General features: G+C 36.1%; 3 protein-coding genes and 1 long non-coding RNA gene across 6 annotated transcripts; 1 reads left to right on the top strand and 3 right to left on the bottom strand.

Annotated features, from left to right (window-relative positions):
- Nucleotides 1-15,682: 15,682 nt before the first annotated feature.
- LOC127951012 (uncharacterized) lies at nucleotides 15,683-20,773 on the bottom strand. The gene is made up of 2 exons (XR_008152571.1): nucleotides 18,440-20,773; nucleotides 15,683-18,222 (listed from the first exon to the last, which is right to left on the bottom strand). It is a non-coding gene; the product is annotated as an uncharacterized LOC127951012 (long non-coding RNA).
- Nucleotides 20,752-44,310, top strand: cables1 (Cdk5 and Abl enzyme substrate 1). Of its 2 annotated transcripts, XM_052548571.1 has the most exons (10): nucleotides 20,752-21,430; nucleotides 32,432-32,503; nucleotides 33,161-33,253; nucleotides 34,209-34,286; nucleotides 37,191-37,296; nucleotides 37,944-38,097; nucleotides 38,384-38,487; nucleotides 40,694-40,800; nucleotides 41,713-41,920; nucleotides 42,180-44,310. In XM_052548571.1, the coding sequence occupies exons 1-10, from the start codon at nucleotides 20,889-20,891 to the stop codon at nucleotides 42,318-42,320; spliced, it is 1,605 nt and encodes a 534-aa protein (XP_052404531.1). In that variant the 5' UTR covers nucleotides 20,752-20,888; the 3' UTR covers nucleotides 42,321-44,310. The 2 variants fall into 2 exon arrangements, with proteins under 2 accessions (XP_052404531.1, XP_052404532.1); XM_052548572.1 differs by lacking the exon at nucleotides 34,209-34,286.
- An 8,910-nt stretch (nucleotides 44,311-53,220) lies between these two features.
- Nucleotides 53,221-76,794, bottom strand: npc1 (Niemann-Pick disease, type C1). Its single transcript, XM_052548566.1, has 25 exons — nucleotides 76,558-76,794; nucleotides 72,954-73,085; nucleotides 70,528-70,634; nucleotides 70,126-70,286; nucleotides 68,176-68,343; nucleotides 67,427-67,676; nucleotides 66,674-66,759; nucleotides 64,134-64,501; nucleotides 63,762-63,988; nucleotides 63,195-63,295; nucleotides 62,141-62,243; nucleotides 61,794-61,983; nucleotides 60,760-60,942; nucleotides 59,792-59,906; nucleotides 59,359-59,486; nucleotides 58,962-59,096; nucleotides 58,711-58,800; nucleotides 58,440-58,630; nucleotides 57,933-58,048; nucleotides 57,371-57,500; nucleotides 56,843-57,043; nucleotides 56,483-56,714; nucleotides 56,240-56,353; nucleotides 55,999-56,161; nucleotides 53,221-54,415 (listed from the first exon to the last, which is right to left on the bottom strand). The coding sequence occupies exons 1-25, from the start codon at nucleotides 76,663-76,665 to the stop codon at nucleotides 54,336-54,338; spliced, it is 3,879 nt and encodes a 1,292-aa protein (XP_052404526.1). The 5' UTR covers nucleotides 76,666-76,794; the 3' UTR covers nucleotides 53,221-54,335.
- Nucleotides 76,795-79,694: 2,900 nt separating this feature from the next.
- Nucleotides 79,695-135,395, bottom strand: LOC127951006 (epidermal growth factor receptor-like). Of its 2 annotated transcripts, none has more exons than XM_052548568.1 (28): nucleotides 134,942-135,395; nucleotides 103,808-103,959; nucleotides 103,384-103,570; nucleotides 103,035-103,169; nucleotides 102,876-102,944; nucleotides 102,333-102,451; nucleotides 101,787-101,928; nucleotides 100,895-101,011; nucleotides 100,327-100,453; nucleotides 100,089-100,162; nucleotides 99,873-99,963; nucleotides 99,539-99,738; nucleotides 97,730-97,862; nucleotides 97,143-97,233; nucleotides 96,803-96,960; nucleotides 96,625-96,666; nucleotides 93,957-94,098; nucleotides 93,557-93,679; nucleotides 92,627-92,725; nucleotides 91,523-91,708; nucleotides 88,994-89,149; nucleotides 88,568-88,643; nucleotides 87,879-88,025; nucleotides 87,535-87,632; nucleotides 87,286-87,450; nucleotides 84,537-84,578; nucleotides 82,841-82,934; nucleotides 79,695-81,635 (listed from the first exon to the last, which is right to left on the bottom strand). In XM_052548568.1, the coding sequence occupies exons 1-28, from the start codon at nucleotides 135,018-135,020 to the stop codon at nucleotides 81,277-81,279; spliced, it is 3,603 nt and encodes a 1,200-aa protein (XP_052404528.1). In that variant the 5' UTR covers nucleotides 135,021-135,395; the 3' UTR covers nucleotides 79,695-81,276. The 2 variants fall into 2 exon arrangements, with proteins under 2 accessions (XP_052404528.1, XP_052404527.1); XM_052548567.1 differs by having other exon boundaries at nucleotides 82,832-82,934; nucleotides 134,942-135,207.
- Between the last annotated feature and the right edge of the window lie 8,784 nt (nucleotides 135,396-144,179).

Here is a 144,179-nt window from a genome sequence, read left to right as displayed (position 1 = left end):
AATAAATATTAAAATTATGTCTTTTTCACTTATTTCTATTAATTATGTGCAACTGGCAAAGTTATGGACATGGTGACTCACTGTCCTAACAAAAGGTAATGCGGGAGAGCAAGAAAGGTTCAAGTGTGAATGTACAAACCGCTTATCTGCTGGAAGAATCGCTCAAATGATTCAGAGAGTAAGTGAGTCATTTATGCTGGAACTGCGCTAATAAATCCAAACTCAAACTTTTGACCTTGATAATTCATATAAGTTTGATTAATTGAATATATATATATATATATATATATATGTTAACAGTATCCAGCGTTAATTCTCTACTCACTGTCTACTGATAAAAGTAGTTAACATAATAGCTTTACTACTTTTAGTCATTTACACTAGCAATACACAGAACATTTAAATGGCCCAATTATTTCACTACATTCTCCAAAAAGAACATGACACAATTTATCTGCATCTATTGGGTAGTTTTACAATGTCTGTATCAATATAAGTCAAAAGCTGATGCCAAATGATGATAAATGTCATACCTAATGGCACCAGTTTGAAGCCTGTGTCTACAAATCCAGGAAACAAATCATGCCCGGGCAACTCCTTAGTGTATCGCTTAGTTTGTGTTGCCATGTAATCGGCTTTTTTTGTTTATTTAGCAGTATTTTAAGAGTAAAGAAGTTCTCATTGATTTAAATGTGAAAAAGTTTTAGTATTTTCATTTCGGGAGCATACCATGCTGAAATAATAGCATCTGAATGAGGGTTTATTTTCATTTCCATTCCACTTCCTTCCTTCCCATGGCAGTTAAATGGACTTCTCACGTGTCACCTGTTGCTGAACTCTTACCTGTAGTTGCCCTCTCACTCTCTTTCATCTAACAAGAATCTGTGTGTACAGTAGAGGTCACATCCACAGACACACACACCCTCACACCTTTCCGTGTAACATAGTGTCGCATACAATGGTATATTTACCCGTGTTGTCTGATGCTTAATCAGGGATTAAACATGAAAGCGCAGCAAGTGTGAGGTAAATACGTTCAGGCTGTATTTGAACACTTCTAAGCTGTGGATATTAGTGTCAATACTGGCTTTTTCCAGCCTGCCACCAAATGTTTGTCTTTTCCCAAGAAATGAATGCAGTGGGAGGCTAGACAGAATCACTATCAGGAGCAAGGCACCATAGTAGGCGGAAAAGAAAAACGAGATAGTGGTAACTTTAAGTGAGTTGCTTTGTAATGGTCTCTGTTGGGTTTGAGCAGCCACACCATGTTCCAGAAATGAGGAACTGTCACCTTTGAGCACAGACCAAAACAGCTTCATGTCAAGGATAGGAATTTTATTAACAGACTTAGAGAGTACAACTTCTTATACAAATACCGGCGCATACAAGTGACATCTGGGGGGCACTGTAGCTCCCCTTTCTTTTATATATGCCACATATTTTAACTAAACAACTGTCATTTATAAGAGCCTATGACATACTTACCAAAAGGACACGTTTCTAAAAAATTTTACAATTTCGGTGGCTCAGTGGTAGAGCATTGCATTAGCAGTGCAAAAGGTTGTGGGTTCAATTTCCAGGTAACACACATACTGGCAAAAAAAAATTGTATAGCATGAATTAAATACATTGTAAGTTGCTTTGGATAAAAGCGTCTGATAAATGTAATAGGATTTTCTCTAGACACAGTCCGATGTGTAATCTGTTGTTATTTATCTTATGTTTTATATTGATGCTAATACTGATCCTAACGGAAACTGTTTATCTTTTTAAAATGATCATTATGTAATATTAAAACAGTTTATTATAATGTAAGCAATAACAATTTCCTGCCCTTAAATGCGATTTCACTTTATCTGATCTCATTATAATTGGGGTTTTAAACATTTGCTTCACTTTGTAAGTGCATTACAATTTTGGCATGTTGAATACAGTATATGCATAATGTGTATGGGAGACATAGCCAGGAATGTTTTATTTTTCTTACTTCTCTGAACAGGCTTGGGAAAAGAGGCACCTATCTTGATTTTAATTTTTCTCTTCATAGCCTCTAGTATTGTAAAGTCAAGTTTTATTCCAAAAGATTTTGTTTCAAAATGTTCATGTTGATAGATTCAAGAGAACGAAGTTGAAAAATTCCCATAACAGTTGGGAATCAAGTTACTTGTGTGCTGCTAATGTAGTGTAGACTTCAACAGAACACCCTCACAGGAGCTTTGTAATTCATTATCAAAACTGGAGATAAAACATGAGTTGGTTTTTAAAAGCACCCATTTGTCACAGTGATAATTATAAAAATAAAGCAGTTGTGTCACACCGAAATAGAAAGAACAAATTCAAAATATATGTATCCTCACAGAGCCTTCCACTGTCTGTTTTTTTTTTTTTTAAAGCATTGTCCACTAGACAAGAGGAGCTCTGTTATGGTTTATTCTGGTCCTCATTGCATCTCGATTTTTAAAAAAATGGCCTAGCGGTTAATAGCATTTATGAGAGACACAGGTTCGAGTATGGTCTCCATCCTTCTTCTTCTTCTTCTCTTTACATGAAATAAAAAGTGACAGAAGGACAAGAAAAGACAATTGAAGTAAAGTTTCCCTGTGACTGGGCTACTTTTGAATTTTGGACGAATTTGAATTATTCGTTATTATTGAATTTTTCATTATTCGCAACGTTTGTCAATCTTATACCTTACACACACACACACACACACACACACAAAAACACACACACACACACACACACACACACACACATATATATATATATATATATATATATATATATATATATATACATTTTTTTTTCTAATAATGCTTGTTTAACCTACCTTTTTCACATTTGATCTCTGCATTGGGGCCAAATTTCAAGATGCAGAGTTCTTGCTCATTCCAAATACTTCTGGCTGTTTCATTTAGGTGACACGTGTTGATGGTGCTAAACAATGGTAGGTTTACTCTTGGGGACTCTAAACACTTTCGGGTTGTGTGTCATTTGTCAGATGCTCAGGGAATTTGCTGTAGCAACATTACTTTACAGGGCCATGTGGAGGGGTTAGTTAAGGGGTGTTAACTATTATCCAGATCTATAATTTATATCTAAACATATCACATTCATTAGTTTTCGCAGTAATTAGCACAGAGGAGAGGAGAAAGTAAAAAATGTGGTGTAAAGCCTGTGATTGAGGAGAGAGTCCAGATCCAGCTTGGAAGAATTGTTAGTAGTGAGGTAAGCTGCTGTCGTGCATCTATTGTGTTGCTATTGGCTAGAGTTCTCTGATCATGCTTCTTCAGTGGCTTCATAATTCTTTGTATCACATAGGCTTTATAAAATCCTGTTTTCGGGTTCATCGTGTACCAGAAACTTTTATAAGTTGAGTTAAAGGATAACCAAGCCAAATTTGTATTGAATTATAACAAATGTTTTTACTAAATGATATCATTGTGAAAAATTGAAGGAATGGACAAGCAAATAAGGAGGTAGGGGTTTTATACAGTGCACGACTAATGTGCATATAAGGGTAAATCATCTATTAGTGTCTCTTTATTTTCTATCCAGTGCCAGAACTGAAGAGTGGGAGGTTTGCTCAAGTAACTGCATAAAGTAAACATGCTGAATTCATAATGATTCACAATGAAATTATTGAGAAGGCAATCTTGCAGAAACAAAAAAACATAATAGAACTTCTAAATCACTAATTCATATTTTTGGACAACTACAGTACTTATTTGAAGTACATTTGGTATACAAGTGGTTTGAAAAAAAAAATGGAACCAACAAGAACCTAATTTTTTTGACTTAGATTCATCAAACTAAAATCCTACTATACTGTAGATTACTCCCACTGTCTTGGCACACTTTATAGCCTGTAAAGATAATGATGTACAAATGCCTTGCAAAAGTATAATTTTTTCTTTTCACGTTTATTTTATTTTGTTGCCTTTTGTTAAACTGCTACACTCTGCTGAAGCCCAGTGGAGTGTTGCAGTGATGTTTGTTGTAAAATCTCCATAAATAATCATGGAGCTAAACAAGCATGACCATCAGTTTCTTGATCACCACTCTAACCAAGGATCTTGTCCATCGATTGCTCAGTTTGGCCAGGCGACCTCCTCTAGGAAGAGTCCTGGTTGTTCCAAACATGTTCCATTAAGGATAATAGAGGTTGTATGCATCTGTGACTCTTCACTGAAGCAGAATTTTTTTCTGAACTCTTCCCCAGAACTTTGTCTTGATACAATCCTGTCTCTGAGCCCTATGTGCACTTGTGCTGTTCTTTTGACCTAAGGGTTTGGTTTTCACTCGGATAAGCATTTTCAGGTGTTAGAACTTTTATTAGGAGATGTGTGCCTTTCCAAATCACGCATATTCAATTGAATTTGCAACAGATTAACTCCACTCCAAGTGTATTAACATCTACAGTATAAACAAGATGAATTCTCAAGGCCTAAATTTCAAGTGTCCCAGTCTGAATACTTATGCAATGCAATCATTTCAGGTTTTTATTTTTAATAAATCTGCAAAGTTGTTGCAAACTATCTGCAAACTATATTAGTTGTATCCACCTTGGATCCATGGGGGTATAGTTTCCAATGGGCAGCAGTGAGTAGTGAACAAACAAGCACACCCATAACAGTGGAGAGCCATTTTTACTGTGGCACCTGTGAAGTAGTTGGGGGTTTGTGCTTTGCTCAAGGGTCTCACATCAGTCATGGTACAGAAGGTGGAAGAGAGTGCTGTACATTCATTCTTCCCACATAGAGTCCCTGCCAAGTACTGAGACTCAAACTCTTGACCTTTTGGTTACAAGTCAGACTCTCTCACTATTAGGCCACAATGAAGTTTATAGTCACCAAAGTATCTGTATTATTCTTTGTCCCTGAAAAGATTAGATTTTTTATTTCAGAGTTGCTTTGTTTTCTCAGTGTTGCTGGACATGTGCACAGGTCTTGTGGGACCTCTTTAAAAAATAATACCTACACCCCGGTACTGTGTAAAGTAAAAAAAAAAAAATTAAAAGCTGTCACATTGCAAAATGGTGATTTGTTCTGTTTGGACCAATTTCCTTATTTACCTTATTTAATTTCAGCTTGTCAATTTCCCACATTTTTCAAAATACTCTGCAAAGGTTAGGGACAAATTAATAATCTCCCCCAGAACACAGTTCAGCTCACATAACATTAAGGAATAAACTAGGACTAGACTCCTCCTTTGTTGAATAGGATTTTATTCCAGGTGGTCAAAAGAGCACATGAAATACAACCACCTCTGATGAAGCTACTATTTTAGTTCCACTGTTTTCTTGGAATGCAGGTTTTTTTGGCTTCAAGGTGAACTCCATTTTGCCTTCAATCCCTTTTCGAAAGGCAAGGTAACATAAAGTGTCGTCAGTAGAGCTCCATTGCATTTTGACTAATCAGGCCACGGTGCTTTAAATAAACTCTGTGAAGCAGATGTACAGTAACTGCTGAAAGCCCAATTAGGTTCACTTCAAAGCAGTGTTTTCAGTACTTCCCGTTGGCATTTCAAGTTGTGCCAGTGCTTTCATCTTGTCCTGTGTCCCAACTGGTCTCAGCTCATAGACAGAGTCAGGAAGTCATCGGGAACGCCTGCCACATTAATGTCCCAGGGACGGCGTGACTGTATGACTAGTATCTTTGTAGGCTGGGAAGAGGATCCAAAGAATCTGAAATCTTAGATAAGACCCTAAAAGTCATGATACAGTGATTCTGTATGTTTGTACAATATGATTTATACAAAAATGTGTGATAAAAAAAAAAGTATACATGAACATCCACCGCTAAAGACACATTTGCAGTTACTGTGAATTTTGGAAGGCGGAATGCAGTATTTTCAAAGGGATTCCATGTGATTGGGAGTTTCTTGTTATGAAGAAAGATTTGTCCATGCAAAAGGTCTTATTCTTAAAGGCTAGATGTATCGTATCAGGTGGATTTAGAAATAAAGCCCAAATAGATTTTAATTTAATTTAATTTAATTTAATTTAATTTAATTTAATTTAATTTAATTTAATTTAATTTAATTTAATTTAATTTAATTTAATTTAACATGCCCCACCACAAAAGAAAAAAAAGAGTAAACCAAATAAATGCCTAGGTCTTTCATGATGGAACGGGCTGATGGCGCAGGCTGATGGCGCAGGTTGATGGGTTCTAACATTACTGATGATATTCATAGCATTAAACGACTTGGCACAAGCTGATTGGTTGTTGCATATGCAGCCAATGAGCTTACTGCTTTTAAATGGCCGGTTAGCATCAATTTAAGCATTTTGCAGTATTTTGCATTAGAGTTCCTCTAAAACCCTCCACCTTCCCTAGCTCCACCTGTATATCTGCTATTGGTTATTTTATATGGTATTTCTGCAGCAGCAGTATGTATCAAACACTCACTGCACCGTATAGCCATTTGTATCGGCAGTAGAATTCTCAGGTTATGGTTTTGGATGTAAAAAAAAAAAAAAAAAACTTTCTTTGTGGCTCAGGGCTCTATGGACCAGATTTTGCTTCTCTTTCCAGCCACATCTCCATTCTCAACTGCAAGCGAAAGCTTTCTTCAGTTACTCTAGGAGCTCCAGCATGAGAAACTGCTGATGGAGTGTTTTCGAAAGTACTCCGGCGTCGTTCTCACACGTCTCCATCCATTAGTCCGGTAGGGAGAGGGGAAATGATGCGGGCCATCATTGTGTGTCGGCAGAGCCTGAGAGAGATTGCGGGGTCGTAGGAGGTGTTAGCGAGCCTTACGCTGCTGCCGTAGAGGAAAGCGCCGGCTCCAGAGGGCTTCCCTCCTCCCCGCGGGGCCACGATAGGCTGGGTGGCAGGAGGGCCGGTTGGAGGACGAGGCCGCAGCTGTGGGGGAGGGTAGCGGCTGTGCCGGGCTCCCTTCTGCCCTCTCTCTGACAGGATCTGGTCAGTGTCCTGCCGCTGAGGGTCACGGCCCAGCTTACGAACACAAACTTATCTTCCGTGCATCTGCCGGGCCGCCTGCGCAGTCAGTCTGTCTCCACGGCAGGCTGTGCTCTCTTTCCTGGTTGGGGGATGCTTTGGTTGAGAAGAGCGACAGACAGAGAGAGAGGGCCAGTGGGAAGGGGGGACAGAGTGGGAAACCAAGGATCTAGACCCTGCCAAGACGCTGAGCTACATGGAAAACACGAGCTGCCTCCAGGGTAACAGGCCCACTTCTGAATTTCGGCAAACAAAAATAACTCCGGCGACTGGATACGTCCATTCCTCAAGAGCTGTGCACTTTTTTCTATCTGTCAGCCAGAATTCCCAGAAGCAGAGCAAACTCATTCTGGAAACTGGACTGTCTTTGAGGACTGCTAATTTGCTCTACTGTTACAAGCGAGGAAGAAACTCAATAATACTGTTTTGCCCCAGTTATTTATCATTCCTCTCTCCACAGATGGAGATGACCTTAGAATGACCAATGGTGAAGCTCAACCCTGGCCCTTTCGGTGACTTATTTCATCATTTGAGCGGCGTATGATTAAATTCTCATGACCTAATGCATTGTAGAATGCCTTGGAAGTGAAGTTAATGTTTTTTTCTTTCTATTTTTTTTTTCATTCTACTCCCACCCTTTCCTCAGCAGAGCAGGGGAATGCTGGCTGCGTCTGCCCAGGAGAAAATGACAACTTCATTAGAAGGGCTTGGATAGAGCAGAGAGTGGGAAAATATATGACTGTGAATGGTGTAGATGGAGTGCAGGAGTTCTACCTGCCAAAACCTTGTCTGCCTAACCTTAACCCAGACGAGAGAATTAGAAGATGATGTACGGCTGAGAGCGTGCTATCTGATGGGAGGAGCGCTACAAGAGGCATGATTTGGGCCTCTTTTTTTAAGGAAGCAGTTTTGGTTCAAATTGCTGGTTTTTCAGTGAGCCTTTGACACATGATATGATGTTCATTGTTTTTGTCCATGAAAAGCAAGTTTTAATTTCTAAAGGAATGCATTTTTATTTTTCCACTACTTTACTTTATTAAAATTTGAAAAACTTTTGTCCACCAAATCAAAGTGGTGCAATATGGAGATAAATGAAGAAACAAATGAATAAAAGGATAGTATAAAAAATGTAAAAGGTAAAGATATCACACAGAGTAGTCCTCTCATTACAGTGTGTCATGATATCTTAAAATAATGATTAATATTTGTAAAAAAAAAAAAAGAAATTTTTTTTTCTAACGTTGACAATTATTTTTAAACTTTCTCTGTTCCATATTGTATGAAGAATATATTTTATTCCATTTTTCCTTTTACACCTGATTTTGAAACACTTTTGTTAAAACTGATGTAAACGTGGAAAAAAGAGCAAATAGAAAAAACAAAAGCCAACACAAATAATAACTTTTCTAATATCTTCCATGTGTTATGAATTACATTTTTTTAAAGATTGTTCTTTTGTTATTGTAAACACTGCATATCATTGACCCACATTTTATACTACATTAAACAAGAATTCATGAAAAAAAAAACTGGAGACATTGTAAAAAACAAAAACAAAATTTCTATTTCTTCCTCTTCTTCTTTTTATTCATTTTATTATCACACTCTAGTAACAAGTAACTGAGAGAGAGAGAATAGAATGGAAATTGACTTGACCTTAAATTGTGATATATGAAAAAAAAAAAAAGTTATGAACAGTTATAAAGTATTCATTTGGAGATTTTATTGCTAATTATTAATTGCTAATAATACCTGAATTTTGTTTTTGTTTTTTTTAATTTAATTTAGATATTCAGATCCTTTCTGTGGTACGTTGCTTTGTTAAAATTAATAACTGTCCATTAATCCTTTGGAATTTTTGTTGCATTTTCATTATTTACTTCTCCTTGTTAAGTTTGTTCTTGTACCTTTAACATTATAATAACATGATTGTCTAATATTTCACACGTCTGTTTTCACACTTTATGACATCTCTGTTATGATCAATGACACTGAGCAAACATTTGGAGGTTGATTAACCTGGATTTCAGTCTATGGTGCTCAGGAATGCCACAAACAGGGTAGAAAAGGTTATTTGTTTCATGTTTCATTATGTGAAATACAAGTTGGATAAGGCAGAGGATCAAGCTGTGTCAAAAAAGACCACTAACCACAGACTGCCCTGCATTTCCTAAAGCCCCTCTGACAAGACACTGTAGACCGAGCCATAAAACCTGTAGCACATCACTCACTGCTCATCCACTGCACCCTATCAGCCCTTCTTAATACTGAACACCATACGAAACATCTGCCCTGCTTTGTTCCCACTTCAGTAGGTCTTCCTTAAATGCCTAAGCACGTCTAAACTTTAACCAGTTAGTCTGTGTGCTCTAGACTGCTAAAAATCTTTATGATGCACCATATGATCAGACATCAGGTGATAAGCCCGGTGCATTGCACGTGATACTGAAACCGTTTGAATACTTTTCCTCCATGCATTGGATCTGCTAAACTTTATGATGGTTCCAGAAACAGCCGTAAAGAAAAGTACTTTTACAGTACCAACAACAAAATGTCAGTTTAACAGATTTCACATTGTTTGTTCTCCACATCAGTGCGTTTCATGAATTATCGTGGCCGTTAAACACGGCTTGATCTAATATGGGGAAGCTATAATAAAAACGTCAAACCACCTCACAATTTATGAGTCATTTTAGTGAGCTATAACTAACACCTTGAACCTGTAAGCCGAGACTCCTTACAGACATGCTATTACAAAAAGACCTCAAAAACAAAGCACAGGGGTGTTCCCAGAATGCATTCCCTAAACATTGTTCACTTCTCTGCTTCTAAGCATTGAGAGCTGGGGGAGAGGCTCGGATGAAATAGGGGGTGCTCAGGCTCAGCGTACATTCTGTCCTGGCTGCCTCTCTCAAGGCTGGCTGGGGCGTGTGCTGCGTGGTTTCCACACCGTCCGTTCAAGCAGGTGCCAGGCACGGTGAGAGGCTTCAGTCCTGCGGCGCTGACCCAAGACGCCCTCAGCCAGCCGTGATGGATTCTCTCCTCCTCCATACAGCTACATGTGCCAGAAGCATGAGCTGTAATGGGAGCCCCACATTCCTATTTATCAGTATTTGCGGTAAATGCATGCATGTGCGCAAACACAGCAATATTAAAGGGAAAGTTCACCCAAAATTCTGTCATTAAGTACTCACCCGCATGTCGTTCCAAACCTGTAAGACCTTCATTCGTCTTTGGAACACAGATTAAGGTATTTTGGATAAAATCCGAACGTTCTCTGACCCTTGCATAGACAACAAGGTTACTACCACAATCAAGGTCCAGAAATGTAGCAAGGACACGGTTAAAATAGTCATCAGGGGTTTAACTGTAATTTTATGGAGCTGCGAGAATACTTTTTGTGCATTGTTTACACAAAGCAGAAGCAAGCATGCATGCGTCATGATACTCTCTCCAACTTGGTGTTATGCCACAGAATAAGGGATGAGATTGAAAATATTTTTTTTTAATAAAGTCATTATTTTAGTTTTCTTGAAGCACAAAAAGTGTTCTTTTAGATTTTTTAAAACTAAAGCTTAAAGCTGAACCACTGATGTCACTATTTTACTTATGTCCTTGCTACATTTCTGGACCTTGATCGTTGTAGTAACCTTGCTGTCTATGGAAGGGTCAGAGAGCTCTAGGATTTTTATCAAAAATATCTTAATTTGTGTTCTGAAGATGAACGGAGGTCTCGCTGATTTTGAATGTCATGAGGGGAGGGTGAGTATTTAATGACAGAATTTTCATTTTGGGGTGAACTAACCCTTTAACACAGTGACCTGTAAGTTTCGCCAGAGGCCCTCTGTAGAAAAAGAGATCTTAAAAGTATAGGGCTTTTTATTAGCAGTCCCCAAGGGTTAACTTTTTATGTAGATTTGACATCAGACAAGCTAATATTCCGTTTTAACCTACTGTAGAAAGAATAATAAAGTTTTTCATTTTAGCTGTAAAGGATATAGACATAATACTTTTTAGGGTATTGCCAGGGAGATGTGTTTTTAGCATCTTGCTACATAGCTAGTTGACACTAAGTTAGTAGCAAACAAATCTGGAAAAAAGCATGAAACGTAGTTCCAAGTGCACTTAAAAATGCTTTATTTTGATCAGTATTTGCATGTGCGCTATATTAAAGGCGTCATTAACTGCATTTTTTTATTATTTTGCACTGTTCTCTCAAGTCCTCTTATAATGTTATCAAGATTTTTACACCAAAATACATGATCATTTAGAAGTAATAGGCTATTTTCTGTCCTTTTGACCCCGTCATCAGAAGCTCTGTTTGAATAGGTGTGCCTAACAAGCAGTGATGTAGAAACGGCTGTTGATCATTTTAAGCCACACTATTACATCATAGAGTAGAGAATCCCACAAGCTGTCATTTTGGCAGACTGGCTTCAATATAAGCTGTTTTAGACTAACAAGAAAGTTTTGAGTTCTGAAACATACAGGATAGTACAAAGAAACTGTATATGTCAAAAGATCAAAGGCATTTTCATGACCCCTTTAAAATGCTTATTAGATATCGTTTTGTTAGCCTAGCATCATGTTAATGCCAATCTCTAATGAACTCATTTATAAGCCATGTCTGAGTCTCACTTACAGAACTCTTTTAGTGTGGCTCAAAGTTGCTGCCTATGTTAGAGCATTTCAGTTTCATGACTCATGGGTTACTGACAAGGTGCTAATTTTTCCCCTAAATGGTAACTGATTAAAAAAAATTATAAAAAAAAAAACAAAAAAAAACAAGACTTGAATGCACATCTCAAGCTCAGTACTTGCTTAAATAAGTAGAAAGTAGAAAGGGGGTTATTAATGCAATAAATAAATGCAATAAATGCAAATTAAAAATGTTCTATTGCAATGCCCTCTTGGCAGGTCGTCCAGCCAGTTCTATCAAACCTATACAATAAATCCAGAACGCGGCAGCAAGATTAATTTTTAATGAGCCAAAAAGAATACACGTCACACCTGTGTTTCTCAATTTGCACTGGCTTCCAATAGCTGCTCGCAAAAAATTCAAGGCATTGATGTTTGCCTACAAAACTACCACTGGCTCTGCACCCATTTACCTAAATTTGTTACTTCAGACTTATGTGCCCTCTAGAAGCTTGCGTTCTGCAAGTGAACGTCGCTTGATTGTGCCATCCCAAAGAAGCACAAAGTCACTTTTACGGACTTTTAAATTAAATGTTCCCCAACTCAATCCGAGCAGCTGAGTCCTTAGCCATCTTCAAGAATCGGCTTAAAACACATCTCTTCCATCTTTATTTGACCCTCTAACTTTATCACTCAATATTCTAATTCTATTCTTAAAAAAATCTAACTACCTTTCTAATCTTTTTGTATTCTATTTTCTTTTCATTTATTATGTAATTGTGTGTGTATGTGTGTGTGTGTGTGTGTGTGTGTGTGTGTGTAAAGACCTCTAACACTAGCTTGGTCTATTCTTTTTTTATTCTATCTGTTTTCTTTTCATCTATTATATTATTTAAAAGCCCATTCTACGTGTACTGTATTAGCCTAACTGAGACTTGTTATAGCACTTATATATCATTGCTCTTTTTGTTGTTTTTGATTACTTCCACTTTCCTCATTTGTAAGTCGCTTTGGATAAAAGCATCTGTAAAATTAATAAATGTAAATGTAAATGTAAAAATGCAACACTCTTTATAAGACATTTTGTAAGTTTGTAAGTTTGTTACATTTGACATTGCTGAATTTGTATTTTGTTTGTAGTCTGCTCATGTACACTACTCAGGTTAGGTTTAGGGGTTAAATTTATTGTAGTTATACCTACAAAAATTTTCAAGTTTTCAAGTACAATTCATAAGAAATTGTAAACTCATACAATTTTATGAATTCCCAAGAGGGAATTCATGGCAAGTACAACTGATAAATTATAAAAACTATAAACTATCAACTATAAATATTCAAAAAATGAAAACACTACTACAAAGTAATGTGGCATATTCTTTTAATATTTCTGTTAAAAAAATATATATTTTGTTCACTATGCAATGCAAACCACTTTATGTGCAATTAGCAACATGCTGAAACCAATATGCAGGAAATAATGCCATATAGTCATACCGTCATAACTGTATCAGTGTTAAAAAAATGAATTAATAAATAAATATGTAGATGTTATGTGTCAAGCTTATTTGTAAAATGTCATAAGGTGCTAATGTGATTATATTTATGAATTAATAATTACCTAGTTTTTACTGAATTATATATTTTTTTTACATTATTTTATTTCACTTATTTATTTTTTATTTTTAAATACTGACCAAGCCGTGTACCTGTACACTGTGTAGGTAAAATATGTTGTCACTTTTTACAATCTTGAAAATTATATAACAGAGGATTGTTGTTTAGAAAGAGGTTACACTTTGTTTTAAGGGGCAATAAATACATGGAGCAATATTAATTAACATGTTCTTACTTTAGGTTAGGGTTCGGTTTACAGTGGTTTCAGTGTCAAAGGACAGGTAACGAACATGTTGTTTAAGATCAAACAGCTTTCGACAGAGATTGGAATGAAGGAATCATTGATCATTGACTTGCTTGTATTTCAGGGGAAAAGGTCATCATGTATAAATGTCAATGAAATGTATTACATGAATTTCTATAGGAGAACATATTTTTAAGCACTAAACCAATCTGACAGTTCTTTGAACACACACACTACAGTCATCCCATGGCTGTGGAATGCACAGGTCTTCTTCCTCTCTACATGCTGACTCATAATATACTCCTTCCTCTTATACTGAAAGACTGCTGTTTTTGCCCACTCACTTGCGTGGGCTTTTCCTCAAAGTTATAGGCTGCTGTTACAGTAAACTTAGAGTCTATACACTGACCTTCCCAATGAACTGTTTTAACCTCAGACTTCCCCCATAAATCCTCCATCATGTTTCCTTTTAGCCACCCAAATGTGGCCCCATTCTTGGCCCTTTATTGTTTCATCCAGTGTCCCCATCCTGCCATGCTTAATTTTACCTGAAATCAAAATATTCGCCAAACAGTAAGACAGGGTTGTGCTCTTTTCCCTAAAAAAGGGGTTTCTATGAAACATGAGGTGTTTTTGTTCTACAAGTGTCACTATGTGTCCACATGTGTGCAGTCAGTGGCTCATGTGTGTTGTTTTCTTGAACACAAAGTGAAAGTGGATGCCAGAACATCTCTTTTAAAGGCAATAGCTTGGATAAACAAATTTAGAAAACTGAAGTGCAGCGAGTGACATTAAATTAATGGAGCATGGGAAACATTCTGGGCAGATAATTTCTTGGTGAGGTCTGTGCTGTGCATTTTCACACTGAGACTACAGCTCTGTCCAAATCTTAGTCAGCTGCAGACAGAAATATATATTTTTTGTATTAATTAACTACATGTACTTACCTTATGGCTCGGGTTAGGATTAGGGTTTGGCTTGGGGTTACTTGCATGGAATTATGCATAATTTATTGTTATTAAAACAGTGGCCGAGACAGCTCAACATGCTGCAACTTAAGAAAACACATGCAAATTGAAAAAAAAACATCAGCAAGTGAAGAAAACATCTTCATCAGTTTGACAACACAAGTGTTGCAAATCATCACAACACATGCATATAGCGAAACACGCTGCAAATCCTTCACAGCACATGCATACAACGAAACGCGCTGTAAACATTTCAAAACACATGCATACAACGAAGTTTGCATACAGCGCGTTTGTTAATTGCATGTGTTGTGATGATTTGAAGCTAATTTCGTTAATGCATGTGTTGTGAGGATTTGCAGCATTTCTTTATTTGCATGTGTTGTGAAGGATTTGCAGCGCGTTTGGTTATATGCATGTGTTGTGATGATTTGCAGAGCGTTTCGTTATATGCATGTGTTGTGATGATTTGCAGCGCGTTTCGTTATATGCATTTGTTGTGATGATTTGCAGCGCGTTTCGTTATATGCATGTGTTGTGATGATTTGCAGCTCATTTTGTTATATGCATGTGTTGTGATGATTTGCAGCGCGTTTCGTTACATGCATGTGTTGTGATGATTTGCAGCGCATTTGGTTATATGCATGTGTTGTGATGATTTGCAGCGCGTTTCGTTACATGCATGTGTTGTGGTGATTTGCAGCGCGTTTGGTTATATGCATGTGTTGTGATGATTTGCAGCGCGTTTCGTTGTATGCATATGTTGTGATGATTTGCAGCGCGTTTCGTTATATGCATGTGTTGTGATGATTTGCAACACTTGTGTTGACTGATGCTGCCTAAGAAGAAAGTTGGCTATGAAGGCAATAGACAACAAGGCACCTCACTAGAGGTTTTGGAACAGAGCTCATGTGTGCCAACTTTAGTGTCTCCACCAACTGCTTGCTTATCCTCTTCAAATGAATACAAATGAATGTTTTCATTTTGAGCCGAACAGTAAAGTATGTTATCACAGGCCTGCTTTCCTCCACGCAAGAGAATGGAAAACAAATACAGATTCAAACTGTTTTCAAAAATGCTATCCCATTATGACTAAATTGTTTTAATGTTGAAGTTGTGTGCAAGAATGATGTTGTGATTAATATGGTCAGCTCTCATCTGACAGCTTTATGGAGTGCCTCAGTTACCACATTCAAGAGGTCATGGACTCATATGTAACACATGATCATTAGACTAATAACTTACATCATGGAGAAATTTAGTATTGTTTCATTTTATTCTCATCAATGATGAATATTTTACATAATACATTTGTTATTATGCAGTTTAATTCCAGATGTTTTTCCCCCACAAACTGCCCAAGCTTCTTTTACACAAACTCTTTTCATAATTTTATTATAAGATAATGATTTTTACATTATTTTACAATTAAATAATAATGATTCTAAAACTGAATGATTAACTATGAACTATTAAACCTTTAAGTAGAAACTGGTCAGTTGGAGTTTTTAAAATGATCTGATAATCTAATTTTCAAGGAATTCAGACTCATTCCAGGAACATGTCAGATTTGTGTGTTTTGGGGGGGCTTATATTGGGGGGAAGGTGGGACGGTTTCCTAAATGTTGAATGATCACATTGCAATGGCAATGTTTATATCACTAATAATATGATGCTTTACTGCTGCTTGATCTGAGTGTAAGATGAATTTATGAATTTGTGAAATAGTGAATTTGGTTTCATAAAATGTGTCCATGATTAAAGGGTTAGTTCATCTTCATCTTCAGTTCTCTCTTCACAGCAGTTCAGTCGGTGTACTGTTTGAGTAAATGAATTACTCTGGGATATTGGTTTGTTTTAACTCTCTTGTTCTAAAACTCTCGTTTTAACTTTAGGGTGCTAAACAGCTTAAGTCATTTGTGTTAACAGCAAAAAGTTAACAAAAAAAGTTAACAGCTTAAGTCATTTGTGGATTAATGCTTATTGAAAACATGAACGGTTTAAAACGATTCAGTTCGATTTGTTGAACTAGTTCAAAAAGATCCGGTTACATTGAATGATTCGTTCGCGAACCAGATATCACAAACTGCTTTGTTTTGGACTCTCTCACAACAGACACGGAAGAGAAGACAATACTGAATAAAGTCATAGTTTTTGCTATTTTTGGACCAAAATGTATTTCCGATGCTTCAAAAAATCCTAACTGACCCTCTGATGTCACATGGACTACTTTGAAGATGTTTTTCTTACCTTTCTGGACATGGACAGTATACCGTACACACAGTTTCAATGGAGGGACTGAGAGCTCTCGGACTAAATCTAAAATATCTTAAACTGTGTTCCGAAGATAAAAGGAGGTCTTACTGGTTTGGAACGACATGAGGGTGAGTTATTAATGACATTATTTAGATTTTTGGGTGAACTATCCCTTTAAGAAAGGCCAATTATTATTATTATTTATTTATTTTACTTATTTTTTTTTATCTAGTTTTTCAAGCATTTTCCAAGTTCTTAGAACTTGTACTTTTTGTATTCAGGTTTTATATAGTTCAGAGTTTTATTTATATATATATATATATGTACCATATGTTCTTTGTTGGGTATCATATTTTTTACTATTATGTCTCATTTAGTAAGAGAATATGTTAATACTCACGGAGCAAATAAACATCTTAATTTTATTCAGAGGCCCAAACTGAGAAAAAAATTAAAATCTGGTACAGTTGCTGATATTTACATGGCCAAAGTAAAGTATATACATATCAGTGGTCAGTCATTGTGAATGAGATGATATCTAAATGCTTAGTTTTATGATGAAATAAATAAATAAAAAAATAAAAGGTATTTGAGTACAAATACGCATTCTCCAAAATCCTCAAATATCCTATTTGATACTGACTTTTTAAATATGAATTTTCTTAAAAATTATATATGGTTAATCAAGTAAATGGTAAGATAAAATAATAATAATAAAAAAAATCGAATGAAATTATTAACAATATAAAAAAGTATTCTTAAATTTACATTAGTAAATCAAATCAAAATTCTAAAAAAAGTTTTAGAATGATATTAAAAGGATTTTTACTTGCTAAAAAAATATGAACCACAAATCCGAAAGCATGCAATATATTTAGTACAAGATATTTCTCCAGTATTTTCGTTTCTTTAAGAGGACCAAGAAGTGATGTATGATACAGTAGGCTTTATAGAGTAACAGTCATTGTATAAATGAATTGAATTTTCATCTGTCACATCAATAACCAATGTATTACTGAACAGTCTGGGGAAAAAGTATTCCATACACAAATTTTAATATTATCAATACTTTCCCAATATTTAGTCTCCACTAAACCCATCTCTGCCCAGAATGTGTCTTCAGCTAAAGTGGACTAATATGAATCTCTCCAGTTTGAGGGCCAGGCCTGACCTGTACTGTTGGCCCCCATGATCCTTTGTTTGGCAGACGCCTCTGCTTCTCCTTTCATCCTCCCTTGAGATAAATCCCTTGATGGACCTTCTCGACTCTGGTTGAAAGTGCAGCGCAGCCGTCATACATCACAGTGGAGCTGGTGTGTTTGATGTAGGGCTGCTGTGGCCCTCGGGTGGGCAGGAGATAGACGTCCTCACAGTTCCCCCAAGAAACTCACTCATCAATCCTACGATCTGACCGCAGATCTCCCTCTGCCCAGCCACCTCTGCCCTCTTGACCACGGAGAAGCAACAACAAGAACGCTCAGCGTCAGACTGGGTGACGTTAGGGCAGAAGCAGCTATCCATCACTCCGATTAGGCTCCTGGAAGTATATAAATCACCACTTAAATTGGTATCTTATTAAAAACAACGTACATACATTTCTAACAAAACTGACTCATTTCATGTGACTCCTACATTTCTTAGACACTCCCAAAACTATTTTAAAAAAACAACAACTTTATAGTCACATCACATGAATCACGTTTTGCTCCCTGAACCCAGCTGATAAGAACAGACTGATAGTTCTGATAAATCACTTTCACTTTCGGTTCCACAAGATCCCAGTTCTCCCAGGTTCATATTCCCAACCACCAGCTGTTAGAAAACCATCAGCAATATTTTTGTTCTTTTCCTTAAATCATAGTGAAGCTGTTGCCATAACGTGTGCATCATGACTCACAATAAGGTGCCAAAATCACTTCAGGGGGAGGAAACCCCACACAAACACAGGAAGTGCTGCATTTCACACACAGGGACAGAGAGTCTGAGGTCTGTGCTCTGCTCCACTGATTCTGGGATAAGATTAACCTGGCCGAGAGTTACATTATTGTTGCTCGTGACAGCGCAGCCTCAAAAGACACTGTGAAAAGCTGTGTTATTTTGGTGCGTCATGAGACTGAGGAAGTAATAAAACAACACCGAATGCGCAACCAATTGAGGATCTGTCAAATTAGGAATGAAAAGTGAAAGTCTTGTTTTATTGATGTTTAATGCTGATATTTGACTTTGTCTGTCCAACACAATAGTCTTTCCAACTTTTTTTTTGTCTCTGAATACCATGGCTTATATGCAGATTCTGGGCAACAACAACAACAACAACAACAAAAAAGGAAAAACAGCTTCTGTGATGAAGGAATTGCTAACGTATTTCTTTGCTTGAGTATCTGTCATTAACATGGTTAACTCAGCATGTTAGAATAATGTCATTGACCTGAGTGCTTCTGACAGAGGAAGGTTATCAGTGGGGAAGAATTCTGAGAAGATGACAGAGCAAAGGGACCACCCACTGTATCTGGAGCATGGATGTTGTAGTCCACAGTTACAGGAATCTCCTTTATTTAGTTGGCCAAATTAGTAGACAATTGAGACTAGAAGTACAAATATTCCATGTAGTCGCCCAGTTTATACGAGCTCATAAAACTGTTTGAGATGGGAGTGACTATCGTCACATGTAGCTGTGTATATGATATACAAACCACAATATTCCCAAACTGCACCACAGTGTTTTCACTTAAAATAAACCTTGTAACCCAGGGAACTGATTGAGAAAGAATTCCTGAGTATCTGTTACAAAAGGGAAATTACCTTTAATCTCATATATTTCATCACAGGTTTATATCACCTCCCTCATTCATTTCATCACTGGAATCTAGCTCACTCACACCATTATCTGGGTAATATACATATTTATTTTTTATTTTTTTATTATCTGAACGTTTAGGCTAAACTCTGGAGCCATCTAGTGAACACTTTGAAGAAATCATTCTTTCGTCTTCACATAAATTCTAGGCATATTGCGTGTAACTTGATTAACCACTAGATGGCGTTGTGATGTTGAAAACAACTGCTATTAAACGGAGTAGTTTTTTAGGGCAGCTAGTAAGTCACAGTCAGTGACCGTCTGTTATTGTAAGAAATTGTGCCATCATGTGGAGTTTCTTCATTTCAGCTTAGCTGGTTAGAAGAGGAATCCATAACACTCACAGTGTTTTATATTCATATGTGTGACGTTCAGTTACTAAATCATCATAGGCCACCCAGCTGGACAATCCAGTTTTAAATATTCAATATGTTTTGGAAACATGGATGCCAAACCAAGGTGGTCTGTAAGCTTCCCATTTAAGTATACTATGCTTGTTGAGTACTTCATAATGATGTTTTCTAACACAGAGTGCACTTTTGTCATTACAAACACATTATAATGACATAGAAAGTTCAATAGAAATGACAGCAAAGTACGTATATTTTCGTTTAACATGTATACTTGTGAGTACATTCAAGCTACACTTTTACCCTGGCAAGGGTACGAAGTTATGTAAAACTACCCAAGGTAATTCCAATACCTAATAAATGTTTAAAAGTCTTAAGAAGAGAGCAAATCTGTTTAAAGTTGTTTGAGGTGAACTGAAATGTTATTTGAACACACAATAGCGATATCTAAAAGGAAACCAAGACCTCGGGCTACCTCGGACTGTTCGTACCTAAGATGTTTACTTTTATGTAATTTTTTTTAATGTCCTGTCCAAGTAGCCCAGAAGGGTGGAACAAAAATGAAGGCAAGGGGAAAAACACGCAGACTGTGTTTCCAAACGTACTGAGCCGCCTGAGTAGACCGCAGTTTTAGCACCAAGGGCGTGCTCAGAATCCGTTCAGCTAAATGAACTTAACCGCTCTCGAACGTGCTGTGTAGAATTTTGAACTAAATTCAAAAAGCACTACAAACTCTGTCTAGTTAGGCCAAGTCAGTTAGGCGACTCGCTATGTTTTGGAACACCGCCTTGTTCTCATGAATCCCCATTGGTTAGACTAAAGCTGCTGCTGCCACAATACTGCACACACGTGACCCAGGTTTTCTGTACACACACAGTAAAACACAGCAGGCACTTAAAAGCCAACGCCATGGCGCTTTGACCACCAATTTCACCCCATATCCAAACAATCACTATGAACCCTCTCCGTTGACAAACACGCACTATCCCACGGCTAATGGCGAGCGCGCTGCAGATGAAGCCCTCCAGTCTGGAGCACACACGGAAGCGCGTAATAGATCCACGACGGAGACAAGCTGCACTCTCATTCCTCAGCAACATCTCTCTGGACGGACGACCCGTGCAGGATGACGGGGAGAATCAGACCGAGGACGAGGACAGCTCCAGGACTAGACAGAGCCTGGTTTCTGCAGTGGGCCAGCAGGCATTGGCCGCAGCAGCGAACCAGGCTCTCAGCAGTGCCCGAGCTGCTGGTTTCATGGCTGGGATCACGGGTCCCAGCGCGGCCGCCGCCGCCGTCACTGCTACTCCTCCTCCGGCGTTCGAGGAGGATGCGGAGGGGGATGTGTGCGGTTCTCAGGTGCTCCAGTCCGTGTTCAGCTCCCCCTTTTCAGCAGTTCCGCCGGCTACGAGAGGGAGACTTCAGACGTACACTCAGGGAATCCTGCCTGTGTCCTACTCCAGGCAGTCCAGCCAGAACTACTGCTGTCTGGATGGAGGGCAGATAGCCAATTCTGCCCTGGAACTGCAGAGATCCAGGTAACCTTATGCACTGGGATGAGGACAGGTCATTAATATCAGTTATGCAGTATGGTGCTCCACGAATTATTAACATGCAAGTTCATTCGTGTTACTCAGTACTTACTTACATATGCAAGTATGCACCAAACAAATATAATCCTTTAAATTTAGCTCACTTGTAGTATTGCATTTATATTGATGCATATAAATAGTCTAACAAAAAAAGGGAAACCAAGTGGCACATGAAAACAAATGATTTTAGAAATAAAGGAACCTTTCTGAGTCATTTTATAAGCACTTTTAACAGACTAATTTTGAGTCGATTTTTTTGAAGATTTGTGAAATAAATTCTTAAGTTTTACTTGCATGTCACCTCTGGTGTAGTTCCACGTTCACTACCACAAAGTGTCCGTCCAAATACATTTTATACAGTATATCAATTGTATGAACAAACTTTATCTGCATTTCACTCGTGCAAGAAGTCACTAGTACCATCTCTAAAATAAAATGCAATTTGGGTTGGTATGTAGAATATTTCATAGAATTTCATTCATGCATTTTGTGGTGTGGGCCTGTCTGTGTTAAACATAGCTCTTTAATAATGTAAAATGATAATGCAAAATATGAATTGCAAAGTACAAACATTTGCAACTACGTTGTGATATGAACAGTCTGATATAAAGACACTTTTTTTAAACGAATGGCATGGCAATTTTCAGAACTATATTCAGACATAAATACTGTACATCACACTGTTTGTGTACAGTAATGGGTCCCACTAGGTGTCTTTAATTGTTTTAAACAGTGTACCTTTTTTTTATTTTATTGCAAAAGTGTTTCACAATGTTATTGTTGAGGTGGGTGGGATATAGGTATATATTTTTAGAGAAATTCACATAGAAGCTGTTGTGAAGTGAGGGATTACCTAGAATTTATTGAATTGGGAGATTAGCTGCCATTGAACTAATGGCCCCATTAGACACATTAAACACAATCCCTGACAAAAATCAATCAATAAACTCCATTCAGACTTTTCTACAGTACATCACTCACTCATTAATATCCTAAGTGACCTGCATTCTGACTGACACATGCCGATGACACAGTTTGCATGGCTGAATTTTTCAATTCACCTGTGCTTAACAAAACATTTTAACAAGAATTAAAAATATATTTTTACATTTAATATCAGACTTTTTTCCGCCATTGAATCACTGGGTGTTATTTAATCACTGATGTTTTATTAATCACCTTTTTACTTGACAGCATTTAAAAAATAATCAGAACTTGTCAGAACTGTTTAAATGTAAAAACCTATTAATATGGCCCTTGAAACTCTTCAAAGCGTATTACTCTTCGAAATGTGAAGAAAAACACACAGCAGCCAGTATCTCTAAAGTACCAGGATCATATATTTAGCATGTTCATAGTGACAACTGTGTCTAATCAGAGATGAGCAGGTGGCAACACTGAAGTGTCTGCCAGGCACTTTAGTTTCAGTTCCAACCAACTTAACCACAGCATTTCAATCTCAGCCAAACAGCCACAACACTGCTGTCTGTTGCTCTAACTGTTGCTTTATGAGGCATGCAAAGCATAACCAAATCTACAGTCATTAAGTTACAGTATATTTTACTTCCTCTTTCTAGCATATGTATGTATATATAACACACACACACATTAATATATATTAAGACACACACACACACACACACACACCTTCTGCACCTGCTTTGAGTGCTTTAATGTGAACACAAATGTGCTGTAATTTGAGACACTAGAGGCCATGCATGCAAGTTGGATGTCCTTTGTTCAGTTTTTTTTTTTTGTCTTGGAGTCAGAGAGGCAGCAGGGAATGTTTTTGTGAATATAGATAGACAGTATGCAATGTTTTCGTTGGTGTTTGTAAGGAAAGAGTGACCCAAAAGGGACTTAAAATAGAAAAATTATTTTATGCACAGTTGTTTTCTCATGAAAATAACTGTTTTAGTGCTTCACTGTAGTACTGGCAGGCACTGGAATGACCTGAAACCTAATTCTTGCTTCATTTCACAGCAATAATTTGGTCTCCTGTTGGTTTAGTTGTGCAAGGTACTCAGAGATGGGTCAAAAAATGTCCCAACATCTAAATGAACTGTTTGACTCCAGACAAATGTAAAATGTCTGAATTATTCTTAATATATTGGGTTACTTTAAAACAACAGTAATAATAAAAATAAATAAAGTTTAAGGGTCAGGTCACGATTATTTTGAACTATTACTTAAAGAGAATGCGAGAACAGTATATTTGTAATGCCTATTCTGAAATACATTTCTCATTTAACTTCAAGATAATTTGCCATGTCTCAGTAAACTTAATTTGTTGTGAGGACAGTTGTATTACCACTCTTATCTTCCAATTCTGATCCAATGCACACTTGTACTTTTTATTAAAGAGTTAGTTCACCAAAAAAAAAGAAAAGAAAATTCTGTCATTGATTACCACCCTCATGTAGTTCCAAACTTGTTAGACCTTCGTCATCTTCGAAACACAAATTAAGATATTTTTGAGAAAATCAGAGAGCTCTCTGACCCTCCATAGACACTGTAGGGCTGGGCAAAAACTTTTATTTTTCAATATATCGTTTTTTAAATGACGTTGATTCAATATTGATTCTCAAAAGCCACAAATTAAACTTTTCCAGTATTTACTGTATTTCAGTACATATTTAAAACAAGATCTGATTATCGAAACTTATCATTACTCTTCTCCACTAGATGTCACATTTATTTACCTTTGAGCGATGTTACAATGGAAAGCCTGTCTTTCATTCAGCGCTTATCATGGTGGAGATACTGTAATGTAATGTAATCGATTTGAGAGCTTGAGAATCGAAATCTAATTGAATCTGGACATATAGTCCAGCCCTAGTAGACAGCAATGCAACTGCAGTGTTCTCAGGTCCAGAAACATTGCAAGGACATCTGTAAAATAGTTCATGTGACATCAGTGGTTAAACCGTAATTTTACGAAGCTACGAGAATACTTTTGTGTTACGTTTCGAGTTACCATCTTCTGCCATTTTGGAGAGTACCCCAGAATGTGATCAACGTAATCAGCATTGTTTACCTTCAGCACGCACATGCTGAGCATAAACACTGATTATTTTGATTACATTCTGGGGTACTCTCCAAAAGGGCGGAAGAAGGTAATTCGGGGAGAAGAATTGTTTCTTAAATTATGTTGTTATTGTTTTCTTTGCACAAAAAAAAAAATTCTCATAGCTTCGTAAAATTACTCTTTAACCACTGATGTCACATGGACTATTTTACTATGCTATGTTTCTAGACCTGGGAACATTACATTTGCATTGCTGTCTATGGAGGATCAGAGGGCTCTCAGATTTTATCAAAAATATCTTAATTTGTGTTCCGAAGATGAACGATGGTCTTACAGGATTGGAACAACATGAGGGTGAGTGATTAATGACCGAATCTTTGGGTAAACTAACCCTTTAACAGTGGAGTGTATAATTTTTGAGCTAGCCAAAAAGAGTTTTATAAATAATGTTAGGTTTTAAACCGGTCTACCAAAATATCCATAGTTTACAATTGGTTGAACTAAATGGGTATTCCCACCCCAAAACTCACTTCAATCATTTCAGTATGTCTCCAGAAGTCAACAAATAGCTAGCATCAACTAAAAATATATATATATATATATATATATATATATATATATATATATATATATATATATATATATATATATATATATATATATATATATATATATATATATATATTATGTTAATAATATCAGTAAAAGTTACAGTAAATCACTGTTAATTTTATAGTTCCTTTTGACACTTCACTCTTGATGGATTTTATCTGAAATAGCAGTTTCTTCTTAGTTTTATTTTTTTCTCAGTTATGTACATTAGGGCTTTATGTTACAACCTAAGTTGATAAATCAATGTTTAATTTAATTTAATATGTGGTACCATGATGGTTTTGTATTTGTGTGCATGACACAATGCATCTTCTATGAATTTTTTTTACCTGAGCTTGTGGAAAAGCTATACAGCACTTGGGGTTACTTTTGAGTGTACGCTGCCTTTTCCTTATCACTTGTGTTTATTGTGTTTTTATAAAGATACAAGGCTATTTTAGTTCTTCAGCAGCTTGTAGATCACATCAGTTAATTCTCACCCAGAACACACAGCTCTGTTTTTCATTCAGTCCTCCAAGATCAAAGAATCAGACAACTTTTGAAATTGAGATGAGCTTTATGATAACATTATGGCAGTTAATTAAATATAGTATATATTTAAATTTTGTTTAAACTGTATTTTCATTCTGTAAAATGTATTTTTTAAGGTGAATTTCTAGCAGCTATAACTGCCGTTTTTTTAAAGTAAATTTTTACAGATTTTTTTATTTTTTATAGTCATCTCTACATATTAAGCACAGATAGGAGAAAGTATTTTAACATTACATACTTGTGCTTTAAACAGTGTAGGACTTGTTCTAAATGGGCAGCTGCTAGAAACAATCACAGGTTCCAGGCAGGATGCCCAGTCTCTGCCCTGACTCCCCCCGCCCCCTTCCTCCACTCCCTGCCTCTGACCTCCACTTCCTCTCCCAGACCCTCCTGCATGGGCTACCACTTTCCAGCAGGAAGACCAAAACCTTTAGAAGCACTGCCAAGAGCAGCCTGTGAAGAAAGAGTGTGCAATGTAGTTCTGTCTAATGTGCTGGCACATGCCTTCAAGAACACAATGTACACACACACACCCTATATGATCCTGCTCTTCAGGGCCTTCTGTTAAGCTACAGTCTGCCTTGATTGGTCGGGCCAGACAAAAGCATTATTGAAACTCTGTCAGGTCTAACTTTGTGAAGAGTGTGGTGTTATGTAATTCCTGAGCTCTAATTGGTGGCTATACATCTGTGCAAATAGCCTGTATCTTTCTGGTGCCGACTTTAATCTTGCCTCACAATGGCAATGTCCTCCAAGACAACTAAGTAGAGGGCTCTGAAATATTCAAGGGTATAGATTAGAGATTGACCGATATGGGTTTTTCTATAGCCGATGCCGATATTTAGCGGTCGGGGTCAGCCGATGGCCGATATGTGCTGCCAATTTTTAGGGCCGATATCTTGAAGTTTTCACCTTCATTTGCATGCTAAAATGTCACACTAATAATAAGTGGATGCACAACATTTCTAAACTTATCATCATTTGTTGAGCACTGACTCGAACCATCTCTCGAATCTTAATTTTGAGCACTGCAAGGGATTAAAATAAAAAATGTATCCAAAGTTAGCCAAACAAATAAAAAAACTGACCAAGTATTAAATATATAAAACAGGAAATATAGTTTTAGAGCATTTATCAAGCAGAATTCTAAGATTGAAACTTAAGTATACATTTAAATAAAATAAATACCATTTTATAAATAAAAATCAATTAACTGAAAAATATAAAATGTTAAATATATAAAAAATAAATAATAGTAGAGATGCAAACACACTAGCAATCAGCAACATTTATGTTTGGTATAAATGACACAGAAAATCTAAAGTGCATTCTACTTTCAAACTTACATCGAAGTCTGTTCATTATTCAAATAAAGTACAAGTCAACCAAACATATAAAAGGTTACACTGGTCAGTTTAAATAGACCGTAGTATACCGGTCCCACTCATGCTCATGTGAAGAGGATGATCTTTTCCGTCTAGTTTACATTGAAAAAAATATTTTAGTTTAACATTCAGATACATTGTGAATATGGAAACATTTGGATATGTGCAGAACGAGATGTGAGCAGTAACCTCCAAAAACATCTAGCCAAACCCCGCTCGCTCATCCTCGTATGCAAGCACGCATGCACTGTCACGATCTAATGGACTGTAAATGCCGGATTTTTTAAAACAAATAGGCCTAGCGGAATGCAAAAATTAAAAATCGAAGATTTTGCAGAACAGGATCAAATAAATTACTGGTCATAATACTTGCATAAAATGTTTCATGTGAAAAAAGCGGTTCATTGACTGCGCAGCACAGCCACAAGTGCCACAGTTACGTTTGGGATAATTTTATTTTTAATACTATAGTGTCATTTCAAAAGATTGCAATTGCATTTTAAAATACAACAACGAGCACCACAAAACCATTTAAAGAGGCGCATTCAGCAGTCTCCTTGATGGGAAACAGTGAACAAAGTAAAATGATCTCATGGCTTGGGGTCCTTCACATGCGGCAGCAGCATTTTCCACCACACCAATAACACAGGGCTGCCCTCCGACGTGCCTGACTTTAAATCGGCGCTACTAAACACTGATATCCGCCGGTGCCGATATATTAAAAAATGACAAATATCGGCCCAATATAATGGCCGACCGATATATCAGGCGACCTATAGCTGTATTTTACACCATAATACCGTATTCAATTTTGCTGTAGGGGAAAAAGGTAACTATATGCAACACGTTCTCACTTTTAATTATGTTGAGTCTTGGTCAGGATCACTTGGCATCGCATTTTGACACTCAAGGTACCCCTTTGGTGTAAGTTTTCAGTGTGCAGGGTTCTCCATTGTTTTCAGTTGTTTGTCTTAATTTAATGGTTTGCATGCATTTAAAAAAAAAACTGTAATAACTTAATATAAATATATACTTTCATTGGTTCACCTAAACGCACACGTAACCTAAGCCTACACACTACTGAACAATATAAAACACATAACAGGAAAACATAAGTCCAGCCACATGTAACATTATTTATTGCAAATGACAATAAACAAAAAGTATAAACAAGTCGTGTTGCATTCCAAGTCTTCTGAAGCCATATGATGTCTTTATGTGAAGAAGAATGTAAAACATAAGGTCTTAATCGCTGAAAATCTCATTCAAAGAAACACTCCGTTAGCATGTTGCAATCACGCTATGTCACGAGACATACAAGAGCCAATTCACAACCAAGACTGACGTAAGGCTTCTTCTGCGGCATTTTTTAAATTTGTACAATGACAGGATCTATTTTTTCTTTTAACACGGATGAAGAAGGCAGTCGCATCTAGGTCTAATCCTCTCACAAATATGTCAGAAGACTTGGAATAGCAATACTTTTTAAATACATTTTGACAGTAGTTGTATCTGCTTGTTATACAGTATATTGTGTTTTATTGACGAATGGTAGGTTTAGGGGCAGGTGTTGGGTTACATGCTCACAAATGTGTAAATAGTATAAAACTGTTGTGAAAAATGTGTACAATTATGCTAAAGGGGTATCCTATTTGTCAAAAGTGATGTCAAGGGGTCCTGATCAAGCGTCAATATGTGACGAGTTGGAAGTGAGAATGTGTTGCAATAGCACTCTCTGTTATGTAAAATAAGTATCAAACATTTTCCATTATGGGGATTAGTGATCTGTAGCTTTTGGTTGGAAACATGTATCTAATTTACTTTTATTTATTTTTGTCCTAGATAGTATAAAAGTGTTACAGAACACAATTTGTTACAAGGCTTGGAGAAATGAACAGAAGTTACTTTTAAAATACAGCAGCTAATAGCCAGGAATACACTGTGAATTCATTTTAGAGTACATGAATGTACTTTGTCCTTAATGTCATTGTTTTTCTTTTTTCACATATTTTGGCATATTTTGAAGCTAATTTATTCTTAACAAAACATGACATTTCCTCCCTACTCATTATAAGATATGTTCCATAACCATAAGTCATGTTTTGGATGGACCATGTCCTTTTCTTTTGTGTTGTGCGGTTAGCTGGCATTGCTAAGAGATTATGCTGGCATTTTTTCCAGTTAAATAAATGAAGTAGGAAAAAGTTTTAAACCAGAACTTTAAACCAGTATCGGATGTGGTAGGAATTGGCACCAGACAAATTCAGGCCAAGACATGATTAAAAAAAAAAAAAAAACATGGCCTGCTGTGGCTTGTTGCTCTGTTTTTATTCTGAGAGTTTTCAGAAACACAGGACTTTTACAGGATTATATCCCACCGGTTACTTAAAACAACGAACGGTGGTATTTTAAGGATTGAGGTAAAGGAAATGCTGTTGTGTAATGGAAAGCAGATGTGGCAGGGATAAAGGATGCCGTGTACAGTATGTGGGTTCATCAGTAGGGTGGAAAATGGCAAAAAAGTGAGATTTTACTGCTGTTACAAGTCAGGTTCACAAACTAGTAACCTCATGTTTAGAAAGCTACTCTTTGCATGGTAAAGGCCCAATACAATAACTTTTGTGCTTTTACTATCATTGGATGATGATTGTTATTCATGCTATAGATGTGAGAATAAGTCTGAGAGAAAAAGAGAATAAACTGTGAGAATAAGTCTTTTATATTGAGATTGAAAATCCTTTCATAAACATTAGACATGTTGTAATGTATTTTGGTCTGGTCATGACCATTGTTTTCTTACCATTCCAATGGTGTAAAGCATTCTCACCCAGAACACACAGCTCTGTTTTTCATTGAGTCCTCCAAGATCAAAGATTCAGGCAACTTTTGAAATTGAGATGAGCTTTTGATGTTTTGATTCCTCCCTGTAAAAGCAAAATCAATCGTAATAGATTTGTGGTGTTTTTAATAAAAGAACACACTAAGTCTCTAAACACACAGGTATGCAAGTACTTAAGTAGCTTAACTTGTTGATATTTGTTGAACTTGACAGTAGTTGAACTGAAATGGGAAAACTAGTTCCATCTCAAATGAGGTACTGTTCACTAACCAATAAACCTATACCACAAGAGTAATGTTGTGGAGTATATACATTTTACTAATATTTTACTGGTTTTCCATTTGAAGAAAATTACAATTAAAATGCACCTGTGCTGAATCTTTTATTTCTTCAGGGAAACTGTGACTTGATTCCGTAAAGTATGCGATAATCTTTTTTTGATGTTTCTTTTTTGCACTTGTAGTGCACTATGCCTCATTAATTTTTTTTAGTGTGTGAAAACACTATTTGCACGATGCACCTACTATACATACTAATACAGCACCCTCTTTTAGCAATCCAAGAAATGACTCGTAACAGCAGTAAAATCTCACTTTATGCCATTTTCCACCCTACTGATGAATCCAAATACATCATCCTTTATTCCTGCCACATCTGCTTGCCATTACACAACAGCATTTCCGTTACCACAATCTTTAAAATACCACCGTTCATTGTTTTAAGTAAAGGTGGGACATAATCCTGTAAAAGTCCTGTGTTCCTGAAAACTCTCAGGATAAAGACAATGACATACAACAGTGGTCCTTATATGCACTTGAGTCTATTATTATTGATGCACAAACAAACTGTGTGTATGCTCTTGGTACACTGATTGCTATCACATTGCATTTTTGCACGAACACTTTTAAATATTCTCAAAATTCATGTCCTGCTAATATGTTAACTGTTGTTAAATGTTACAACATTCTATATAAATAATAAACAAATTCTAAAAAATGTATTACTGTTTCCACAAAAGAAACAGCAAAACTGTTTCTTGAGCAGCAAATTAGCATAAATGATTTCTGAAGGATCATGTGACACAAGGAGTAATGGCTGCTGAAAATTCAACTTTACTTTCACTGGAATAAATTAAATGTTACGTACATTAAACATATTCAGATCGAAAACAGATATTTTTAAATAGTAAAAATATTTTCACAATATTACTAACTACTTAGTTTTACTTTATATTAAAGCCTGGTTTCTCCCAAGGTTTTTTCCCAGTTTCTGTAACGTGATGGGTTTGCGTTACTTGCCACTTTCGCCTTTTGGCTTGCTTAGTTGGGGACACTTACTATTTGGCAATAGTATTAACTTGACTGCACAGACACTATTGTATTAATACTGAATTTAGCTGGATGGTAATTTTATTGTTTAAAGGTGAATTCAACTTATTCCATAACTGAGGAGCATTGGACCATTATTGAACCAGACTGAATTAACAATGATCTGATTTCAGCTGAATATTGACTGTTTACTGTTGTCTTTTCAGGGATGCTTTACAGCAGAATTGAATACTGTTTGCATCACTGAATCATTATTTTACTTTTAATCACGTATAAAGCTGCTTCGAAACAATCTGTATTGCAGAAAGCTTAAATAAATAAAGATGACTTGAGTTGAATGGAAAGAAGAATGAGCTTGAATGAACACTACATACAGTGTACTTTTGCAGTGGTCACACTCTTATCAGGTGTCTGTTATTGGTATGATTTCAGAGCTTATTTGGCAGGAACACGAGCATTCCTCAGCCCACGTTTCCACAGATACAGGTCTCTGCAACAAGGCCATGCTTAACCTGGTTTTCAGTGCTGCTCTCTGCTTTTGAAAAGCAGATATGAAGAACTTGAGCTTAGAGTGTGTGAACTTTGAGGAAAAACTGCTTATTGATAATGGCTTGAAATAGAAACAAGAGTTGCTCATAAGGCTTTTTGTTAATCTCCCTGGTGTGTTGTACCATATCAGCAGACTACTAGATGTTCGTTATTACCTCAGCTTGTGAGAAGGAATGTGTTATGTGAAAGTGTAACTGAAATCTCTGCTGGAGCCATGGCTTATCCTCTTACAGGGGCTTGTTTCTGGAACATTCTGTGTGTGATCTCATATTACATCAAGAAAATAATAAAGCTGAACACTTTGCTGCAACAGGTTTGGTATTGATGGGAAACTTTAAACTGAATTTAAAGTAATTTTCTAAAGCCCTCAGTGCTGAGCACTCATTCAAGCTTTGTTTAGCAATGTGCTAAATGATAATAAGCTGGTCATATGTTTGACTCAATAAGTGGTGTGCGAAACTCAGCAGTTGCTTTTTTTGTGCATAAGGCTCTTGTGTGATAAAAACTCTTGCTTGCATCATTCCCTTTTACCATTCCAATAAAATAAGCTAAGTTTAAATACCTTTATTTTGCTTAAGGAATATATGAAAATGTGAACTTTCTACTAGAAATTTAGGATTGTGATATTATTAAATGGAGCATTAAAAAAAATCTTACTCTATTGTTCATTTGCAGGCGGAGACTAATATCCCAGCGTTCCTCACTGGAGACTCTGGAGGATATTGAGGAGAACGCCCCTCTACGAAGGTATTACCAGCAGGAACATATCTGTTTTGTGCTGAAACTTTTCAACGGCCAGAGGTGTTACCTGGTTCACGTGTGATTCTGACAGATTGTGATAAATCAATTATTGCTTGGGTAACCCATCTGATTGTTCTTTCAGTTAACATTATGTAAACCTTTTTACTTTAAAAGTGATTTATTAGAAGTAATTGTAATGCTGTTCAGAATTATTTTTCGCATAGTTTATGTTTAACACAATTGTTTTATTTACTCTTTAACAAGCCTGGTCTCTTCAGACGTATTCTGATTTACTAACAGTGCTTGAAGTTATTTACACTAGGATAAAGCTTGTAAATAAATAAATCGTTATGAGTCAAAAAAAAAAAAAAAACCCACAATACACTTTGTTTCAGAGCGGCTTTACAGAAAATCATGATGTTATTGTTAAGAATAGTTTCTTAACACAGCCTTATATTAAGCAGATTAGATTATATTTTCTCTATTGTGTGTGTGTGTGTGTGTGTGTGTGTGTATATGTATATATATATATATATATATATATATATATATATATATATATATATATATATATATATATATATATATATATATATAGAGCCATAAGAATAGCAGTATTTATTCCTCTAATGAACAGTGTTGATGCTGCTTTGTTTTATCTAGATGCCGAACTTTATCTGGATCACCCCGACCAAAGAGCTTCAAGAAGGTCCACTTCATCAAAAACATAAGACAGCATGATATGCGCAATGGAAGGTATGCATACAGCTACCCAACGGCCCACACACAGACATCTCACAGAGAAAAGCACCCACACATCAAGTGTTTCAGCAAAAGACTCCCCCTGAATTTATTAAAAGATTTTTCCTGGTTCTCATTTTATTTATTTTTTTTACATTTGCACACACATAAAAATCCCTTTTTGATGACCTTTTTCCTGGAACACTTGAAGTTGTAGAACCTGGAAAAGGAAATAATGTTTTTCGTTACTCTTATGCAGATGTTCATCTGTGTGCGTGTGTGTGTGTGTGTGCGATTTTTATCTCTTACTGACCCTCTTGTATTTTAAATTGATAGTTGAAGCAGACACTCTGTAAAACCCAAACATTTGGGGCATGTTTATTTATTGATTATAGAGTGTTAGCCAGATGCTCCCTTTTATCTGAATGGGATTTTGAATTGGTGTTGAGAAACAAGAGGTGTGACCAGCTTTGTTTTTTCTTTGGGCATTTGAGAAAATCCATAAAATAAACAGTTTTGCAGCCTTGCAATTAAGTCACTGACTTTTATTTTGTAAAGCTAACTGCAGTGTCTGATGTGGCTGTACTTTGATCCAACACATTGTTTTATTTATGCTTTAGATCAGTTATTAGCAGTTGATGAACTTCTAAAGGAAATATAAGAACTTGAAAAGCTTTGGCAGAATAATAGATTCTTAAATCCTTTGTTTGTTTGTAAACATGTTCAGTTCTTCTCAGATATCTCAGTCAGGTTTTAATTTACTTCAAAGATTGTTTTTATAAGCAATTTGACTTTCTATTTGTTTTCTTCTGATCTTTGTTGCATATTTCTAGATACAGTCCTACATAGTTTATGACATACTATTTCATGTCAGTTATTTACTGCGTTTCTCTCATCTTTACCTGTGGTCCTGACCTCTATATTGACAGAATTCACTTCAATTAGTTTATGTATCGTTTTGTCTTTATAGGATAGTCCTTATCAGTGGCAGAAGATCCTTCTATAGTGTTTTTTCTGTCCTGCCCTATCGAGATTGTAGCCAAACAGGGTATGTATTCTTCAGCATGTAAATCTTCTTTTTATCATCATCATTTTTATCCCTTCACTTTCGAGCCCTACCATTTTTTTTTTACTTGGCCTTATCAATGGTTCCAAAAATAAACTTTCTGTATTCATCTTATAATATCTTATAATATCTTATAATATTATTCATCTTATAATATTATTAAATCTATATCATCTATTTTATAGACTATTGTTTTTTTTAACTATTATTTTGATTTTTTTTCACATAGTGTTCTCATTTATTCAGTTGTTTTTAGACTGTATGCAAAGATTGTTTGGTATCCATTTTGTACCATGAATAGCTCTACTGATTTCTGGTAGTACTTTTAATTCAGAGAGACTGACCAACAAGCTTGGGCATGCTTTAAATAAACCTCACCCTTGACTTTAGTTTTTTTTTTTTTTTTTTTTACTGGATCTGCAGCTATACAGCTATTTCTTTGATATTTAACAAAAACATTTAAATGCCATTATTACTAACTTCTAATGGGACGTTTTTCTTACCTACACCTTGGCATTGCCTGCTTTCCCATTGTTTAAAGCTGAAGCTTGTAATTTATTTCTGTAATACATTAAAATGCTTTCTCCTATCACTTTCTAATATGCAGAGAAAACTGTAGGTAAGCCATATGCAGGTTTATTTATCTGGAAATTGAGAGCTCTCTGATGGTGCTTTAAAACACTTGTTTGAGTATCTTGAAAATCTACAGCTCAAACAATGGTGTTAATTTGAGGTGAAAACCTGTTAGAAAACAGTTATTTTTTGACATTCCGTTTAGTGATGCTAATAGAAATTACACACGTAAGCTTTAACATAGTTTTGGCTTTTTTGAGGCCTGCTTAAATACTAAAGACTAAAAATTTAGTCTTTTTCTTCAAGAATGGTCATAACTTCAGTTTTAAAAAGGTAGATTGGTCTTATTTGTATTGGAAAAGTGTACTCCAAAAGTATATTGGAAAATTATAGTTTGACCAACTGCTATTTTGTCAAACTAAAGTTTATGCCACTGGGCCCTGACTTTTTGGACATGGTGAAAAACTGATTTGGACATTTTGATTAGAATGTTAGTAGATAATTTGCTTAAGTGGTTGATCAAATTTGGCCTTGAAATGCTGAATGCTTCTTTGTTTTTAATGTGATCTCCAACATTTGGACCCCCTTGTATATAGTATTATATAACTGAATCTGCTTAATTATGCATTCAGTATGATGAATGGCTCATGGCAAAATTCAGCATGATTTATTCCATTGATGTTTTGGCTTGGCTGATTTGGTAGTAAAGTGCACAGTATTGACAGAGCAATCTAAGTGGGGTTGTCCTGGGTAGAGTGCCAAGTTTATGTTCTGCTAGCATCAGTGCCACCAGTGGCCAAAGAGTATTAGATGATCCTGTATTCCTGATTGAGTGCTAACAAACTAAAATACACAAGGTTTATGTCAGCAAAGTGTGAGGTGAACTGATGATTAGCTATGGGATTTCTATAAAATGGATCTACGAGTTGCTATGAACTGTTCCTGAAAATCTGGTTTTGTTTTTAAAATATTTTTATGAAGACTCTCAATGACACATGTTCCTATTAGTTCTTGCCTTATGCTTTTCCATTCACCAAGCTACTTGAAGGGCTCCTGTGCATTTTGCCTATAACTGCTGTCTATCCTCATGGGATCTGAGATTATTGATGCAAAACTAAACATCTCAAAAATACTCTGCGCTAATGCTAATATCTGTCTGTTGTCTACTGACAAGAGTCTGCTTCTAAGTCTGCACATCAATAAGTTAGTTAGTTATGCTGTAGTATTTTTGGTCTTAACAAGTTTAGTTGGTATACAAGCAGCCAAATTAAAGTGGTCACTAGACTTGGTTGTTATTTTTATTTTATTTTTTATTTTTTGCTTCAGTGTTAATTTTTTTGTTTTGTTTCTCCACTCTAGTAATCCTTTATGCATTGACAAAATATCAACATTATTTACAGATGATCTAGATAATATGGTTTGTATTTCTGGTTCATATCATCGCATGCCAAATATTTCTTAAATCCACAAGTACACTGCAAACAAATCATGATGTTAGCAGAATTCATTTAGATAAATAAGTTGCTTCAATGAGAAAAACGTCCTAAATGACTAAAACACTTTTGCATTTACAATTTGTACATAAATGTGGCTTCTGGGTGCTACTAATAGTTTTGTAGACACTTTTTTAGCTATGTAAAGGCAACTGAAGGCTAAAGAGTTTAAAGTAACCATTTTATATTTTTTATTTTTTTGTACTTACACATTATTTCAGCTAGCTGGCAAAGAAACTTTTCTCATTTATGTTATATATGTTAACTTTATTTGACAAAAATAACCCTCGTAACATAAATTAAACCTTTCATAATGGTTTAATACAGGTGTTATGCAATCAAAAAAAAACATTCCTGTCATTTTTGCAGGAAATCTAAAAGAATTCCCTAAATTCTTATTGTCATGTGAGAGGCTGAATGATTTTTTTTTTTTTTTTTTTTGGACCCTGAAAATAACCTTTACTGTATGTGCTATCTTAGCCATCCATCCATTGACTTTATTTACAGATCAGATCCTTTTTTACATCCTTTTGTAAATAATTATTTATACATACATTTAATTCAGTAAATAATGTTTTAAAATAACATTTACTACATTAAAGTTAATTGTGTAAGTGTATAAAAAGGAATTTAAGAATAAGAATTTAATTTGTACAGTATTTGGTTTATTAACATCAACAATGCTATATGAAGTTTTTTTTCTTCTTTTTTTTTTCTTCCTGTTAAAGTCAAACATTTAAAATGTTACATGTAATACTTCTTAAGCTGTATTAGAAATAAAATACAGTACAGACTCTGAGATGCTTTCTTGCCCCAGCAGAGATGTGAAGGCAGAAAGTGGACGCCAGCGACACCCCTCAGGTGGCATGAGTGCCAAGGAGATGGTGATCGGCCTGGAGGGGGTTGAATTGGGTGCAGATGGCAAGGTGAGTGTACCAATAATTGATTTTATTTGTTGTTTCTTTAGTGTTATTAATTACAGATATTTTACTGTTTATTACAAAATCTGTACAATCTATGTTTTCTATGGAAACCCTTTTCGCCCACTAAATAAAAAATAAAACAAGCTAATTTTGACTTTTTTAATCTCACAATTATGATTTTTTTTTTTTTTTTTTTTTTTTTTTTTTTTTGCGGAATTTCAAGTTTATATCACACAATTCTGATATAACTTGCAATTTTGAGAATGTCAGAATAAATGTTAAATTCTGAGTTTTTTTCTTGCAATTCTGACTTCTCCTTTTTCCTTTTTTATAAAACATAATTGCGTGTTATAAAAACAAAATTGCAAGATATAAACTGTTAGAAAGTATATTAAGTTATGAAGTCATAATTGTGAGTTTATATCTCAATTGCATTTAATAAAGTCAAAGTCAGAATTGCAAGATATAAAAAAATTGTGAGATGAAAAAAAATCGCAATTACCGTGTTTTATTTTTTTTTCATTGGCGGAAACCATCTTCCATAGTTTTCACCTTTCTTTTCTATTTGTATATTAATTTTATAGCAAGTTTTGTGCCTAGTAAAAATCTTGATGAATATTTGACTACAGTTTCTGTAAATGTCTATACAGACAGTGTCATACACACAGTTCCTTTATCCAACCAATGTCCTGGGTCGTCGAAACACCATCGACTCCACGTCGTCTTTCTCTCAGTTTCGCAATGCCAGCCATCGCAGCCTCAGCCTGGCACGTGCCAACAGTAACCAGAGTAGCCTTGATACTGGTGCGTGTGCCAACAACTTGTCATGGCTCTTTCACTTTGCCTCATTATCCCTAATACGTGCCGCTTGTTTGGTTTTAATGAGCATTTTGGTAAGAACTCTGTTTAATGATGTGTTATTTATTAAGAAGGCTTGAGAAGGTCATAAACTTGTTGATACAAAATGCTTACCATACAACTGCTTTTCTAAATGTAGTACAATATATTTACTAAGCAGTATATTTGTTTTAAGTATTATGTGATCTCAGCACATGTCAAATCTGTTTAATTGCCTTCTCTTTTGTCATAGGGAATGAACTGGGAGATTTCAGGGAGTATGACCCCAATCTTCTGGATGATCCGCAATGGCCATGTGGAAAGCACAAAAGAGTGCTTATCTTTCCTTCATACATGGTGAGTTATCACGTAACACAATGCAAGACTTGACCGATTCACGAAGTGATTTATATTAACAAATAAAATAAAATATTTTAATTCCAAGGATCACCAAATATGATAAAATATTTCCTTTCTTAAAAGAATAAATATAGCTAAATTTCATGTATATACAATAGATGAATCTATGCTGTTTAGTAAAAATAAATGTTATATTATTGGTACAAAAGCAAAATTTAAATATTAAAATATTTATTTAACATTCATTTAACAGCATATATTTTTAAGTATTTTTTAGTTTTTCTTATTACTATGAAAAAAATAATGTATAAACATGAACATACACTTTTTAGTTGTTATTAAAATTAATAATGTTGTAGGGAGTGTGTTAAAATGTTACACGTATTTGCTAAACACACACATTTGACAGCCCTAAAAATACACTTTTATTTTTTAATCTTCTTTAGCCCCTTTCACACTGCACGTCGGACCCGGCAAATTGCTGGAACATTGTCGGGTCGCCTTCTGTGTGAAAGCAAACACGTCCTGGGATTGATTCCGGCATTGAACCCGGGTCGAGGACCTAGTAACATTGCTGGGTTCAACCCGGGACGAGTGCTGTGTGAACAAAAGCCAGATCTAATGCCGTGTCGTAGTGATGACGCACGTTATCGCGCGACTCTTTTACCGGCTGTTTTGAAGGAAGATCAACTTTCGCGACAAAAAAAATATGCGCAAACTGAAGCAGAGATCAGATAGTTCCTCACTTTCCGCGTAGACGCTGAGATCGTTCGCCAGCTTCAGTCAAAGTATAACGTGCCTAATGTTTTAGATTCGTACATTACATGTCACGTCCTGATGTCACGTGCCGTTACGGGATCTTAACGGGTTGTTTTCTTTTACTGTCTATGGTTGTGTGTGGGTAATCACCAGTAATCACTGGCAGTGTGAAAGTGCATAATCTAGCGACTCGGGAACAGTTGCCGGAACACTTTACCCGTATATTTGCCAGAATCGCAGTGTGAAAGGGGCTTTTATTTCAGATGTTTAAAACTAATCAGAATACATGAAAATAGAAACAAATGTTGATATAAATTAAGTGTATAGAAATATTAAATTAATATGGATAGCATAGCTGAGAAAATGTGGTCTTTTAATGTGAATTTGATGGGGAAATATTTACAGAAAGGATGGCTGACTTTTGATCGCAGCGTTTGGTATCTTAACAGATCCGAGCACAGTTTGAGACAGCTGGGATCTTATGTGAAACTAGAAACACATATGAGATGACCCAGGTCTTTTTCTCAAGAGAAACTAAATCTGAGAAGCAGGAGACTATAAGAAACTTTTGAGATGCAAAGATTTATTTTCTATGGAGTACTTAAAAAAAAAAAAAAAAACAAGACAGGTCATGTCACATGTGTCACTCAGTGATGTGGCTTTTATTGTTTACTGTTACAGACACATTTACAGTGTGAACTTGAGTCCCTAGTTGTCAGTTAATTAGTAATGAACATTGTGCTGCAGAAATACCAGACCGGTGACCTTGAAAAATGCTTGTCTTCCAAACACTTGAAGAAGGACTATGCCTTTGTTTGTCTTCATTATTCTTATTCATTCATTTATTTATTTTTGTGTCCTATTTGTTTCTGTTGTTGACAACTGTAATAACTAGCATCTAACTGTGATTTTTATCATGCTTAGATGACAGAAAAATACATTTCCTATTCGGCTCTTTTTTTGTTTTTGCATTGTGTTGTACAGTAGACACATACTTGAACTTAAAATCTCAGGCGGTTCAGGAGACAGCCTTCCCCTTCCTTCCATTGGTTATTTAATGCTTGTAACAATCGCTATTGTGTTCTATGAAGGAAAGTTACCAATGCGAATGTATAAAAGAATTTCCATGCACATTATTTTGAGATAAAAGAACAAGGCCTCTGACATTTGTATTATTATATCATATGCAACAATAAACATCCATTATTTTGATTTGAAAAATTGGAAGTTATGGTTATTGTAAGCATTAAAGTGTAACTCTAGGAGCTCGATTGAGCATGGCCAAGAAAAACACCCATTTTGAATCTGCAAACCGTTTCCAGAACAAATCCAGTCCCCATGCTTTGAAACTGGGCAGTGACCCAGTGGAAAACCCTTGTGATACGTCTGTACTCATATTTATGTTTGACAGCCAGTCTCAATGAATTCCCCCACTTATTTCCAGACCACAGTCATCGAGTATGTCAAACCCTCTGATCTCAAGAAGGACATGAATGAGACTTTCAAGGAGAAGTTTCCTCACATTCGTCTAACACTGAGCAAGATCAGAAGGTAAGAATGTTGCTATCCAGTTCTTCTTCTTGTGTTGATAAATCAGCAGTCTAGTGTTCATGCTAAGTATTTAAATTTGGCAGGGATGTACACAAAACCCTTGCATCGCAACATCAAGTATTTTCATGGCCAATTAACACTGACATTTTTGAAATCTTGTTAATACTGAGTGACATGCAATACCGTTTTGAGAGTGATTTCATAAAGAGCCTTTTATTGAGAAATGTTTTTTTTAAGCAAAGCAATTTTGGACATTGTTTTATGTTTTTTTTTTTTTTTTTTTATCGTACAATATTGTATTTGGAAATTCAAACAATTCATTTGAATTCATTTTAAAATAATATTTATAATCATTTAATGTTTGAATACACCTGTCAAATACATTTTCTCAATAAATAAATCATATCTCAGCATTGTTTTGGAGTAGAATAGAACATAACACTCAAAATGTATTTCTGGTTAAAAATAATTCAAAAGGATCGTTCAGATTACATAAATGTTACATAATTTCTACATATCCTAAAATATCTGAAACAATCACATTGCCAGTCCCTGGAAAGCAGTGAAGAAATGAAATAATTCAGCAATTCGATCCAGATTTAATCCTTAACACGGGTCTTAATACTTTACAGAGTTAAGATTGGTTGTAATTTGGGATCAAACCAAACCAATGGCCAAATTATTCACATGCAGCAAGTGTAAATACCAAAGATTTTTACCAGCTAAATAAAGCAGATTGTGCTTTCATAAACCATGAGCTGCTAAGAAGAAAGGGTAGAATGAACTGGATCATATCAAGGGTTTCAGCAAAGAGTTTTTGATGTATTTACTGTACTTTTGTACAAGAACTTTTATAAATATTTAAATATTCCATAACATCTGAGTAACCCGAGGACTGATGTATTGTTGTAGCCTGAAGAGAGACATCCGTAAACTAGCTCAGGAGGTGTGTGGCTATGAGGAGTCCACGGTGGCCATGGCCTTCGTTTACTTTGAGAAGCTGGTGCTGCAGGGTAAACTCAACAAACAGAACCGCAAACTCTGCGCAGGCGCCTGCGTCCTCCTCGCAGCCAAGATCGGAGGAGACTTGAAGAAACACGAAGTCAAGCTTCTGATTGATGTGAGTTTATCTTTGCACAGACTCTTTGAGCTCCTTCCCTGAAGCTCCCAAATCGAGGGACCTCGTGACCACAGCTTCTAGACAGATGTTATTTACATATCCAATGGTCCTTAAGACTGATGTTTTGTCTCCGAATAATGGCACATCTGACAAAATGAGCTTTCTTTAAATCTCATTCCTGTTGAATGTTTCTGTGTTGTGTAACGATGATCTTGAATTGGTGTTATGTAATGAGAACTCTTGATCTCTTCCTCTTTAGAAACTGGAGGAGAGGTTTAGGGTGAACCGTCGAGAGCTGATCGCCTTTGAGTTCCCCGTTCTCGTGGCTCTAGAGTTCAACCTGCATCTTCAAGAGCATGAAGTCATGCCCCATTACAGACGCCTTCTGCAGAACTCCTAGCGACAGCCCCATCAGGGGAGTCCTCCTTCTCTCCTGATCTTCTCGCCCCAGAAACCCCCTATGCACATCCAACGTCCACTATCATCTCCAGATGTTGAAATAAAGACACTATTCCACTGTTCTCTTTTCAGCCAAAGTGACAACTCCATACTCCAAGAAGTTACTTTCTAAAGGGAGTACATTTTCCTGGACTGTTGATGTCTCAGTTTACTGAGGACATTTTAAAGTGTTCGGCTGTTTTCCACTTAAAGAGTTGTAAGTGTTAAAGAAATGGTAAACAATCTGTCATGATTTGCTCATCCCCATTATTCACAATTTGTATGCTGTTTTTCCCCCCTTGAAATGCCAAAAGAAAACTTTTGAAGAATCTTCATGTTGTTCTTTTCCATACATTTACAGTGTTCAGTGACAATGGCAGTCAAGCTCCGAAAACACATCATACAATAACTTTTTTGTGCAGAATATTTTAATTTCTGACGGATGGTTCATCCAAAAATTCAAATCATTCCAAATGTGTATACATTTCTACGTTTTTGTCTATACAATGAAAGTCCACTGGGTCCAAGAAATTGACATTTTTCAAAAATGTCAACTTGTGTTCCAAAGTGGTTTGGAACGAGTAGATGATGACAGGATTTTTATTTGTGTAAAACATCCCTTTAAACATTATTTACTGAAATAATCTCACCATTCACCAAAATTGTGTTCCATGTAAAAAGAACTGCATTTCAGTGTGAAAATTGAGTAAGACGAGTCGAGGTTGAGCAAATCATGACGGAACTTTTAGTAAATTTCTATCAAGTTTGATTTCTTTAGGTTACAGTATTCCTGTATTTTTCCATTCTTCTCCATATTTCCTTAACACTCTGCCAAATCAGACTAATTTCACTGCACTCGATCACTCTCAGTTGAAAGCCTTAAAAAAAATAGTCGAATGATCCTGAACTCTGGCCAAGTATGTGACTGTTCCTTATGTACGACAAGTGCACTTTTCAAGTCTTGTGAATGGCAGACCTTTATGGCATCTGCAGAAGCTGTAGGTGGAGGGGTTTTCATCTCATTTCTCATTTAAATTCATTTCAGCCAGCGGTCCCTCTGTTAGTGTGACCACCGAGCAAAAATATGTTGCAGACAGTTACAACGACATCTGTTGTGGGACTTTTATACAGTTCTTAAGAGGTACATTTGCGTACCCCATCGTTGTTTTTTTACCCTTGTGTGTTGACTTTGAAAGTTTAGTGTGGTGTGGCTTGCTGCACTCATGGTTACTGTGGTCGTGCTCTATGTTAGAGTGGATTCTGAGCACATTTGTAGTGCTACACTGTATGAAGCAACATCCGGTCATACTGCTGATAATCAACGCTATTTTGCCGAGCTAGGCTCAACAGTGGCGGGAATATAATCTGTATGACCAATATGCTACGGTGTTGACTAATGCATGTACACCAAAGCAGTGTTAAACTTGCGTTTGACTTGTAAACACTTCTTTTTGAGAATATGTTTTGTTTTGATGATTGTTTTAAATCTGTTTCCTCTGAACCAGATATTTTCTATCACCATTGGTGGTACAGTATTGTGTGTAAAATTAATTTTATCTCACAGTGCACCGACTGTGTTACTATATTCATAATCCCATTTTTTTATATATATGTAAAGTGTATAACATTCACTATGCACTACTCAGTTCCATAAATCAGTTATAAAGAACAGTTAGAGATTGATGCGAAATAAAAGCAGCTGAGAAGTATCTAATAGCTGGAGTTAAACTTTCTTTTAGAAGAGTAATGGCAAACTTGCATTTAACCATTTAACTCTAAAATAAATAATGCCTAGAATGTGAAGAGTTATAAAAGAACAAGATTTGGCCTTGTGAAATGCACTTTAGGATTTGTTAGCAAGTAACTGGGATGCCCAAAACAGATGAAACATTTGTGTAAATATGCTGCTTTGCTTGTTCAATAAAAAGCTACATTTTGAATATGTCATAAAATATTTTTTTTATGCGTTCTCGTTGCATCAATATAATTAATACATTGATATAACCTTCTTACTTGCTTAGTTGGACCTTTTAAATATTTTGCCTAATTTAGAGAAATTCTTTGGTTTGTTACATCGTGAATGCTTTTTGGCTTCTGCACTTTGTTTATATGATCTATATGCCTAATTTAATTCTTTGGTTGTAAGCACAACAAAGTAATTTAAAGAAATCATCTCATTTATTATTAGGAGCTGGCTTTATTAAAAAAAGAAAAAATCATGTGTGATTTTGTAAAATATACATAATAGGCCTTAAACCATGAAAAAACATGATGGGTTCGTTTCCGGTAAACAGGAAATGCTGTGTAACTCCATTCTTCATTTTTGACCACATGTTGAAACAACTTTAGAGAAGTTTCCCCAACACCCATCTTGGTGATTTTAACATTCATATAGACACTCTCAGCTTACATCAACTCCTTCAGCTGCTCTCTCTCCCCTAAAAGTGTTATAGAGAACACTTCTATTTACAATGGATTGTAGCGTATTATCTTACTGGTTATCTTGATACAGTATGTCAATACCACAGTATGTCAAACAATCCAAATCTCTTAAACACCAGCTCCCCTAGCTCCTTCTTACTAGGGACCACAAATAATCATTTGCTTTAGTAGTCTGCAGTTTACCTGATAAATATATTTAAATGACATTTAAGTTAAACATGTTTTAGCCAACTTTACTTACTGAAGCTAATTTTGATTTGTCAAAACTCAATTTTGATCCCTGCTTCTGAAGTCACAAGAACAGTCTACTTCTGCAGATAACAACATCTACCCTGAACTCCACTTTCTCAACACGACATAATGCTTAGAAAAGATGGCTACGCCCCTGAGTAGAAGAAACCTGTTGTTCCTGTGGCTCAGTGGTAGAGCATTGCGAAAGGTCATGGGTTCATTTCCCAGGGAACACACATACTGGTAAAATAATGTGTAGCCTTATATAAAAGCGTCTGCTAAATGCAGAAATTTAAATGTTCTGCTAATTCATGTTCCACAATAAAGAGGATTCAGTCAACTGAATCTCAATTCCTTCTTCAACTTTATTTGCCACATTCTCTTGAAACAAAGAGAACTTGTGTTTGACGACTGCAAACTCTCTTATATTATACCTCAACTGTACTGACTGCCAGAATCAACTTCAAGACGATTCCAATGGCATTAACTATGGTACTTCCAATCCTTCATCAAACAGTAGCCTACACCCAAGACAATAAATACACTTGGTTATTCTGAATCAAGTCACCAGCCTCTCCCATCTGTCCACTTGACATCCAGTTCATCTATGAACTCCCAGACACAACAGAACATAGATGACTCCCCAGTAATATATTTCACACTCCATCTAAAATCAAAAATACTCTACACAAGTATGTGACAGCATACTTGCAAAGTTTCCTTCAAAAGTCTGAGACGTAGTGTCAAGTAACTAAATACCATTTGAAAACTTAACTTCCTCAAAAATATAAGTAATACAAGTAGCAGATCAAGTTTACTCGGCTAGATTAACTGGTCCACATGGACATAGACTATGCTGATGCCAAAAATGATGTCATACACATTGTCTGTGAGATGGTGCAAAGTATACTTCGGACTTATAATTATATGAACATGCAGAGTTCATCTGTCTAGTTCAGGGGTGTCCAATCTTGCTCCTGGAGGGATAGAATTTAAGAGTGTATTCACACTTGTCTTGTTTGGTTAGATTGATTTGAACTCAAGTTCGTTTCCCCTCTTGGTGCGAATGTTTTGGGCAGGTGTGAATATATCAATCGCTCTTGGGTGCAGACCAAACAACAATATCGAGACCAAGCTGAAGAAGTGGTCTCAGTCTGCTTCCAAATGAACTCTGGTACAGTTGAATGGATGAACCAATGAATGGATGACCTCAAGCACACATGTGGTTTTCTTTACAATTTCTGGTTCACTTGCAAAAAGGGTAGTGTGAAACGGAACCACACAAAACAAAAACGAAATCAACATTGTATTTGGTCCGGACCAACGCTAGTGAACTAGCTGATTTCCTGGTGTGAATACACCCTAAGTCCTGCAGAGTTTAGCTCTAACCTGCCACAACACAGTTCCCTGGAAGTTTTTAGTACATTAACATTACATTTACATTTATTCATTTGGCAGATGGCCTTATCTAAAGTGACTTGCAATTGAGGATTTACAAGCAATTTACCATAAGATAGCAATAAACACAAGAAGTGCCTGTTATACAAGGTTTCAATGATCGTTCAAAATAGTTTAAAACTAGGGTAGTGATAATAAGATAACAGAAAAAAAATGAATGGCATTCTGGAGGGGATGTAAATGCTTAGAGGAGAGCAGAGGTAGGAGGCTGTGGAGCTCATGGCTGTTCTATAGGCAAGCACCAATGACTTGAACTTGATGACCAGCTGCGATTGGTAGCTAGTGCAGAGAGATGAGAAACAGTGTGAAATGGGCTCTCTTGGGCTAACTGAAAACAAGACGTGCTGCTGCATTTTTAGTCATTTACAGAGTAATCTTGAAGACCTTGATTAAATGGTTTATGTGTATTTAATTAAGACTGGAGCTAAACTCTGCAGAACAGTGGCCCTTCAAGAGCAAGATTTGACACCTTTGTCTAAGAAATCTAATTTTTGAAGGATAAAATACATAGTGTGTGTCACATTCAATGAGGTTGCTTGTAGTATGATTAAACTTGTATACATGCTGGATGAAGCTGAGCTTAGACCCTGTGCTAGATGGCAAACTTTGTACTTGTATACTTTTATACGTTGTACTGTATACTGTATATGAACATGTCCATGAAGTCCACAGGACTGAAAGGCAGGGCTCTCACACCCTCCTCATAGAGAGATAGCTTGCTGCAGACGTCAGTTCCAGCCCTGCTCCAACACACCTGCCTGTAATTTTCAACTAACTTTTAAAACTGTGATTAGCATGTTAATGTGTGTTTGATTGGGCTTGGAGTTGAACTCTGCAGTATGGTAGCTTGCCAGGAGCATGGTTGTCCCAGGGTTTCACCCTATGTGGCTGTAATGCACCTTTGACCCAGCAGTCAAAGCCACATTTCATCACAAAAGTGTGGAGTCGGACAGTACTGTACTCAACTGTAGTAAAGCAGAACATTACTGCAATATGTTTGCAGATATTTAGGAAACATGCTAAGTTCACATATTTGTTTATTTGAAAAACAATGCTACAGCCAGTTATTTGGCTTTGAAATAAAGCAATAAGCCCCAAGAAGCGTGGTTTACAGTGCATTTATAACAGCTAAGGGTCATTGTTAGGCACAACGTGAAGCAGCCCACTGCCAGTTTACCCAATAGAAGTTCAACATTTCAGGTCGCCAGCTGGCAGAAAATGGCTGCAACTGAAGCCAGCAAATGACCTCGGTCAGAGATTGCAAACTCTACTCGACCTAAAAAGTCTCAAGATCTATCTGACAAGATCTGGTCTAGTGTTGTCTAGCTCTGCCCTTAAAAAAATAAGTTTATTCAAGTGTGCTATTAGTATACTTCTTTTAAACTAAAAAAATAGGAAAGTATGCTTTTAGTTGACTTTTTATGTACTTCTCAGAAATGGGCTTTATGTACTCCTCAGAAATATACTTAAATTTACATTTAAGTATATTTGACTTATATTTACAAATGTCAAAATATATTTGAGCTATACTCCTAGAATCCGTGTTTTCATTATTATACAGTAGAGGGTGCTAGTAACACATCTTATGCACACAATTTCCAAAAAAACAAGTGAAGAAGATAAAATGAAACACCAGATACTAACACATGTAATCTAACACGATCATCTGACATGAAACAGTATCAAAACTGTATAGTTATGAACTAAAATGTTGACCGATGAAGAGGTAATTATTACAGTCAAGCTTTGGGGTGGTGATCGACTCCGTCTACATTTTAATTATCATTCTCTATCCAATTCATAGGGGTTTTTTTTCACCTTTTTGTTCAAAATGTTATTTCTTTATTTTTTATGAAACTGACCCACATTAAAGTGTCTAAAAAAAAAAAAAAAAGAGCGCATGAAGCTAGAATAAAATGTTTTTGTTTACAAGCAGATACCCTTTTATGGTTTGGATGTTCAGATATTCATATAACAAAATCTAAACTAATTGAAACCTGAATAGGGACATAGAAGTATACTTAAAGTATGATGTAAAGTTCACTAGATAATACCTAATATCAAAATCAACAACGGGCGGCAGATCCTTTTCCTATTTAGCGCCTAAACTCTGGAATAACCTACCTAACATTGTTCGGGAGGCAGACACACTCTTGCAGTTTAAATCTAGATTAAAGACCCATCTCTTTACCCTGGCTTACACATAACACACTAATATGCTTTTAATATCCAAATCTGTTAAATAATTTTTAGGCTGCATTAATTAGGTAAACCGGAACCGGGAATACTTCCCATAACACCCAATGTACTTGCTACATCATTAGAAGAATGGCATCTACGCTAATATTTGTCTGTTTCTCTCTTATTCCGAGGTCACCGTGGCCACCAGATCCAGTCTGTATCCAGATCAGAGGGTCACTGCAGTCACCCGGATCCAGTACGTATCCAGACCAAATAGTGGATCAGCACCTAGAAAGGACCTCTACTGCCCTGAAAGACAGCGGAGACCAGGACAACCAGAGCCCCAGATACAGATCCCCTGTAAAGACCTTGTCTCAGAGGACCACCGGGACAAGACCACAGGAAACAGATGATTGTTCTGCAAAATCTGACTTTGCTGCAGCCTGGATTTGAACTACTGGTTTCGTCTGGTCAGAGGAGAACTGGCCCCCCAACTGAGCCTGGTTTCTCCCAAGGTTTTTTTCTCCATTCTGTCACCGATGGAGTTTCGGTTCCTTGCCGCTGTCACCTCTGGCTTAGTTGGGGTCACTTCATCTACAGCGATATCGTTGACTTGATTGCAAATCATTGCACAGACACTATTTAAACTGAACAGAGATGACATCACTGAATTCAATGATAAACTGCCTTTAACTGTCAATTTTGCATTATTGACACACTGTTTTCCTAATGAATGTTGTTCAGTTGCTTTGACACAATATTTTTTGTTTAAAGCACTATTTAAATAAAGATGACTTGACGACTTATAAAACATGAGTATACTTGCAATATAAAACTACTAAACTAGTAGTTTACTGAGACTATACTTCAAAGCGTTCAATTTAGAATAATTGTAAAAGTTTGCTACTTTTATACTTAAATTATACTTTTATATACTAGAAAGTGGGCCAATTTAGTCTCAAGGAGTATTGAAACAGTACAGTTACAAGTATACTACAAGAACACTGATTTTTGTATACTGTACTTGCTACATAAAGTATACTTAAAAATATACTTGGACTTTACTTAAGTATACTTAATAAAACGATAGATCACTGTGATCACGCGCTCGACTGATCTGACTGTGACTGGCTACAGTGATCATCGCTCAAATCTTAGCAGGAAATGTATGTTTTTACATTTTCAGTACGGAATGGTATCGCGGTCTATGAACAAGTAAATATTAAACACTGATAAAACAACTCATCACCTTACACTGTAAGGCTCATTGGCAAATTAATATGTTGGCTAAACATTTTTAGTTTTACTTGCATCTGGCACCAAGCATGAGCGTCAAGCCGAGGAGAAATGTCGGAGGAAACAATGCTTTCCAGTATTTTGAATTCGGACTGTCGTATCCCTTTTTACCAACTAGCTGGTAGGTGATTTCTGAGAGGCTAGCTATGACAACCTATCTTTTAAAGCATAAGATCTCACCCTACCTGAATAATCAGTCTCCACACCTTCTCCAAAACACATGAACGTGCTCAGGCAGGCCAGAGGCTTACCAGCGACACGATGAGAGATGACGTTGGTCAAGGGTTGAATGCAACGCTGTCAGATTACCTCATGTCTCAATCACTGGAGAAAAAAATCATCACAGTACAAAGTGAATAATATTACAATAATAATGCCTTCCATTCTTACTTGGTCTGCAAGAGCTACTGTAAATGGACCATGGCGAACAGGGTGTGCAAATACATGCATTGACAGGACAGCCTATTGTAGCCCTTGGACTATGGGTTCTGATTGGACAAACATTTTATGGTCCTAAGCCTTCCACAGACAAAATGTGGTTGCACAGTGTCTAAAACATGCAGGACTAAAATGTGAAACTAAATGGAACTAATTTTTTAAGAAGGTGTAGATTCAACCAACATACAACAGACTTGTCAACCTCACATTTCCAGCTTTCATGACTAGCTTTGCTCTTCCATCACGATTATTTGCACTTTCAAGCAACAGTCCCTGTTCTTGATGTTCTGTCTGGTTCTTGAGGCACACCCTTCACACTTGACTTATATTCTTAACGTCACGTTCTGGTAACTGCCACTGATAAGAAAACGTACAAAACACAAATCCACTATTATTTTCAAAAGAATAGAAGTGTTTTCACCAAATTTCTCTTTACCAGATAGTAATAGATAAAGACATTTTTGAATGTAACGTCTGTTTATCACGAGTGGCCAGCTGATGTTGACACATATTGCAGAGATTAAGTCTGTTATTTGACAGGTGAGCAAACACTCCATTGTTCAGTGTTATGGCCTGATTTCATCAGCTTTCCTTTCATCCATAAACTCATAAATACAATAAAACCACACTATGCACATTAGCCAAAGGTGTAGGATTTGAACTACTTTTCATTTAATCCAAAAACATACTTCTATACTATTCAGAGAAAATGCTAAAAGCTATATATATATATATATATATATATATATATATATATATATATATATATATATATATATGTGTGTGTGTGTGTGTGTGTGTGTGGCGTATCCATCAGAACTTGCAATAAAATATAGTTCTTTGTTAAATGTGTGTAAATAACAAGTCACTAATAGTTTGTTATAAGAACTTCAGAGCAGCAGATGGGTTCTGGAAATGTTGTTCCCATAGCTCTGATGCAATCAAGAGAAAGGGTTTCAAGCAGAGAATGATTTCTGACACAGTTCCAAGGTAAACAAGGCCCGGTCGCTCCAGTCTCATGCAGCGATAAAAACAAACACACGGGCCTGACTGTGGACACGGTGTATGTAGCTTAGCCCTATCCATTCACCAGCTAATTCCCCCTTCAGCCCGCAATAAAAGCCCTTTCCTGATTGGAAATTCCTGAATCTTTCCTGGGCACGCATTGGTCACCCTCATTGTGGAGAAATATGAGTAAATGGTTAAGGTATGCATGCGTCCGTTTGCTTTCTTTTCAAATGGTCGGAATTTTGGCTGAGGTGGCAATTTATTTCCTTCCTCTGGCTGCGGTGACTCTTGGTTTTACCCTCTTGGTTTCCGCTCCGTGTGCGTTTATAAGGCAGTTTATAAACGAGGAAGGGCTTGAAAGCATTTTCAGAAGACTTAATTGAATGTGGCTTTGTGAAGTTTGGCCAGAGGTGGCTCTGAATGAAACGACACAGACTGGTTTCCCGGGACAGCGCTGCTGATGGGTGCATGCATCTGATCCCTGCCTCCTTGCACTTGAGATGGCTCTCTTATTGGCTATCCAGTTCCTTTCTCTCCACTCGTGGCCTGTTCTCCTGTCAAATGACTCCAGTAACTGTGTGCTAATGATGCAAAAACGAGACACTGAATTCCAGACGCTTATTTATTAATGGTTCTGTGGCCCCAGATTACAGGTGCCGAATTCTGATCAATTGAATTTGGAAGAAAAAAGGCACAAGAATATCCTTGCAATTTGGTTTTGAAGTCCAGCATGAGAGGGCGATTTTTTATTTTGATATCTGCAGCTTTTACACTTTATCATAATTAATAGCAGTAGTATTAGCATTATTGCTGTTTAAAGAATGAATCAGTTGGTTTTCAATTTTTACTTTAATTAAACCTATAGGGCCTTTCAAACAGTTGAAATGTAAAATTGGTCATAGTTTCTTAAGACGATGAGTGGTATTGGTGAACATTGCCTGTGCAAGTGTAACATTTATATAAACAGCTTATGCAGAAGTAAAGTTTATGACTTTGCGTTCTCCTTTAACCTCTAGATAACCACCAATAACAATGTTCTGAGTGACACCAGACAGGCCCTTTAGTGGCTTCAATGTATAATTATAGAAATGTAGAAATGTTACTTTTAGCTGTACATAAGTTATAGAATATGACCGAAAAATCTTACTTCCTGTCTACTGCTGTTGGCTAGTGAGGGTTTCAGAAGGGACAATCCACATGCTTACATAAAAAAAAGGGGAGAACCCGGTCTTAACTGCCAGCCTAAACCAGAGGAAATCAATATTTCATCGTCTCTCCACCACATGGGGCAAGATAGAAACATATTAAAAAATGATGAATTGGCAACTAGTACGACAACAACAACTCTTAGGAGGCAGTCAGCTCAGGTCAGGAACTGCCATAGCTTTTGTAATGCACGATGTCCAGTATGACTCGTTTTCAGTATTATTATAATGTTTGTGTTTTAACAGAAGTCTGTTTTCCTCTAAAAGGGGTGATGTTGGCATATCATAAAAGCTAAACAAAATGTTAATAATGATATGCAGAATGGTGAATATGGAATGTATTTACAAAGCAGAGATATGTAGGTCATTATGGATGCGTGTAGGCACAGATACATTTTTTCTCAGTTTGGCAGTTCAGATGAAAGCGGATGTACATGGCGCCACCACACGGTTAAAATAAAAACAGCAATTTGCAGAGTACTGCCTTGGAAATCACTGAAAAATAAATAAATAGAGGGTGGACACCATTCCAATAAAAAGTACACACACACACACACACACACACACACATATATACATAAATAAAACTCAATTTAATACAAATTAGTATATGTATTTTATTCCAAAAATTCTTCAAATCAAGACTGTTACCCATAAAGCACAAACTTGAAACTGTTAGAACATCCACGAGGCACACATAACCCAACTTCTTAAAAAACTATTACATTTTTAAACATGTCCATGTTGCAAATGCCAACCCCTGACAGCCCATATCAACCCAAACTCCTCTTTGTAGAAAATAACCATTTATTTGTATGCAAACACATTTTTGCCTTAGTCACATGTTGATTCAAAAGTGTTACGGTCCCCACCGCACTTACGAGGTACAAAACCTGTTTGAGCAGCCTTTCTAAAGCTACATTGTGTTAGTAATTGAAAAATAAGCAGGCAAAACACAAGGAATGTGAGTTTAAACCAAACGTCAGTGCCGAGGTGTACTTGCGTTTTGGTTAATGAAACCTCAGGTTAGCCTAGTGGTTCAAGGCGCTAAACGTATGCTAGCACTCCCTTTCTTGGCATGTCAATGCTAGTTAATGCAGCACAGCTTCGCAAGTAAACATTTTAAAATGTGCCACTGCATTCCATTTTCCCAAATTAGTTAACTAGCTAAGACTAAAGTGTGTTTAATGCTTGAAAACCACAGAGTTCAGGTAGAGCTAACAGCTAACTGATAGCCGCCTGTGTAACATGTCGTTCTTGTCATAGCATCACAATAAATCAACAGATTGTCCATTGTGGCTCATTGTCGACAGTTCTTTCATTATTTGTGAAGTAAATAAAGGAAGCACACTAACAAAAAAATGAAAAAGAAAAAACACAAATAAATAAAAAGGATTAGTTACACATTTTTTTTACACACATTCATCTGAAAACAATTTGCATTTGTTGTTTTACCACAGTGACTGCTGAGTTACATGTGGCTGCAACATGTTTTTTGAGACATATTTGAGGAAACGACTGTCATCTTTTCCACATACAGACTCCACTTCACTGGATCACTTCAATACTGAAAGGATCTTCCAAACCGATTCTTCAGAGTTGAGGGTTTTTGGTGTATGTCGAAAGGGAAAGCTGTGAAAGTCCTTCTGTATTAAGTCTGTTGAAGTGTTACTAACTAGCATGGAAATGAAGAGCTGGTGCTGTCCACGGCCGTTCAGTTAGTAGATAAGCTGCTCTCTCTCTGTACCCACAACCCTTTTGCGAGCAGCCATGACTTTTGCTTTATTTGCCGATGGGCCTGTGAAAAGAAACGGAGGGAGAAGCTTGAAGATTTTTTTCTTTTTCACATTTTCATATTTTATTTTCTGGCACATTCCAAATATTTGGTTTAGAAGACTTTATGTTGCTGGCTTCAGAAGACTAAGTCTCTATGAAATCCATTTTATTCCCCCCCCCCCAATTTTTTTTTTCCAATTGAACTTTTACAGGATTCCGTTTTTATTTCCTGTAGGGCTGCACGATTAATTGAATTCGATTGTCATGTGCATTTTGTTAGTAAAGCTGGTTCTGTAACCAGCAGTAAATCATCATCACATGCTTCTAGATGGAGCAGCATTTACTACACAGAGCTGTTGTTCACTGACAAGTTAAGCCCCCCCCCAAAAAAAAAAAAAAAAAAACCCAATGACAACCAAAAAACCAACAACAAAAAGATTTTATTGCGTGATTATGAAATCGAAGAAAACATTTGCGATAGTGACAGCTGTTTGCGTAGTTTCTCAGTGAACTACGGTTCTGTGAAGTAAATGCTGATCCATCTGAAAGCATGTGAAAATACCATATTTAATAATGTTTGTGCTAGTTCTTACACAGAATAAGGCAAGCAACGTATTTCATAGTATTCTAAGCAGTGATAAAGGCTTTGCAGTATAAATATAATTTATTTTAATTAAAAGTATAATAATTATAACTCTGATAAACCTTATGCTGTAATAATCATGTTTTTATTAGTCACCTTGAATCAATAAAAGCAGTTAAATCTTTTGTTTATTCAGCTGCAGCAGTTTCTTCTGCAAGACATAGCGCGAGAGCGCCCTCTGGCCTTCAGATGGAGATTTACTGTTGATCACAGAATCACGCTTTACTAAAAGATGCGCAAGAGAATCGCTGCTTCTGTTGAATCGCATTTTCAATTCCATTTCGATTTATTGTGCAGCCCTATTTTCCTGTATTTCATCTTAATGGTAAAAAAAAAAATTGTAATCAAAAAGTGTCAAATTAAAGTCGTTAAACTTCAACAATTTATCAAAATGTAAACAAAAATTTTGTTTTTAAGGCCCTACAGTAACATTTTAATGGTTTAATAAAATTGTACTTTTTTTAAGCATGTCTAATCAATTGAATTAAGACAACTTTAACAATTAAATGGTTTAACATTTTGTAATTTTTTCAAAAACTGTTTTCGGTTTACATTTTTTTTTCTGGACTAATGTAGTAAGTAGTAATAATTTAAATATCATTGTTATTATTACTTTGAAAACAATATTATAATATACAATAGTCATGTTTCATCAGTTTCTCCAAGTGTTAACTTATTTTGGCGGGGGGTCTTGAAGACCTTTGACCTTTCTATGAGTGTATCTGACAATGGTTTTAAGTGAAACGGTGACATTTTAAGTGTACGGCTATAATTTAGATTTTGTCATCCAAAACATAAATTAAGTGATATTCCACATAATAATATTAATTTCACTTGTAGAACAGGATTTTGAGACTCTCTCTGGCTATTCTGCACAATAGAAATCAAGGGGCTTCTTTTAGGGTATTTTTTTTTTCTTTGTTCAAATTTGCGACTTTTTTAAAACAAATATTGTGATTTACCTGCATAACTGAGTAATACAGGCAGAAAGATGAGGCCGTGAGCGGCTCCTAGCAGGACTATTGAGAGATACATGCGGAAGTAGAAAATCTGGAAGATCTGGGATTTGGACAGGGCGAGAATCAGGATCCCACCGAATTTAGTGAGGGTGATGCCACTGAACACCTGTGGAGTCAAAGCAGCATGTAAGAAGACGCTTCACTGCACTCATCCATTCACACAGCTGCAGCAAACATCACTCACAGAGCTGCCCATGTGTGCCAGCGCCTCCTCTGCGCGATCCACTCTCGAGCTCCTGGTACTGACAGAGAAAGCCCTCACTATATGACTGCAGAACTCCACCGATATGCCACAACACTGCGAAGGAAACAGTTATGGTACATGATGTCAACAAGCATTGATAAAGTGCTTCAGTAATGAATGTTATACGTAGGTCACAAGCTTCAACAATCCTGTATTTACTGTACCACTATTCCTTTAACTCACCATGACAAGGTTGACCAATGAGACCGCGTTGAGGCTGATACCCCACAGCCACATGACTCCGAACATGTTGATCAGGATCATAGCAATGGTGAAGCACACCAGCACAGCCGACCACAGCTCAAAGCCCAAAAGCACCGTAGACACCACAAAGATGGCCATCAACGAAATACCGAGGTTAAAGGCAGCGTCATAGATGATCGTGAGATACTGTTCGTAGAAGACGTAGAATACGCTGTCCATGGGGGAGAAAAAATAAATACATTTATAGAAGACATAGAATACACTGTCCAAAATCAAGGAGAGTGAGATTTATTTGTTTCTGAAGGGCTTCACAATAAGGTTGGTTTAGAGTGCGTTTACCTGTAAGGAAAGACACTGTAAGTCTTGTTTTGTAGGCCGATGGCCTGCGTGATGTTGTCGGTAAGCTCTCGCGCCATCTTCAAGGCATCAATGAAGTCAGAAGATGTTTTCAAGATGCTGTGATAGCTCATGAAGTAGGTGGCACCTACGTCAGTGTTGTTCTCTATGAGATCCAAAGCAGTGCTGTATGAAGCATGACCACTGTATGGGAAAGAAAGGAGCCAAAACAGAGTCAAAACAGAGAGTCCTAAACTTTTTTTGTGAGCTGAATTCACTTGAAGTGGATATAGGGAGATTATATATATACCCAACTGTACCCAACATATGTGTTTATGGCAAACTGCTAAAATTCTATGTACCTTGGATCCTGAAAATTGCATTAAATTAGCCAATTAGAGATTGCAATTTTGGAAATTTTGTGGAAAATACAAATAATACACCAAACGGATGACTAAATGGATGGGTGGACAGGTACCAGATGCATTAGATTTATGGGAAATCTGATCAATGGAAATGATTTAAACTTACCCTTTTCCACACTTGATATTTGGGATGTCTGAGAGAAACATGGGGAGGAAGTGCATGAATTCAGTGCCATTAGGGTTCTTTTTCCCCAAAGAGGTCAAAGGTCTGCAGTGAACACAGCTCTTATCCACCACTGATGGAAGGAAAACATCAGAATTATAAAAAATAAATAAATAAAAAAAAAATAGGACAAAAATGTTAATTGTGTCATGACCTTTTGTTTAAAAAAAAAAATCTAATAGGTTTGGAATTGTGGGTGAGAAAAAGACAGTATTTTCATTTTTTGAAGCCATAATTTGATACAAAAAAATGCTTTGATTGTGTGTGTGTGTGTATATGTAATATATATATATATATATATATATATATATAATGAAACATAATTTCCATTTAAATATGTTTAGGTTCAAAGAGCAAAGAATAGTGTGATCTGTACAGTGACTTCTGAAGTGAAAATTCAATAACTTAAACAGCACTCTGGACCTTAAACAGGTTAAAACAGGTCTTAAACCGGTCCTCAGGGGCAGTGGTCAGGGCTCTGTTGATTCGGTGGATAATGGTTTACCTGAAGCATTGCAGAACGCTCCGGTGGTGTTATAATATCTGCAGCAGGAGGACTGTGGCTTCACCCAGTCAAAGTAGTCGTCCAGCCAGGACGATGGAGCGTTGCTGATCTTAGTACTACATTAACAACACAAAATATGGCTTTATTGATCTGATCAAAGTTATTCAAAAGCTGAAAGCAACTCTTCTTGGAATTTATGACACTGACATGACTGAAAAAAGAAAGCAAAACACTATGCGTTTATTGCATGGTTATTATAGTTAACTAAAGGCCAAAAAAATTGTGTTACTTGAAATACAATAACTAGGTTTTCTAAACTAGATAAGATGTTTCTTGGGAATTATAGTTCATTAAAGAACGATTCTGTGACTTTTACGGCAGGAAAAATTCCATTTATACTTTTTTTTAAGTATAAATGGAAACATGGCTAATGATACCAAAATAAGACTGCTTTACTGAAAGTTCACTTTTTTCCTCACTGGAAAGGTGCCAAAAAGTGTCACTCACTAGTTTTTCAAGAGCGATGCGGTATAAATTTGCTGAACTAGAGAGTTGTTGTTGCAGCCCACTCCACCACACACCGCGTTCTGACCCTCTGAGGTTTTGTAGTCATGTCCGTCCTCTACCACAAAGTAAACTGGCGCCCCAGTGTGCAGGTACTCGCTCAGATTCCCGAAATAATCCAGCACATAGGAGTCCTGTATGTTCAAAAAACACCTCTTTTCAGGTTCTTCAGAATGCAAATATGTGTGAAGGGAAAGAATGGGTATATACGTACATCAGGCATGGACAATTTCTGATCAAGTCCAATCTCCACTTTATTAACAACGGCTATGCTAAATGACAGCATTCCCACAAACACAGCAACCTGCAAAAGAGAATCAAAACTTGTGAGATCGCAAAAATGCAGAACTTGATCAAATCTAGGTTTATGTAGCTTAACTGTTATACAGCAGCAGTTGCATCACAATTATCCTTTTTTTTTTTTATTAATACCATTTCTATTTTGTCTTGTTTCTTTACACTTACCACCAGGGGGCGCACCCAATCCTTCAAGATGAAAGGAGCATATATCTTCTTAAAAAAGCGGAACAGACAACCTTCTGACTTTTCCCGCTGTCCCTCAGGAAACTTCACACAGCAAAATATATCTGGACGATTTGCCTGGGAAACAAATAATAATAATAATAATAATGATGATGATGAAGAAAGAAAGAAATTAAACCGAAGCATCTCAAATCACTACATATTAAAAAAAAGTGCTTAATAAAACTACTTTGGTTAATCATTCATTGTTTCAAGTAGGAAACATGTTGTTGTGAAATATAATCTAATATGAAACCTACTGCATATTTCACTTTTTTTCCTGTTCCTCTAATCCTGTTTTCTCACACAGATAGTACTGGTGTGACCTTTGACCTCTCACCTCTTGTCTTTTGATGTCCAGGCCGAGCAGAGACACAAAGCAGCTGATCTGCAGAAGGAAGTCAATGAAGACGGCCAGACCAGCGAATAGAGAGAACGTCCTCACTGCAGGCATGCTAGACAGACCACCTGCAGACATGTGCAATTCGGAAAACTACAGTCATCTGGGATAGTTTTATGTAGAAATAAATATCATTAATTTTCTAGAATAAAATAAATATAAAATAAAATCTCTAAGAGTTTGACGAGGACTCTTAATAAAAATGTGTTAATACCATACTGAAATTTGAAATAACTGTAACAAATCAAAACAAAACCCACGTTCTCATTCTAGTATTTATTTCTTATTATAATTGCAGTGGCATTCATCCCTTTTCATCTGCCATTTATCAGAAATGTAGAAGTTAATCACAAGTCTGAGGATGATGGCATACCTAAAAAGAAAGCAACGGTCTCAGAGAAGGAAGAAAGGAACATGCTGGGAGCCACCTCTCCGAGGATACGTCCAATCTGCTGATGAAGCTCCTCTTCAGGCATTCGCTCATCCCTCTGAAGAAAAGAAAAATGGGTTACTTGGCAGTTTTGTGAAGGCAAACGATCTCATCCATCATCGATCTTAAAGACACTGAAGTAAAAACAAAACTACCATTTACAAACAGGAAGTAAAAGGTGCTCGTCTGAACTATTTCAGTGGTAGGAGTCAGCTGACATTAACAGTAGCTGGGTTTCCATCACCCTGCTCTTATGCGCATTTTGAAGTATTGCATCAGAATCGAGTGATGAAAATGCTCAATTTCTAATAAAAATGCCTGGATTCGTAAAAAAAGGTTTTTTTATGCTCACTTGAGGTGTTTTTTGACTTGTGCAAAAAAGGGTTAATGCGAATAATGGGAGTTGGAAATGCATCTTGCGATTAAAAAAAAAAAAAAAAACACATGTAACTTTGCGCTATGGGACAGTAAATGTTGACTAACCAGCAGAGTGATCTTGTTCCACAGCAGCTTAAAATGTTGTTATGGTCATTTGGAAATGTCCGTGCAAAAAATGTCTTCAAAGTATTTCTGTAAAATTGGCTCCCAGAACTGTTAAAAGTCTGCGTTCCCAAACAGCAGCAACCACCTCCGAAAACAATAACTGCATTCATTGGGTTTCGTCTGCTCGTTCTGATGTGCAAGTAATTTATTATTTATAATAATTATAATATTCAGTAGCTCTTCCTAATTTTATTAGTGATGTACAGTGGCAGTTTATTTTGTTCTCTTTGACTCATCGGATGGAAACGGTGCTTGTTCACAAATGTTGTGTGCGATATTACAATTTTGCGCATAAATTCGCAACTTTGGATGGAAACCCGGCCAGTGTCATGTTACAGCTGAATCTGCACGGAGGACGCACCACCCACCTGGTAGGTTTGTACAATGATGAAGATGTTGTCCACGCCCACAGCCAGCACGAGGAAGGGAATGACCTCAATGACAATAAGAGTTAGAGGGATGCCGATGTAGCTGAAGATACCCAGCGAACATGCGACTGAACTCAACACGATCAGGATACCGGCGATACCCAGAGAGACCTTAGAGTCCACCTGTGAAACGTGTACAAACGCAGAGTTTCCAATAATTAGGACATGCAAGGTCAGCCTAATGATGCTTGCACAGGTCAGATAAAAGATCATGGCTAATGTAGGGCTTAAGCATTGAAGAACAGCATAGCCAAGCACTGTAAGTGTATATTGCTTGTATAAGCGCATAAGGTTTATACCATGTTCTTTTGAATGAACCAATATCTATATTAGTTCTGTCAAACAATTAATTGTGATTAAAATCGCATACAAAATATTCATTTTTATTCATATTAAATTATTTAATACACAAGCATGACATTTTCCTTAAATATATACATGCATGTGTACATAAATATACACAGTACACATATATATCATGTAAAAAAAAAAAAAAAAAAAAAAAAAAAAAAAAAAAAAACTTTTCTTTCGGATATTTTCAATTGCAATTAATCGTTTGACAGCACTAATCTATATACCGTATTTTCCGGACTATAAGTCGCACTTTTTTTAATAGTTAGCTGGTCCTGCAACTTATAGTCAGGTGCGACTTATTTATCAAAATTAATTTGACATGAACCAAGAGAAAACATTACCATCTACAGCCGCGAGATGGCGGCCCCTCGTGGTTGTAGACGGTAATGTTTTCTCTTGGTTCTAAATAAATGTGACTTATAGTCCAGTGCGACTTATATATGTTTTTTTTTTCTCATCATGACGTATTTTTGGACTGATGCGACTTAAACTCGGGTGCGACTTATAGTCCGAAAAATACGGTACTTCATTTTGCATCAGTACCAAACTAACATTTCGAAATGCTGTCACAGTATCAGAATTCAGGCTACATTTCGAATAAAAACATATGAGGGTCCTACCAGCACTGTCCAGAAGCTGTTAATGTGTCCCAGAGCCAGTGAGATGTAGACAAACATGATGACGTAGCTGATCACGATGGTGGTGACATCACTGCTGCTCTCGCGGTCGATCTCATCCTCAATGCTGCGCTCCGCACTGAATGAGATGGTCAGGTTGGGGTTGTCATAGTTCTTCACAAAGTCGATAAACCTGTAGAGGTATGGGCAATGGCGGTTACTCCAGAGTATACTGTATGTGACCACAAAAAAGGGTTGCCATTCTAGATCAAACTACTTATTTTCACATCTTTTTTTAAAAAAGATTTCGCCATAAGATATACTAAACAGAGAATTTAAATCAAACTTACGCTTTCTCCCATGCTAAAGCTTTGCCTAGTTTTTCTGTGTCATTCAGGTAGTTGTTGACAGGAAAGGTGATCACTAGAGCTGTGGCGTTGTTGTAATTATTACCTATATATGAAACAGGACAAAACAGAACAAAAAATAAAGCTATTTTTAAGATTACAATGGAAAAAAGGAAGCTAATATAATAAGCTAAAAGACAGACCATTACGAAAGTATAACTTACTAGATATGATTTGTGTCAAGAAAAACAAAATAAGAAAATTTTGATATAGCCAGTAAGAATGTGCTTCCAAAAGCACAGCCTCAAGTAGATGCTTGTGTTAAAAGTTCTAACCGAGCAGATTTGACTCGTGTTTTCAATTTTCTCTCAATTCACGATTTATGTTAGAATATATTTATATACACACACACAGTATAGATCAAAACTTTGGGGTCAAGTTTGGTGTAAGCATTTTATAAAATAAATAATTATTTCATTAAGCAAAGATGCATTGAATATACTGAATGCATCACAGTTTCCATAAAAAATTTTTTTTAACACTGATAATAATAATCAATTTTTTCTTGAGCACCAAATCAAATCAGAATGATTTCTGAAGGATCATGTGATTTTAATTGCTGTTGAAAATGTAGCTTTGCCATCATCCCAGGAACATATTGAATTTTAAAACAGAATACAATAGAAAACAGCTACTTTTAAATTATAACATTTCACAGTATTATGTTTTTTCCCCCCACAGTATTTTCTTTCTAAAAAACGGTTTAGAAAGATTTATTTTTGGTGGTTTTATTATTATTATAGGACATTAATTAGACAGTAAGCGTAATGGGGGAGAGAGAGTGGGGACAGGATCTGGAAAGGTTCACGAGTCGGGACTTGAACTTGGGACGCCCGAAGCGCAATATGTCGATGCTATTGGCATCAACTAAAAACATTCTTAAAGTCTATCTGACCTCAAATAAAAAAATAAAAAAAAAATAGGATGCGTTTCCAAAATGAGATCACAATGACATCTTCGTTCTATTGTAATTTATGTTTATTTCAGTCAAACTAACCTTCATATCCACCAAGAGCAAGCCAGGGGAAAACTGGTCCTCCAAATGTACCCATGCAGGCGTCATGGAAGGTGCTTGTGTCATCCAGGGACGTGGGAGAGCTAAAATAAAAACAAAAGAAACAATGAAAAAAAAAAGGCATATTCAGAGTTTATTCAGTTTAATTCAGGTTACATACATTATGAATGACAATAGAGAGCTGGAGGAAAATCATATTTTAGTATTTTGTATTTTTGCATTTTCATAGTCCTGAAGTTAATGGGTTTTTCCTAAATGCCGAATTAAGGTCTGTAGCCCAAATTATTCTACAACACAAAAGCTAATATATATATATATATATATATATATATATATAAGTTTGAATTGCATTTAGGCTTTAAAATTCATAAAAATTACTTTTACTTGACAGTATTGTCGTGATGAAGAAATAAGTCTAGAAACTGTTGAGCTTATTTTCTACAGGCAATCAAGGTAATACTACCGTCCAGGGTGTCTTACAAAATTACATCACCACTCTATCACTATTAACAAAAAAAAAAAAAAAAAAAAAAAAAGAGCATAGCTCACCTGACACAATACATAAAGTGAGTGTGGTAGTCAAAGTAGACATAGAACTCATCAGCATTCTTATGATTCAGGACTTCATGGCTGTTCTGGAAGTAGTTTAACACACTTAGGATGGTACAGTTGTCATTGTAAGGAGCCAGTGGAGAAAGACAGATGTCTTTAAGAGTAACCGTCTCTCCCTTGTATTCAGCTGTTAGGTTTGTAATTTCTGTCTGAAGATCCAACACCTACGTCCAACAGAGCAAGAGTTTGATTGCATGTATAAAACAAAAAAATATCATCAATGTGAATGATGCAACATGCAGCTATATAATTTAATAATGTCTTCAAAAGTATTTGGACATTTCTGGTCACAATATAAAAATGACTTGCCTGACGGAGGATTGTTATGTTCAGAATGGAGGTGAAGGGGATGTCTGATCCTAAGGTGGGTGAAAAAACGAACGATGCATTCACCGGGGTGGTGATGATGAGCTGCTCGGTGCGGAAAAATGGCCCAAAGTGCTGGTCAAAATAGTCCTTCTCCTGCCTGGCCCTACTGCTGGGAGACGACCAGAGCTCCACCGGGTTGGTTGTGATGCGCATGTAGGTCAGTCCGGCCGAGCAGATCGACACCAGCACCACGCTGGTCAGAATCACGGTTAATGGGTGACGCACACACATGGAGCCCCAGCTGCTGAAGAGAACCCGGAGACAGTTCTCAAAACGCTCGCCCAGTGTCTCGCAGCATGTAGCATCACCTAAGAAATAAGGATGACATTTAATGAGGACCTGAACTGAGAACATCTCTGTTACACATAACCCACGTTTCCAGAAGGATGGAACTGAGATGTTGTGTGGACACGGAGTGAAAGAGAACTTATTCTGTGTAAAACTGGTCATTTTGTTGGAGGTTAACAGAGATGTGTGAATTTCAGCACCACTATTATAAACTAATGCAATGAAATAAATATTCATTTTAGCCAACAGTTTACAGGGCAGCTTGTTAAAAATGTAATTCAAGACTTTAATATCTGCAAAAATACAATTCCATATGTCCATGCAAAAAATCATACAATCAAAAAATAAATAACGTGTCTAAGACCTTTATACTTAATTAAACTGACATTAGATTAGATTATTTTCAACTTTAGTGTCACTGCACATGTAAGGCACAAAGCAACGGAATGCAGTAAGCATCTAACCAGAAGTGCAATAAGTAGTAAGTACAGAATATACAAGGTCTACATCTGATTTGATATATTTAAAATGTATATCAATCAAAAAAAAAAAAAAAAAAGAATAATCAAACATTACTGCACAATAATAGTAAAAGGTGTAAACGTGTGACAGGGTGTACCAAAGACCAACTGTAAGAGTTTATTTTGAATTAAATGCAAGATACAATTTATTACAGAATAACCAATATCAATAATGACCGAAACACTACTCCTAAAATAGGACTTTTAATAATAAACAACCTCAAAATACACCAGGACACTTCTTAAAAAAAAAAAAAAAAGATTACACCTAAAAAAAAAAGTATTTAAAAACAATTATCATTACTCACAGCTGCTCATTCTGCATTTTTATAACCAACATAATCAAAACATAAACATAATAAAATAAAAATCATAATTATAAAAAAAAAAAGTTCCAGTCCTTGACTCTGATTGGTTGAGCCGTGATCGGAGCTTAGGGATGCAGGATCATGATTTTTTCATGGCCGATTCCGATACTGATTTTTTACAAGCAAACTGGCCGAATGAGATACAGATTTATGATTTTTTTTTTTTCTTTAAGCAACAAACAAGAAAGAAGGAAAGTATGCATAAACAAGATGTTCATTTGGTATTTAACAGGCCAAACTGGCTTTTGGCTATTGAAAACAATAAACATAACCATCTGAAATTAACGGCAGTAACTGCACAGTAAATAAGAACCTACATTCAGTACAAACATATGGTACAGATATCAGCATTTAGCTTTTGGTTTTAAATTTAAAAAAGGTTTTTACCAGTGAGGCTAAAAAGTATGCTATATGAATAAATTATTCCAAAATTGTAAAATCAAATAATGTTGGTGGGAATAAAACAAAGATGCAAATTATTACATTCGTCCAATAAAAAATAATAATAATAGGGTAATGATTCACATCTATATTTTTTTACTTGAGCCAATGAAAAATAAATAACTCAAGTATTGGCTCAAGTAAAAAAAAAAATATAGATGTGAATCATTCCCCTAATTATTTTAATTGGATGAATGAACGGCTAAACGGCTGCCTGTGTCCTGCACACAGATTTCGAAATAGTTCCACAAAACTGATATGATAGCAAATGATTACAATGTAGCACGCGGGCACACTTCTGGAAAAAATCACCCAAAAAAACTGGGCCGGTCAACCGGTGCATCCCTATCGAAGCTGTTGTAAATTACTCTACAAACATACACCTTTGTTTACTTCTGTGTGTTGCTCAGCAACCAGTTTGTTGGAACCACAACCGTTTTTTGAGGAACTTTATTGTTTGGTGGAAGAATACTGTTTTTATTCATATCTTTACACTTTATTTGCTGTATTTTAATCTGTGGAACCTTACTACATACATGGAATAACCATTTTATAAAAGCAACAAGCCCTGTGAAGACATGGTTAAAAGTGAATTTTTAAAGCACTCAGCATGGGTCATGCATAACAACGAATATTAGCTGTTATAAATTCACTGTAAACCACGGTTCCCCAGGGCTTATTGCTTTATTCAACAGTAAAGCATAAGGTTTTGATTGTTCAGAAAGTGTAATAGAGAGATATGGCACCATCTCCAAAATGAAATCTTTTAAAAAATTTTTAAAAAAAAAGTTATGTGATAAAATCACATAAAAAAAAAAAAAAAAAAAAAATTAAAAATTAAAAAAAAAAAAAAAGCACTTACCTAAGAAATCTGTGCCATCAGAGTTTATGGAGTGGGCGTGGTTGCTATCAAGAATCGGGCCATACTCAGATGTGACCATCCTTCTCCTGTAGTAAAATAAAGTAAAAGTAGGAGATATTGAGCTTTGGCTAAATTTTAAGCACCCTGACTGAAATAGTCTGTTTGCCCTGGACTAATGCGTAGACCCACCATAAACCAAACACTATCTATTTGCATATTTCAAACAACAATCATGTATACATAAATGCATCCCTTATACTGTATATCTGTTTAAACCTGCATGTTTCTGTTTAATAATTCAAGGAAATCAGCAGGGACCAGGGACCACAGCCACACACTAATGTTTAACACACAATACAAATTCTTTATTTTTATATTCAGTGTGCTATTCAAAAATGTAATCTACCGTGACATTTTACTCACTGGTTTTATTTTCATCTGCAGTGAAGTTTGGTGTTTCAAGCAAGTGCATTTATGAGTTTTGGTTAGAAGTGGGTGTTATTGTAAAGCTACACTACATTTCACCTGTCAAAGTGAAACTTTTAAATAGAAGTATAGATTCTTGCTGTTGATGCTGTATCATGAGGCTAAACACAAATAAAAAGCGCACCCTAACAAGCTTGCTTGTCTTTCTTTTCTTTTGTCTGAACCACTGTCACTTTAAGTATTCAAAAGCATTTTCTAATCAAATAAATGCCTTCTGAACCTTCCCTCAAAAAATGTCATTGATTTAGTGCATGTTTAGGTAGTTACCTGTAACACCATGCCCCCAGCACAATTCCAAAGAAGATGAGGAGGAAGGCTATATAAGAACACCACATGATGACAGCCATGGCGTCCATGCCAAGGATAATCCAGGGTGGAAGGGGTGAGGGGGGCACGGGTGTGGGGCCACACGCTTCACTGCAGTCCTGACATGAGCAGGGCCCCGAGCCATCATCCAGAGACTGTGTACAGTTAAACGTCGCGTTGTTCATTGGATCAAAACCTTCAACGGGTACATCTGGGGAGACCAAATATTTTTAAGACACATATTACACATTTTCTATGGAAGCCTGTTCCCGCCACTGAATAAAGAAAATAAAAAAAAATAAAAAGTTATTGCGACTTTTTAATTCTTCAAAGTCACAAGACTTTTTTTTTTTTTTCTCAGAATTGCATGGTATAAACTGACAATTGCAAGTCAGAATTGAGAGAAAGTCACAATTGTGAGAAAAACCTCGCAATTCTGACTTTTTTCCTCACAACTAAGAGTTAATATCTCGTAATTCTGAGTTTATAACATGCAATTCTGAGAGAAAGGTAGAACTGTGAATTTGTATCATGCAATAATGAGAAGAAAAAAAAACAACCAAATGTTGAGAATCTTTAAATGCTTTCAAGTACACTATGCAGCTTTTGAGGTCACATTATAGTATGGAAGCAATAAAATGATTGGATTACAAGCAACAATTCTGCAGTTTTTATGAGTTCAATCTCAGCAAATGTGTTTGTGTGTGTACCTGAGAAAAACGGGTCAATAGCGAAGGGGACTTGGCCATTCTCAATATTAAACATGTACTTGATCCAGTTTTGGGGAGTACACTTGCTAGCTTCTCTCCCGCACAGGACATTGAGGGCTTTGATATTAGTGGAGGGGGCCTGAACGTCCTTGCAGGCATTATACATGGCTACAGAGAGACAAAAAAGAAAAGGTTACATTTGTTACCTACAACAGTAGTTAAAAACAATGGTTCGTTACGGTCTTCTAATATGATTGGCTTTAATATAGGATTTTTTTCATTTAAGATAAGTGTAATTTTATAAGAGTACCATATTTTTCGGACTATAAGTCGCATCAGTCCAAAAATACGTCATGATGAGGAAAAAAAACATATAAGTCGCACTGGACTATAAGTCCGCATTTCCACCGAAATTACTCTGAACATTTGTACCAGGAACTTTTTTCCCCAGGAACTTTTTTTATAGTCTGGTGACGTAGGTCTGCGTGCGATTCTCAATACAAAGTATGCTAATTTTGGACGTGCATCCTCGGTAGTAGGGCTGTTCAAAACATAGAATTGCAAATTTCGAAATGTGAATTTTACCAAGGCAACCCTGGGAAGCAATTTTTAATCGGGGAACCTCCTGGAAACGCGATTGGGCTAGTTTTGGAATAGTTTTGGGAAACAACTGGGCAGGATTTGTTGTGAAAACCTGGCAACCCTGATCTGAACGCACCTGCTGGAGATGTACTTCTAATTACAGGAGCGTCTTTACTGATGAGATGCGCATGAAAATCGCATTCAATTTTTTGCATAGCCCTACTCGGTAGTTCAGATATTGTGCATTCGACTCAGGAGTGTGGTGTCCGCGACAAAGCAAATCTGGTAATTCTGCCAACAGCAGCATGCTTGATAACATCTGTAGCCTTGACTACTGCAATTTTCCTCACTGTACATTTACAATAAAAAGAATTAGGATTTCAAATACCACTGCCTCCTTTCATTTTCATTTAAACAAAATAATAGCTGCAGAAATGTACTTAGTCCAGGGATGGATATATATACAGCCATTACAAAATATAAAATATATCAATTTGCCTTTATTTTCATTTTAACATATAGATAAATTAAATACAGACCAAAGATTTACCCAAAACGAATTATATTTTGTTTAACCACTAAAGAGACATCAAAGCCAGAGGCACGTATCAGAAGGACAAGCCGAGGTGAGGCTGCTCTCGGCGGATACATGAGGACTGAGCTCCCGCTGATCACGTCTCCGAGATCGGCGAAACACATTTTTAAATAGGCGCTGTCTTTATAAATTTTTTTAAACGACTACATTCTCGGCTGAAATACTTTTAAAATTCCATTTCATGACATAATAACAGTAATATTTTGAAAATGATCCGAATAAATGGTGGTCGAAATCACAATGCTGCGTGCCCTCAACCAATCAGGATGTTTAGCACCCAAGTGCCGCCCCCGAAAGTTCCGGAACTTTGAAAAAGTATTACCTCACCAGCAGGGACTTTCTGAGGGGCATTTTTTTTTTTACCCAGAACTTTATTTAGTTCCTGGTTCCTGCGGTGGAAACACACAGAGTACCGGCCCAAAGTCCCTAGTTCCTGGGTAAAGTTCTTGCGGTGGAAACGCGGCATAAGTCACATTTATTTAGAACCAAGAACCAAGAGAAACATTACTTTATAACGGCTGTAGACGGTAATGATTCTCTTGGTTCATGTCAAATTAATTTTAATAAATAAGTCGCACCTGACTAGAAGTTGCAGGATCAGCCAAATTATGAAAAAAAGTGACTTATAGTCCGGAAAATACCACTGTGGTACCACATGGTCTGTTTACCATTTCTGAATTTAGGGGTTCACATTCAAGTAAGTCATTTCTGAATCATGTATCTGAAGCATCAGTAAATTTGTGATCTTCTCCTCTCTAATCACGGTTCCTCACCATTGGCAAAGGTCAGGCTGATATAGTAGGACAGCTCAAACACATTAGTTGTGCTTTGGTTAAATGGAGACGTCTGTGTTGTATTGAGGAAATCACTCTGTCTGGGACTGCAGGTAAGTTCACAGAACAGGGTCATGAAGTTGAAGAAACATGCCGGACACCTGACACACAAAAACAGAAACAACTTACAGCTTTTATGAAGGGCATATTATTTTACTGCCATAAACCGGGTGATTCTCTCACTGTTAACTGTGTCAGACAAGTACATGTTATTTGGTTTCAACTGAAAACGTGAATTGGATGAATAATTAACTTGCTCTGGACTCATTAATGGGTCAAAGTTCTTATGCCACACAACTATGTCAACTACAGTGCATCTTTAAAGATACATATCAGTCATACCGGTCCAGGTACTGAAGGGGGATCTGAATATTGTTTTTCAGTGTCCTGAGCTGTTGGGTGTCACAGCAAACTTTGTTGTCCTCATAGACCAGTCCTGGGCACAGCTCCTGCAAACAGTGTGAGGTCACACAAAGGATTTTACTTTCAATTGAACCATTCTCTTAATAGGTTGTTAAAAAAGCAAAATAGACCGCACTTCTAATAGATACTAGGGCTGTCACTTTTGATATTTTCGATTTTTAAGACATAAGTGTTCATTGAAGCGATTGTAAAATAGATTTTCCATGTCAAAAAAAAAAAAAAAAGACTTTACTTTTTCAACGTCAAATAACGGACGAACGTAAAGAGCGCTGGAAATGCACAAGTCAGCAATATTTCTTATTTATTGGCATGAAGTTTCTGCCAGAATAACAAACAGCAACAGGAGTGCAACATTCTCAAAAAAATATATATGCAGAGGGAATGGCTGCCATAACAAAAGAAAAACCATCACTGCAGGCTTCAACCCGGCTGCATTTATGATTTAGGCAATTCAAAAATCTCCAAGATTATTTTAAATAATGATTCAATCCATTTCAAACAACTGTTCAAAAAAATGAAACTTTAAATGGACTTGAGAACAGGCCATGTGTGTTTTTTTATTGAACGTAACCAACAGTTAGTCTAGGCGGCACTAGGCAGTCATAATGAATGAAATGTGCAAAAAGGCTAGGGCCATTACAAATTTATTGGACAGGAAAACAAGTCGATCAACATTTTCGGGGTCCAGAGCAGAGCGTTTTTTATTCACTATATGTCCAGCTGTTGAGAAGACACGCTCTGACTGCAATGATGTCCCATGGACAATCAGGTACAACTGTGCAAGGTGGGGGTATTACTGCCAATTTTCCAACACAAAAGCCATTCGATGTCAGCTTGCAATGATCCTTTTCATAACTCAGAATCTGCTGTAACTAGATGCGCGATTGAGGTGAATTCATGTCTACCGCGCCGCGAGACCTCCAGACGTGTGTAAAAGCGTCTTTACATTGACTTATCATTGAAATTATTCATGTCAGACGCTCTATTCGCGTCTGGTGTGAACGCAGGTCGCTTTCAACGTCACTGGGTCTTATAGGCGCATAAAATTGCTGGTATTTTCTATCAAGCTTTCGCAACGCCTACTGCACTTTCGGAATTCTTTATTTTCTTTTTCTGCTTGTTTCTGAGTTTTGTTACATCTATATTTTTTTATTGTTTAATTCTTTTAAAATTTATAGTGTACATATTCGGTTAAAATCGATTCCCTATTTTCATTTTCGAAACTTTTTTATGGTTGGTCCGATCGATTGTGCTATCGATTTTCTAACTAAAAGTGACACCCCTAATAGATACCGGTCAATTTGAGTCACAAAAAATGCTGTATATTTAAAATACTTTCTTTTTTAATTTAATCAAATTTTTATATAGAATTAAAAAAAAATCTTAATATTTAAAAATTAACACTCATCAAACATTCTCTTTTTCTTTCCATTTTGGGGTAAAATAGGACCTGGACATAAGTTTGTGAACACTTGACGACAATTCAAATAAAATCCTACTTGATTCTTTACCTCAAAAATGGAACAACGCTTAAAAATGTTCTAAAGACAGACCCTCATTTTGGCATAGAAATTACACACTTCACTAAATCTTCAGATTTAGAATTCTGATTTCTCGCTTTTTTTTCCTTCACTTTTTTAACACCATGCCAGCATCAAGCATATTTTCATGCCAATCTCTGATTAAATTACACACTGTATACAATTAACAAAAAGTAAAAAAAAGTTGCATTTTTAGTTAACTCAGTTAAACACACCTCTGAATAAAACCAATTTCTATTTACATTAAAAACAGTACAATCCAATAAAATATGCTTCACAGTCAATTAAGTTTGGCAAGTAAGGCATGATGGTGGTTCAATCTTCGCCTTTTAATAAATATCTATGTGTAAGTCTTGTATGACCTATAAAAGACACCCTGTTAAAACAACTGTCATACCTAGATTTAGTAAAACATTTCTTACACTAGGATTTGTTTCATATAGCTCATTTCTGTGACATTCATCCCATTCCATCTGTGACATGTCATTAATACAAGAGGTTTGACATCACGGAGAGGAATCTGACACACAGGTTGAGGGCCTCTTTTCATTGATTCAGATCTCTCACTGCCTAGATTAGAGTATTTGTCATTTTTGTGAGGTCTGACATGTGAGATAACAGAAAGAATCCCCTCTTCCAAAGGTCAAAGTGAAGTAATGTTAATAAAGGTATTTAAAAAAAAAAGTCAGTTTTTGGTTTGGAAAGACCGGGTCAATAAATAATGACAACATTTTCATTTTTAGGTGAACTGTCTCATCTTAACACTATGAAACATCTTGAACAGCAGACTATAGGTTCTCTTACCTTTAGCAGGTCCTGTCCTTCCTGGTCAGATAAAGGTATAGGTGGGCCTGTGTAATTACAGTTTAACTTCTTCTCTGGAATTTTAGTGGAATTACCACATTCACCATACCAGATACAGTGCTGGCCATGCACCTGAGCAGACACACATGACAAAACAATTCAATTATAAAATACAATTACAGTCACTGAACCTATTTCTCAATACTTATGTCAGCTCTTAATTACTTCACACACAGTGAGCACATTAGCAGTCTATGTGGGTGAATCGATGGATACATGAATGACTTTCAAATTACATTAATTTAGTTTTTGTCTCACTTCATGCTACCTTTTGTTTGTGGTGGAGTAGTCATTGTATTATAAAGTGTAAAAGGTTTTGAAAAAGTGACCCAGGTTATTTAAAAATGTGTCCTAATTACTGTATAACAAAAACAAAGAAAGAAAAAACCCGTAATCTTTCAGATCATCATCTCCCTGCTCTGAACGTGTGCTTAGCATGATATGTAACCACTGATATTTAAAATTAGATGTTCCTCAAAATCAGTTTTCTTCCCGTTTTCGGTTTCATTTGTGGGAGTTACTTTCAAGACGACAGAGCTTGTTGTCCTCCGAGATTTACTTAATTTCCTGAAGAGAAAAAAAAAAACCCTTAAAACTCAAGTTACCACATCACTAATCTAGGATGGCATCTCAGTGAAACCAGATAAGTGTACATTCCTCAGCGATTTCATCACTTGTGCAGTCCGTGATGTCACCCGGAGAGCGGGCCGTCGCCATCTTGACAGCGCGTCAGTACTTAAACCACACCCACCTAGCTCAACCGCGGTTATAATTTAAATGGATGAGTTATAAAAAAAAAAACTCACCCACCCCCCCCCACAGTTGTAATGAATGGTCAAAATTTGCTATATAGACCAAAACCACTTTTTGAACCAGGCTGTAAACATGTTTTTTTTTTCTGCTGTAAAGTTGGGCATTTTAACATGGGGAGTCTATGGGACTGACTCTCTTTTGCAGCCGGCCTCAACCGGCCAGTCCATGAATTGAGAGTGGGAGGTTGTCGCTCGCCTGTATTCAGAAGAACCAGGCCTCCCACGAGTCAATTTAAAAACAGTGTAATCAAATTCAACAATCACGCACTGTGTTCAAGATCAACAACTATATGATTTTAAATGGTAAACAGTACAAAGTGTTCCAAAGGTCAAGGGTCAAGCATTTTTAGACCGAGTAACTTAGGCCTGCACAAATAATCGAATTTCTAATCGCGATTATAATTATGGATGCCACAATTACATAATCGTTCAAAGCGGCTCATGTTTTGTTTTCTTTCTACATGTTATCTTAAGGGTTTTCCCATTGTTTTAGTATAACATTATAATTACGTTCATATTTTTATTTTATTATTAAAAACTGAAAGAAGAAACCAATCTGATGTATATTTGACATTTGAGGCTTAACACTATAAAACGCATTTAAGTTTTTTCAGTTAGTGTTTTCAGCTTGTTTATTTTCATATAAAAATACGGCAATGCAGTTGCATCAAACAATGGTATAAACATCAATGTAAATTGTGATAATCGTAATTAATAAATCGCAATTACAATTTCAAGGGAATAATCAACATTTATGATTTTTGTCATGATCGTGCAGCCCTAGAGTAACTGTCTCTTGTTGTGCTGAACGGTCTCCACTTAACTGAAAACAAAAGAGTGTGACTGTGCATGTGACCGAGTAGTTGTGCCATCTCTTACGCAGGAAACTTTGGGACAGCGGAGTCATCATTTCTACCATTCCTTTTTCCCATTTGGTCTGTTATGTTGGACAGAACAAGGCCAAAGTTATGACTCACTTCATGAAAACTATGAGTACCTGATACATTCAGAAACTATGCACAGATCACTCACATGAGAAATTCCCTACAAAACTAAGGCTAACACTTTATTGTAGAAAACAGTTATCACTGTTTACTAGTTGCTTAGTAGCATGCATAGTACTTGCATATTGGCTGTTTATCAGTACTTATATTAATGCATTATTCTGCATGACCATATTTTCGATCCATTAATCCTACCCCATGCCTGTGAAATAAACACTGGCTATTAAAATCTGACTCTAATTTTGATTAATTACTGTAAATGACTGATTATAAAAAATAAAATAAAAAATTTGAATGATTTTAAAATACTGATATATCTGAATAAGCCAACCCCTTCCAAAAAATGGGGCAATCATAAATAATATTGCATTTAAGACATGCATCATGCATTATGAAAATATTTGTCAACATTATTTTCTATATGACTGTTTAAGTAAATTGAAGAAGCAGAACCGTGCACCCAATATCAGTGAATAAGATTCATATCAAATTACATTTTTGCAATCTTGTTGTAATCTGTTCGGTCTCAATGACCAGCAATCGGTGTACAGTCCAAACAAATCTTTGAGAGTAGCTTATTTTTAGTACAGGTCTTTCAGTACTTATTTTGAAAGACCAAGGGTATTTTTAGATAAGAAGTGAAAGCAGTTTCACAAACTAGAAAGCTTTTAAAACTGAGAATCTATTAGAAAGCTGATGCTATTCTTTGATATTTATGCAGTCAGAAAAAGGAAGGCCAAACAAATGAGCTCAGCTGAATCAACTGGTCAACAAACAAACACTATATTGTTCGTCTTAGGTTACTAACATTGAAGTGAGTAATCATATTCTGACTCAGGGTCATTCACATGAGCAAAAAAAATGTTAAATGACCACTACATGAGAGGAAAAAATGATTTATTTGGATTAATGGTTTCAGATTAGACGGGGAACGTTAAGAATTGGGTCAAAAAGAAAGATGTGACATTTTAAACGACATGAGATGAGACTTGGATATCATTCGCAAAGAAACAGCCTACATATATATTAAAATGAATCTTCTTTTATTGAGTTATTAAAAGTTAAATGAAAGCAAAAGCACATGAATTTAAACGCATAATCCCCTGTTTGCATCTATTTTCAGTCAACTTGGAAGCGTTACTGCATCTCAAAACCTATTGTGACAACTTACCAGGCCATTTTTTTTTGTCCATCACAAACCTAAAATTACATTCCAAAATTTGGATCGCGCCCAAAACGAAGCTGCCTAGACAGGTGGCTCAATAGGTTATGTGACTCATCCAGGGTGTATTAATGTAAAGGCATTTGACTAATCCTAACCCGAAGCTTCTTAACAGAAAGCGCTCTTTCCATCCTTTAAAAACACCATGGCAGCAGTTCTAGTCTGCTAATAGCTGATCTTGCATGTAAGATCATGTGCTGCCATGTAAATCTGCAAAGACTGACAGATGATTCACATGAGGTAGCAAATCATATTTCCTCTGTCTGTCCACAACCTTCGACTGGAGTTTAAACAAGAAGAAAAGAGCTCGGTTTACTCCTATATAGATACATGGCATGATTTTAAAGCGAGCACAAATACACATAATCGCTTTTGGTATTTGAAGAGACGTGTACTGATAACTCTTGAAAACTGTCAGGCTGGCTCAAGTTTGCGCTAGGCTATAAGGAGATTTCGCTACGCTGACGTTAGTTACAGTCACAACAACAAATAATCGTCACACTTACCCACTGTGATAATAAAATGATGGTCCATAAAAGACAGAAAAACTGTTTTCTCCACGTTAGAAGCATCGCTCCTCTTACTACTGAGCCCTTCTCTATAATAACTTTCATCTGTTCGTTGAAGCGCTCTTATTTCCTGTTTTCAAACAAAGTCCAGCCTTCCTCTGACTGGATATTAGTGGGATTCAGAGTTGCTGCCACCTACTGGTCTAGCTCTTGTTTAATGTAGCGATGACATCTAGAGGCGGAATCTGAAAACTGCAACTAATATGGCGACAGTGTGGCTCATGAATATTAATTAATAACGTGACGTGGTCAAACAGACTTAGTTGATTTGTTGAAGGCTAATGTTACGACTGGACGCGTGATTGACAATATTAATATTCATGAGCCAAGCCCGTTCCGTAGAACAGGCTGTCATGTTTTGAAACTATGTAATAAAGTACTCGGCCAAGTATTTTCAAAGAAAATATTAAAATCTACATGAAATTTTTATGTACCTCCAGTACAAAAATAAATAAATAAATAAACCCAAATAAACCTTTGAATGTATGGTCACTTTTTTTGGTGTTTTTGATTTAATAATTAATGTATGTTTTGTACTAAAGATTATGTTTATTTTTTATGTGATCTGCTTATTTATATATATGGTTCAGTGTATACCTCGGTTTTAATTATTAACAAACACTGAAATTTCAGAAGAAAAACATTGAAATAACATGTTCAGAACTTCGAACATTAGCAAAAAATATTTAAAGCATATTTTTGTTAGCTTGGTATAAGCCACCAAAACACTGGTTCTTTAACCTTGTATATTTTTCACGTTTGTGATCATGAAAGTGGGTGATACACATAACTGTTGAGTTCAATCATGTCAAGTCAAGTCACCTTTATTTATATAGTGCTTTAAACAATACGGATTGTGTCAAAGCAACTGAAGAACATTCATTAGGAAAACAGTGTGTCAATAATGCAAAATGATAGTTAAAGGCAGTTCATCATTGAATTCAGTGATGTCATCATCCAACTCAGTTATCTGTAAGTTATCATAATTAGTATCTGTGGAATCATTAGCCAAGTCAATGGTATCTCTGTAAATGAAGTGACCCTGACAGAGGAAAGGAACCAAAACTCCAACGGTGATAGAATGGAGAAAAAACCTTGGGAGAAACCAGGCTCAGTTGAGCGAGCTTAGATGGAATAGGGTCTAACATACATGTTAGATGATTTAACAAGTTTATACAATTCTTCCTCTCCTATTGTAGAGAATGAGTGGAACTGTTCCCCATAGTGCACTGTCTGATACGATACTGACGGTTGTATGGTTACAATTTTATCTCTAATAGTATCGATCTAGTAAAGTTCATAAAGTCATTACTGCTGTGCTGTTGGGAAATGTCAACACTTGTTGATGCTTTATTTTTCATTAATTTAGCCACTGTATTAAATAAATACCTAGGGTTATGTTTGTTTTCTTCTAAAAGAGACAAAAGGTAATCAGAGCTAACAGTTTTAATGCTTTTCTGTAGGACAGGTTACATTATTGCCAAGCAATGCGAAATACCTCTAGTTTTGTTTTCCTCCAGCTGCGCTCCATTTTTCGGGCTGCTCTGTTTAGGGTGCGAGTATGCTCATTATACCATGGTGTCAGACTGTTTTCCTTAACCTTCCTTAAGTGTAAAGGAGCAACTTTATTTTATAAACTATAAAAGAGAGAGTCCATAGTTTCTGTTACATCATCAAGTTGTTCTAAGGTTTTGGATATGCTAAGGAATTGAGATAATCAGGAAGATTACTTACAAAGCAGGTTTTTTATTATTTTTTATTTTTTGGTAGAAGTGATGGTTCTACCATAATTGTAACAAGAAGTAGAATGAACAGTTTTAGCTATATGAAGTTTGCACAAAACTAAATACTGATCTGAGATATCATCGCTTGGCTGCATAATTTAGACACCATCAACATCAGTCAGTATTAAATAGAGCATGATTTTGACAATGAGTAGGTCTCACCCCAATAGAGTTCAGAATGTCTATAAATCCCAATGCATCTTTTTCATTATCGACATGGATATTAAAATCACCAACTATTAAAACTTTGTCTGCAGCCAGAACTAACTCGGATGTAAAATCACCAAACTCTTTAATAAAGTTTGTATGGTGCCCTGGTGGCCTGTATACAGTAACCAGTACAAACATAACAGGGGATTTCGTTTCTATGGATAATGTTATATGAAGCACCATTACTTCAAACGAGTTATACTTGAAGCTGCCCTCTGAGAAATCCTAAAAACATTGTTATAAATTGAAGCACCTCCCTCTTTGCCTTTTGGAAGTGGCTCATGTTTATAACAGTAATGTTGGGGGGTGGACTCATTTAGAGCACATAGTTTATGATCAGTGATCATATTTACAAAAAGTGCTTTTGTAGAAAGGGACCTGATAAGCCAAGTTTATCATTTGTTTATCCGTATTGCATTTGTCTTTTTATTTGTTGAACCTCAATTAAATTGTTACCCTTAAACTGGTTTGGACGTTTTTTGTATTTTCTAGTTCGGGGAACAGACACAGTCTCTATAGTGTGATACCTAGGTGAAAGAGTCTCTATGTACTGAGAATTAACTGACTTCTGTGATGTGAGGCGTTCATCAGGTTTCTCATTGGGTGCGTTACTGAGTGGGGAGAACCTATTTTGATCAGAACAGAAGAGCTGCCTATCACCCAGTTGCCCTGCTGCAGAAGCACAGTTACAGGAACCGAACAATGTACAGGACTCCCTGAGCTAGCCACATCCAAAGCAGTATCTAGAGACCTTACTGTCCTTAATTAAAGTTTGGATGCTTCTCTGTCAGCCTAACTATTTCTCTGCATTTATCACATGTGAATCCCTTGTTGCCGACAGAGAGATAAACTATACACGTGGGCAAGCAGTGCAAATAACAATAGCAGGAGAAGCCATTAATCACCGTGATTGATGAATGATTCTTAACACAGTTGTTTGATGAACTTGTGAAAAAACTAACTATTCAACTCAATCATGACTATTGATTAGAAGTAATTATTAAAACCGCTTTGATGAAATTAGCCCCGATTAGATTGCAACTGATGGTATCACACACAATTAACAAGTACAGGGCCAACTCTTATAAAACAATTCTTTATTGATTCGACTTATATAACAAAGGACAAGAAAGAACATCGTCACCATATTTTGAGAGCAAATGCAAATGATGAAAGCAAGAAAGGATAGCCAATTTAAGATATCCAACAACATTACTTTGTTTCTGTGCAACATAGCCATCATGGAGATCAAGATATGTTCTGTCTGTGAGATATGTTTCAGATTCATTGAGATACTATTACAAAAGTCAAGTTAGGTACAGGAAGGTGAAAACACACGGACGAACAAGCAGTAATGGAATATATGAGTGACCCCAAATGTGATTTTTATGACAATGGATAAAATACTCCGTTAGATACAATAATGCAAATGTCAGCCATATATTACAGACAGTTCTGTACAAGTACCAGTCATATGTTGGCCTTCGGACGAAGCTGAATCTATCCACACACGGATCACTGTCACAGCACTGTCCACACAGCCAACATTTCCAGCAAAATCATCATAAATTTAACTCAAATTTGACTTTCATTCACAGCAGAGAGGAATTAAACAACCTCTGAGTTCAGCTTACATAGTGTTTCCGAAGAGCATTTGGACACATAAACCACTATTAAAGATACATATACAACACAATATTGAAACAAAGGGCATCTAATGCACATAAATATATCGCAAACATGTCTATTAGGTTTTTGAAGTATGAAGTAGTTGATAAACCATCTTTCAAATGTTTAGGATCTGTAATATTTATTCAATGTTTTTGAGCATAATGCTGCACTTATTTGATAAAAAATACAGTAAAAACAGTAATATTGTAAAATATTTTTCGAATTTCAAATATCTATTTTTTCATGTATTTTAAATTGTAATTGTAATTCCTGTGATGACAAAGTTTTTAGCAGCCATTCCTCCAGGCTTCAGTGTCACATGATCCTTCAGAAATCATTCAAATTTGGTGATTAAGAAACATAACTTATTATTATGACTTTAATTAATTGACTGTGACTTGATGAATTTAAACTTTGCAGAGTAAAAATACGAATTACATTTTTCTTTAATAATGTCTTACTGAATCCAAAGTTTTGAAAGATGTCACTCACTTCAATATTTCGTATTTAATGCAATGGATTTTTAAAAGTGACTTAAGTGTCCAAATACTTGGGTGCAACTATATCTTTAAAAGTTTCATGATTACAGACACTAATGAGCGCAGTAAATTGGTAAATGTAATTTGTTTGCCCATTTCAAACATTATTAACATGAGTGAAACCAGATCATTTAAAAGCAGTCTTAAATGTGTAGACAAGCATGTTTCATGATATGCCATTTCAGCACACCAGCACGTTTCCACTGGCATCAACGTGGGATTCATATCCTGTTGTCATTCATTCACTTGGGACATTTGGAGAGAGCCACAGTTGTCCGTTCCAACCAAGACTAGCTCAAAGCAAAAAAAGCATATTTGAATGCTAGCCCACGTTATGAAAAGCTCTTTCTGTCCTTGACAACTCAGCAAAATGTTTGCTATAAATAGATGTCCTTCCATCTTTATCTACTGTGAAGTGGCTCATTTGAACAGTTACTCTTCTCCATAATGTTCTAGTGCACTTCCAGTCCCATATATTCTGCATTTTCCGCAGCCGGCAGGTGGCCGTTGGTGTGTGTTTTGAGCTCCAGGGGGCAGAAGTCCTGCTGGTAGTCTGGGTTGTCCATGCTGTTCTGAAGGTTGAAGCCCTGTACGCTGAAGAACGGCTGTCTGGAGAGGAGCTGTGTGTGGGACGTGTTCAGATACTCCGGTGGGGCGGCAGCAGCAGCAGGGCTCTTAAAGCAGTTCAGGTACTCTTCCTCAGTTTCGTCCAGGGCTGATGAAGAGTGTGGAAGTGTGCGGGGAGGTCCAGGGTGTTGGTATATTGGGTTGGTCATGCTGGACATCAGTGATTCATCCTGGTTGACATATTCTGGGAAAGAGGACAATTATGGGGTTAAATACACAATTTATTCTATTGGTTATTTTAATTAGCAGTTCATTAAGATCTACTTACAAAAATACCCTAAGAGTGTATTAGCATCTATTAAAGTTACTGGCACCTAAAATAATTTAATTACCCGTGTGACGTATGCAGGCTCTTGAGGAAAGATGAAAACGAATGAGAAAGAAGGACAAATGATATCCCAATGCTTTTACGTTTTGTCTCGCAAAGCCTTTATGATCCCCCAGAAACTTTTTGTTTGCATGCAAACGTTTTGTGAATGCCTGAAAACTTAGTTTGCTTGAGAAAGATTCGTGAGGGGCCGAAAAACTTTGCGTTCACTTTCACCCCACAAGAAATATTTTGTTTGCTCACATAACATTTGCTTTTTCCAGATAAACCTTTTTCAGTTTCCTTGCAAAATGTTCACTTTTCCCAAAAAAACTTCGGAAGTGTTCGCTTGGAATAGTCTGGTATTCCTTCAAGAAATTTGTGAGTGAATGCAAAGTTTTTAGGGGAAAAGCAAAACTTTTGCAAACAAATAAAAAGTTTCTTGGAAGAGCGCAAAACTTTTACGAATGTACGCAAAGTTTCTTAAAGGAATGCAACACTATTGCAAACAAACGCAAAGTTTAACGCAAACAAACACCATTTCTCTTGGGATGAAAAGGCAGTGAAATATAGTTTCTTCTTCCATATCCCTTCAGGGGCTTCACACAACCTTGCATGACTTTATTCTATATTTTGAAAAAGGCTACTCTTCACAAAATGTTTACATTCTGAGATTTGAAAATGAAATTTGAAGTGTTTTTCATGAAAAGGGACTTCAAGTTTGGGCTGCTCCTAACGCAAGTAGTGTATACTGTACGTGCCTGACAGACTCACATGGCTCAGTAAATGATTTAATTTTAACTCTCAATTTAATAGTACAAATCAGAGCAAACCAAAAGAATGCAAGATCAACATTAAGCAACACTGAGGTGCCCATTTCACCATAAAATAAAATGTGCCTCTTTATGCCCTTTTTGTCCTCATTCAGCATAATTTAATTTCAGCAGATATTACAAGAGATAAGATGATTTTATGTCTCCCAGTATGTGATAGTTTGAACAAGTTAAACACTTTAACTCTCTAAATGCTAAAAAAAAAAAAAAAAAAAAAAACAACTCTGTCTGTGCTTGTACCATTCCAACCTGGAGCGGGCTGGAAGTCACCCTCGTGGAAGTATTCCGTCGGATCTGGGATGTAGCGCAGAACCATGCTGTTCTCCCTTCCTGGGAAACCATTCTGAGGGAAAATAAAAGTATATTACTTAGCAAGTGTCATTTTGGTTAAACCGGTTTCATTTCCTGTAACCGTTAATAGGTGAATGGCTAGAAGATTTCAAAAGCACAGCTGGGTACATGTGTATAATAAGAAAACCTTTGTCTTACATTTCATTCAATATTTCTTCAGCTATGCAAACTTTTATGTTCCGGTTGATCAATTCTTATATAAAAAAAAAAACATAAATCTTTCTAAAACTATGATCATTTGAACAGAGCGTGTCAATATGTATTGTCTGAAAATAATTTATGGAAATTTTCACACAAATTCTGACTCTTAGTTGTGTGGCCAATAGCTAAATATCATTAACAGTATTTATATTGTGTGCAATTTTCAATCGATCATTTTGTCAAATTATGAAAAACTAAATTAACTATGCATTTAGGATACAAAACATTTATAAGAAAAAATTATAAAATGTAATTTCCTCCACAGAATTTACAACAAAGTCTTGGTTCCAGTACATTATTTCATATCAACAACACATAAATACATTAAATAACAATTGCATGAGAAATTATTTTCAGTGGAAAAGTTAAAGAAACACCGTGGTGTTTTTGCAGTCTTAAAGATCTTAAAGATTTTCTTTTATTTACTTATTTATTTTTTGGTTATGCAAGTTATTAGTTAGCAATGTGATACTGTCTTGATGTCTGAATTTTTGTCTTGATGGTTTTTGTTAATCTTTTAGTTCCTCAGGGCTCCATTTTGGCCCGTTCTGTTCTTATTATATATGCCTCCTTTGGGTTATACTTTTATGGGGCATAGGGTGTGATTTAATTTCTATGCAGATGACCAAATGTATTTGCCCCTGAAGCACAATGACAAAAAAAACACCTAAGGTCCTGTAGCTATGTGCCTGTCTTTTATCAAGTTATGGTTTTCATAATTGTATTTATTTAATTTATTTAACTTAATGAGAGCAAAACAGAGGTTATTGTGTTTGCACTTTCAGGACTTTCAGGTATCTCTGATTGTGATTTTGGGGATTTGGTCTACTACATGTAAATGGTCTCCTATATGTAAATCTTGTTTGTGTTATTTTTGATTCTGTACTCACATAAAAAAAAAAAAAAAAAACAGATAAATGCAGTAGTTAAATCCTTTTTTCACTTAAATTGCAAAGACTAAGAGTTTCTCAGCTTTTTCAGAGTTTGAGAGAGTGATGCAAATCGACTTGACTACTGCAATCTCTTTTTATTGGAATAAGCCAATATAATATCAATAATCTTCAAATACTGTAGTTCAAAATACAGCTGCCAGATTCCAGACTGGCACCCGGAAATTTAATTATATCTCCCCTATATTAAGTTCTCTGAACTGGCTGCTGTTCCATTACAGAATAGATGTAAAAATTCTCTCTGACCTTCTGAATCCGAATACATCTGTTAGATCTCTGAGGTGATCTTAACTAAATATTAAGTGTATACACACTTTTTATGTTTTTAACATTGATTTCAGTATGGGTTGTACAGCACAGTGGTCAGCTACTGTTCTTTTTTATTGTATCTTTAACTTTATATATAAAATGTGATTTAATTTGATTTGATATGCGTAACCTACCCCATTTCTGCTCTGACAGTTCCCAATGCTGCTGTTGAGACTCTGAAACAAAACAAAAGTAACCATGTGTTTATTATTAACTCTTTAAAAACAAGTATATATATTGTAACATAAACCAAATATTGTTGTAAAATAAAATACAAATTTGGCTAGTTTTTAAATAATCTAGCTTGATTTCATTTTACTTGTGATTCGAATACAACTCCAACTGAGTGCAGCATTATTACATACACACATATACTGTAAATTGCAAAGCCATTAAAATTATTATTTGTAATGAACACATTTGATATGGGAGAGGCAATGAAACATTTAGCTGAACTTGTCTTCTTTTGAAGACCCCTGTGATTGGTTTGTAGTACTAACATGTGGTAATGCACTTTTTTTGTATTATTTCTAGTCGCTCTGTGTACTATGGTTAATCCATTCAACTGACATAAAAAGATGATTACTGAGGACTGGATAAATCTTTCTATTCAACACCATGTGCACAAAACAGGCCTGTACCTGTTATGAGGAGAACAGAAGCCAGCCCTAATTGAGGCTCCAGGACCATAACAAAACCAAAGTCAGCAGTTCACGCAAGAATGTCATAGGATTTCCTTTGCAAAACATGCTCATTAAACACAAGGAACTTGGAAAAAAACACCCTAAATAAGCTATCATCTGTCAGAGAAACTACAGCCTTAAATGGCTATGCCTCAATGACTGTGTTATATAAGACTCTGTCTAAACTCAAGGTCTCGTTCTGCAAAAAAAGTTTTTTTTTACAAGTGTTGCCCGCGAAAGCAATCAGACTTGAAAGGCTGAAGGAGCTTTGCATGCACTTAGCGGCAGGCGCGAGGCCAGGAAGCACTCAGAATGCTGAGGCCTGGCGAGTCCTCTTGGACAGACATGCTTTGCTTTTCTGCTGCAGAACGGTCATTAATCAGGAGGCAGCTGGGAGGAAGCGGGGGAGAAGGTGAAAAGACAGAAGGACAGCGGAACAGGAAGTGGGTGAAGGAGGCCAGGCCAGGAGACGACGAAAATCAGGCCAGGTACATACGCCTCTGCTATCTGAACTTTCTGTCCTTTTGAGTGGAAGCACACAACTCTGTCATCAGATTTGATATCGCCTCCAGTCACTTGATTACAGGTACAACGAGGACTGTTTTAAAATGGACTGTCCATAGAGCTATTGCATTGCATTCATTTAGTATTTAGTATAATTTAGAGGAAAAATATAATATAATATATTATATAATTGTCTATATATATATATATATATATATATATATATATATATATATATATACACACACACACACACACACACACACACACACACACTACATATATATATATATATATATATATATATATATATATATATATATATATATAGGTAATAGGCTAATATTAGAGATTTCTTCACTTATCGAAATTTTGTAATATTGGATGTATTTTTGCTGATATTCATGCATGCAATTAAATGTAAAATGTGAAACTGTTTTAAACAAAACTGAAAATGGATATTCATTTTTTATTCTGTAATTATGATGCTATGATTTTATTTTTAATTATTTATTAATTTAATTATTTAGTTTCAGTGTTTTCTTTTTTATTTATTTAAACAAAATAGCATACAGTTTAATATAGGTCAGTAAAAACAGTATTATTTCGAAATTTAAAACAGGTGGTTTTAAAAGTAATTTAATCTTCAGTGTCACATAATCCTTCAGAAATCTTTAAAATATGCTGCTCTGCTCAGGAAACATGTTTATCAGTGTTGAAAACATTGCGCTGCTTACTATTTTTGTTGTATATACTCATGATTTTTTGTTCAGTTTTTTTTAATTATTAATAGAAAGTTGTAAAGAACAGCATTTAATTTAAATAAAATTTTTTTTTTAACAATGTATTTACTATCGCTTATTTCATTCTGAATTTAATAACTTTCTCTGCTGAATAATAAAAAAACAATTACACTAGCATATTTAATGTTTTTAATCTCTGTTCTGTAGGGCTGCCCTCAACTAAGGATTGTTCTGGTTGACTAGTAGTCGTTCATTTTAAGAATTCATTTACAATTATTAATAAACAATGCAAATCAAAGATATACACAGTTTCGCGCTCAAATTCACATAGAGTGAGATGGTAGAAAGCGCATTCTGTTTGCTTTCATTATTTTACAAAAGCGCAATGTTCTGATGTTATTGTGAGTGCTCACAAATAAACGTCTTTACAGATTCGAAACATGTATTACTCTTATCTGTAAGAGCAACTGACTGCACCGGCGCCTCCATCTGTCCTGCAGCGAGCACACAGCTCTACTCTTTTCCACAGACACTTGAACAGCCCACATTTCTGTGAACATTAGCTTTAGTGGCCATGTACAGTTGCTGCTACATACATATTTCAGATGATAAGCCATATTTGTGGTGGATGAATGTTAGGTGAGTGTTTGGATGTCCTGCCTGATGTACTGTCGCCAATGTGGATTTGCCAATGTGGATTAGTTTTTTTCTGCGACTAAGTGGTTAATAAAAGTTTGGTCAACCAGCCTCTTCTAGTCGACTAACGTCATCACTACTGTTCTGTTGAATTGAGAGAAATAATCATATTGGCTGTCATGTAATCTTGTACGGTGTCTTTAGCAGTTTTTTATATCGAGGTTGAAACTGTAGATTAAAAAATGAGTTGGAGTTTGAAATTATTTGAATGTCTTAATGTCTAAATGAGCTGAATATGGACCATGAGTGTGTATTACCACAGAATGGAGCAGCTGTGTGCGGGAGGTGCTGGGGCTGCTGAAGAAGCTGTGATTGGGCACTAAATACTCGTCTGCATCCACAGCTTCATCCAGCTCTCCACTCATCAGACTGCGGTAGAACTTGGAGTCAGAAGGACTGGGTAAATGCATCCGCTCATCACCCTGCCAACAGGAAAACACTCATCAGTGAATATGCAGTATGTGAGAAATTCTCCAGTGAAGAAATCAGATTTGTGCTTCTCTCACCTGAATGACGAGATAGCGGGGTGGGTCACGTGCCATTTTAGTAAACTCAGAGATGAGCTCCCTGAAGCGAGGTCTGCTCTCTGCATCGATCATCCAACCTGGATCAAATCAGTGATGTGACAATAAATGTAACGTCTCCTAACACCCTAATGGTATTATTGCTATTATTATCTATTATTAAAACGTACAGATATTAGATATTGGCTGACATTGAATTTTTTCAATAGTATATGCCTAAAATTAAGCATTGAAAATATTAATATTAATACATTTCATGTGTGAAAACCATTTATTAAATGGAATGAAAGTACTACATAGTACATAGTGGAATGATTCAAACTTACATTTGACCATTATCATGTACACATCAATGGTGCAGATAGGAGGCTGTGGAAGTCTTTCTCCTTTCTCTAGAACTTCAGCAATTTCACTTGCAGGAATCCCATCATAGGGCTTTGTTCCAAATGTCATCAGTTCCCAGACTGTCACACCTAAAATAGTGTTGTTGTTTTCTTAATAAGTGTCCTTTTTTACACTGAAATCTATGGAAGCCCTTTTCTGGCACTGATTTTTAAAAAAAAAATTTTATCTTTAATCTCGTGAGGTTTATAACCTCACAGTTGTGAGATATAAAGTCAGAATTGCGTGTTTATATCACACAACTGTGAGAAAAAAAGTCCGAATTCAGGATATAAACTCGCAATTCTGAGAAAAAAAAAGTCACTTTATTTCTTAGAATTGCAACTTTATGTCTTGCAATTGTGAGTTTATATCTCAGAATTACGATTCTTTTTTTTTTTACTGGCAATTGGGAGTTTATTTCACGTCATTTTGAGAAAAAAAGTCTGAATTGCGAGTTTGTATCACGCAGTTATGAGATAAAAAGTCGCAATTACCTTTTTTATGTTTTATACAGTGGTGGAAACAGGCTTCCATAGAAGTCTATTAGTAAAATAAACTAAAAAAAAATGTAACTTTACCGTCTGAAAAAAGCAAGGGCAAATATTTCTTACATTAGATAACTGTTACTAACCATAACTCCAGACGTCACTCTGATGGGTGTATGTTCTGTGCAGGATGGATTCAAGTGCCATCCATTTTATTGGCACCTGTTGAAGGACATAGATAGATGATCAAAATCTCTATTTTAAATGTTAGAATTGGAAGTGATCTCATTAGATGCATTCTAGAGATGAACATCTGATTGTTAGTAGTCTTAGCCTTATACCACTGAGACATTAATAAGGCCATATTCATCACCTCATTAGTTTTTATGACATTTATTATATACACTACAGTATACATTTCTGTAAAGCTGCTTTGAAATTATGTGTATTGTAAAAATCTTTATACAAATAAATTTGACTTGACAATTCAGGGACAGTTTTCATCTAGTAAAATGAAAAACTGCTAAACTTCTGTCATCATGATCCACTTTCCTAAAAAAGAAGTAACAGACCTTTCCACCATCTGCGTGATACTCCTTCTCATCGGCATTCAACAGCTTGGCCAAGCCAAAATCAGTGATCTTCACATGCTGAGGGGTCTTTACCAACACATTACGAGCAGCCAAGTCTCTGTGCACAAGATGACGCTCTTCTAGGTAATTCATGCCCTAATAAAAGTCAAAGAGTATTTCAAAAGACTTTAGTTGACATTAGTAAACATAATGATGCACTTCTTCAGGCTGGAATAAACATTTACCAACAACAGAATAAAATGTATTAATATGGGCTTCATGACTGCATATCATCCCAAAAGCGAATTTAAATGTTATGATACAGGAGTATTTACATCTGGAACTTCAATAATGCAATCATGAAAAGACCAAGTGTTAAGTGTTTATGAGCCACATACAGAATCTTCACGTGTAAAAGAAGCATAATGACATACACAATGAATCTGAGAGCAAACTGACTAACCATGACATGAAAATACAACAACAAATGTAAATATGCTCTAAGGGAAAACGTAAATTAAACTAGGGTGCCCCATCAATCAATAATTAAATACATTTTTAATCATCGTAATGAATCATTTCCTTTAAAATAATGAATTTAAAGGTGCACTGTGTAATTTTTAGCGGCATCTAGCAGTGAGGTTGTGAATTGCAACCAACGGCTCAGTCCCGCGCTCACCACCCCCCTTAGAAAAGGAAGCTACGGTGGCCGACGCAGGTAAAGATGTCATCGGTAAAGACAGCAGAGAGCAATGAGATTTCTTTACAATGGTAAATCAAGGAATTATACTGACTTAATTATTCAATAAATCAATGTTATTGCGAATGTTAATGTACTTGTTCATCATTTTGTCAGTGTTTTATGCGCAAAAACAACAAAGTGACGAAATGCGCTCTTGAAGAGCAGTTTGTCCATTTAGGGCTACTGTACAAACATGGTGGCGACTTCCATGTAAGGGGACCTGCGGTGTATGTAGATAGAAATAGATCTATCTAAGGTAATAAAAACATAATGGGTCATTAAAGGTCTTTATACACCTCTGAAAACATAGTTATATATATTATATTGCATTTCTGTAAATAGATCATGGTAAATATTACACATTGCACCTTTAAACAATATATAACAAAAATATATATATATATACTGTATTACAAATTTATTAAAATACCTATTTTTAATAATTAATTGCCCATTAAATAGTCCATTTAATTGATATCTCTAAAAACATCTGTTTAAATCAAATGTCATTCATTGATCGATCACAATGTGTGAAATGTAAAACAAGTGTAAACAGGCTCTAAGAGGTGCATGGATAAATGAAAACAATACATGGATCATTAGAATTACTGCGCAAATGGATGATTTTCAAACAAAAAGACAGTCAACGGTCGGTATTCAGGAACATGAAAGTATATTTGAACAAGCTTTTCTCAGAATGTTAAATCAACATACCAACCATATCATACATTTTCTAGTCATATTCCGATCAAAGTTTTTTTTGTTTTTTTATTAAAGTATTCCCTCAGCAATGGGAACCAAAAATACCTGTCTGCTAAAAGAATCTTCGCAGCAACTGATTTGCACTTCAGAAATTAGATATGACTAAAATTAATGTTTTGAGTATTTGTGAGTGGTACAGATCTGTGAGTGATTATACTTATTTTTAGTTTCATATCACCAGCAAGAATCCTGGATAGGCACATCACTTCATTCCAAATGTAAAAATGTCTCCTTTTATCATCTAGTTCAGCTTTAACCATAGCATATTAAACCAATTACATTTTCCCCTTTTCCTTATATCATACAGTGGAAAAATCTATAAAAGTAAAAACAACAACAACAAAGAGAACAGGACCCAGGATGCCAATCAATTAACGAGCAATCAAATGAATTGCTAATAAGAAGAATCTGTGTACAAAGCATTATTAATAATTGTATTTAAGTAATAAACAGTGTTGGGAAGGTTACTTTGGAAATGTAATAGGTTACAGATTACAAGGTACCCTATTTAAATTGTAATAAGTAGTGTAACTATTTCAGTTACTTTATTATGTAACTGATTACATTTGATTCTTTTTATATTAGTTTTCTAAATTTGTAAAAAATGTTTTCAATTGTTAAACGTTTTAAACCAGGCATGGTTAACCTTATAGTAGAATTCTACACTGATTACTGTCAGACTTTTAAAATCATTCATCAAGATTATAATACGATTATAATAATTTTAAAATTTAAAATTAACTCTTAACAGATTACATTCACATTTATTTTGTAATTAAATTATGTAAAGTTGTTTCATGCAACTAGTTACTCTCCAACACTGATACTACGTTTAAATGATTGTAAATAATAAAAGTTTGAATAGAAAAATCATATATTCAAATATTTTATTTTAATAATAAATTGTAATGAACACATTCAATTGACATCTCAAACATCTGTTCGTCATCAAATGAAATGACTCCGAGGTTAGCAGAAGGGATGAGATTAAAAAATAATAATAATTAAAAGAAAAATCAATTTACCTTAGCAATCTGCACACACCAGTTGAGCAGGTATTGAGAGCCGATGTTGTTCTTGTTTTCTCGGACGTAGTCCAGCAAACAGCCGTAGGGCATCAACTGGGTGATAAGTTGGACAGTGGAGGTCAAGCAGATGCCGAGCAGACGACACACGTGAGGATGCTCAACACTTGCCATCACATAGGCCTCCTTTAGATGCAAACAAATGAGGTCAGAAAATACTGTACATATCATAAAGCAACAATGTTATAGTCTCTAAAGACTTAAAATTAACAAATGAGGTGCCTTAAGCACATTAGAAAATATTTGAAGGAATGGAGGCCTTGAATTCTGAAGAAAAATGCTGCAGGAAAATCTAAACTTAGCAGGAACACTAACAATCAAACCCGGGGCAATAAACTAGATATTTCCTAGAGCTTAGAGCTGCCAATACCAACAACCTTTTCTTTGCAAAAAATGAGGGAGTGGCTGGCCTCTATTTCAACCTCTACTTCATTTATTTATTTTTATTTTTTTAATATTCAATGTTTGTGCAGATCTGTTAAATTTGAGTTTCTACAGATTCTCCGAAGGTTATACTGGGTGTTTACATAGATGAGCTATCTTCAAAGTGACCTTGAGAAGCAGCCTGCACAGCCACATCCTCACAATCAAAGAGAATATTGGAGGAAATTACATTCTTTGTGTTAGAAAGGTCTTGTTTGCTATTGCAGTGATTCAAAAAGCAGGAATTCCTCCTCCAGGTTGAAGTTTTATGTTCTGTATCAACTCCACACACAACGTCCAGTGGGACTTGGTCAGATTACCCTTTAACTCAAGGTTATGCAGGATAGATTTCAGCTGCACCCGTCACTGGAGAATAAGGCCTTTTCTGTGCAATCATTATCTTGACTAAAATGATGAAATGCCGGTTTTACTGTTTGTGTTTATTGAAATAATTAACATGTTAATTGGATCACACAGAAACAGCACAAATGCAAGAATAATCACATTATTGGTGTTTGATTTTAGTCAAATACACAGTTATCTTTTTAAATGATAAAAATGGAAGTGAATAAGGTCTGATGTGACATAACGAACACCAAAATTCAGACTCTTGATACTCACATCCAAGATCTCCTGGTTTGCTTTGGGAGACGTGGCTTCTCGTAAGACCTTAATGGCGACAGGGATCTTCACACTCTCTCCTTCTGGAACCCACAAGCCCTGCAGGAACGGACACATATCTGTTTTAATATCTCACGCTGCAAACAAAGTAACACCCAGTGTTTTGTAACCGATGAGGTTTGACAGCTGAAATCATCTTGAGATAAAGAGATAACCTTTATTTCTACAGATCAACAACTAATTGTGCTTGTGGTTTAGAGAAAATGAAGAAGGCATTGTAAGAGGAAAGAAGAAAAAAGCACGTAGCAACACGTTTTTAAATAAGCAACCTTAAAGGGATATTCCATCCCAAAACGACATTATTCACTTACCCCCATGTCGTTCCAAACCCCTAAAAGCGTTGTTCATCTTGAGAACAAAATGTAAGATATTTTGGATAAAAAACAGTTTTTTACCACTTATGTTTGGAAGCAAACAATGCATCAGCGCAGCGTGGCGCATACTTAAATATCCCAAAATATAAAAGATCCCCAAATATCTTAAATTGTGTTCCAAAGACGAACAAAGATTTTACGGGTTTGGAACGGCATGGGGGTAAGTGATTAAAGACAAAATTTCCATTTTTGGGGGGAGTAAAACCTTTAAAAAGATCCTAACGGAACTTAACGTTCTGTCATCATTTACTCACCCTCATGTTGTTCCAAACCTGTATGAACTTCTATCTTCTCCTGAGCACAAAAGAATATATTTTGAAGAATATGGAATATTTTCTGTTCCCCATAATGTTTGGTTACCCACATTCTTTAAAATCTTATTTTATGTTCAACAACAGGAAGAAACTCGTACAAGTTTGGAACAGCTTGAGGACATGTAAATGATGACCAAATGTTATTTTGGGGTGAACTGTCCCTTTAAATGGAGGTCAGTCACCTTATACACAGTGCCGAAAGCTCCGGACCCAAGCACTTTGATCTTCTTGAACTCCGTCTCTTTGAGGATGCGCAGCAAGGCCTGGTTGGGGGCTTTGCCACTTGGGGTCAGAGGCTCCACTAGCTGTAAAGACAAATAGAGTCAGGAAAGCTGCCCTCAATGCACAAACACATCCTGTCTTTGAATGAGTATTGGATGACACGGATCTGTCTGTATCTCATACTGCCTCATTGAATGATTTCCATCAGCATTCACTGTTGACACTACAACAGTAAACTGGCTTCACTGCGTTGATCTTACATGGTTTCACCAAGCTCTGCCAGCTCTCTTACTTAAAGTCTTTGGTTGTTTAACAGTAGATACTCCGAATATTCAGATTATGGTTGTCTTGTGATCTGACCTCTCTTTCTTGCAGGAGTCGTCGTAAGGTTCTCTTCCTTTTGATGTGCCGTCTGCGCAGAAAAACAGCAACTCCTAGAGCCAGGATAACAAACGCCAGCAGACCTCCGACCACACCAGCGGCAATCATGGGCAAACCCGAGCTACAGACCAAAGGAACATTACTGAGTTGAACTTTCTGCAGTGGAAGATGGTCCTCTCTTGAGATGTCACTAGATCTCAGAACCGAGTGGTTACGCTCTTAGATATTATTTAGATTTATACCATGTGAAGAGTTTTGAGTTTAAAATGTTGAATTTTTTGTTGTGAATTAATTTGAATAGGAATTAATTTATAAAAATATCTATGTGTTAGATGTCTTTGGATTTCTATTAAAATTTAGATTTCTTTTGTATTTATTTATTTATATATTTATATCCCTCCCCATAATTAGTAAGAAGGTCTCCAGTGGCATGGTGTTGTTTTTATTGTTTAATTTAATTATGTATTTATTTATATATATTATATATATATATATATATATATATATATATATATATATATATTTGAAAATATATTTTATATTTATTAATTTTTATATTTATATTTATTTATATATTATATATTTATCATAATTTATGGAAGTTAATTTTCAATTATTCCATAAATAAATTTCTAATGTTTTCAGAATCAGAATCAGAATCAGAATGAGCTTTATTGCCAGGTATGTTTACACATACGAGGAATTTGTTATCGTGACAGAAGCTCCGCAGTACAACAGAATGACAGCGACAGAACATAAAACACATAATAAAAGAATAAAAAATACAAATATGTAGACAGTGAATGACAATATACAAATGACAATTGTAGGCAGGTATATTACAAAGTGAAGTTATGTATGTACATATATATTGTGTGCAAAATTTAAGTGTATACTAAGTATGTGTGTTAGATAAATAAAGTGTGTGTGTATATAAATATAAAGTGTAGTGTGTTCGCCATTATTGTCAGCTGTTCATAAGATGGATTGCCTGAGGGAAGAAACTTGTCCTGTGTCTGGTCGTTCTAGTGCTCAGTGCTCTGTAGCGTCGACCAGATGGCAACAGTTCAAAGAGGGAGTGTGCTGGATGTGAGGGGTCCAGAGTGATTTTGCCAGCTCTTTTGCTCACTCTGGATAAGTACAGTTCTTGAATAGATGGGAGAGTTGAACCGATGATTCGCTCAGCAGTCCGGACTACCCTCTGTAGTCTTCTGAGGTCAGATTTAGAAGCTGAGCTGAACCAGACAGTTACTGAAGTGCAGAGGATGGATTCGATGATGGTGGAGTAGAACTGTTTCAGCAGCTCCTGTGGCAGGTTAAACTTCCTCAGCTGGCGGAGAAAGTACAACCTCTGCTGGGCCTTTTTTACGATGGAGTCAATGTGAATGTCCCACTTCAGGTCCTGAGAGATGGTGGTTCCCAGGAACCTGAATGACTCCACTGCAGTCACAGGGCTGTTCATGATGGTGAGTGGGGGGAGTGCAGGGGGGTTTCTCCTGAAGTCCACGATCATCTCCACTGTTTTGAGGGTGTTAAGCTCCAGGTTTTTGAGAGTGCACCAGACAGCCAGCTCTTTTACCTCCTGTCTGTAAGCAGACTCGTCACCGTCCTGAATGAGGCCGATGAGTGTGGTGTCATCTGCAAACTTCAGGAGCTTGACAGAGGGGTCCTTAGATGTGCAATCGTTGGTGTACAGGGAGAAGAGCAGTGGGGAGAGAACGCAGCCCTGGGGAGCTCCGGTGCTGATTGTACGGGTGCTGGATGTGTATTTTCCCAGCCTCACTAGCTGCTGCCTGTCTGTCAGGAAGCTGTTGGTCCACTGACAGACTGAGGTGGGCACGGAGAGCTGATTTAGTTTGGGCAGGAGGAGGTTTGGGATGATCGTGTTGAAGGCCGAGCTGAAGTCCACAAACAGGATCCTCACATAAGTCCCCGGTCTGTCTAGGTGTTGCAGAACATAATGCAGTCCAATGTTTACTGCATCGTCCACAGACCTGTTTGCTCTGTAGGCAAACTGAAGAGGATCCAGCAAGGGCCCAGTGATGTCCTTCAGGTGGGCCAGCACCAGTTTTTCAAATGACTTCATGACTACAGACGTTAGAGCCACAGGCCTGTAGTCATTTAGTCCTGTAATTTTGGGTTTCTTAGGGATGGGGATGATGGTGGAACGTTTGAGGCATGAAGGGAGGCGTTTGAGGCATTTCATTATTTATAATAACTAATAAGGCCAACTTAAAGGAATCAGGTGTGAATTTATGTTGTTTTGTCATTTTAGTTCCACTTTAAATAAAAAAATAGGCCTGTATATGATTTATAGACTTATATATATATGGTAATAATAATACAGGATGATGCATCATCATCCTGTACAAGCGAAAATCATTTCTAGATTTATTACACTTCAGCAGAAAGGCACACTAATCTCAAGAAGGATATCTTCCTTTATTTGTCATCATATGCATCATTATTCCATACTGTGACCAATGCTTGAGTATTTGGTACCATTTTCTAAAAATATGCAACAATTCACAGCCTCTTTAGTTTTTCATCAGAAATTATTGGGTTTATATGAGGATACACGTTATTATTCTTGGGATATTCTAGAAAAGGGATGCATGCAGCAAAGCATTATGGGGCAGATTCTTACCCTTTGAAATCTTTGCAGTCCTTCAGATCAGGTCCAGTACATCTGCAATTCAAAACATAAATTGAATCAGTCACAATAAATGCAAATTGCAATCCCTGATGAACCTGGTTAAATTACACAAATGATAATTTCATGTCATTACATTCAAATAAAGCATCATTTAGGATGCCTCACTCACCCCTGGGTGCAGTTCTCATGACAGGGCTGGCATACTCGCATCGCGTCAGCATATTTCCAAATGAGTACGTCCTTCTCTCCGGGTATGCCTTGTGGGCAGCGTGTTACACAGTGCGGCCCATCTTTGTAGTTTGCACAAGCTGTACATTTGTCAGGTCCCTGGACAAAAGTTGGCAATTAGATGGCAACACACAACTTTTTCTACAGTCTTCAAGTGATGTGAATTTAATGATGTGTCTCCAGAACACAACTGGGACAGAAAAAAGAAAAAAAAAGAAAAGAACAAACACTGTTTACTGCCTGTAGAATATTTGGTATTGCTGAATGGGTTTGATACTTACAGGGCCGGTGCAGGTCAGGGATTCATTCTTGAGCAGACATTCAGGGTCGCACTCGACACATGTTTTATTGACCTCATATTCACGTGGTTCACTGTATGGACAAAAAATGCAATCTGGTCAATATAGCTGAAATCATAATTGAACCAAAAAAAAAAAAAAATGGTGAAACATTCGCTTTGGGACAACGTTACTTACAGTATTAGCATGCATTTTACTAGCATAATACTGTTTATTATTACTTATAAAGCACATATTAATGCTTTATCACATTCTAAATTCCTTTATGTAGAATGTTAAGAGTTAATAGTGACAACTGGTCCCAAAACTAAAGTGTGACCAAATTAAAAAAATAATAGTTGTGCCACTTTTCCAGACGTTTCCATGCCCTATTTCTATTTTGCTTTCATTAAAAGTAGGCCAAAGTAAGGGGTAATATGTAGTCAGCCGGCTATGATCACAAAATAAATGAAGTGGTTTAATAAAAATAAACACATTTAAGATAAGGATTTAAATGTTTGCATTCAGAGACATGACCTGTTATTAAGCGTTTAAACATGGATAAACTGAGAAGGCATAATAAGGCTCACCCAGCCAGCAGGTTGCAGGAAGCCACACAGTGTTTTTTACGGGTGTAATGCTTACAGGTGAAGCACATGGTGGGACCAGGACCCCAACAGCCATCATTCGTGCACATCTCATCACACGTGCTGTTCTGATTCGCTGTAAAAGATATCAACACAAAAGATAAGGGTAACACTTTATTTTGATGGTCCCTTTATTAGAGTAGATTAGATTAGACTATTAGTACTATTAGAGTAGTAGTAGACTGTCTGATTAATATCTGCTGACTCTTCATTATGATGGTGTCCCAACAGACATTCTAAATTTGCATGTCAACTTATTCTAACCCTAACCCTCCCAGTCTTCTAATACTCTACTAACACTCTAGTGAGAGTTAATAGATAGCTGCAATGTTATTATAGTCAACAGAATGTGTTAAAGGGCGCTTTAAAATAAAGTGAAACCAACATGTGTGTTTTAAAGTCAAATGTCTGTGAAAGAAAACATGTAAAACATTCTTTCACAAAGAGAGAATTCTGGCGCTATTTACTCATTCACCAAATCTTTAAGTTTTTGGTAACAATTCAGAATAGGTAACACGTATTAGTTGCTTATTAGCGTGCATATTACTATAATATTAGCCATGTATTAGTGCTAATTAAGAACATATTAATGCCTTATTCTACTTGACCTTATTCTACACCCCTAATCTTACCCAATACCTAAACCTAACAACTACCTTAACTAACTATTAATAAGCAGCAAATTAAGAATTTATTGAGAGAAATGTCATAGTTAACGAGTGTTACCTATTCTAAAGTGTTACCAAGTTTTTATTTTCTGTGGAATGTAGAAAAATACATTTTTGAAGAGTTTTCGTTAACACTTTAGATTTGGGAATACTATTAACTAGTTGCTTATTAGCTGTTTATTACCAGTGTTGGGTATTAACTAGTTATTATTAATGCTTTACAATAAAAATATTACTTACTACTTGGTAATAATTACTAATTAAATTTAAATAAATAATATTACAGTTACTATCAATCAATCAATTACATCAATTACAATCAAATTCAATCATCCCAATTAATTTTGATTATTTTATATAAATGTGACATCACCGGAAGATGGAGAAGACGGAGAAGCCCACATCATATAGCAGTTGGAAATACAGCCATTATTTGAATTTTGTAGGGAGAAAGGATGACCAAGACATCAATGTCACATGTAAATTGTATAATGGTACTAACACTTTATCTACTGCGAATCCCAACATGTTTGAAGGGTTCTACCTTCTTGAGAACCTGTTGCAGATTTTACTATCTTGCTGCTTTATTAAATAACAGAAGTTGTTTAAAAAAATTCGGCTTGTCATCAGTTTGAGTCAGTTGTACTCTTCATTCATCTCTAACTTCATGGATTCAGATTTTTTGGGGATGTGATGGGAAAGTAATGTAACTAGTGATGCAAAGAATTACTGTTGGCCGGGAGTAATAAGTAATGTAAACATATTATTTTGAAAGTAGGAACTAGTAATGAGTAATATATTACATTTGTTGAGTTACTAGGCCAACACTGTTTATTACTTACAAAGTACATACCTGTACAGTATTAATGCGCTTTTTAAAGTTTGACAGATGTGGACACTATGAACTGCATTTGGAAAAGGATTGTGCGAAGATTGTTTAAAAATTCTCCTTTTGCGTTTTTAGTTTGGAATGACACTCCACGTGGGAGTAACTTGCATCAGAATTGTCATTTTTGGTTGAACCAAACTACCAATCAATGAACCAATCAATTATTTGACAGGTGTTATTGTGTTAATTCATTACCGCAGATGGCAGCATCAGCGTTTTTTATCATTTTGGCAGACTGTTGATCAGATTTGAAGAACCGTTTCCAGTGCTCAAGGCTGGTGTAGCAGAGATGCTTATTCTGAGCAATGACCACATCACCATCACTGATCTCCCTCAGCGAACGCAGGCCGAAATGTGTGATTTGAGTTTGGGTGACAGCGAAGCTGAAGGCCCCTCTGTGGGAGCAGAAAGAACATGGGGTGTCTTTATTAACAAAACAAACAGCATGATTCATTTTGGAACAATTTATCGTCATGTGTCAAAATTCTCAGATTGCTGACATATTTGAGACTGCAGTATTTTGACTTACTGCTTTTTTGTACGTCCACGGATGACCTCAAGGTTTTCAAAAGCACTGAGGGATGGCATGTCTTTCGGCCACTGCTGAATCACCAGGTAGCCTTTGAGTTAGGAGAGGAAGAATATCTTCAGGAATATTTATGAACACTGAGGGGCTAAAGGTCCCCTACATGAAACACCATTTTAACCATTCCAAATGTCCAATATTAAACCACAGCACTCTCACCAGTGATTTCCTTTACAGTTTTGAATATGTTGAGCTTGGCTGGGTCCAGTCCTGGAGTTTTAGTATGCTGGTCACTGTTAATAATAGTAATAAGAAGGATTTAAGAGACACAAATCTAAATAATTCAAATATGTTTCAAAAATATTCAAAGTATAATTGTCTTAAAGCAACAAGGAATGGCACTAAGCAATGTGGAATTAAATCGTATTGATCAGAGAGCGTGAAACATCCTTCTCACCCATTAAATGTCGTGGTGAGAATTGCAACACCTCCGCTGATTTTTGTGCAGTTCTCAAAGGAATCAATGTTGCTGGCATTGATTGACAGGACATTGAGCAGAGGCCCCATTCCCAGCCCATTGCAAACTAGAGGGAAGGCAGGAAACATTCAATATTAACTGCAACTTCTTTCTTAAGTAAAGAATTAGCCATGAAGGCAATAATAAATTCAACTCTTATGCTACCAGTAAAAGGTTTAGACACACTTGACTGAATTTATGCTTTGAATAAATAAAAAAAAAATAAAAAACTTTAGTCCAAACCTGAAATGACTTTAGTTTGAAAACTAATTTAAATGAATCTGGTGTATGAATTTATTAAAACTAAATTTGTCTGTCAGCTACAAATGCAAACATAAAAGTACACACATTATATATATTTGCAATATTATGGTAGGACAGACGATGAATAGATCGAATAGATCCTAAAACAAGACTAATGTATTTGCTCAACTAGAAAAAGAAATATAAAGAAACAAGCTGGATATTTACAAAACGGCATATTCCTGAGCAGCAGTTTCAACTGTACCTTTTGGACACAGGCCATCACACTTCTTACATTTCCGAACTCCACCCTCATCCACCTCATAGGTGCCAGGGCTGCATGTTCTTACACATGCCCCATGGTCTGTTACGACATAGTTGTCTGAGAAAAAAAACAAAAAAAAAACCAAACCAACAATCACTCCAGAGTCATTAACCCCAACCAAAAAAAGCAGCACAACACAGCATCCTTCTGTCATGGTAAAGTCGCTTTCTGAAATGTTATTCAGAAACCAAAGTTGAGCAACAATTGAACATTATTTCTCTCTGCCTGGCATGTGTCATTTAGATTTTAACCCTGGTCCCCTAAAACATTTATCTCCAGATTGGTATAGTTCAAGATTTCTTTAGATTAAGATTTAATCTTAAGATTTAATTGTTTTCATTTGAGTTGCGTAAATCTGTGATGAAACTGATTGCATTGCTGCCCATTTTAACCCGGACACTCATGTGAAAGAGATTTTTAATCTCAGTCTTTTCTGGTTAAATAAAGGTTAAATAAATAAATCCCTTACTCCCCCAACTTATATATATTTTTTTTATCATTATTCAATCACCCTCATGTTGTTCCAAATCTGTATACATTTATTTCTTCTGCTGAGCACAAAAGAAAATATTTCTGAAAATTTTGGTAACCAAACATTTACCAGTTGCCACTGACTTCTATAGTGTGGATGTAAAGGGCTACCAGCAACTGTTTGGTTATCATCATTCTTTGGAATATCTTTATATTGTGTTTACCAGAAGAAAAAAAGGAAAGGTTTGGAACCATATGAGGGTGAGTGAATGATGACAAACTGTTCATTTTGTCATGAACTTATTTTCTAACAGCCTAAATTCACCTGTTATGGTTATGTGTTTTTCTTGAGACGACTTACGTGGGCAATTCTTGATGCACGTTGCTCCAAAACTGTACTTCCCGTCAGGATTGGAAGCGAGCTGGTGGGTGTTGGGGTCGTAGAGCATGAGCCGTGGACATGCGTCCTTACATGTCCCCTCATCCTGGAAGTCCTTACAGGCCTACAGAACACACAAACAACATTTCCCATGAGCGCACTAGTCTGAAAGTTTTTCATTGCCCCCGAGGTTACTTTTACTGCATCTGTACACTTCACTGGGAATTAATGTTTCACTGTAATACTGCAGACAAGCCTTGTACTGTTATTTAATCAAAATAAGTGTTATAGTTTTTAACACATTCAAGCTGCTGTGAATTTCTCACATTTTGAGTCATATGACTGTCATTATTCACTCTGAACTAGTTCAGTTCATAATTATATCTAAACATTATTTCTACAGCTATGGATGACTTTACTAACTGTGTTTAGGCTTACATGTAGCATTCAGTATGTACTGAAAGATTAATGATTAAACAAGTGAATTATTAAGAAGCTAATCTTATTCTGTATATGTGTGGTTCTCACCAGGCAGTCGGTTGGTCTGGGTCCAGTGCAGCCAGCAGCACAATGTTCATTACAGCAGTCAATTGGTTTGGACCCCTTACACCTCCCTGAACACTGCTCCGCACATATCACCTTAGTCACTAGATATTACAGAGAGAGAAGAAACTTCACAGACCCTGACAGTACTATCTGTGTTTGCTAGAATTGAGCACAGCAACAACAATTCAATATTCTTCTGAAGAGTTTTCAAAACATTCCTCTGGGGGTCAAGTAGTGCTTTTTCAGCAGTTGTGAAATATAAGCCAGGGATCAAGTAAATAAACTAAAGAGGCGCATTAAAAACTCCTCATGAAGCAGAAATCCTAAATCGTTACTCCAGTGAATTTTGCAGTGGGACTACGTATTACTAACCCAGGGTTAAATATGAACAGTATGAAACATGTGCAAAAAGATAACCCAGGTTTACCCTATCAAACCGGATCTAAAATATCAAGTGTAAATGCCACAACTGAATTTGTTTAAATGAATAAATCTGATGCACTTGAGTAGTTTAAGAGCACTTACTTTTTTGGCAGTTTTGGGGACCAGGGCCCCAACAGGACCCATTGTAACAGCTCCGGTCACACTTCTTACCTGTGGGAGGTAAAGTAGAACATTCTCAGTCAAAATGCAGAATTAATTAGTACCATTTAATATACGTGTACAAACTTCAGAGGGACATACAGTGTTCTGCGGAGCTTGGTTCCGTCTCTTTGATTTTAGGCTGGCTCTTCATGTTCAGAATATCAGTCCACTGGATGGTCTCCACGTTACATAAATGATTGTTACTGGCAAATTTGATCCCACCCTTCAGGATTTCTAGGAAAGTAAAATGACGTATGACAAACCTCACATTTGAAATATAGGTTTATTCATATTTTCCAAATATAACTTCTATGAGAAGTAATAAATATGATTCCCTCGACAAAACGAATGTGCGAAAGACATAAAGCATTTAGGAGCATTTGTTATTCTAATTTATCAGGGAACACACGCACAGACACACAAAGAACAGTTTTACATAACCACATACCAGTTAAGCTAGTCAGTGGCAACTCGTTTACGCCTTGCCCAATGCTGTTGTTGTAGTTCAGGAGGACAGCTAAAGCATATTTGTCGTCATAAAGAGAGTGGCCACGGATGATGCGTAGGTTCTCAAGAGGGATTCTGGGAGCCGTGTTGATCCCAATAAGAACATAGCCACCAACTTCTTGAATGCTCTAAAAATCAGGAACAACAACACAAAATAACATTAAACACAAACCTCACTAAACCTACAACACTGAAACTATATAAAGAGTTGTCTGGAATATCATATAGTTTAATTTTTTTTAAATATGACATGAAATATAAACTGGATTTAGCATATATGGTGTACAGATGACTTACAATACAACCAATCACTAAGGTAACAATAAAAAAACGTTGATCATAGTGTGAAAATGGATATATCATACCCTGAGAAAGGACAAGTCATGTTTTTCGGTCATATATGTGATTTCCAGGTTTTCCAGAACGACGGTGCAGTTGCTGTACATTTTTACCAGAATCTGATAATGGTCATCCACTGTTCCCAGAAGAGTCAGTTTGTTGTTCGCTCCCTGACACACTTAAACACACAGAGAGAAAGAAAGCCCAATTAAATCCATCTGAGGCTTTACTAGGAAAAGTACAATACCAGCAAAACCAACAGAAGTAAAAATGTTATCTGGTGGTGAATTAAGTTTTCATTATTTTGGCAATTTGGTTAGCTGTAAAACCTCCCAACCAAAATACCTTTGAATATCCTTTTAAACACACTAAAATTTGATTTTGTTTTCTTCTATTTATTCAATATTAAAAACATGGGAAAGTAAACAAATCTTTCCTTCTTTTCTTTAGCAAGGATGCACTGACAGTAAAGACTTTCATTGTTACAAAGGATTTCTGTTGAAAATAAATACTGTTTTTTTTAAATACTTTCTATTCACGACAGAATCTTTTAATTCTTAATAGATAGAAAATACCTTCATTAATATATATATATATATATCCTCAGAAAAAATCTTAAACAGGGTTTCTACATACAATTAACTAGCACAAGCACTTTCAGAAATGTTTCTTAAGCACAAAATCAGCATATTAGAATTATTTCTGAAGGATCATGTGATACTGGAGTAATGGCTGCTGAATATTCAGCCCTGCCATCACAGGAATAAATTACATTTTAAAATATACTAGAATAGAAATCAGTTATTTGAAATTTTATCATCATAATATTATTTATTACAGATTTTCTTTAAAATAATCAATTAAAATAATAAACCTGTATTGTACATTCAAATTCAAATTAATGAATCAAAGCTTTGTACACAGTTTATCAACAATTACAGTCTCGAGCCTTCTTGTGCATTTCACATTTGTGGAATTTTAGCCCATTTTGCAATGCAAATTTGTTCCAATTACACAAATTACATGGAGAGTGTTTGTAGACTGCAATTGTCAAAACAGAGCACAGGTCTAGGCTCTGGCCAACCAATTTCAAAATCTTTATTACACACAAATAAAAGGCTAAACTTATTGCAATAAATCAAATTAGGCCGCTGGTGTCCGAGCCAATCTGAGGTGTCAACACTGTAGGTGTCTTTTGCAGCTAAAGAATCAGTCAGAATTCAGTGTAGGTGGGCTTTGTTTTAAGTGCACAGAGCGGCAACAGAAAGACTCAGAAAGGTGGGCCAAGATAAATAGTGCTCATGACAGAAAGCTACTCTGAATGGTCCGAGTGCTTACTCTTTCTCTCACACTCATTTGGGAAAAACTGCTTTAACATTTATTCAGTCTGTTCTATACTGCTGCAGAGACTGTTAAGATTCTCACTAAAAGGCAAAAATTGAGGGAAGCCACTAAAACTGTAAGGTCTTAATGGTTAGTCACAAAATTAATCATCAACAACTCCTATTTTGCACCACAAGATATCCCCAATGAGACAAAACATCTTAGCAGTTTCCACTAATAAATGCATCAGACTGTGAAATTGTGAATAATTACATTATCGCATATGTAATGATTATGTTACTGTGTAACGGAAGACAGATCCAGTCATTTCAAAAGCGACTTCACTTGATCAGATTCAAAGGGTTAGCACTGACTTGAAGGAAATTAGCATTTCAAAATGTTAGATAAGACATTTTGTATAAAAACATAAAACTGCATAAAAACATGGACGTTGTGTCCGTAATGCTCCAAGTGGGCGGAGGTGGCCATCGCCATCTTGGCAGCACGACACCGCGTGTCACTCCCGGATAATCGAAAATGGACAAAGAGGCGGGAGCTCGTTGCTGAATCCACACCCACCTTGTGCGACGGTGGTGACAGCAGCAGCAATCCACCTGTCACTCAAGTGGCCACGCCCTTAATTATCTTTAAATTAAATTAATATAATTTAAACGGATAAGTTATAAAAAATACACCCCCATTACAGTTGTCATGAAGGGCAAAATTTGCTTTATATACCAAAATAATTGATAATAGAATCAGGCTGTAAACATGTTTTTTTTTTTTTTTTTTGCAGTAAATTTGTGCATTTTAACATGGGAGTTTATCGACTCCCTCTTGCAGCCAGCCTCTAGCGGCCATTTGACAAATTAAAGTTTAGTAATTTCGGTGTTGCCTTCACAAGAGAAAGCTGGAGGTTGGCGCTTGGATGAGACACATATGACTGACAAAATAACCTCAACACAAAGACAAAACAGTGAATAAACAAGTATGTATTCATGGGTCATGGTGGGCTTCTTGGTATAGTTTCTTGTTCTCTCAGTTCTAGTCTTAGTTGTTTAAGTACATCAGTGTACATCAGCTGTTTTTTATGAGCTGCTCATGTGTAAAAGAGCACAGTTGTAAGATCACCACAAGGTCAACTCTGGGTCCTGAAAAGAACCATTGTCAGTGGTAAAAAGCACTGTTGTGTGGGTGGCAATTCAGATCTTTAATAGGCTTAGATATCAGTGAGGCCAAACAACTCAACCAGTCTCAGGTCAAAGTTGTTTCTAGTTTTAGGATAAACTAGACGCCACTTTCAAAATGTATGTTGGCGATTTAGAGGAGCCAGCTTGAGATAAGGAGACCACGTCTTGAAGAATGGAGCTCTACAGTCACACAAGCATCTCTCTCTCTATTAACATTGAATGTATGAACTGTACAACACAATTGCAGAATTCACTCCTCCAAGTCTCCTCAGCAAGACTCATAGTATTGTAACTTTGATGAGGTGTTGACATGGATCAGGGGCAAGACTCGCAGCTGTGAAGTTGTTGGGTCGCATTCTGTAACGTGTCTGGTCTTGAAGGAAAAGCTAATGCTTGTAAACAAGTGAGCGACAGAAGTCTGAAAAAGGTGCTTAAAAAGGTGCTTAAAGTGAGAGTTTACCCAAATCCCAAATATGAAAATTGTGTCATTTACTCATGTCGCTGGGTGTATTATTTCTTTGAGTAATATATATATATATATATATATATATATATATATATATATATATATATAAACAACCTCTACTATTTTAGACAACTAATTTCTTGACTGTGCAAAAGTATCTCCAAGCGTGACACATTTAAAAACTGAAACTATGGTTTATTTATTTACTTACAGGACAAACCTGTGGTCATATCTTGGCTTCTTTCATTTTGGTACATTTCATTTGCTGAATTGAAAAACAAGCAGATTTTTTTTATGCAACAAAGCTTATCTTGTATTTGACATACAGTACCAACAAACTGAAAATACAAGAATGTTCTCGTCATCTCATTCTCTCAATCCCGTCAACTCGTCACATATGGATGCTTAGAAAGGACCCCTTGGAATTGGGTCTCCTTTAAGCATAATTTTTCAACATGCAAGGTACACCATTACTTTTACTGAGAACCCTCTGGTGTCATTACAAAGATGCAAAGGACATGAGAAATGTATCATCATTAAATTATATACTGGGGTATATTACTGTCGTTCTGATGAATATAACATTCATTAAAAAAAAATAAAAAATACTAAGTGTTCTGAGGGCAAACAATTAATTTTATGTGAGGAACAAACTCTAAAGCGATTTGGAAATTTTTTCGCAGCTAAAATAACTAATGTCAGTCAATTCTGCACATAAAGCACCAAAAGACTTGGTTTTGTGGTCAGTTTTTGCAATAAATAACTGTGACGATACTTTTGTCTGCATGTGGACGTGGGAACTGGAGCCCTACTTGTAATGTAAGTGGGAACTGGAGTCCTCCTTGGGCTGGATGTGGGGACTGGAGCCCTCCTTGGGCTGAAGCCGGTTTCTTGAGAGGACTCGGTGGCTGGAGCCGACACTGGAGAGAACTCAAAGGCTAGAAGCGACACTGGAATGTATTCATGGGATAGAGCCTACATTATATTTCTCCGCATTCTTCTGTTCTTAGCATATACTACACAGAGGTGAAGGAGACTGGGGCTGTCAGCTGAGGGTTTGAGAGTTAACCAGACCGGGGGGCTTGACAATGGAACCGCCGGCAGGCTTGACAGCGATGTGACTGGCGGATTTGAATGTGGGATGGTTCTGGATCGGGGCCAGAATATTTTATACTCTTATATATATATATATATATATATATATATATATATATATATATATATATATATATAAACAAAACATATTTTTCTTAAAAATATACATGCATGTTTGTATTTCTATATAATAAATAGATACAGTGTACACACATATATTATGTATGTTAACGGAAACATTTATTATATATATATATTAATTATAAAATTGAATAAATATAAATTCAATTATAAATTGAATGCAAGGAATTCTATGCATCTGGATTGTACAAGAAGCAATGGTGTACTCTTCAAAATTACGCCAAAGGGGTACCTGGACTGGTAAAAAGTGACTCTCCAAGGGGTCCTGACCAGGCATCCATGTGTGACGAGTTGAAGTAAAAACATGTTGCAAATACAAACTTCAGACTTGTTTAGAAGGATCTATAGTATACAGTATTTGCAAAGTGAATGAGGAACTCATGGTATATCTCAAAGCAGTAGTTTACAAACTGCAGTTGAGGTCCCTCCAGTGGGCCTCAAGAGGATTCTTGGTAATCTGTGGAAATTGGTATTTTTTTTTATTAAGTGACTTTTAGGGTTGTCAAAGTTAACTGTACAAGAAATATATTTATTGCAAAAATTAGTAAATGAAAAGTAAATAACTATAGTGAGTTATTCAATATTTCATTATATTTTAAATATAGAAAAACTAGATTCCACCATTATTACACACAAGTCTTTTTTCATGCAAATATAGCTTATATTTGAAACCCCTGTCACAGCACTCAAATTAGACATCATAGGTTAACTTTGTTTTACACCTTACATTCTGTGGAAATGTTTTCCAGAGGGAGTTTTGGTGTATATTCTCATTTGTGCCCAACAGTTAAAGCAACTGGGCAAAAGTACTAAGTAGTTCTGAAGAATAGTGCTTCTGTTATGAGGAACAGCTTAGTAGGAAAAACTGTGGTTCCCTGTTCTCTTTTTTACTCTTACTGCAATAAAAGTGTGTTTCATAGACCAGAGTAAAGCCATCAGCCTACCGCCTACACACTGGACAAGATAAATTCATAAACAGAGCCTTAACAGTGTTATCTAAGACCGCCGATATGGAGTAACTCATTTCCTGCATCGGTCACAGGCAGAATGAAGGCTTTCTGAAGCAGATGACAGGTTGATTTCACAGGATGTTGCACAAAACATATGACGTCTTGAGACAGTAGAATGTTCCATTCATCCAGCATGTGATGAAAAAATCATGGCCAGAGGTACCTGAAGTCAATTTTTTCATCGTTAAAGCTTGAGTTGGCTTTCTTCTGGCAATCCTTCTGGCCCACTGCCATGACAGTAAAGGTTAGGTGTGGCTTTACCTAGGCTGGCTAATCTTCAGTAAGTATACTGTGTTCTTGTCCAGATATGATGTAACTGTTTGAGTGTTTCTTATTGCCACTGGCTGTAGGTGTGCTGAACTCCTAATGTGTTTTTTCATGCACTCACACTACAGGTTTAACACCAAGAACCTGAGTCATGTAAAACTTGTTGCAAAATACAAAAGATTTTTTTTGTTTTTACTGTCTGGTCACGCATTTTAAATGCTCTTTCTTCAAGAGGGTGTGAGCAAATTTGGTTTCTTTAGCATGTTACTGCAAAATTATTCGGAAACGGCTTAAAAAAGGTTTGGGTGGTTACCATGACCAGTTAGATCCTGTTAGAGATTCTATCCTTCCTCACTCTTAACATGGGCGTAGAATATGCCCCTCCCCCACTATTAATAAAATGGAAATTCATCCCCCACACTTTTTCCGGTAAGCGTGTTCATGTAGAGGTTTTCAATGAGCAGTAATGAATAAATCTAGATTTATATTCAAAAACAAAAAAATAATCTACGGATGACCTTGTTTTTTTTTTTTGTTTTTTTTTATTCAAAATGAAGTGATGTGAAATTTACAGAGTGCTCAACACTCTCATGCATTGTATTTTTCATTCATACTCAAATCCAAAGGACGCTCTCACGTAGAAAGTCCAAAGCGGACTCATAGAAGTAATAACTTATGATGTACCAGGAAATCCCCAATATGGACAAAGCCATCTATGGCTGTAGCTGAGCTAAATAAAAAACACAAACATTTCGACTGATAAAACATGAAGACAATAAAGACACAACTGTCTCAATGTCTGGTTTATGTGTTTTTCCAATTCATCTCCAGGTAATAAATAAATAAAGCATATGAAAAATAGTGTTAATTAAAATACGTTCTTTAAAGTATAGGAACTATAAAATATATATTATGGCTTATTCTGTGATGAAAATAGAAAAGCGTGTTTGTGGTATAAAACCAATCATAAAATTTGTAATTATAGAAGAAAAAAACATTATAGAATACAAATGATTGGCTACTGACCAGCACTTCATTAGATTTCTTAGCAAATTAAAAGAGATAAGAAAAACAACATGAAAATTATACAAGACAAAAAAAAAAAAAAAAAAAAACATTACATTAAGTTTGTCGATTTGAATTTTCTTAGCATCACCAACAGTAACCTGTGAGCCTAAGAATTATTTCTGACATTTAGCGAAATATTGCAGGTCATGACATTTCTTCATTGCGAAATACACTGAGCGGTAATCTGCACTATACATAATTAAAACAAGTTTTACAGAAAATGTCTGAGTACAGTGTCATAATACAGCCTCAGACTCTTTACAAACACAAAATTAATTTGTAAAACATTTTAAACTACTGAATGCACCTAGAATAAATAGACAGAAATAATTTAGACTAAAACCATTTCCAAGAAAACATAAAATAGACAAATGGGAAGAGGTCATTTTCCCCTCACAAAATACAGTATCATTACTTGGAATTAAATTATCTATTTAAGTCATGTAATTGAGTTACGAGAAAATAAATCCACAGTTTTAAAGAAACAGCTATGCTAAATAATTTCCTATGCAATTAAATTAGCAATTATTTATTCCTTGGAACTAGGCATCTATAATATTAAATCAAAACATATTTTTTCAAATAACATTTATTTATTTATTTTTTATTTTTTTTGCTGCATCCAACTGTACTTACATCGGTATTGTAATTAAAGTTATCTATAGACTTTAATTAATTTTCATGATATTCGAGTTAATTAATACAATTAATTGCAATTAATCACACAAAGGTGTATATAAAAAATAAAAATATAAATATATTAAAATACATATAGTTTTTTTGGATAATCATATTAAATTAAAATGTAAAATTGCAAGCCCCAATAATTAAGATAACATTAATTTAGGTGGTTATTTCTCCCTAGATATCCTAATGAGTTACTGTATCAAGTTTATCTCCACTTTGGCTCAAAGCTTTTTCTGGAAGATTGATAGTGCGGAAGAGAACATATGTTTTTTATTTCTCACAAGGATAAAGGCAGATGTTTTTGTAAAGTAATTTTGATGTCTCTGAATCATCTATCTTGAATCTAGAGCTCAAGGCTTTATGTTTAAAGAGCAGTTTAAACCCCTCAGGACCACTATCTGTTTTAATGAGGAAAATAAAGCTTTTCCTCAGCTCTTCCTGTGCATTAAGCCCACACTTCCCTCTCCTGCTAGGACAGAATTGTTTGATGCTCAGCAGAGGAGGTGTATTCTGCTACAAATGGCGCAATGTAAACAAAGATACCATCGCAACACAATGAAGGATTCTCAGGGTGTGGATGACAATAATGTATTCTGTGCCTTTAAAGCTCAATTCTGGATTCCAACTGGGATTGGCTCCAATGAATGCAATGAGTGGGATACAGACTCAAAACTGTGGAGATGTGGGGGCGTTCCAGATCAGGGACTTGAGGAACACACAGGAAAAAGATGGAACAAACAGAGACACACATCCACACAAAAACACCACCACTATCATTTGAAAAAGTGGATGGCAATAAAACAGAGAGAGAGAGAGAAAAAAAATGCCCTTCTGACATTTCAGGAAGTTCCTTGTATGGGGTCAGTCATTGCGTTACTCCAAACCCAGATGCTATAGTGGCCTCCGGGGAGGGTAGAGATAGCTAGAAAGTTCGGATTTGAGAGAACTGGGAAGAAAGACGCGTGTTTGAACCAAGCCAGATGCAAAACACCCACAGAAGAGCCATGTATTTCATTTCACAGAATGTACTTTAAATGCATTATTGGCTTCACTAGCAGAAAGTGATACTGTGTTGACTTTATTACGCCCTCTGTACAGCTTCCTCCTCTGCTGCGCATGAGTATTCGGTGCTGAGGAGTAGCAAACTTAACAATACACATAACACTTGCTCAGTTGTTTAAAAGTACTATGCATTTTTCATTCAACAAATAGCTTTTTACAACATGTAGTGCACAGTGTGAGAAAATGCTGAAAGGCTGTTTGTCATGGGATTCAATTTTCAGTTTCGCTTGACACGGTCAATGAGCGAAATAGTTGTGTTTCGTAAGTGCTTCTCTGATGGCACGTTTTGACTGTTTTTATTTAAATGTTTATATTTCACCAATGAATTGAAGTAGAATCATCATTATCATTAGGACACTGGTATTAAAATGGCCTAATTTAAATGTTTGTATACAAGCTGGTTTTGAGTGTGGATTATTACATTTAATTGATTTATTAATTGGTTATTAAATTCAGTTTTAGTGTTTTATATAAAATGTCATTTTGGCGCATCACTACAAAAATGTAACACCCTATGCTGGACTTGTTTCTCATTCTCTCTTTCATATTTACTTTGGCAACCCGATCTTACGAGAAAAGTATTTCACGAAATTGGAATTTTGTATGATTTGAAAACGTACTATTTGCAAAAACAAAAATGAATGAACCTGAAGCCCTAAACCTAACGTTCAGTTGCGTAGCGTCAGGGTATGCAGGTGCATATGGGCCCGGGCAGTTTTGGGGGCCTGCCAAGCTGGGAGGAACTTTTAATTGAAATGAGGGAACGAATAGAGTCCTGCATGAGCCCTGCCCATGTCCAACAGCCTAGAACTCTCAGCCCAAGTCCGACTGGATCCTGTGTCTTTACTCTTTCTCTCTATTCCCCATTATACAGCTATTAAAATAGTTTTGGTTTTTAATGGCAAAGTGGTCATTTTTCTTTTGGTTTCTTTATTAAGTTAATTTAGAAATATTTTTTGGAACATTTTATGTTTGTAAAATTCAAGTTTTTGTTTATAAAGGAACGTCCAAGTGGCAGCTTGATCAATTTAGCCTTCTCAATTCAACACTACTTGCCTAAAATAAACAGACATAAAACACTTCTTGCATTTCACAGTATTAATTTAAACATTTAACATAGATAAATGAACACTGCTAGGCACATATCCAAACGTTTGTGCAGAGAGTGGAAGCTAAAGAGGGCTCACTTGCATTTTTTTTTATGACAGTGGAAACTTAAAAATAGGCTGTCATTTTTGCACATAAAGGTAAGTGTATACATAATTCAGAACTGCAAAGGATCTACTTGTATCTGTGTGCTGTCACAATATCAACAAAACCTTGTGCTTTTGTTGTCTTGGCCTTGACCAGGAGCACTTCATAGATCTTATATATATATATATATATATATATATATATATATATATATATATATATATATATATATATATATATATATATATATATATATATATATATATATATATATATATATATATATATATATATATATATATGTGACATAAACAATATCTATTTTTTAAAGATAAGCTTAAATGGAATTAGTAATTCTATGTAGCTTTTTAGCTTGGAAAGCTAAAGTTTTAAAGTAACTTCCCCAGCATGGAAGTTGCACCATGTTTTAAGTAGCAAAATACCACGTTTGTGCATTGAAAAAATATCTTCCACAGGAGATACAATTTATGAACCTGATGGACACTGTGTTCTTAAACATTGTTGTGTTTGGGTAATCAATTTAATCAGATGAGGGGACTTCATTCACCTCGCAAAGCATCACACTTTTTTTCTTCGAAACCTTCTGAGAGAGACAAATAAGGACCTAAACTAAAGCAAATGTTTATCTCTTTTGGAAAGCACTCCCTAACAACTTGGTGTACATCTCCAGTTACACTTTGCAAATCTTTGACTTTGTTTATCCTGAGGCCCAGGGCTGGAATTCTGGAGAAAAGGACCTTCTGAGCACCTAGTCGTAACATTAGCAATACATTAGCACGCTAGCATTTCGCATTTTCTTTTGTGGACTTGCGGTGAGATCACGTCTGCAGGATTTCACGCAACTATATCATTTCATATTATTTACAATATTATTTTAAACCATTGATGCAAAATGTTTGCACGCTATGGACAAATACATAAACACCCCATTAGAAACATTATTGAACATTATTACTTGCATTAGGAGCCTAAAAGGCGGGTGAACATTCATCTTCTGCTGACCGTGTGAACAAAACGTGCCTATTCATGATACTCAGATCCGTTACCCATTGAGTTGCTAATGTGATCACTGGTGCCCACACAGTCATGGGCTTTATTCATCATTTTGGAAGAACCAGAGGGAGCCAAGAGCTGATTCATTTCAATAGTTGTCGTCTTTCTGTCCACAGATTTGATTTGTGTCTTTTTCTGTGATATATTCTTCTCAGAAAGTAAACACTGTGTCTGTGTTTTTATTGTAACAAAGACGCACTGTTCTCATTAGCGTCGGGCTAAGATCATTGACTGACTTATGACCTCTTTTGTTGCTGTATATATGGCCAGTTATGAGTTGAAAGAAAGTTCTATCCTAATCCAGCCAGTAGTTCATTCCAAATGGTGTATGAAACCCAAAATTAGTGTTCGCAGGGGCATAATTATGCCATCATCCTGTCATAACCCTATAATATTAGATGACTAGGCAAAGTTGAGAAGGACATTATATTTTAATACAGCAAGCAGCTAGCCAGGGAGGTCAGCGTGTTTTTGACTTCAAACTGAACTTCCAGAAAATGTGTCACGTCAAGTAAGTAAAAAAAATGTTTTTATGAGGTTGAGTCAAATCCCTGGCAATTTTTTGTCCTTATTTCTTGGAGGGTGAGGTAATGTTCAGTAATGAATGCGCTAAATCCCAAGTCACACGTTCACTTATTGTTCCAACTCTAAACCAGAAACATACTCTATGCAAGTACACAGAAATAAGTTGAGCACTTCATGTGCAGTTCTTGCATTATTGTGTCTTCAGTACTCAAGGGGTGGAGTTAGCTTCAGATATCTGTGCTAATAAACCAAATGTGTTATTATTCAAGAAGCTAACAATAAATAAGCTGTCAGATTGACCCATTTGAACTAACTTTTTTAGCTAGATTCTTATCAAACTGTTCATGGACAGATAGAATTTGATCTGAAACCACCCCCACAAAAAAAAAAAAAAAAAAAAAAAAATTACAAATTGACAATAGTAGATGTGCATGTTGTTGTTTTTTTTACAGTGTTCCCTTGCAAATACACTGAAAATATAACACATACTGAACATTTTCTAAATGCAATGTGAAATTGTATTTTTTGTGTCTTAAATTGTTTCAAATGTTTGGGGTCGGTAAGATTTAAAACATTTTTGAAAGAAGCTGCATTGATATGTTTGAAAATACAGCGAAAACAGTAATATTGTGAAATATCATTTCAATTTTACTTAACTGTTTTCTATTTTATTATTTTTGAAAATGTAATTTATTCTTGTGATGGCAAATCTGAATTTTCTGCATCGTTACTCCAGTACCACGCGATCCTTCAGAAAATCTTACCAAACCCAAAAATGTTATATTTTACTGTAAATAACATAAAAGTGAAACTCCACCTATGAAGTTATACCTTGACAGTAGGTGACTATTTGATTATTTGACTATTTGATCTATACCTTTCAAGGCACCTTACACACACACACACACACACAAACACACACACACAAACACACACACACACAGACACAGATCTCTTTTATACTTACTACAGAAATACAGGAGGTCGCAAGAGCTGAGAGAAAGTGAACGGGCAACATGGGCAAAATTGTGGTCACTTTCCATTTTTCCACTACAATGCAATAAAGGAGTCTACTACACTTTTGCTGAATAACCCACACATTTCACACATCATTCCAGCTGGAAAGAGGCAGCTGAAATTCGGGAATCCCCTGTTGCCCTGAACATTCCCAAACTTTTCTTTTATCCACAAACTACAGTTCAGCACAAAATGAATCTCAGAAGTGACAGCTAACCACCAACTTCAGATTTCTTTGGGAGTGAAACATGAAACAACACACTTATCAAGAGTATTTGTGAAAATCAATATGTATTTGTACGAATATGTTTAATCTCCTGTCCTAACAACCTAGATTTTTCTATCATTTTAACAGATGTTCAGTCATGCAGAACAGGCAGCGATGTTTTTGATTATGGGTATGTGAGTGACCAAGAGGACAGCGCTCTGATTTAAAGAGTGTGAGTGCACTGGAGCACAGGGATGAGCTTCCTGTGTGCTGTTCCCAACTGTTACTCATCATCTACTCATTGTAACATTCTGCATTTCACATTATGGCACACGTGGTTCTGTTCATGCAGATTAAGAATGACTCCCTTCCAGAGACTTACGCACAAGATGGACTACTCGCGCTAACCGTAAAAACTATGTTGCACAATAGCAAAAAAGGGTCTTGGCGTATTTTTGGCAAGCTTTCGCTAGAGCTGTGACCAATCAGATTTGTACTCGAATTCCAAAGGGGTTTAGATGACACATTAAGGAGTCACGTTTAAAATGCAGATTATGTGCCAAGAACATGATGATAAATCTCAGGAAATCTCAGGAAGTGAGCAAGACCCAGTCAAAATTCTAAAGACTATTACTTAATATTTTCACATTTTGTAGCTGATGTCTTCTTTTGGTACTGAAGCTCATCTGGAGTTCACCGATGGCTTCGCAACAGTCATCTTTTCCATTGAAAACAAGGCATGCGCCAAGGAAGAGCTCTCAAAACAATGGCACTATTTGTTTAAATCCACAATCACATCCTCAAGCGAGTTGTTTTAAGCCCACCCCCTCACTCTAAACTTAAAAGGGTCGAGCGGCCTGCCCCGTATCACTCAACTGGGCATTGAAGTTGGCTCGGAATAAACTTGTTCCGAGATAAATTCGAGACAAGTTGCTTTGAAACAGCCAGGCTTTCAGTGGAGCAAAGAAAAATGAGATGATGTGTTGGGAGATGAAGACGATACTTAAGAGTCTAAAACTGAAGAGCAATCATACTGCCAAAATCTTTGTGGTTTGAAGAACTTTCCACTGTGTAATCTAATCGAAACCCAGGCACAATGTCTGATGATGAATGATGTGAGATTACTCTGTAAGGTTTCATATTTTGATTTGTAAGTGTAGCCTCATCTTTCTCCTTTAGACAAAGGCACAAAATCACTTTCCAGGGTGTTTTCTTTCACTGTTCCTTGGTGAAATGATCTTCCCTGACCCAACCCAATCCAGAACACCAAATCCCAGACTATATTCCAGAAAAAAAGAAAAAAAATCTTTCTTTATGATTTCACTATTACTTAGTCCTTCCCTGTCCTAGCTTGTACTACTCTGAAACTTTACGATGCTTCACTTGTTGTTTTCCTCATTCGTAAGCCGCTTTGGATAAAAGCATCTGCTAAATGAATAAGTGTAAGGTGTTTGTTAATGAAATGTTCTAGGTTCAATACAAGACATTCAGCATCTAGTATTTAAATAAATACAAATAATAATCCAATAAAAATTACAATAATACAAATATGGTACATAATAAATGAATAAAGATGTTCACATTTCAAAAATTCATTAAACATTTTTTTTTTTTTTTTGGACAAATGTTCATTATTTTTATAGTAATGACTAAACATTTATTATATATGTTGGGTCCCACTTTATATTAGGTGGCTTTAATTAATATATACTGTACTTACATTAAGTACCATGTACTTTGCTTATATATATATTTGCCGAACCAATTATCGGTCTATAATCCCTTCAGAATTACATAAATGCACAAAGGATTTTCTTGTTTGTTTTTAAAAACCGAGGGGATAAGTTCTAATAATTTTCTGCTGTAATCAATATGCCACAGATGATATTAATTGAATTCAAAGCATTCCTCTTTTGGTTACTTTACAAAGTCTCCAAAATATCATTAACACTTGAAAGAGAAAACAAACTGTTTATTATTTCTCTAAATATAATTAATCTCTAATTGAATGTCTAAGTCACTCGCAACATGACATCAATTGAAAAATTTTCTTGTTTATTTACACTGATGGTTTTCAGCGGCACAAGCAAAGAATGCTCACGTGTCATAACCAGATTACATCATTGAAGACTTCAGAACAGATGTTCAACTTCGGCTGCAGATGCAGTGATATTTCCTGTTAAAGAATGCTTCATGTTTTCACTGCAGTTACAAGATCTCAGACACCAAGTTCCAGAAGAGCATGTGACCCAGAACACTGACGCAGATACGCATGGACCAAAAGACTACACTGGATGACTTGCTTTCAGATGTGCATGATGTTAACAAATAGGGAAGTGTAAAACCAGATGATAAAGCACCTTGTGGGTTTACATCAAAGAACATGACCATTTGTTTTACGTTCAGACAGCTGGTGGACACATGGCAAATCCACATGTAACAAGAAATCGAATTCATGACTAAACCTAATTTACACCTTGTATAACAAGCTAGAACATTATTCAAGACTTCTGAACATAGGAGTTTTTTAATAAAGTATCTGACCGTTGTGTGAAAGTTATATGCAAAATGTATGGTCTAGAAAGACTAGTTAGGGGGAAATAAATGTTATGAGACATAATCTTGCCTGAATTGTGTAAATAACCATTTTTTTCAATTTATGACTGTTTTTGTTTTGTTTTTTTGTAAAGTACACTGTAAAAAAAAAAAAAGAAAAAGTAAATTTAATGAAAAATGACTGTAAAAATGCTACAGTAAACCTATTAATGTGTAAACGGTAAAACACCTTTTTGGAGTTCATGCAACTTGAGAATAGAATAGAATAGAATAGAATAGAATAGAATAGAATCATACAAATGTTCAATAAAAAGAAATGCAAAAAAAAAAAAAAAAATTCACAGGTGGTCTTACTGTATTTTGGTCAGCTGGCTTTAAAATCCTAATACAGCTCAGTGTTCTGCTGGCGTTGTAAGGGGGCTTGGAATATGGTCATTGGCTGCCTAAAATTCCTCTCATAGCTTTGGCTAGCCACTATGAAAACAGCCTCTCTTGCATACATGACCTCTTGACCCGTTAAATATTGTGAATCCTCTAATCCCAGAGGTATGAGCATATAATAAGATTTACCAATGGATAAAAATTCCTGAAAAACTTAAAACAAGATCCTTAAATGAAATAGTCAAGGATTCCTTTTCAAAAATCGGTCTGACAAGAGAAATTAAATACATAAAACATTTCCCCTGGACCAGTCAGGGAGTTAATCTGCACTTGGACCCATTCCAAGCTTATCTCTAAGGAGATTTTATCATTGTCCCGAAAAGCCTCTACACCTATCAGTAAAAATGATATAGCTGGATTGCTTTGCTCTGAGGCGTGTAACATCAGTCTGAGCTGTTCTGATGTCTACAGCTTTCTTAGCACTGGAAATACCCCTGAGCAGCAGGACTGGATTCATTCGTTTAATTAGAAACTCTTTTGAAAGCCGTATGACAGTATGCAGCATCACTGGCTTGTGACTAATCTACTCCACTCCAAAACCTAGTGAGCATCCTATCAAGACACCATTTTTAAAGGCATCTTAGAAATACAGAAACCGTTACAAAAAGTAAACTGTTACAATATTTCGCCATTGTAAATTAGCATTATCTGTCACCTGTCTAATATCACCTCAAATCACCAGCTGTCACTTACAATAAATGATATTACTGCATATAAGCATGACAAGTACAGTATATTTTGTGGAGAACACATTAATTCAACATGTGATCCAAGATGGCATAAAAGTTATTGGAATTTGATTATAAATAAATTAATTAAATTAAATATGGATATGTTTGTTATGTATTGATATGCATAATTATGATTATCATATGATTATGTTTTCCAGCATGCTAATGTCAAACTGTTACCATTACTGTTACTGTGTACAGTAAGAGGCAATGTTCAAATTGTAAGCTTGGTAAAATGAAACATTACTGGAATAAACTTTGAGTCATATCTTTTGAACATTTTACATAAGAAGAGTTTATATGCTTTTGATACATCTAAAGATTGCTTCACATCAGTCTCTTGAGGGGCTTCATTTCATTTAGGCTACACCCTTAGAAGGCAGTTGCCTACATAGGGAACAGACAGCAAGACAGTTTGGGACAGAGCTTGAGTAACATTGTTCTTTTTTTATTATTCATTGGCTTTAATTCATTCTTTATTATGCATTCTTTAACAGCTTACTTCAACCTGTTTATCACATACAGAGTAAACATGACTTATGAGGAAATGTAGCGAAATTCTTCACCGAAAGCACTGCATCGTAGGGCCTGACGGTTTTGAGATATGGTCTGTCTGTACAATATAGTGTTACATACACTTCCTTTCAACATTGAGTAAAAGAAATACCTCTCTTTCTTTTTTTGTGAAATTCCACAAAATGAAGTGTTGCTTTAGCTATAGGATGTCAACCGTCAAGAATAGGCTTAATACCTTTTCAGGTCTGTTAACAGGTTCTGTCTTGTTCAGGTTGGCTAGAACACCTGCAGTTAACCGCAAGCAAATTACACTATGGAATATCAAGGAGAATTTTTTTTTTTTTTTTTTCTACTATAAAGGCCTTGTTTATTGTCAGAAAGGAACTTCACAAGAAGACCTGGTCATTCATAATTGAAAATACCGGGCCCATTTTACTTCTGAAATGTGAACAGGGTCTTTTTCTTGGCAGATTGCCACTATTCAATTGTTTACCTACATTATTTTTAACACTCAAATCTTTGCTTCATTGTGAGCCACTTCACTTTTCTAAAGACAAATTACAAAATACCAAGGAAATCAGCCAAAAACACTTCCACAGTAAAATAACTTTTAAAAATAGGGTGATTAAATAATACTGTGTTACATCAAGTCATCCGACATTATGCTTTATACATAGCAATGTGCTAAAACCACTAAAAAACCGTTTAGCAACCGCATGACAAAACAAACTATTTTTGAAGTGGACAACTACCACAATTGTTTATAAAAATGTAATTGTTTTCCTCCAAATGCATAGAGCGCTGCAAGGATGACATATCTCTGTATGCCAAAACACTAAAACAAGTTTGCATTTTACCACTTCCAGTGCCATAGTCCCGAAGTCAAGGGGTCCTTTAAATAAGTTTTGGTTAAAAGCCTGAAATTAGGATGGTGTTTAAAGATATTTTCATATTTCATTCTATGACAAAAAGGTGTAGTTCATCCAAAAATGAAAATTATGTCATTAATTACTCACCCTCATGTCGTTCCAAACTCATATGACCTTTGCTCATCTTCAGAACACAAATTAAGATATTTCTGATGAAATCCGAGAGCTTTTTGAACCTGCATGATAACAACACAACTGACATGTTCAATGCCAAGAAGGGGAGTGTAGTAAGGACAAGTTATTTCTGTTGTCTTTGCACACAAAAACTATTGTCATAGTTTCATTATATCGGAAAAAGATCACCACAGACGTGAACATTATCAATGTTACACTGCCAGTTGGGAAATGAAATTATCTCAGTTAATTAAACTAATGATGAAGAACTGCACATCTCGCATCTTTTCATTACTAGAGCTTCCAAACAGGACATCTGCTATCATAATCACTGTATGTGCTTCTGTGAAATAGAAGAAATCCACAGAATGATTCAACTTCCTGCTCCCGTCAACACAGCATTAGGTGACTTACTCTGACTCTGTGCATGACTCTTATTGCTTAACTCTAAGGTTTGTTAATTTAGTGGATTATTGTGTTTCAAAGAGGACAGTGAGACAGGATAATAATCTTCTTTTACCGCAGCATTTACTGTAAAAGAGAGTAATACTGAAAGCGAAGTCATGTGTATGCACAGCATTATTCTGCCAACAATGGCGGTAAAGCCTGTTTCAAAGTCGACGCTAAATCATCGAATAAAGGTGCTGTTGTGTTACCCGCACTTGTCCCCATGGAAACGACAATGTACTCAAACTTGTTCCTGGCCTCACTGGTGAGGGCAAATTATTCTTTCTGCACATTCTCTATCTGTCACGTCCCATCCGTCTCATATTATGAAGAAGTACATTTTCGGACACCATAATCATGTCTTCAGTATTCGGGCAAGCCTCTGTACACACATCTCAAGAAGGAAATGTATTAATTTGCCACTAAAAAGAATTTTTAACACACACGATTCTAACTTTTTCAGCCCTGAAGTGGTACTTCACAAGAATCTCATCTCATGTAATGGTTATATAATTACATTTGCTGGCACTAATGTTTCCCCGCACTGGCATGTATTGCCTAAGAAGTCATTACGAAGGGTTGCTGTTCTGCTTGGAGGATATCACCCAAATTAACCGACAAATTACCTAAAAGAGTAAAAGTGGGACAACTGGGATTAGATCCACTTTGCAAATCAACACATGCTGTGAGGCCTTGTAGGCGAGACATGAAGTCTCGCTTTGGCACTACCATAACGCACCTCTAGACCAAACAAACACAGCCTGACTTAAAAAAACACTTGTCCTCATGATATAAAAGATAAGGTCTGCACATACCAAATCATCGAGGTATCATTGTATAAGGCGATAATTACCAAGAGCAGGGTGGATATGGAGCAACATGACAGATCCTGGTAAACACTAAATGAGCCATACAGTTGTTTTTTATGGCAAAAATACCTGAATTTTCAAGAGCATTTGTGTGAAAACATTAGTGGATGACTGATGTTGTTTTTTTAACTGCCAATATATAAGTATATATATATATATATATATATATATATATATATATATATATATATATATATATATATATATATAGCCGATATAATTTTGTTTAATATCACTAAAAGGAAAATAATATCACTTTTTAAGTTAAGTGGTTGCAAACAATTTATTTTAGCTACATTTAATAATGATAAAAAAATGTTGTAAGTTAATGAACTAAATTTGTTTATTTAAATGTAGCAAAAATAAATCGATTGCAATCACTTACCTTAAAAAAGTTTGCAAATTTAATCAATCTTTTTTCTTCCGTGTATTTAAGAACTTTAAAAAAGTGTAAAAAAAAACATGCTTATACTATAAATGACAAAGTATTTCTCACAAATAAACAATCATTTAATAAAAATATAAATAAAAGGGAATTAAACACTATAACCAACAGGGCACTCAGTATTCTGGGAAGTTTATGTGCATTGGAATTCACATTTATTTCAAATAAAGCCAGGTAAAACTCATTTAACATACAGCGCAGTAAAAATGATAGCGCATCTCAGTGAAGCTGAACTCTCTTCCTGTCCACATTCAATTCGCACAGACCGACTGTCACGCAAAGAACATGCTATCACACAGGATACAAATGCACACTGCATAAGATCTCACAGCTGGATTCGACTAAGTTTGCAAGTTTTTTTTTTTTATTAGATGTTCATTAGTCCTTCAAAGATTTTTTTAAATTATGTAAATGCATAATTGCTTAATGCTGACGGCAAACCAGAAAGTATTATAATGTTTGCCTTTCTATTACTAACAATATAAAAGCAATTGTTACAATACTTTTTTGAAAAATGCCAAATATCGGCCGATATATCAGTAGACCACTAGAAAAAATGCCTGTGGAGGTTTCCATGTCAGGTTTCTGCGGAGCTTCTACCATTCACACATGTAGGGAGGTTAAGCCAAAAATAAGGTGAGCAAACAACACAGTGATCACATATATGGATTAGGGCTGAAACAATTCCTCAAGTAACTCGATTACAAAGAATTATCGAGGCAAATTCCTGCGTGTTTACGTCACCCACAAAGCGAAGGAGACACAAGGAGTCAGCAGTGTTTTGATTTGAGGGCGCGGGCAAACGTAAATTGAACGTCGTGGGCAAGTGTGTCTATTGCAAGATAGAGCTGGCATACCACAACTAGGGCCCTATGATTTCCGCGATGCAGAAAACGTGGAGGGAATCGTGGAATCTACAGAAAACGAAATTTACAGTTTAACATGGAATGGCACGGAATTTAAATATGTCTATTTAAATATGAATCCTGCATGTTCTGCGTGTCTCTGTTAATGAATGGAGCAGAAGCGCGTCTTCCTTTATTAACACACACTGAAGCGCGCGTGACGCTCGCGGTAATTTCAGCGTTTGCTGTCTCACTAAATAAGGACGTGAACACATGAACAACATCTCCAGAACTGCTCTGACAGTCACTTCATGAGCATTTGACAGTTTGATTTGAGTAAAACTAGCGTCACATCACATACACAGAACTGTAAAGGTACGTCAACCCTTCAAAATAAAAGCCTGGTTAAAGTTTAAAGACAAGTATTTGACAGATATGTATTACTATTGTTCAGCAGAATGTACATAGCCTACTACAAAAAAAAAAAAAAATCACACATCATTTCTTCCATGTTTTATTTTTAATAGTAAATCCCCTTTATTTACCAAAAAGTTGAGTTTTAATTCAATAATTAAAAGATACATTAAATTAATGTTTTATGTGTTTAATGTTTAATGTGCATCTCAGAAAATGCTTTTTTTAAAACCCCAACTGAATGGCACTTAAATGCACTTAATTCACCTGTCATCTTTATTGTCATTGTTCACAGTACAAGTACAGACAGAGAAACAATGGGTACTAATTGAATGTTTATTTTTGGTGTATGCATTGCATTCTATGCATTTAAAAAATTAAATTATTTTTTTCTAAAAAAGGAAACTTAGTTGTTCATTTTAAGAGACCCAGGAGTCTTATTTTCTCTTGCATAATTAATATTGCACTTTAATTAAACAAAAACAGATTTTATCTGATTACTCGATTAATCGATGTAATTTTTGGTAGAATACTCGATTTCTAAAATATTCAATAGCTACAGCCCTAATATGGATATCTCAAGAAAGAGATGTGCTGCGCGGTGATGAATGAACAGTAGGAGACTTCAGTGAATTGAAAGAGAGTAAATAGGAAAGAATGAAAGAGAGGAAAAAGTTCAGCTGTTCTCACAAGCCTCAGCTGCAAAAAGCCTAGGGCTGGGAAAAACCACATCCACCAAGGCCTACATCCTAGATGCATATCACTGCAGTTCCTATGCGACGTGCAGTTTCAGCAAGTTTACTGAAATAGGGCAAATTTGTGTCAAAGACATTTTGAGGACATTTTCTTGATCTTCGACTCAAGATACATGATAATCAATTATGACTGGGATGCAAAATATATATATATATAAAAGCACAGAATTTTTACCATTGTGTGCTGGGAATGCACTGATTTCAAGATATTTTAATTTTCTGTCAAATGCGATAGCAACAGGAAATTATTTTGATGAATAATTTTCACACACATGCACAAACATGAAAAAAGTTTATAGAACAGTATGTTGGGGAAAATTTGTTGTTCAAATTTTTGCTAACACTTTATTTGAAAATGTTAGTTAATTATCCTTTATTAGTAACACTAAATCAAACCTCATCCCTAAACCTATAGTAATTAATATTGCTCAATACTTACTAGTGAAATGACACTGCAATGAGGAAACATTAAAATAAAGGGTGACTAAATGATATTTGTTTTTTTAAAGTGTGACAATTTTTTAATACAACTTTGCAACAAAGGCTAAAGCATATTATCTATTTTGACATATTTTAAAAGAAAAAAAAATATTCAAGGGAAAAGCTACGAAGATGAAAGCAGGAAAAATAAACAAATTTGATGCTGCAAAAGGTCAAATAATAATAAATAAATCAGCAGGAGTAATCTTTTAAAAGACTTAAAAGCAGATTTTTTCTTAAAAAGACATAAAAGTGGGCTCCTCAGTTTAAATTTAGCCTGGGTCATGGTCTAACCCTACTGCCTTTCGTTTTGCCTCCTTCCACTTTTCTGCCAGTTTTCCACTGTCCTATATAATAAAGCACACTGAACAAAAAAATAAAATAAAACAATGTTTTTGTCTCAGAATGTGCTTCTATTCTGCCTCGGTAGCCATTCACCTGCGAGCAACAATACACTAAACAAAGCATGTAAACAAAGATATCAATTACAGTTCACTTCACAGACGTCTATGTTTTCACATCATGTCCTATACTGTGTTTTCACAATACACGTGTGCAGATGCAGTGTCACTGATAGCTGTATCACCTATCCCAGGGCATCTGTGGCCTGTTCGGATCAAGTGCTATATTGAAACGTGATCATCCAAGAAGACGCAAAAGGTTATTGAGAGGTGAATGTTTCACTTTGGCTGAAGGAGATTTCCTTACAAGCTCTGCCTTAAATGGAATGTTTTATGAACACAAGTTATAAATTATGGTTTGAAAAGTCAGTTAGATGTGGTCGGGTTTGGAAGAGGGGAGTCAAAATTGTTCCCACTGCTTAAAAGGCAAAAACGTCTTAGTTGACGTCTTACAAGTATAGTCAGCAATACACCGACTACACGCTGTACAGCAGACATGATGAGTTTTCAATTGGATATTTTGAGGAAAAACTATTTCGGTATTCTAGGACAAAAGATCATTCCAGTCTTCAAAATGGGCCACTGTCAACCACAAAATGTGGTACAGATTCAATAAACGACGCTTTGTTTGCTCATGATTGTGTTAGTGTGCATTTTAGCGTATGTGCGTCAGGAGCTGCTGGCCTAGAACTGTCATCCTGTTCCTCAATGTTTTCCTTTACGGTTTGCTTTTTTTTTTTTCCTTTTAAAGTCTGCTAAATATACACTCCATGGAATAATAAATGGAAACCGCACTTTCCAATTCAAAGGGTCTGAGAACAAGCACCTGAACATCTATGCACAATTAAAAAAAATATATAATAAAAAAAAATACACATTTCTCCCAGATCATCTGTCTGAGTGACTAGATACCACATATGAGGGGTCCATCCCATATATACAAATATACGGTGGTCTTTTCTAGTGGGTAATTAAATGTGATGAGAAATCCTGTGGGATTTGCACAAACTGCATCTTCTCACATGAAGTCACACCCTAATGAGATGTCAATAATGAAAGGGAAAGTTTTCCCAGCCTGCATTCCAAGGACTCTTTCCACCATAGATAATGGAACTTGATAATGGAAATGCTATAAACTCCATGACGTTAAGGTGCTATGCACCATTTCCGGGCACATTCGTGAGTTTCCAAACGTAGTCTTCCCATGATCTGGCAAACGTCATCGAACTAGCTTGAGAATTAGCATGCATGTTAACATGCAGACAAGGATTCTTATTAAGAGTTAAGAGTTATTTTTAGAAAAAAAGAAAGAAAGAAAAAAGAAAGAAAGAGCTTTTGTCACAGGTAATCACAGCGCTTAGATCTGAACAGATTCTGGCTATTTCAAGCTCAATCCCTTTCACTGCAATCAGCATACAATCAAACTGTCAGAGCTGCCACACGACTGTGAACTACAAAAGAACTCGAAGAACATGACACTTCTGTCACATAGCTCTTTTCTTTACAGCAGTCGTATGGAGAAAACATTCAAAAACTGCAGTCTGCCTGAAGAAAACCCTCATTGTTCTCTACCAAAGAGAGAGAGCCACTCCAGCAAATGAGGCACTGACTTCTTCGCCGGTTTTAGGTAACTGCTCAACAGTTTATCAAAGCAGGAGGCCCGTCTTTTTTCCGGCGAACTCATTTGACTTTCTCTGCAGCTCTTGAAACTCCAACTGATTCACCAGATGTGATTCAGGGAAAGCAAATCACTGGGCAGAGGCATCAAGACCCTGAAACAACCAGCCTTCACATGCTGAAGGCCCCTTAGTAACGGACCATTTTTTTACAATCGCCCTCCCGGGAACTCAATATGGAGCCATGAGTGGGCTCTGGTAACTCATCTTGAAAAAGCGTTTAGAACGGATGGTGAAAACTTAGTAGAGGCGGAGGAGGAAGTATGCAGGTATTAAAGGCAGGAAATTGATGCCGGGCATTAGGTTTTGCTGAGAGAAATCACAGCCGGCCGTCTGCAAAACCAATCACGAGGTCATGCAAAGCATGTGCAAACAGTGTGGGAGCTCGATGACAGATGAGGACAATGAGACAGCCAATCAAAATGGTGAAGAAATCGTGAGGTTTCAAGATGTTTTGCATATAATTACCTCACTTTATAGTGTAAACAATGATGTTGAAATCAAATAAATGTAAACAATATTGAAACAAAAACTCATGGTGTCAAGCATGTTTATTTAGCGGTTAGAGACTTGTGTCAATGGGATTTGCAAAAATAACCATTTGTAGGCAGCGAGCAAAGCTCCAGCAAATACAGAAGAGATTGAGATTGCAGGGCTCAATAATAAAGACTGCCTGATGGGCCGTGTGAAAGATGCTCAGGACAGTTGACGGGTTTGTCACTGACTTAATAAGGCCACTTTCGCAGCGTCACAGAAGTTTTTAAGCCTTGCCAATCTAAACACTCAAGTGATTTTAAAGGGGTCATTGGATGCCCATTTTCCAAGTTGATATGATTCTTTAGGGTCTTTCTGAAAAGTCAATTACATACTTTGGTTAACATTTCTCAATGGTAGTGTAAAACACCCCTTTTGCCATGTTAAAAACAGCTCTGTAGACAGTGAACCATTTTGTTGCATGTTTCTTTAAATGCAAATGAGCTCTGCTCAACCCGCCCCTCTCTTCCATGGGGTGAAGAGCCGCTCATTGAGAGGCTCTTGACTTGCTAACTAGCACATTATTAGGAAAGGTGATTTGCAAAGATTCATAAAAAAAGGCATAAACAGTTGAGAAAGAAATTATAGACAGTGTTCTTCCTTAGCTTAGTGTCTTGTATTGCTCAGAGGATGTACTTCAAATATCATTTTTGTCACTTTGAAATACTGTAACTGTAAAATTTCCATCTTTGTCTATTTTTTATTTGTAATATAATTATAATTAGCAATCTGTAAATTGGTTCAAAATTTTCCTGATTTTTATATGGACATTTGTCACACCACATTAATATAGCCTATATGTCTTCTTTTCATTATTTCTCTGAATTGGGGAATATATGGATTACATAATTGTGTCACTAATAACTAAAATAACTACTCTACATCTTTACTTCTTATGGAAAGTAGAACATTAGCTACTTGTGTGTTAAAAAGTCCTGTTTTCTAACAGTCACTTGGCTGAGAGTGACAGCTCAATTGATGTACTGAGTTATAATAATGTTTTTTCTTGTTCTTTTCTGTCAAGATGACGGAAAGCGTTTTGAATTAGTCAAAGCTCAGCCAAATGGTGGAAAGTTTCCTGTTAAGTCAACCGCTAGTGTCGCAAGGCACCATGCTCTACCTGTTGAAATACAGGAAAGCTGCAGGCTCAAAGCATTCCTTTGCAATGATTTTTATTTGGTGAGGAGATGTTATTTAGCACCCAGAGCGCAAGACTGAAAGAGAGCGAGAGACATGCTGCGAACGAGAGCAAGAGAGAGCGAGCTATCATCACTATTAAGCTGTATGACACTAGCAAACCAGTGCCAAAAACTGTTCCCATGTCAGTTAACTGACCAAGATGTTCCAGTCAATCCAACTGCAAATGTTATTTACATTTATTCTTATTTGGCAGAAGAGGCAATGAAATGATGCCTGACAGTTTACAGTCCTCCATCTTGGACCGTCCCGAGGCGGGGGAGGAAGCTAATGAGAAAAAAGAGCAGTATCACATCTCAAATTCAACTCAAAATTAGGGGAAAACAGGGTTGATGTATTTCCCAAGATCACTGGCTAAGCAGTTCATAATCCCAATGGAGAACACTGATGGTCTCCAACCATTACTGGAAGAACTGACAATGATGGCTTTTTGAAGGAGGATATGTGACTGCAAAGGGGACAATCCATTATGGTGCACTTTTTATCTGCTATACGACAAATCAAAAGACTATTTATCATAAGAAACAAGTTAAATTGGCAGACCTGGGGCACATGGAGTGATGTGCATGCAACCAGTCTTTTGAAAATTTTATAAGGTATCAGTGTTGGCAAGTGTATCAGGGTGTTTTCAAGACTAAATCTAAATGGTATGATGCCTGAGGCGAACAGGCAAAACACTCTAAATGGTATGATGGTATGAAAGTCCAAAACAAATCCATTTATGACCTTCACGGTTAACAAGAAACTAATCAGAATTCTTTGAATAAATGGCAGATACTTGAGATAAGGAATTAATGAAATAAAAAAATAAATAAAAGAAAAACTATTCTGTCATCATATACTCTGCCTCATATTGTTCCAAATCAGTATGACTTTATTCATTCAGTGTAACCCTAAATGATTTCTTTTTAATGTCAATACAATGAAAATAAACATGGTACAACATTAGAACCCCAATAGTTGAGTTTTGTATGGCCGAAATAATTATTCAAAATATCTTCTTTTGTCGTCTATTTAAAAATGATATATGATAATGATATTGGCTATAACTAGACAACAGGACATGCATGTACTCGGTTTGTCAAACTTACACAAAATCCTTTATGTATTTTCCTTTCCACAGTTAAAAAAGTAGTTTTGTGTGATGAATTGAGTCGATTCATTCAAATGCCATTCAAAAGATTCATTCAATGATTCATTCACGACTCAGAGTTCAACTCAATGGCTTACTGCGGTGCTTCACAATCTTTCTGGATGGGAAGATTATTGGTGAATGTCCTAAATTTCAGCCTGTTCTTTACAAAACTTTCATATGGCTTAAAAAGTCACAAAGAGTTATTTTCTGTATTTTTATGGTGCTTTTGCACCCTGTTGAATTTTGAAAGCACCAGTTCCCTATTCTTTGTAAGTGAATGTAAGGAACGCCCATAGCAATTATTTTAATTCCTTCTTTTGACATTGACAAAAGAAAGAGAGTCATATGGGTTTGGAACAACATGCAGACGAGTAGATGATGACAGAAGATTCCTATTGGTGTGAACTATCCCTTTAAAGGAAACTCTTTAAGATCACGCTCTTACTCACTAGTCTAGAAAGTTCCTTAGCATGCCAACGACTCGATAAGGAATGGTACAACACGTGATGACTATTTTATTTAGCGGTTTTGGAATATTTGGGAGATCTGTCTTTTGGCTTACAAACACAAGCAAGTTGTAAATGATTAGAAGAAGCCTGACTCAACAAGCAGACTCACCATCTAGTACAAAAAAAATCTGTGGTGAATTTTTTTGGGGGGACTACATTATGAAGAATAATTGACTATATGGTGAACTATCCTTTTAAGTTTCTTGGTTTTTACTGCAGCAGATCTGCTGACATTTTAGAATTTCAGATTAAAATCCTTTGGCTGCAATAAGAATATACTGAGGTGAAGAATGAGGGTGAAATACTAATGTAACTTATTCCTCTGGACTGTTAAAGAGTTGAACTAAAACATTTATAAAGGGGTAAAAAACACAGCAATTTACCTTGTGAAAAGCATGGGGTTTTGACTTTCCTAGACATACTGTTCACAAATATGCTGACAAACCCCATTCCAACACCTTTACTACTTCAAGCAGTCAAAGCCCCAGATCCAGAAAACACAACTAAAGCTCACCTCGCACGTATTTATACGCTTTAACTCTGAGTCAGCTCTGAGCCATCCGGATCAGAGCTAAGTGTCTGAAGACCTGTGAGCACAACTCTCTCAGGCCAAACTAATTTAAACATACAATGAAAACCAGTTTCGGGGGACTTTTCTTATTTTGGAATGAGTGAAGTCCAAATAAATTGGAATAATACACAAGAAACTTGAGTTTAAAGAATATGATCTTATCCTCTTTGGAACAAGCTTTGATTTACAGCCCATCCCTTTATCGGAAGAATTATTATTTTTTTTTTTCTCTGTTCTTCTCTGGCATTGTCAGCTTTGAGGCTACTTTTATTTAGGTGTAAAAAATATACACTACAAAAATACAGATTTTCTTTTTAAGTTTTTGAAATAATTAATGCTCACCAAGGCTCCATTTATTTGATCGAAAATACAGTGAAAGCAGTGCTATTGTGAAATATTATAGCATTGTAGGTTATATTAGTATATAAGCTGAATATTCAACTTAAATATTAAGCAGCAAAAAAAAAATATAATAATAAAATCAGTTTTCAACATTAATAATGAGAAAAAAAATAGCACCAAATCAGCAAATCAGAATGCTTTCTTAGAGAAGATGTTACACTGAAGAGTGTAATGGCTGTCATCACAGGAACAAATATACTTCAAAATATTTAAAACTTGAAAATAGTTCATTTAAATTGTAATAATGTTTCACAATATTACAGTTTTACTATTAATTAAATGGAGCCTTAGTGAGCAAAAGACATGTCTTTCAACAACATTAAAACACTGCATTTATTCCTTTGGCCTGTAGTGTTTGTACTGTACTCTACCCAAAAGAGTGTTTAACAGTTTCCATCCATACCCACATATGGCAGTTTAGGTGACCACCTGAGAGACATTGTTCTAGGTCACAATGAGGCTGGACGCTATCCAGAGGTCAATGCCACACTATTGAAAGGAAAGACACACTTGAAAGTCTGCCATGTGGCTGGACTGATGACTAAATGTGGGACATTTTACTGCAAATTCAAATATAGCTCAACACGGTGCACCTTCAGAACAGCTTCTTGGAATCTGGGCCAGCAATGCATTTATCTAGTATTTAAAATGAGCATTCTATGAAGACTAAACAGCTGTTTTGGTCTAAAATATAACAGATAGCTGCAGCATTTCTCTGACCTTGAGTGAGGCACAACAGGGAGCCCGAAGACATTATAGGACGTCATGACTGTCCTCACTGATACTGTAATTCCTGTCCTCTAAAACAAAAGGGGCTGGAAAACCAGCAATCAGTGCAATTAAAAATAACAATGAGAAGGGTTGGGAAATGAGAATGGTTCTCATGCAGAACTGGTTCGGAACCGGTTCTGTTCTTTGAAAAGAACCGGAACCGTCAGCAAATTCTAAGTTTCGGTTCTGGTGCGACATGTGACCAAGCGCTGTGAGCAGCCTTCCGCCAACATTACTTACTAGTTACTACCTTCCAGCAACATTGCATTCAGTGAAGGTAAAATAGTAAAAAAAAAAAAAAAAACGAATAATAGTTCATTTCACTGGATCCAGAACTAGATCCAGAAAATTTCGAACAATACCCAACCCTACTTATTGAGATCTGTATAATGTAATATGTGTTGCATTTTGACATTTCCAACAATTAAATTAGGTTGACAGTAAGTAATAAACAGCATTGAGCATTGAGTAGCTGAGTATTGTGCATTTTTCCTTACAACTACTTTTTAATAGTTGTTTAATACATTTTAATAGAATCGGAACCGTAACCATTAGGTGGAACCGGAGCCGGAAACTTTATAATGATTCCCAAAAACTATCTGTTTAATATTCTTCATACTTCAGACCCTTTCTCTATATAATTTATATATATGGTAGTACAAAGCAAAAGGTATCCAACTGTAGCAAAAATTTGAGTACCTTCAGCATGAAAACCTAACATCATTGATGATTGTCATAACAGAACTTACAGTATATTAAAGGAAAGTGATTCTTCTCTTAATTGGCAAGGTGACTGTAAACCTGAATGAGTCCAAATGAGGAAACAGACTGTAATAAAGTGATTTGTGTGTGCCCCATCTGTCAGCATTGGCACAGTCGTGTGTTTACACACAGGACACCCCTGAGATTATCTCAATAATATGCAAAGTGGCATTTAAACACACTTTAACTAACCTAATAAATGTGACAAACTCTGATATCTTAGATTAAATAAATGGTTTTAGTTCACTGAATTCATTTAAAAGAAAATGTTCATTACAATGAGCACTGGATCTACATTTTAAAACAATTTAGATAACCTAGAGAAAAAACAAGTGCTTTGTGTGATAAAATCTAAGTCAAATATAAGTTAAAATGACTGAATCAACTACATTTGGGTAAACCAACAAAATCAGGGCCAGATCAAATAAGGCGACAATTATTTTCACTTTTTAAAAAATGTTGACATACTAAAATTTTAATTTAAATGAAAGTGATTTAGATTTCATAACCATATGTTTACTGCACTTTTACTATCTCTTTTAATTTAATTATTCATTAGAAGTGTCAAAAGTTATCGAGCTGAAACATAAAGATGGAGTAAAAATGAAAGTCAAATGATACAAATTAACAATTTTTTTTTTTAGATCAAATGTTATTGTCAAACTGTGAAATAAATTTGAAACCAAAGTACAGAAGCTATTTCTACTAGATCTGACACATGTAACGATGTAATAACTGCAATCTTATGTAGTTAGTTTGATTTAAAATTAATTAATATTTTGACTTTGAATGAACTCAGCCAACTGCAATGTTACCATGAAACATATTTTAGGTTGTCTGATAAAACATTGCAAGATTCATCCTGTTCTCTCAACCTATGCCATTAAAAATCATGGCAGTGCCACGCAGTACTGCAATATAAAGCAAAAAAAAAAAAAAAAAATCACAACCTTATTAAAAGTATGGGGTGGGGTCATATAAACTAAAATCTGGGATGGTAACTGAAAGTTTGAAAGTTCAAACCCAAGGACTGACCCGTGTACTAAAGACACTCAATCTGAGGTTGTTCCTGAAGGAGCATTATCTGTGTCAGCTTCAATAAAAGCGTCATTTAAAAACTAGGCTGTTTAGTATCCAAGTGGAAGTTCTCTGTGGGACTGTGAGCACAAACTTCCACTGTTCCCACGCTGCCCGAGGTTTCTCAAAGAGCACATCTCTGAAGGTAGGCTACGTGCGCCGTTCCATCAAGCTCTGTAGGAGCTCATTCTCTAACGAACTGGCTCAAAGATTAGGGTTTAACCTAATACAACAAGCCGTTTCACAATACTCCTACCTTTCTTTTCCGGCGTCGCGCAGAAGCTCCATGAGAGCAGTAAGGTAAAAATCAATCCGATCTCAGTTGGTCCTGCCATTTCTTCTGTGTAAAGCGGCCTCTCAGACTTCACTCCATAGTTAGAAGGGCTCTTCTTTCAAGGGTTTCTCAATAATGTTCAAGGATCTTGCCTTCTTGTCTTCTTGAGAAAACTCGCTCGGCTTGGCTTGTAAACTTTGACAGCTCCTCCTCCGCGCTCGCGAACCTCGGCAGTGATAGAGGCGCGTTCGGCTGGACAGAGCTGCGCTCGTGACGTCAGCAGCAGGGAGGACCGTGCGCGTGCTGTAAGGCGTTCGACTTCAGGTAGCTACTTATTGATCTCGAGGTTTGTGACATCATTCCGATGCCAAATGAAATCTTTAACATGCTGTCAATCTACAATGAGGACCCGTGGAGAAGAAACATAACAACCGAAGACGGGAACACATTGTTTCTGGTTCGGTTTTTGTCACAAACTAATACTAACATAGTAGGCTATTTGCCTGCAACAATCTACAACTTCTAGCACTCAAAGGCATGCGTGTAGCCTAATTTGAACGGGGGTTACGGGGGTCATGACCCCCTCAAAATCAGATCCAGCTACTATACCGTTATACTGTTCAAACACCTTTATAACGGTCGCGTTAGTTGAGCTGTATGCACAACGTATTTTAGGTATCTATCTTATTAAAATACCTAAAAAAAATACGTACATTATTAAGAATTTACCACCTCCTGCTCAATTTGAGATTATTCATATTTTTATTTATTTATTTATTTTGTTCTTTTTTTTGCATGGAGTTTGCAAAGTGACAAAATGAATCAAAGCACAAGTAACGTTAACGTTAGTCCACACTTGTATTTTCTCCGTTTCTGAATTTGATGTTATCAGATGCTAAATGCAAACACATTTTTTTACACCTGTTTTGAGTCTTATTTCATGCAAAGTGATAATATAATAGCTCTTTCATTTTCTCTATTTCTATCAAGAAAATTATTCAATATATATATATATATATATATATATATATATATATATATATATATATATATATATATATATATATATATATATATATATATATATATATATATATGTTAGCCTGAATGCATTGTATGTAGCTTTGGATAAAAGCATCTGCTAAATTTAGAAATTTAATTTAATTTATATGTTATATGCAAACTACCATTTTAAAGTTTGTGGTCAGTAAGGCCTGTATTTCTTATTTAAAACTAGAAGAAATATTGTGAAATACTATTACAATTTAAAAATAAATGTTTTTTATTATTTATTTATTAACATCTTAAAATGTAATTTATTCATTTTTTTTATGGCAAAACATCTTCAGTGTCACATGATCCTTCATTAATCATTTAATCCTGATTTGGTGCGTTAGAAACATTTATCATCTACCTTAGAAACAATTATTCTTCTCAGTTTTTATGTCAAACTACTTATTTAAATTTTCATCAGCCCTGTAGAATTACATAAATCTACAAATGTCATTTTGAATGAATTTGTATTTATTTATTCATTAATTTATATATTTAATGCCTAAAAGCTTGAAAAATGTATAATTATAACAAGAATAACTGCTCATTCAAACCAGATTTGATATGTAACAATCATTAACAACATCAAGAAAAGTTTTTTTTTTTTTAAACTTTTGCAACTTCTGCTGTCATCATTGGTGATGGTCATGCATTATTTCACCCATTTAGGTAATTTCTAGCTGGTTAAAGTGAAAGTGTTACAACTCCCCTGAGTTGCAACACTCAGTCTCAACTGTTTGTTTTAATGAAAAAACGAAATGCAATTGTTTCTCAGATTTTTCTCCAGAGAAAAAGAACCCAGTAAACTCAAGTGTCTCATTTTCAGAAGAAATCTCAACAGTTTCACAAACCATGCTCAAATTTGCTATAACCAAAAGTCTGATTTGTCTGATTTGTCAAATACTTCCAAAAACCAAATGCTCCTGAAGTGTTATCCACATATAGGTTTGTAATTTTGATATTAAGTGGATGGTTCAGTCAAAAGTTCAGTCAATCATTTACTCACCCTTAAGATGTTCCAAACCTTTATACATTTATTTCCTTTGTTGAACATACAGGGAAAAGAAGATATTTTTAAGAATGTGGGTAACCAAACAGCTAATGGTCCCCACTGACTTCAGTAGTGCAGAAAAAAATGCTGTTTGGTTATCAACATTCTTTCATCTGTGAAAAAGCATCATCTGAGCAATGAAATATGTAGATGTGCCACATATTTTAATACAACATTCATTCATTCAAGCCAATTAACACATAAGGATGACAGACAATAAGAACTTGAAAGTCATGATAACCTTACAGGCTGTAGGGGAGATTTGTAAATTGTCCTTTGACGTAATTCTGGGAGTCTTTTTTATCAGTCCGGAAACCTCCCTTTTCTGTTGTGAATCGTCCATTGAGTTCTTTAAGACTTGACCATAGAAATGGATGCATTCATTTTGGTTGCCACAGTAGCCAGACAGTGGTGTGGAGATGGAAAGCATCCAGGAAGTTTGTGTTCCCAAAGGTCACCAAAGATCAACTGACCACAAAGAATCCTGTGTTTCCCACACAAACTCCATTCTGTCTTGAGTAAACTGACCTTTTACATCAATTTATTTAATTTTGTGTCTGAAGTTATGCACAAAAAAAGAAGTTTAAAGTCTTCTCCAAAATAAAATAAAATAAAAATTAAATTAAATTAAATTAAAGAATCCTGGCAAACAAAAGCATTGTTAGATTTAACCGAATGGCACATTTAATTAATGTAATTTAACTGTTTGGTTTGAGTATTTGCTTCCTTAGAATGGTGATATAGAGCATCACTTTCAAATTATATAATTAGATCACCAGTAAACAGTCTCTTTAAAACCTTTCAGAGGTTTATTTGAATGTACGTTTGTGAATTTCTTTGGAGGAGTTTATTTGCAACACCTTATTCATTTCAAAAGTTGAGATTGCATCCAGTCACCAAATTACTGTTTATGTGCAATACTTGTGTCCTGATTTCCAAACGCAGTAACCCATGCAATTCAACTGGCTGTCATGTGTTGTTGTGCAAAACTAAGCGCACAACAAAGGAGTATAATCAAAAGAGTTCTTTTAATAATCCACAGGTGAGAATGGGCACAACCAAACACAGATCCAAACGATAGCAGACAAAGGAACATAAGGGAACACAGACTTAAGTAATAGAAACTTAATTGGGAGAACTGAAACAGGTGTGGAGCTAATTAAATCAAAAACCATAGAAAAAAACACGGCAGGAGAACTGAAACACAGAAAACTGATCTAAAACAGATCAAACATGTGAAACTGGCAAGTTGAACAGTACATTTATTTTTATTGTTTAAAAAATGTAACATTTATATATTGACTTTTATAACAAATTAGAGTGAATCTTACATTTTACATCTATAACCTGAATGCATATACCAATCTGTTGGAATGGATTTAATAAGTTGTTTTAATACTAAATTTAGTTTCTTCAGGTCATGTCAACAACAACATTACCTGGGAAACAATTATGGCTGACATTAATAAGAGTTTCAAATTGGTCATTTCAGCAAACCGAGAAGGCCACAAATCTTAATAATATCTCTAGCTAGACTGCATGGGGACAGATGTGAAAGACCTCATATGTCTCCGGTCGTTTTTATGAGCTAATATTGCATTATAGTAAGCTAATGCCTTGTTAAGTGGTTTTTTACACAGGATGTAATGGGTGTGGTTGAGTTTTGATTGATTATGGATGACAACGACAGGTCATCAAAATAAAAAAAGAGACCCAGTATTAGCATCAGGTGGGCTGGGGGTGGTTTGAGATCTATATTCTGAGTTACGAAGTCTGTAGTGATCGCCACCAACCTGTTGCTGGAAAGTTCCATTGTTTTCGTCAGCCAACCCAACCAATGGAAAGAAGCAAGACTTAAGGTCAAGATAGTCAAGATAGGCTAAGAACACTCTGTCCTGTATGGAAATTTGCAGGAGTACTTGTATCTAGAGTTTTAAAAGGCCCAATCTAATGTCTATGAGGCTATATAGTGTATAAAAACAGTGTTATTTTTAGCAGTGATGGATAGGTATGAAAACAGAAGGATAATCAAAACCACTCCAATACAAACAATAAAAGTTTCCAGTGATATGAAATATCAGTACTCTACTCAAGCAGGAACGCTGCTTGTCCAAAAATGTTACTGGACTGGAACTAACTCTTGCATAATACAGCAGTCTATAAGCACATCTACAAAAGACAATGACCCAAAGACAATAAAATACAGTGTCATGAACATCAGTGACAGTCTTAACCTTGCCAAGGTATTTTAACATTTTACAATTGTATGTGTATTTGTTAGTTTTTTAAAGAAACAAATAGATGTGGAAGTGGAAATTAAATTTTTATTATAATCAACAATCATTAAATGCTGTTGCCTGATTCAGATGATATCAACTTTGAGTACCGCGCATCCCTGGTATCATCTGAATCAGAACTAATTTTGAGAGACAGCATTTGCTAAATTCTGCTAAGTCTGAGTTAAGCAGGGAGAGTTGTAACACTAATATCCTCATTTTCTTAATGTTCCCAAAAAGATAGAACAAAATGTGTGAAAGCCAATATTTGACACAACTGTGAACATGACTAACATCAACACCATTACTTTTTTTGTATTCTTTTATTTGTACAATACTCTTTCCAATATATATATATATATATAATTTTATTTATTTCTTTACAAATCTGTTTCATTATTTAACATGGGTGAGTTGAGAGAAGGGGTTTTTGGGAATTGGAATAAAAAAGTTAATTTGATCAACAGGGAATTTAATACAATTACAAAATGTAAGCTAATAGTGTTAAAGCCTCGACCTACTGTTAGTTACAAAAGCACTCTTTGTACTTGACATTAACTTAAAAAAAGCTGAGGGACATCGTGAGATAAACAAGAAAACTGAAAAAAATCTGTTACAGGTGTTAAAGCAAAAAGTGTTGCTATCACTAGTTTCCTTTCAGTCGGTCACTCTTGACGTCACATTGTTGATCGACGAATTGGGATATCACTGGGATATCTACTTCAAGTGTAAACTAAACGAGCCAATGCACATTGGCATGCAATTATTGCATCTAGCTGCAGCTAATCACAACACGAGTATAGGAAGGCAGCAGGTGCAATGCATACAAGCTTTTCGGTAGGGCTTGATTGGAAATCTCCACAGTTTCCCGAGCCTTCCAGTCTGGATGATTGGTTTCTTGGTGTGATCCACACTGGTTCTCAGTTCTCGTCCTGGTGCCTTTCTTCCTGGAAGTGCCTGACGAGCTCACCAGGTCGTGGAGGGCATGTTTTACTACCAGAAACTGGCCTGTTGGCTCCTCCTCCCTCACCATCCTCGATGGAGGTGCACAGTGGGGGTAAATGGGTTTCTCCCCGGTGGAGCAGTCGTTACGATGCAGTTGTGTCCTAATACCACCTCCAACCAGGCAGGACGGACTGCGCCACCCCTCCTGGGTCTGGATGTACTCATCTGGCCTGTCCAGCTATGCTTACATGGCCTGTGAAGAAGCTGCCTCCACCTCACATGCTATAGCGTTACTGCAGGTGCACCAGACCAAGGCACTGAAGGACCTGCATGAGGGTGGTCGTGACCCAGAAGTTCTCAGAGAACTCCGTACAGCTACTGACCTCACGCTATTCGGTCCGCTCACAAGACGTCTGATATGGGTCCCTATGGGCAGGATGGTGGTCCCACTGAAACTCACCAAATTACACTGGCCTGTCGCCAAACCTTCACCCCAGATCTTACATTTCTCCGGTTACGAGTGCCCCTGAAACAGGTCTCCAGGCATGCTGTGGTTTACATGGATGCCTCCACCACAAGCTGGGAGGCCATATGCAATGGCCATAGGTCAGGGTATGGATGGGCCCCCCTCTTTTCCCCTGGCATATCAATTGCCTAGAGTTGATAGCAGTGCATTTTGCTTTGAACTGTATCAAAGGGCACTTACGAGTCAAGCACGTGCTGGTCTGAATGGTCAACACAGTATACCGTTGTATACATCAACCGGCAAGGTGGTCTGTGCTCCCGTCGCATGTCACAACTTGCCCGCCACCTCCTCCTTTGGAGTCAAAAGGTTCTGAGGTCACTCCAATTTGGAGACGTTTTGAAGCGTCTCAGGTAGACGTTTTTGCCTCTCCAGAGACCTCTCACTGCAAGTTGTTCTACTCCCTGGCTGAGGGAAGTGTTTCCCCCAGGGAGACTTCTCGCACAGATGCTGAGCAAGGTCATGGAGGACGAGGAGCAGGTCTTGCTTGTGGTGCTGTATTGGTCCACACGGACCTGGTTCCCCAAATCAGTGCTCCTTGCGACAGCCCCTCCCTGGCGGATTCTTCCGAGGAAGAATCTGCTTACTCAGAGAAGGATTACCCTATGCCACCTGCGTCCAGACCCCTGGAAACTTAACGTCTGGTCCCTGGAGACACGCTTGCGCCTTGAAGTGGAATCTGTTCATTGAGTGGAGTTCTTCCCAGCCCCTGGGGTCTGGTGCATTTGGTTCCTTCATATCCTACAATACAGTTAATGTTGGCTTGCTTAAACTACTCCAGATCCGTACTGTAGACCCTGTCAAGCTCCTCCGTCCCCTCAGCAGCCAGATTTGGCAGAGCGTCAGGTACCAGGCCTTCACTCGATGAATCCTTAAGAACTGGTAGAAGGCTGGATTCCATATGTGATACCTAAATGGATCCCATATGTGTAGTCTATGGTATAGCCTCAGAGCCCGTGTTTCCCCACCAGACTTTTGCCATTTCCAAGAGCGTTACAATCACCTAAAATTTTCCATATGCACCTAAATGGATGTTCATATGTGCATTTGCTCCCGAGAGCTCATTTAGGAGGATGGAGCTTCTGCAGCGTCCCTGTTCCAAGTGGAATGGGTACATCTTCCCAGTGTTATCCAATCTCACTGAGTGGGTAGTGCTTCGACAATCGTGAATGGAACTACTTGTTGCGATTCCTGGCCTACACGGGCAGTATCTATAGTGCTTTGGTAGGGAATTCCAATTTGTTGGTCACCGACATGACATCAAGAGTATGGTATGGTACGTAGGTATGTAAACCCTCGTTCCCAGAAGGAGGGAACAGAGATTTCACGTCCCGTCACCACAGCTGCTGTACCATTACTGAGCGGCCTAGTCACCCACTCGGCTCCTCAGCGTAAACCTGGTATCCATTGCACCTGCTGCGTACTTATACTCACACTGTGATCAGCATGACAATGTGCTTTGGCTCGTTTAGTTAAGTAGATTGGTCTATCGATGTGATATCATAATTCGATGGTCACTGACGTGATGTCTCCGTTCCCTCCTTCAGGAAATGAGAATGTAACTGAGGTGTTTCCCCGTATCTTTTTTTTTGATGAACTAAGTAAAATTTCAACTGAATTTTAAAATAGTGATTGCAACACATTTTTATAATTTTTTTTTATGAAAAAGAGCAGCATTTACATGCTAATAAAAAGTAATTTTGCCTTATTTGGGGAAAACACAGAAAGCCAATATCAAATTTACTGTCACTTTTAGCTCATCACATGGCAATGGATAAAAACAAAACAGTTCCTCCAGGAAACAACATGTATACGTAGACAAGTCAACAGCATATATCGACAATATGCAGACAATAGCGCAGATAAACAGAGTAAATAACAGGCATTACATGACTAGGAAATTTACGGTTACGTAGGTACGTATACTCTCAGAAGAAAAAAAGCTGCACATAAGCTGTCACTGGAACAGTACCATTTCAAAAGGCAATCATTTGTATATTTACATCTAAAGGGTGCATTTTGGTACCTTAAAGGTATATTAGTGCCCTTTTGAAAGGATAACGGCCCGTGACAAGTTTTGTCCTTTTTTTTCTGAGAGTGTATTATAAATAAAGTGCAGCAGCAGTGGGATGATTGACTATAAGTACAAGAGAGAGAGAGAGAGAAAATATACATGAATTATTACTATTTCTAAGTGAATAGTGAATAGTATATAAAGTATGTAGATGATGGATTGACCATATTTCCACTGATTTCTGCAACTGCATTTTATAAAAAACAAACATCTAACAGACATTGCTAAACATACACATTTTACATTCAATTGTGCAACTTTAATTATGAAACATTCAAATGAGTAACATAAGCACGTCACTTCTGATGCTACTCATTCAAAATAGCACATGTGCTTAAATTAAAAACAATATTCACAAATAGCTGTGTAATATGATGCCCTGCTGCTACTGCCAATAACTGGAAGAAAAACAGACTGTTAGACAATCTTAGTTTTTTCCTAATAATTAATGCTCGAAAATATTTATAGTTCTCTGTAATCACACAATCAGGGGTTTTTCATTATAGTGAGAGTCAAACAGATATTGGAAAAGCAAATTTAATCAGAGACATATGTGCGTTCTTCTCAATTGGAAAAGATTAAAATAGTAAAAGCTTATTTTAATCCCTCATGTACAGAATGATTGTCTCCAGAAAAGACCCTCCCCCATGATACACCACATGACCCTTGTAAAAGCCCCCAAAACATATTTAGGACTAAATTTAAGATTTGAACTGCATATTTCCATTCATCTGGATTACACAGTTTTACAATAAACTAAATGTGATGCATACTTGTCAGTCATAAATGAAACGGGTAAGAATTCTGTAATAGTGCTAATAAACTAAATGTGTTGTAACACAAAAACAAATAAACAAAACAATTATAATTAACATTAAATTGAATTTGCTTCGCCTGAATAAAGCTTGCACAGCTATATAGGCATATTTTTTTTACAATGTGCATATTTTTAACACAGTGAGCTGATTTCAAGAAACATGAATAAATACATTTGAAAATATGACAATTTAAATAAAATCAAATAAATCCAAGTAGTTCTATATCTGAAATCTGACCTGTTTTATTGATGTGACAAATATGCATCACATTGAGTTTATTTGTTTATCTATGTTAAATCTGTGTAATCCAATTAATGGATTTTTAATATGCAATTCAAGTTCATAAATTTTAATTCGTTAAAGTTCCATTTTAATTTAAAACTTAAATGGCATATTATGAGCCTTGTCAAGAGCAGAAGGCTACTGAATAGATGGGTAGATGCACTGGCACATATACAAAGTTGTTGACATAAGGTGATT

Source organism: Carassius gibelio, chromosome B2 (genome assembly GCF_023724105.1).
Source record: "Carassius gibelio isolate Cgi1373 ecotype wild population from Czech Republic chromosome B2, carGib1.2-hapl.c, whole genome shotgun sequence".
Taxonomy (NCBI): Eukaryota; Metazoa; Chordata; class Actinopteri; order Cypriniformes; family Cyprinidae; genus Carassius; species Carassius gibelio.
This window is presented reverse-complemented; position numbering and strand designations above follow the sequence as displayed.

Excerpts from the sequence above, each read along its gene's own strand:
- cables1 (XM_052548571.1), top strand. The coding sequence starts at position 20,889 with ATGGCGAGCGCGCTGCAGATGAAGCCCTCCAGTCTGGAGCACACACGG. Across the intron at positions 33,254-34,208 it reads CATGATATGCGCAATGGAAG|GATAGTCCTTATCAGTGGCA; the intron begins GTATGCATACAG and ends TTGTCTTTATAG. Across the intron at positions 38,098-38,383 it reads CCAGAGTAGCCTTGATACTG|GGAATGAACTGGGAGATTTC; the intron begins GTGCGTGTGCCA and ends CTTTTGTCATAG.
- npc1 (XM_052548566.1), bottom strand. The coding sequence starts at position 76,665 with ATGAAAGTTATTATAGAGAAGGGCTCAGTAGTAAGAGGAGCGATGCTT. Across the intron at positions 59,907-60,759 it reads TCATTGTACAAACCTACCAG|AGGGATGAGCGAATGCCTGA; the intron begins GTGGGTGGTGCG and ends TCTTTTCTTCAG. Across the intron at positions 59,487-59,791 it reads GACCGTTGCTTTCTTTTTAG|GTGGTCTGTCTAGCATGCCT; the intron begins GTATGCCATCAT and ends ACATGTCTGCAG.
- LOC127951006 (XM_052548567.1), bottom strand. The coding sequence starts at position 135,020 with ATGGCAGGACCAACTGAGATCGGATTGATTTTTACCTTACTGCTCTCA. Across the intron at positions 103,571-103,807 it reads ATGACTTGTCCTTTCTCAGG|AGCATTCAAGAAGTTGGTGG; the intron begins GTATGATATATC and ends CCTGATTTTTAG. Across the intron at positions 97,234-97,729 it reads TCCTGCAACCTGCTGGCTGG|TGAACCACGTGAATATGAGG; the intron begins GTGAGCCTTATT and ends TTGTCCATACAG.